Source organism: Rattus norvegicus, chromosome 11 (genome assembly GCF_036323735.1).
Source record: "Rattus norvegicus strain BN/NHsdMcwi chromosome 11, GRCr8, whole genome shotgun sequence".
NCBI lineage: Eukaryota > Metazoa > Chordata > Mammalia > Rodentia > Muridae > Rattus > Rattus norvegicus.
In genome coordinates this window covers 16718503-16862681 of record NC_086029.1, presented here as the reverse complement: position 1 = coordinate 16862681, position 144179 = coordinate 16718503, and the positions used below count along the sequence as shown (strand labels likewise).

The 144179-nt window shown below is 38.9% G+C and overlaps 2 protein-coding genes and 2 long non-coding RNA genes across 6 annotated transcripts; 3 read left to right on the top strand and 1 right to left on the bottom strand.

Moving 5' to 3' along the window:
- Nucleotides 1-29231: 29231 nt before the first annotated feature.
- LOC134480944 (uncharacterized) lies at nucleotides 29232-40701 on the top strand. Of its 2 annotated transcripts, XR_010055986.1 has the most exons (3): nucleotides 29232-31154; nucleotides 37940-38224; nucleotides 40224-40701. It is a non-coding gene; the product is annotated as an uncharacterized LOC134480944 (long non-coding RNA). The 2 variants fall into 2 exon arrangements; XR_010055985.1 differs by having other exon boundaries at nucleotides 37940-40701.
- Nucleotides 40702-52181: 11480 nt separating this feature from the next.
- Nucleotides 52182-78711, top strand: Chmp2b (charged multivesicular body protein 2B). The gene is made up of 6 exons (NM_001398813.1): nucleotides 52182-52425; nucleotides 66120-66211; nucleotides 70150-70344; nucleotides 71733-71835; nucleotides 76795-76901; nucleotides 77077-78711. The coding sequence occupies exons 1-6, from the start codon at nucleotides 52392-52394 to the stop codon at nucleotides 77185-77187; spliced, it is 642 nt and encodes a 213-aa protein (NP_001385742.1). The 5' UTR covers nucleotides 52182-52391; the 3' UTR covers nucleotides 77188-78711.
- Nucleotides 78712-81386: 2675 nt separating this feature from the next.
- Pou1f1 (POU class 1 homeobox 1) lies at nucleotides 81387-99370 on the bottom strand. 2 transcript variants are annotated; one of them, XM_006247974.2, is made up of 6 exons: nucleotides 98907-99370; nucleotides 96220-96369; nucleotides 86728-86952; nucleotides 84519-84683; nucleotides 83803-83863; nucleotides 81387-82963 (listed from the first exon to the last, which is right to left on the bottom strand). In XM_006247974.2, exons 1-6 carry the CDS (start codon nucleotides 99046-99048, stop codon nucleotides 82753-82755), a joined length of 954 nt encoding a protein of 317 aa, XP_006248036.1. In that variant the 5' UTR covers nucleotides 99049-99370; the 3' UTR covers nucleotides 81387-82752.
- LOC134480945 (uncharacterized) lies at nucleotides 98667-117297 on the top strand. The gene is made up of 2 exons (XR_010055987.1): nucleotides 98667-98898; nucleotides 116832-117297. It is a non-coding gene; the product is annotated as an uncharacterized LOC134480945 (long non-coding RNA).
- Nucleotides 117298-144179: the final 26882 nt, after the last annotated feature.

Below are 144179 nucleotides of genomic sequence, written 5' to 3'. Positions count from 1 at the left end.
GAGTCTCTTAGTTCTCTAAGATTTTTATGTTCAAACTATCCTGAAGGCTTACAGCAGTTCCTTCTGCCTTGGACCTATCAGGAAGGTCCTGAAGACAATAGAGACAGACATGGAGGAAGAGAAATATTAATGCTGTTATCAATCAAGGGCATGAATATATAGGTCACAATTTCCTTGTTTATATTAGAATAGTGATAGACAAGCTTTCCAAAACATTTTATAATAGATGGCATTGTTTCACTCTCCCTAGCATATGAGTCAGCTATTTGGGTAACTGTGATCAATTAATCAACAATTGAAAGACTCCTTGACCTCCATAAAGTATTTAAAATAAAGATGAAAGAAAAATATAATTATATATGAATATGCATATCATACAAAAATAGACATTTACACAAAAAACTTAACCAGAGAAATCATATGCATATATGTAAACATGTTAGCTTTACATATTTATTTACATTTAGGGATAGACACAGCTGTAATAATGGAGTCTGTGTGGTTTCTACAGAGATTTTCATGTGAAAAAATCATTCATTATAATTTCATTATGGAATTTTCATTATGGAAAATCATAATGACTTGTTCAAGTCATGGCCTTGTCAGTTCACTTTTTTTTATAGTAAGGAAAATGCACATCTATTTGCGCAGGATTCTCTTGACACATATAGATGGTATACCTAAAAGCTCTTTGTATATCTTATATCTCATACCATCCAAAAACTAATTTTAGGTGGTAAGAAGAAATATATTCCTTACAAGATAATCCAAAAGTAGACTTGTAGAAGTGTGCAGAGAACATAAATCAATGCAGCAGAAGTCATGACTGGGAGTGACACACAGAATAATCTATAAGCAGCACTGAGCAGAGTCTACTGTAAACAACACTCTACCCCAAAATTTACTATCAGCACAGATTCACTACTCGACACATCTCTAAGGTGCTTTCCCTAACCAGTATAAAGTCCTCATGCACAAAAAAAAATTTAAGAAATTATTATCCTTTCAAAACCCTATTAAGAATGATTTTTATAAAGTAAATAAATGAAAAGTATCTAAAGTTGGAGTTTATCAATAATAATTGCTAATATTAAAGTTCTAAATGGTCACTTTTTCTTTTTCCTTCTCTCTTTTATCTTTTTCAAAATACCTTTCTTCTTCCATACTTCCATGCACAGGAAGGAATTTCTATAACTTGTTAAATCTGTGTACATTTGAAAAGACACTGAACAGTTTCAAGTATGCACTGTTAAGGATAAAATATGTGAATGTCTGCAAAACAGAGATAAAAGCTAAGATTAGCATTTGAAATAACACAGAGGGAAGACTTCATGCTACAAGTGACTGACTGATGGTAACAATTTTGTGAGTGCACTGAATGAACATTTTTAGTCAGTAATGAAGTTGGCAAGTTGAAGATTTGAAAATGAGATACCTGCAAGTTACACACATAGAGGGATGGGAAATCTAAGTAGGTACAACATGGCCATTAAGCATGGACTGCTTTCATGAAGTTGGCTGATGGGCACAGAAGACTATTTGACCAACCCCACTTTGTGAGAACACAGAAGGCCTCCTGGGGAGAAGATAAGAGCTGAACAAGGTTGTCACTCCAGAGAAACTGAGGACATTATTGAAAGATGACAGTGTAGATAAAAATGCAAACAAAATCTGAAACTGGAACACATCACAATTCTGAACAAGATTTTGGCTACAGACATTGGGAAAGCAGAAACATCTCCAGGACAAGGAAACTCAAGAATGCAGGTTCTCAGACCATATTTCCCATAAGTTTGAGTAATGGTCTAGACTTGAGTCTGAGAAGATATTATTATTCTAATGTATTCAGTACAGATAGGAACAATACACTTAGTGGGATCTTTCTCTATATCTATATGTTTCTTAGTCATATTTTTTTCTAATGCTCCTATGCTCGCCTTTCGATAACCAGAAGTAAGTTCATTGTGCTGGAAAAGAAATTGAATATCAAATTAAACTGGTTTAACTTCTTACATCCTGTCTGGTCTAAGACGCAGGGTAGTATCGAGTACATCTGTACTGCTCTCGTGGATCTGACGGTTTCCTATGGGAAGATGGTTAGCAAGATTGCAGCTGACTTCCTGGAGACAACATCACTTGTAATTCTCTACAATAATCATGATGATACAAAAACTTTTTACATTCTGCCACTGAAAACCTATTACAACCTGGGAAGTATATAGGATTTGAAATACTCATAAACTGTATAGGTAAGGCCTACTCTAAATACTCCATATGATAATAATTAAATATGATTTTGTGGTGACTTGAATGAGGATGGCCCCCATAGACTCATATATTTGACTGCTTGGTCTGCATTTGGTGGAATTGCCTTAGGAAGGATTAGGAGTTGTAGCCTTGCTGGAGTGGGACTGGCCTTGTTAGAAAGCATAGTGTCAGAACATACAGAAATATGTAGCAGTGGGGGATGGGGAACTTGGGGTAGCCACTAGAAAATCCCAAATGCCAGGGAAGCAAGAGGTTCCCAGGATCCCATGGGGATGACATTAGCTGAAATACCCAACAAAGGGGAGAGAGAACCTATAAAGACCATCTCCAGTAGATAGGCACGACCCCCAGTGGCGGGATGGGGCTACCACCCATCTCAAAAATTTTAACCCAAAATTGTTCCTATCTAAAGGAAATGCAGGGACAAAAAATGAAACAGAGACTGAAGGAAAGACCATTCAGAAACCACCTAACCCAGGGATCCATCCCATCTGCAGACATCAAACCCCGACATTATTGCCGATGGCAAGAAGTGCTTGGTGACAGGAGCTGCTGTAGATATCCCCTAAGAGGCTCTGCCAGCACCTGACCAATACAGATGCAGATACTCATAGCCAACCACTGAACTGAGCCCACAGACCCCAGCGGAAGAGTTAAGAGAAGGACTGAAGGAGATGAAGGAAGAACAACAGTATCAACTAACATGATCACCCAGAGCTCCCAGGGACTGAACCACCAACCAAAGAGTATACATGGAGGGACCCATGGCTCCAGCTACACATGTAGCAGAGAATGGCATTATCTGGCATCATTGGGAGGGGAAGCCTGTGGTCCTATGTTGGTTTGATAACCCAGTGTCAGGGGATGTTAGAGCAGTGAGGCAGAAATGGGGTTGGGTAGGTGGGGGAGCACCCTTATAGAGGCAAAGGGGAAGAAGGGTGAGATGGTTTGTGAAGGGGAAACCATGAAGGGGGACATTTGAAATGTAAATAAATAAAATAATCAGTAAAGAAGAAGAAAGTTATCACATGGGGATGGAATTTGAGGTTTCAAAAAAGTCCACACCAGCCCCATTCGTGGTATCTGCTTTCAACTGGAGGTTCAGGATATAAGCTCTCATCTGCTGCCCAAGCAGCATGCTAGCCTGTCTACTGCCATGCACTATGCATAATGGTCATGTTTTCGCTTTCTGAGCTGTTAGCAAGCCCTCTAATCAAATGTTTTCCTTTATAAGTTGCCTCAATCATGGTGTATCGTCATAACAATAGAATAATAACTAGATAGAGTACATATAACCCCATGGATTTTTTTTTACAGGTCATGAAAATTCTATGCCCAAGGTTTAGTCTTAACTATGATACATGCAAATTTTGCTGAGAATATTTAAGAAAGTTCTTTCTTGAAGAGTTAAAATCATTCTTTTTGCTATGTGAACACCAAAGAAATATATCTCTTTTTGGCATAGTCACATGGACATTAGAGATGACAAAAATAAAAGATTTGATGGGGTGATTGAGCATCTGATACAGCTGTGCTAATCCCCCAACCTATATGATGGACTTAGATCACATGTAAACTGGTTTAAGTTGGTGTATTCTGCAAATTTTGGTTGAAGATTTCCAAACTGGTGGTCTAGGAACTGAAGCAAAATATCTGATTGTTAGAAAATAAGAATGGCCTCTGAGCTGATCCTTGTGTCAGTTCATACATTAAGAATAGACTTCCAAGATGATGAACAAAAGATATTTTGGGCACAATCACAGAAGTTGTTTATGTTGACTTGCTAGAAGGAGATACCAAATGTCATGACCTGTTCAAAATTCCTAGGATGCTCAGACAGTAATGAATGCACAGACTGAAATTAGAAACAAGCTTTATTGGATCCTTTAGGTCCTTCCTGGTGACCATGAGCTGAGGTATTGGCAGAAGATTTTGGTAGATAGACAGAGCAAGCTTACTCAACCTCAGGAATAGAAAAGAGGCACAGAGAAGTTAACTACCAAAGCTAAGACTGACTAAGACTCAACAAGTCAATCAGCACATTTGATTCATTGAGTATGATTAAGAAGGATAATAATTTTTAGACATCCCTTGCTGAAGTGTTCTTAAAATGCTGGGACTGCTTGATGGGTATTTTGCTAAGACCTGCATTAGAAAAGAGAAGAGGAGAGGAGAGGAGAGGAGAGGAGAGGAGAGGAGAGGAGAGGAGAGGAGAGAAGAGGAGAAAAATCCTTTGTTCTTTAATATGTCAATAGGACTTTTTTAATGACAAGTGCATTGTACGTCACTTTTTTTCAATGAACGATCACATGTTGAAATTATACAAGTCAGCTCAAATAGTTTCATAAACAGTTGCGTTTTGAACATTAAAAACAAAAAAAAGAATGACCTTTGAGCAGACAATGCCAAAATATTGTATGGATTGGAACGGGCAAAGTAATGGGAGATTGAATCTATTTTGTAAAAAGTAAAGATGAGAAGATGGAAAAAAACATGACTGATAAAGTAGGGATTGGCTATAATGCTAAGGTCCTATTCCCCAATTGGTTCTTTGATTCATCAATAAATACACCAGCGACCAATCACTGAGGATGGGCTAGGACACTTAAAGTTGCTCATGAGAATGCAGGTAGAACCAGGGATCAGGGAAAGAAGTCAACCAACCATGTGAGTTTTCAGTTTATGCCTGGGGTGGTACAAGAGGTTTAGCAGTGCCCAGTAGTTGAGTTAGCAAAGGCATTTTAAGATTAAGTGGTGCGTGTGTATGTCTGTATTTCCATCCATGGATCCAGTATTGTCTGAGCGGGGACTTGTAGCAAGGCCTGTTCCAAGAGCTTAGGCAGAGTAACAAAAGCTCCACACAACAGTATAACAGGAGCAGTTAGGCCCTTTGCTCTAAACCAAACAAAGCCATGATGTTGCTGAAAATTTGCAGTCTTCATTCTAGGGACACTGAGCAGGAAGATCACAAGTAGGAGTCCAGCCTAGACTACAAAGGAAACAACAGCGACAACAACAATGACAAGAACAACAACAACAAGTAAATATATAACTAAGCACAGGTGGAAGGAAGAAAATTTGTGAATATCAAGGTAAAAGATGAGCCAGCAATTTTCCTTTCCTTAGTGACTTCTCAGGATAAGTAAGTTCTAGAAATAGACATAGTACTCAATATTGAGTTTGTCAATATTTGTTAGTGTTAAAGATCTGGTTATTGAGTGTCCTAGCACTGGTTTCCCTGATCTTATAAGTACTCATCTGATATGTCTGTCCTTTAATCTGGTTTTAGACTTCAGAGAAATATACTTCATTGTCAGTTTTTAAAATTACTAAGTTAAATCTCTGAATAGGAGAGCAAGGGCTTTCTTTAAATAATTAAAAGATAATACTAATAATGTATTTTTAAATGACTAAGATTAAAAATGAAGACTATGACAATAATGGTAAACATCAACTGTCATCACAATTAAACATATATTTTGAAAACATTAAACAACACAGTTTTATGAAGAAATAATATAAAATTAAAATGACAGCTTATTGTTAAGTTTCCAGTCTAAGGATGCCAGCTATAATTGAGTAGCATTAACTCACACAAAATAGGCCCCGGAGGTGATATCCTGATTACCATTCTCAATTAACATGCCTACATTTTTTAATGTCTATGTTTAATGTCAAAGCATTAAGAGGCTTCCAAGGTAAGAAATCTATTAGTGTTTCAAAAAAATATGTCCCAAACCAGAGAGACAAGAAGCAGAATGAAACCATATGTCATTTGCAGTCAGGTGATAATTCCAGCAGTATGAATTAATCAGGTTTCTCAAGAGAGGGCTATAATTTCATAACTAGTGTAGGAACTCTGGGTTCCATAGGAGGCTGAATCAGCTTAAGACAAAACAACAAATCTGAAAAGAGTTGAAAAGGATTATACACGAGGTCGAGAGCATTTCCACAGTCCTCATTGCCAAGTGGGTACAGTTAAATCAAAGACTGACCTGTGTGTTTTTTTTTGCTTAGCACTCGTGACCTTCACAAGACCTGGTATGATACATATTAACCTGCAATTCATGAAAGAACAAGCAAGAGAAAATAGTTCAGTGTAAAACAATGCTCAAAATTCAGCCTGAGAGTAGAAAAAAGCTCAAGGAATGCAGCTTGAATCTGGCATCTAGTCCTGCCTTTGCTGTATGCTCTTTGTGTGATTCTGAGCAAATTATTTAATACTCAATTATTACTTCTATAACTTTCTATTTCTGGATTCATAAATCCCTCCTAACACTCCATTCTGTCACTAAAACCCTATCTTAGCTTTAAAGGAAAATGAGTGCATAAAATATCCCACAAGTTAAGACAAAGAAGGAGAAATATGGAAAATGGCCAAAAATTAGTAACGGTCGATGACTTGAAAGATTATGTTTGTTTTTAAGATTGTAACCATCTGAATAAAATTAGGTGGAAATAATCCCTTAGGGTCTGAATGTATTTAGAAACAACCCATCTAAAATACAAAAGAGACATCCTTGAAAAAATAAAACAAAATGTTCAAATGGAAGAGATTAATATTTAGGAGTAGTTTCTTCATGCACACATCAAGAAACACGTACTGCACATTGTCTCCAGGCCAACCACCTGGCTAAATGGGCTTAATGATAAGTAAGAGAAACTGTTCATGACAGGGGAACAGATTCATAATTTGGCCTAGAAATTTAATTCTGAATAGTTAATAAAAGGACAAAATGATATTTGGGTAATAAGTGAATAATGGTTAGAAATTTGCATGAATTTTAACCCCAATGAAATGAAGATAGAATTATATTTATACCAAATTTATTAGGAAAATTAACTAAAGGAGTTTAAGATTAATTTGAATTAATAAATTAAAGTAATAAAAATAAACACAGCAGACTTCCTTGTGTCATTTGACAAATGTAAAATTCACACAGTCTAAAATAAACATCTAAACATCTTTAGTTCAGATGTTCAGTAAATATCTAGAATGTTTTTCTTTTCATTCAAGGCACTTGTGACAGCAGAGTGTTGGGTAAAGTGATTAAAAGTTATTTTTGTGCTAATTTTAACTACAAAATTAAGTTAACTTTTCAAAGGAATCTAAAAATGCCAAAGCGTATTAATTAAAAGTTCCTCTATATTCTTATCAACCATTAGCATGTTGATACCTAGAGGCTTTCTCATCTCACTAAAACATCACCTTAAAATGTCTTTGCTCATCACTAGCAAGGACCAAATTATTTCCATATTTTTACTGTTCCTTTTCCTTTAAATGAAGCATTTATGATGGCATTTTAGGGGACTATTGGCTTCTGTTTTTTGAAATATTGCCCTATCTAGAATTGTGTAGCATTGCCTCTGAGTTGGCATTTTATAGGTAAATTTTAATATGTAAACAATAGTTAAAAAATAGTATTACTTTTTACTTCATGTCACTTTTATAAGATGTAATAATTAATTGTAGAGTAATAATGCTCTTAACTTTACATATACAAGCTTGAGGGGTCCAGTATAATAAACCAGTACAAGTTTATGCTGACTAATGATCAAGTTGGATAGTTAGCATTTTTATCTTCAATATATGGGGCACAGTGTAACATTTCAATACGTGTTTACACTGCATACTCAGCAAATCAATATAATTAACTGTTTAATCTTGTCTTTATTTTTTGGAATTTTGAGCTCCTATTTTCTATTCATAAATATACAATAAGTTCTTAGGAATTAGACCTGTGATGTATTATTCTTGACTTTCCTAATGATCTCGATCATTTAATCTAAGTCAGACTTCTTAACATATTCTCACATTGATGCTAAGATGTTATATTTTTCTTTCAATATCCTACTTAATTCATACTCAGTGATGTCCTCCAGTTACATTGATTTTTGTTGACAGGATATCATTCTTTTATGACTGAATAACAATATGACTGAATTTTCAGTGTGTACTCTTTGATCGACATCTACCCTGCTTCTGTATCTTCAGTGCATTGAGTTGTACTACAATAAATAAGAGCATGCACATAGCCTGTTGATAGGCTTACATCATTTCCTTTGGATATAGACATAGAAAAATGTTAACTGCATAATATAGCATAGCTTCAGTGAGACCCTATATAGTTTTCCTTATTTTCTGTACTAATTTGCACCACAGCAATGATGTATAATAGCTCCTTTCGTCTTTTTCATTCATTCATTCATTCATTCATTCATTCATTCACTTTACATCCTGATTACAGCTTCCCTTCCCTCCTCGCCTCCCAGTTCCCCCCTTTCCTCCTTACCCCATGTCCCCTTCTATTTCTCTTCCCAGAAGAGAAGGCCTCCCATTGATATCAACCAGCTGTGTCATATCAAGTTGCAGTAAGACTAGGTGCATCTTCTTTTACTGAGGCTTGACAAGGTGGCTCAGTAAAGGAAAGGGTGTCCAAAGGTAGGCAACAGAGTCAAGGACAACTCCTGCTCCTGCTGTTAGGGGTCCCGCATGAAGTCCAAACCTCACATCTGTTATATATGTATATAGAGCCTAAGTCTGTCCCATGCATGATATCTAGTTGATGGCTTAGTCACAGTAAGACCCCATGGACACAGGTTAGTTTATTCTGTAAGTTTTCTTGTGGTGTCCTTGACCTCTCTAGCTCCTTTAATTCTTCCTTCCCCATTTCCACAAGATTCCCCAAACCCTACCTAAAGTTAGGCTGTGGGTCTCTGCATCTGTTTCCATCAGCTGCTAGGTGAAGCCTCTCAGATTACAGTAAAACTAGGCTCATGTCTGTAACTATAGGAGAATATCATTAATAGTGTCAGGGGTGGAGTCTCTTATGGAAAGGATCTCAAACTGGGAGAGTACTCTGGCCTTCTTTATCCTTGTACATCTTGTAAGGAGGAAAAGTTGTGGGTCTAAGGTTTTGTGGCTGGGAATCTCCATACCTTGGAAGTCTTGCCTTATTAGAGGAGATGATTGGTCCAGGTTCCATATCCCCTATTTCTAAACGTCTTGGCTAGGCTCAGCCTCAGATCCACGGAAGTTTCCATTGCCCTAGGTTTCTAGCTCATCTCAGAGTTGCTCTCTCCATACTGATTCCAGTTCTCTCCCCCATCACCCTCCCTCTCCCTGCATCTACTTCCAATGTCTATTTTATCTCTCCTGCTCAGTAAGATACAAGTGTCCTTCACTGTGGGACACTTGCTATTTAGCTTCTTTGGGTCTGTGGACTGTGGAACATTTTGCATCACCTCCCACCATTTCCCTTTTTCTTAAAACTTAGCAAACTTAAAACTTAGGGCTCATTGTGCTTCCCTGTGAACATTAAGAGTTGTTTTTTTATTTGTTTGCTTTGTTTTAATTAGTGCCAAGAACTGCACCATTGGTATTTTGATGAGATTTTACTGTAAATCTGTAAATCTATATATCACTTGGGTCATACAAATTTTTTTTCTATTCCTTTTTTTTTTTCGGAGTTGGGGACCGAACCCAGGGCCTTGAGCTTGCTAGGCAAGCGCTCTACCACTGAGCCAAATCCCCAACCCCACAAATTTTTTAAGAATACTAACTTTTCCAATGCACAACTATAAGAATTATTTACAATTTTATCTATTTTAAGTTCTTTTTGTCAGAAGTTAATAATTTTATCATAGATATCCTTCACTTCTTTAGTAATATATATATATTTTAGAAAGTTTTAAAATATGATATAGAGTGAGATAAATTTCACGATTTCTTCTTCAGCAACCTCCTTATTGATATAAAAAGTCATTGATTCTTACATATTTATTTTCATTTTTTTCCTTTATTGGATATTTTCTTTATTTGCATTTCAAATTTTATCCCTTTCCCGGTTTCCTGTCCATTAACCGTCTATCCCATCCTCCCTCCCCCTGCTTCTATGAGGGTGCTCCCCCACTCCCCCACTCTCCCTCCTCCTTGCCCTAACATTCCCCTACACGGGGGCATCCAGCCTTCACAGAACCAAGGGCCTCTCCTCCCATTGATGCCCAACAAGGTCATCCTCTGCTACATGTGCATTTGGAGCCATGGGCTGCTCCATGTGTATACTCTTTGGTTGGTGGTTTAGTCCCTGGGAACTCTGGGGGGGGGGTCCGGTTGGTTATTGTCCTTCCTATGGAGTTTGCAAATCCATATAATTATTTTCTAATCTAACTTCATTTCATTCACTCTCATTTACAAGGAAAATGAGTGGATATCCTTCCCTAGTTTCAGTTCACACAAAGAAAGTTTTTAAAAGCTCATTATTTAATAAATAATATAATTCAATAGTAAATTTAGTCATGTTCTGGTACTGCAAGATAAACAATATGAATTATAATAGATTTGTGTTATTTAAAGAAATATTAAAACAAATGCCACCAGTGGGACTACCCAGAGTATTCACATTTACACATAGTGAAAGTGCACATTACTGTAATAAATAAGGCGTTTGAGTACTTCCTTAAACTAGTAAGTATATAAGTAAACAGTGTGTGTGTGTGTGTGTGTGTGTGTGTGTGTGTGCAAAACAAAACCTAAGTCCTTGCTGTCAAGAATAATTTGACAGGGAAAGTGGGATCCCTGCCACCCTGGAGCCAGGGCACTTGGTAATGAGTTTTTCCCATGGGCATCTAGGAAATGTGTAAAACATGACTTGTGCTTGCGGCATAAATTAACTTCTGTTATACTTTAGAACACTGGTTGTTGAAATATTCCTAAGTACTACGTTTGTATTATTTCCTATTTTTAGGAAGAGAATTCATGAAAATTATACCTAAGCCAATTCTAATTCAGTATGTGTTTCCAGAGGGACTTTTCAGCACGATTTACAGACATATGTATTGTTATTCTCCAAGAAGAGAATATACCATTTAGTGTTTCCAGTGTGAATTTGTCTCCACAAATATGTTTTCTGTAAGACTGAAAATTTGTGGAGTTTATGCAACTGCTTTACATGGAAATGCCAACAAGAAAATTAGATTGCTAAAGCAGTTACAGAAACACACATTCTCCCTCATTCTTTCAGCTCCTCCAACTGAGATGATCCCACTATGTCCCCCTCCAAACTCCTGCTTTTTTAAATGGAACTTTTTACATCAGCCATATACTATAGCCTCTTGGCATAGTCTGATAAGAGATACCTTCTCCCAAAAGAAAAAAAACCCAGAAGTGAAATCATACTATGAAAAGAGAAATAAGGGAAATGTTTATGAAAATAAGACCCACCCTCTTGTTTCTGTTGGTTTGGTTGGTTTCATTTATCTGCTTGCTTGCTTATATGTTGGTTTTGCAAGGTGTCACTTGTATTAGGCCTGGCCTACAACTTCTCAAGTATTCGAGGGTACCTTCCAATTTATAGCAATGCTCCTCCTGCTTCATTCTAAGGGTTGGGAACTAGCTTGAGGCACCTTTCACAGCTAGTGCTATTATATTCATTCATTTAAAATAAATCTTTTCATACAGTATATATATTTTTCTTTTATTGGATTTTTCTTATTTTCCTGGTTGCCCCTCCAGAAACCCACTATGCCATTCCCCCAGGCTTCTATGAGGGTGCTCCCTCACCCATGGATCCACTCCCTCCCCTACACTGGGGCATTGAGCTTTCACAGGACTAAGGGCCTCTTCTTCCATTGATGCCCAACAAGGCCATCCTCTTCTATATATGTAAAAGGAGCCATAGGTCCATCCCTGTGTTCTCTTGGGATTGTGGTTTAGTCCCTGAGAGGTCTGCAGGTTCTGGGTGGTTGATGTTGTTGTTCTTATGGGGTTGCAAACCCCTTCAGCTACTTCAGTCATTTTTCTAATTCCTCCATTGGGGACTCCGTACTCAGTTCAATGGTTGGCTGAGAGTCCTCCTCTGTCATACCACATGTTGTCCCCAAATTTCCTTCTGTAATTTTGTTCCCCCTTCTAAGAAGGATTTGAAGCATCCACACTAAGGTCTAATTCTTCTTGAACTTCATGTAGTTTGTGAATTGTATCATGGTTATTCTGAGCTTCATACAGTATATTCTAATTACAGTTTCCACATTCCCAACTCCTTCCAGATTCTTCCCACCTGCATTCCTACTAAAATCCACACACGTTCTTTCTCTCATAGAGAAAGACATATAGGAGTATCCTGTTTTGAATATCTTCAACATGCCAGAGACTTTGCAGGTTCTCTGGATGAAAAGGCTGAAGTGTACCATGTAATAGAATGTTGAGAAATCAATAATAGCACTTCAGGGAAGATCCTAAATTCCAAATGTGGGTTGTTCTCCACGTTTCAAGAAAGAACTCATACCTTACTCCTAGCAGGTATCCAGGAGGTATTAATGGTACAGGGATTTTAGCAGAACCTTGGAAATTCAAAATGCTGTTAATATGATTCAATAGGTATCCACGTACAGCCTAAGATGCATACCAAGTGGGATAAAAACAAGAGAGTGAGAAAGCACGTGACCTGTTTGGAAAAGCAAATTGCTGCACACGGTGTAAGCATGGTAGGACCTGATACAGTGGAGAAAGCAGTTGTAAGCATAAGCAGCCATTTTGTCAAGGCCGACTCCCAGACAGTTAGCAGATAGAGAGCACACTTGTAACCATTCTATCATTACTCTCTCATGGGCAGCTAGACCACAACCATTTCCCTGAAGGATCATTATTCTGAGATGACTTTTTTGTTGTAAACCATTTCTGAATGAATATTTAATTTCATGATATTGTATAGTTATGAAAATTTCATTTCTGTGGAGTTAGTAACATTCATTAAAACCATTTCTTTTTGGTGCTAACTGCGAGTCTGCACTTACGTATGTCATAAATAACAGTACTTTCTGCTGATTACTAAAGTTTTGACTCCTATAGATTTAGATACAGGTACTGTGTCAAGGATACAATTATTTTTAAAGGTTGGATTTAAATTAAAGAATTTAAAAGCTAAGGATTCGTTTTCCCCTTTTAGTTCCAGTAGACAAGCAACCTTCAGTTATTGGGGTTCAGAGACACTTTCCATTCTTGACATATGCTGAGAAATACTGAGAGTTTGGGTTTTTCCAAGTCACTACTACATGCAACTAAATATGTAAAAAGAGAGCGATGTGAGCTCATGAGCACACATTTTGTTAGTTCTCATACTGATAGTTCATCGTAGGTGATGAGAGCTGGCGAATGCCACAGTGCAGATGTGAAAGAAGGAAATGCAAACAGCGAATGATGTCATGATGTCACCGCGGGATATATCAGACCGTTCTTGGGGATGCCTGAGACCATGAGCAGTGTACTATTTTATTAATTTAGAAATAGTATATTTTCATGAATAAGAACTTCCACTCACTTTATAATCATTTGAGTTTCCTCCTGTGATTTGCTCCCTCTTTTAGATGTACTCTTCATCAATGCATAAACACACTAGGGATGGGCATATTGATGGGTACCATATAAGGTTTAGATACTTGTTGACATTGAATGCATTTAAATCAGGTAAAACTCTCCTTCTGTGATCATTATTTCTGTCAGTTTCCTTTCTGCTTTTCCATATAAAATCTTTGAGATTTTCCTTTGATGTGCAAAGAATAGTACAGCTTGCCTTTCTATTCAGTATGTTTCAGCAAATCTATATGACTTGTTCATTTGCTTTTTGTTGTTTGTTTTGGATTGGTTTTCTTTTCTGTAAAACCTTAACCTAAAAGACTTCTAAGAGTAAGTCCCCTGATTGCATACATGCAACAGCTTTTTCGTGTGCATCCTAGAGATGTTTCCAGAAAAAGACATCACTGCCTGAAACAATTATTTGTGATGCATTGTTTCATTAATGTAGGCAAACTTCTTTCAAAAAAGAAAAGAGTTTGCACACTCCCTTCCCAAAAGTCCTCATGAGGAGAAAGGTCACAGAAAAAGACATTTACTTGCCCAGGTTGGTTTTTCAGACACACTTTGCCAACATGTCTGCCATTCCATGTCACTACTTCTCCTCCTATTTAATTTAATCCTCTTGGCTTGCAAAATGATCAGCTCTAAATGATTCCTGCATTTACATTTCTAGCCATCTTTTGACTATAATTTCCACTTTAATGCATAAAATTTGGGTGTATTCTTAATAGACTACTGCTGGAATCATGTAACAACTGAGATTGTATATTGTTTTTGTCAATATATTAGCCATATTTACTGCAAATGTGTGTAACTCCCTGTGTTTAAAAGAACCAATTTGATTTTTCCACAATAAAATTGAGTTTAAAATCCCTTGAAGCGTTAGGTTTACAGAAATTATGTTCTGTCAAAATATTTTATAATGACAGTGTGAAATATCGCCCTGAGGAAAAGTATAGCTAAAAGTTGACTGAGAAATAATATCTGGGTGCTACACCACATTAGAATAATTTTTATTTCCTGTAGATAATATTTTATGGTAAGACTTTTGAAAAAGAACCTGTATTCTCACACAAAGTAGAATATTTAAATGAGAAAGTTAAGAGTTCATGATGCATTACTAAATTACAAATTTGACTGCCACCTCCATCCATCCTCACTCATAAACGCCCTCTTTCCACACTGAACTAAATGAAGTGGTTAATAGTTTGGGCAAGTTCCTAGCTTTTGAAAATAGCCTGCAGTCAAAGGATGACATTAGTGATAAATATAATATACAACTGACAATTTACATACAGTGCTGGTGCATACGGTGGTACAGGATAATTAGCAACAACCCCTGGCGACTCTCTGTGTCCTCCCCTCCATCTGTTGCTTCATTTTGAGTTTTAGAAAACTAGAATAGTGGGGTTTTGAAATTATTTTGGGGATGTGCAATTTAGTCTTAAGCATGTAGATTCATATATGTTGTATATTACAGAAATTTATAAATTAATAGTTCATTGCTGAAGAATTCTGTATTCAGCATGGTTATACAAAAAATATAGATATTTGAAGGAGATTTACAGGCTGCATCTAATATGTTTCTATCTTTAAATCATGTACAAACAAATCTGAAACTGTTAAGTTCAATATCACATAAAAGATGTCATAGAGTACGTCAAATTTACCTGTTCTAGGGAAAGCATTTAATGGGCTGTTTCTTTCTGGAATAGGAAACCAATTGATTAATAATCTCTGCGTTGTTATGAGCTTATGAAGAAATCATGTTTTAGAGATCATCTAGAAATGTAGTTCAGTCGATAGATGCTTGTCTTTTATGCACAAAGTAGCATTTCATGTACTGAGAATGGTAAAATATGCCTATAATTTTAGTATTTAGAAGGTGAAGACAGAACAATCAGAAGTTAAAGACAGTCCTTAGCTATACATAAAGGCTAACTTGACTAGACACTTCATCTCAAAAAATTAAACAAATGAATAAAGAACAATACGTAATGAATATACTTCATAATAATTATTAAATGCTAAATCATAAATAGACAATCTAGATTAAAGCCCATGCTCTGGTGTTTGTTATCCATGTGATCATATCCAGGATTCTTTGTCTTAATTTTTTTCTACTTATGTCAGTTTCTGCAATGGCACATGAACATCTCTAGGCCTGATGTCAGAATTAAACTCATATTCTAAACATGGTAACACTATCTAGCACAGAGAAAATTGTATTTGTTTGATAAGTAAATAAGAAGCAAACCACTGTGGAAATCAGTCTGGTGGTTCCTCAAGACTTGAGGACCCAGCTATTCCACTCCTGGACATATACCCAAAAGATGCTCCAACCTATAACAAGTACACATGCTCCACTATGTTCATAGCAGCCAGAAGCTGGAAAGAACCCAGATGCCCTTCAACAGAGGAATGGATACAGAAAATGTGGTACATCTACACAATGGAGCACTGCTTAGATATCAAAAACAATGACTTCATGAAATTCATAGGCAAATGGATGGAACTAGAAAATATCATCCTGAGTGAGATAACCCAATCACAGAAAAATACACATGGTATGCACTCACTGACAAGTGGATATTAGCCCAAAAGCTGGGATTACCCAATGATACAATCCACTGACCACATGAAGCTCAAGAAGGATGACCAATGTGCAGATGCTTCAGTCCTTCTTAGAAATGAGAACAAATATAGTAACAGAGCCTTTACAAATATAGAGGTAGATGCTAACAACCAAACATTGGACTGAGCACAGAGTTTCCAATGGAGGCATTAGAGAAAGAACTGAAGGAGCTGAAAGGGTTGGCAATCCATAGAAAGAACAACCAGAGCCCCCAGAGCTCTCAGGGACTAAACCACCAACGGAAGAATACAGGTGGACAGACACATGGCTTCATCTGCATATGTAGCAGAGGAGGCCTTGTTGGGCATCAATGGGATAAGAAGACCTTGGTCCTGTAAAGGCTGGATTCCCATGTAGTAGGGGAATGCCAGAGCGGGAGAAGGGAGGGAGTGGGTGAGTGGGTGGGGGCTCACCTTCAAAGAAGCAGGAGGATGGGGAATGGGACAGGGGGAGTTCCCGAGGGGAAGGCAATAACATTTGAAATGTAAATAAAGAAGATATCCAATAAAAACTTTTTTAAGAAAAGTAAATAAGTAATATATACATGCAGTTTATTTCATCTTAACTCAGTTCTGACTTTACAGTGAAAGATGGCTTAACTACATTTGTACTAATTAATAATAAAACCCTAATTGCTCCCATCTTATTTATTCAAACATGGTCTTATTAAATATTAATGTTAGGACATAATTCAATGAACATCTACCCATCATTGTTTTAAGAATAAATATGTTGTTTTCACTGAACGGAAATACATGCATTTTAACACTGACCACAGGTTTGGAGAGCATTACAAATGAGTAATGTCAATTAACAAAATAGTGAACTGTGCTTATTAGCCAATGCACCAAAATATTTTTTCAAAAGCCACAAATGATATGAATCTGTATGTGAATACTTTTAATTGAACAAAAGGCCAGGAGAGAAACCCTGGAGGTATAGATTAGGTAATTAGTCACAGTGCGCTCTTCGCTGGTCCCAAAAGAAATCAGCTAGATGTAAAACAATGGTGAACAGACAGAAGAGCAAATAGGACAGCAAACGGGACCTCCCACTTTTTCCTGTTTATTTACTATTGCTTTAAAAACAGATTTCAAGTCCATGAACATGTTATCTATCAATATTTACCCATCAGCAACCTGGGAAGAAAGAGAGAAAAAGAGAGAGGGGGAACGTATTCCTGATTCTTGATATGATTTTATTTAATTTATATCACATATCTATAATTAGTGACATGATATAATGAAACGAGCACAAAAGTCACTCAGTTCTTTATCTTAAAAATAAAATGTAAAATTTTCTTAAAAATGATGTAACTGAATGTTTTAAAGATATCAACACTGCTAATATTCTTTGGTAATAAGTTCAATATTCTAAAATGAGAAAATATCTCTAATTGAATTAGTGTTAAACAGCTATAATTTATAATAAATACAAAACAAATGAAAAGTTATAAAAATAGGTAAGACCTGGGTGCTATATTTACATGTTATATTTTGTAGTTATTTTGATAATTAACTATTATGACTTGACTGTGCTTCTGCAAAATAATGTGTTTAGACTTTAATCATCAAGGTAGTAATTTCGGAAGGTGAAACTTAGTATGAGACACTTAAGGTCATGGGAATACCGGGTCAAAAGTAATGCTGTTAATTTGTTTCTTTTTTTTTTCTTTTTTTTTCAGAGCTGGGGACCAAACCCAGTGTTAATTTGTTTCAAATAGAGCATCTACCCCATGCTCTTCTCTCTGTGTCTCTCTCACTCACTCACTTTCTTGCTGTCTCTCCCGGTGTCTCTATCTCTCTCTTTCTATCTGTCTGTGTCTCTGCATTGTCTATCTTTCTGTGTCCGTGTTCCTATCTGTGTCTCTCACACACACGTTCCTGAGCATTGTCTATCTCTCTGTGTCCGTATTCCTGTCTGTCTCTCTCACACACACGTTCCTGTGCATTGTCTATCTCTCTGTGTCCGTATTCCTATCTGTGTCTCTCACACACACGTTCCTGTGCATTGTCTATCTGTCTGTGTCCGTGTTCCTGTCTGTGTCTCTCACACACATGTTCCTGTGCACTCCTTTATACTTTCCGCCATAATGCAGTACAGACGAGAGTCTGCCAGCTGCTCCTTCATCTTCAAATCCTAAACTCTGATAAACATGAGAAATAAATTTTCACTGTGGATAATTAAACATCTATAAAATTCTTCTCAATCAGAAAGAAAAAAAACCAAACTGAAACATTGACTTGTACAAGTTTTGTTTAAATATCTACAGTCAGACCTGAGTAGATGGCACCAAAAGCTGATTTGAGCAAACACAGTTATTAACTGTTCATTGAAAGTGTCCCTCCCCACTGGCTTCTGCCAGATCACAGACCACTGCAGAAGGAGGTGGCCTAAAGCAGCAGCTTTTGTCTACCAGAATCCCTGCCGTGAGCCTATATCCTACACTGTGCTCCAGCCTCCTGGGCTGCTATCAGCCTCATCACATTACCATCTACAGTTGGGTGGTGGGTGGCTAGATCCTGGTTCTCTGGGACAGTCTATCACATATTCAGCCATTGCTCAGCTGACATCTGAGGGAAGAAAGTGAAAGTGGACCACTCTGTTATTATGAAGCAGTTTCACCTAAACTTGTTCACATGGCAGTCAACAGTAAAAGAGGAGAAAAAACACACAAGCCTTCTTGGTCCTTCATGAAACAGTACATCAATTTTTTTTTGCAAAATTCTATTGGCTAATAAATATTTCAAGTCCATTTCTGATTATTTTCATGTTTTCTCGTTTGTGACAGGGTCTCACTCTGTAGCCTTGGCTAGCCTGGAACTAGATACATAGACCAGTACTGCCTCAGATTCAAGAGATCTACCTGATTCTGCTCAAATGCTGGGATCCACAAGCCAGGACATTCCAATCTGGTAGAGGACAACACCTTGCATTTTGGTGGGAACTTCAGCAAGGAATTAAAAGTTACCATAGCTACTACTGGCCATTGTTCTGCCTTTTGCAACATGGATGTTAATTAAAGTTGCTGAAAAAGTTAGCAATGAATTTATATACTACCTGGTTGATGTGCATGTGGACACTAGGTATATATGTATGCAAGCACACAGCCACCACCAACAAATAGGATGGCTTACCACTATCTCTCATCCATTTTTTTCTCCTTTGTAGCCTGTATTTTCACTAACAGACTTTTCTTATTTAAGCCAGAAATATGGGAATTTTCCTGTCATCTCTTGATAGCTACTCCACATATGTGATAAACAACCAAATAATACAGACACTAACTCCTGATGTCTTTATAATCTGAGACATCTCATTTCTCCTCACACTCACTGGCAAATACATAGGTGACCTTGATTATGTTGTAGCACAACACTGAAATCTGACTCACCCTTTTTCTTCACAGGGAACATCCTAAAACAAAATATTATTTCATTTATCGTCCTAAAATTAGACAGTGATTCTTTGTGGTCTTCAATATCAAATTTAGAGCCATCTAAACATCCAAAGGAGTCACCGTTGCATGTAATTTTTAAAAGGACGCTTATTCCTTTGACTGGGGCCATTTCCAGCCATCTAATATCTTATATAGTTGTAGCGCCTACTGTTCCAAAGCCTGGCGGAAAGTCCCTCCCTTTCCCGTGTCCCTTCTCTTCCTCTTGGACCCGGAAGTCCCACCTTTCGGAAGTCCCACCTTTCGCTTCTTCCAGCAGTTAGCTTCTGCCTTCTTTATTAACCAAATCAAGAATCAATGGGGAACCAGGTTTTAGTATTAGCTCCTCCCACTCCAAGTAAGTCACTCTGTATTCAACTCTTTCGCTATTACTACAGTTCTAGAGCTCAATGCTAGATCAATCTGGGGCCATATTTTAAAAGCGGATAGAAAGTGGGAGTGAGGAGACAAGTTGGTTCTGGTGTCTGTAAAGAGATCCTAGTGTTAGCCACAGAAACATACTATCATCCTCCTCCCCCTCTTCCCCCTCCTCTCCCTCCTCCCCCCTCCTTCCCCTGCTTCTACTACTACACTGAAAATAGAAGGGTTTCTCTGTTCTCTTGATCTAAGCTGAGAATTAGGATCTTCAACAAAATTAGGTTTAGAATCTCATTCCAGCACTGTGCTCTTAAACATGGACTTAATCGACAGCTAAAAAAGCTAACTCTGAGAACAGTCCCACCAAAGTCAGAAGGAAGTATATTTTGCCTTTTGACCTGGGTAACAAGGGCACCATGTTCTGCATGAAGCCTTTTTTAAATGTTAAAAAAGAGAATACCTAATAGGTCGACTGAGCCGAAAAAAGAAGTAAAATTCTGGATTCCCAGGGCCTTAGAACAGAAATTCTAAGTGGATTGGACTATTTGAATACAGTGTTGCTCACCTCAGAGACTGCAACCAGAGAAGGCCAGTGAGACACATTCCCCTGGAACCTAGAAGAGCACTGAGCAGCAGGATTATTGGAAAATAATTACATTAGAACAGCACGCCCCCAGTTTACAGTGGTACCTGGCAAGCATCTTGGTCCTACTTCTTAGAACACTGTTGTTCCTGTTATCAACCCCAAAGGGGCCTGGAGTAGTGCAGGAAACACGTGATGGGAATGAATGAGAAACAGGAAGGTTACTTTTGTGCCAAACAAATTATCTTTACTCTTGGCAAAGAAACTGTACCTAGAATTATAGACAGTAAGAAGAAAGAGTGGGAGCCCTGGGGCTCTGGGAAAGGTACGACTCAAAGAGTTTTGAATTAAAACATGCCCCAAGAAATAAAACATTTCCTCCGGATGGGGAGGAATTTATATTCAGTATTCTGAGATTTGAAGAAAAAAAGAAACAGATAAACAAACAAAACTGACATGCATTTATAATGGTTTTTTTGGTTTTTTTGTTTGTTTGTTTTTGTTTTGGGGTTTTTTGGTTTTGGGGGGTTTTTTGTTTTTGTTTTTGTTTCTTTTTGCAAGTAGAAGTAGCACATAGCCATTGTGGGTAATTCTCTCAGAAAGGAAAGGAACCATTAAACCTGAAAAGTTCCATTAATGAAATCAGTACAGGTTTGTAAAATACAACGAACTTTATGGTTTAAAGAACTTGAGGTCCTGGGGAAATATTCTGTGCTAACCCCTGTGGCAGCATTTTAATTATAACGCATTCTCACCTCCCCAGGCAATGACTCTAGCCTATTATGATATGAACAACAATCTATTTACTACAATACATTAAGAAATCCAAATATCTGGAACAGGTCATATCTCATTTGCTATTGCTGATTAAAACGATGTAATAGTGGAAGATGAGTGTCCGTCTTTTGGGGTATTTTTAAATTCCATTATTCTTTAATTCAATGTTGTTTTGGTGGCAGAGCCAGGGTATTAATACTTCGATAGATACAGTTTTCTTAATTGCAGTAATTACGTGAAACTGAGGCTCAGTACTGCTCTTTTAAGTATTTTTGTAGCACTTAGCCAGATGCCAAAACATGACCTGTTAGGTAATAATCCATTTGCCTTCTTGGATCATTTTTAACAATTATATAAATGATTCCAACAACTTTTTGCTTTGTGGACTATCAAACTATGATTTAAAAGGATAGCAACTGATCGTGCAGCTGGAGAGATAATGGGTTCACACACTTCTGTGTGTGCGTCTGTCCACGGCCAGAGTAACAGGACAGACTCTGCTCTTCTTTCACCAAATGGTGTGGATGTCAGCTCTTTTGTGTGTGTGTCTTTAGAACCATTTTTCATACTCCTATTGGTACTCCATTAGTTCAGGAATAAAAATCCTGAAAAGACAAATTATGTATGCATAGATTTTCCCTGAAGGGCATTTTTCTTATTCTTTATCCAGTATATTTTTAAATGTCTCAAGAGATGAGGCTAGCTGTTCAACCAAGTTCAGGCATACACGCTCCTTCAACCCATTATCTATCATTGTGAGCAAAAACCTGCTGTGTTCCTCTGCTGATAATATATCATCTCACAAGAGTGAGGATGACTTCAAACCACAGGAGCAGAGACCAAAAAGATTTATTCATTGAGCTCCATACATAACAATGTATCCACTCCAGTATCTCCTTGCTCAGATTATATATAATACTCCCTACACACTTTTTAGACATAGAGAACAATAGAACAACAACCAGATGCTTAAAAAGAATAATGTATGCATGGGTATAAAATGTACATCCAATCTTTTGAAATTAATTTCTAAAACATAGATTATAATGGGAAAGAAATTATTTTCTGCACACTAATAGAAAGTAGACAGAGTGTCTGTCCTGCTGAAGGACTCTCTCCCCTAAATGTCCTTATTCTTCCTTCATTATGCTATCTGTTTTCCCAGGATAGCAACATTAATTTGACATGGCTGAATTATGCTACCGACTGTTTCCAGTACAGCACTCTCAGCGCCTCAGGCTGGGTTCCCTGCTTTGGGGATAGGGACTCAAAGGATATTTCTAACTCCACTGTCATAGGTAGGAGAAGCAATTAAGCTACAAGTTGCTTGACTGTGAGCAGTTAACCTCCCACACCTAATAAATTATTTGATTATATAGAATACTTACAACTTTGATGTATTTTAACAGATACATGAAATCTCACAATTGACTCATTTTCCTTTTTTGTTTGGGGTTTTTTGTTTGTTTGTTTGTTTGTTTTTCATTTGATTTATAAGGCTCTTCTCATTCCTTGCTTTGGGGCAGGGAGATAGTAAATTGGATAAATGCATGTAATCGCTAAGAGTCAAGTCATGATTCCATTGTCCCCCAAACCCCACTGTTATCACTGTGTCAGTTGGAGATTTTGCCACCTTATCTCTGCTTTTCTAAAATACAAGTAGCATTTTCTTATTGTTGTCCCCTCTATTCAATTAAAAACAAATCGGCATAAAATCCATCACAGACACTAATGAACCCCAAATAGTCTGTAATTAATTTCAAATTCATGACTAGTTTAAAAAATTAGCTAACACTGCAAATTGCAATGACCATGATCAGGTCCTTAATAACAAGGTCTATTGTGTGAAATGTGCATGTCAGCAGAAACGGAAATGAAAACCTTTGTGCTTTAAACTCTTCCACCAGCAGCAAAACCAACAAAGCAAAATCCCATCTGAATCTTTAAAACGCTCCAAGGAATGATGTTTCACATGGTCACAATTAAAAAGTCACTTCAAGACACATCTTCTTCCTCTTTTAAGAGGTTAAACCTATTGAAGGTACCAGAGAGCAAAAGTCTGTGTTTTTTCTTCTCCAAGCATCAAAAATAATGTATCAAACAATCTTAGTAGAACATCTAATGCATTATTAATGACAAGTATAAAATGGTTGTTATATTTATTCTAAAAATTAACTTGCAAATAAAGAAGGTAGGGAAGTCTATCTTTAATGTAACACAGAAAGAAGGAATGGTGCATCTTTATTTAGCAATAAAACAGTTCTCTAATTTAGACTTTGACTTGCTGGAGCAGTGAGACTGTCATACCTTTATTACAAGAGCAATGTCCTTGTGTATGGATCTTATGTAAATCAAGTCAGGTTCCCACACATTTCTCTAACACTATACAATGCATAAGGAAAGGTACAGCTCCAGACTGGAGAGATGACTCAGTATTTCAGTGTTCTAGCTGTTTTTTCCAGAGGTCAAGGTTTCATTCCCTGATGTGTACGGTAGCTCACAATCAATTTTATCTCCTGTTCCAGGGGATCCACGCTGCCTTCTGGCCTCTGCAGTTACATACATGCATGCAAGCAAAACACGCATATACATAAAATTAACAACATAGTAATAACATTTTAAATATGCAAATTTATCTGAGGATTCCTTGAGTCTCAGCTTTTAAAGAAGTGTTCTAACAGCTAAATAACTTTTTAAAAGGTCTCATTCTGAGGTATTATATTCACCTAATGCAACACAAACCCGTAGTGAGACATTTATCTGCTGTTTGTTCTTAAAACCCTTCTTTGAATTCCAATAGACAAAAGAGTACTAATGGCACAAATACCAAATGAATTTGAATCTATCCTAAGCATCATGGTGTCTGGTTTCAAGTCTGTTATTTGTCAACTAGTAGAAATCACTAAGTCTATTCAGAATTATTATCTTCCTAAACACACAGTTGGAATAGTTATTCTAGAAGGAAGGAACTAGAGGCATGTATAGGATAGAATAAATGACTATAGGAATAATACTGCACTACTTCCTAATGATTTTGTTAAGGGTTACTTTTCTCTGAATCTAGGCCCACTTCTCCTTAGATTCACAGACAGCTCAATGACTCAAGGCCAATCTTTGGTTTTTCATCATTTCTCATTAATATTTGCTGTTTCCAGTCTTCTCAGGAGAAAATAGCCCTTATTTCTTGAAACTCTCCATCCTGACTGTTTTCTCAATGAAAAATATATGCAACACTTGCCTCCTCTTTTGAAAAATATCATTCCAAATTCTTAATGACTTCCCAACAGAGGAAAAACAGATGTGCCTCCCAACTCCAGATGCTTTACAATGCTTGATACCATGCACAGATAATCTTATATAAGCTTAATAATTTCCTTTCCTTTACTTCCTTCTACAAGACATTGTTCTGCTTATGAATGTTACGCAGGCAGTCAATTAGCCACACTAATGGAGGAGAGCTATGGGAGGGATAATTAAGAACAGTAGATAATCTACCCTGCCATTAATGCAGGTGTCAGCACAGAATTTGTCCTGAGACGTCAGTATATGGGGTGTATGGGGTATAGGAGGGAGGCCTATGCTCCCCAAATAGTTAAGGAGTTTCCGGGAAATGATACTGAGGAGCCCTAGTGAAAACGACAATGTTAAGACAGGTGATCATTCATTACAATGAATGCTGGGATAATCTGGAATTTCCTTTGATGGGCAAATGCCTGCTTAGATGATGATAATAATCATCTTAAAGCCATATGCTTGGTTTACACTATGAGCTGTTTGTCCTATACCACTGTCCCTATTTTAAAGTGATAGACTCGGCCACAGTCCACTGACATCAGTCTCACAAATGTGGTCACTAAGGAAGTGGTATAACTCATGTTGGGCTGAGTCTGTTAGAACATTCAACATACTCAACCCAACATGTTTGATATGGGCGTAATTCCTCACATACTTGGCCTTGTTCATGGTTACTATTATTGAGTTGTACATTAAAGTATATCCTGAAAGTATAACCAACTAGCTTTTAAGCAATTTATTTTCCAGAATTGTTTCAGTCAAGTGTTCTGATTAAATATATGAATATCACTTTAATAGTTTAATGCCTGTAAGTAAAAAGGTATTACATAGTCCCATGCCCCAATAAAGTATACATACATGTGAGATTCTATGTGTATGTACAAGAAGGCACCAGACTCCATGTTGTAAATCATAGTAAGCATTTCAGTATTCTACACGTAAAATAGGGTAAAAATCACCAACCAAAGAAAATTATTAGGACCATATGAATGGGCGAACAGCAACAGCAGTCATTTTTATGGTGACTTAAGATGGTAATGATGAAAATTCCCTGGGTATCTAAAATAACCCATTATTTTTAAAAATCAGCATTAGCTTCAAAACAGAAAAAGAGAAACAGATGCTGACCTCTCAATTTGTAACCTTCTTCGCCATAGCTTTGTGCTACAACATGCTTTGGGCAGTAAGACTAGAGTCTCAGCCAGTGTGTTCTTTAATCACTGATACTCTGATAGATAGGAAGCTATAAAATAGCAGGTAAGAAATCATTTTTCATAATTCTATAGAGTCCAATCTAGCCTCAAACTTGCCTTGCTTGAAGCCTAGCCAGGCCACAAAGCTGACTTCGTGTGGATTCTATTGCCTTGGAGTGGAATCACTTCACATATTTTTGTGGTGTATTAGTCTCTGGAGTATTTCTGCTTTACTCATAAAGCCTAGTAGAACAGAGTAGAGCCCCTAAGTATACTCACTGAGGAGATATAAATATCAAACAACATAATACAAATTCAAGCTTGCTTTTTCAATATTTCAAACAATATTGGCTTCTTTTAAATAAACATCCTAGTTACTTTTCTTTCAGCTAGTTTAAAAAAATCTAAAATATTTGCTTAGGTAATCAGTATATAAAATATAACTTGGTTATATATTAAAACTTATGAATGGTACAACATGTCTTCACAAAAAGACTGGTAAATTTCAAAACAATCAAACAAACAAAGCAGACAAGTGTCGAAGAGTCACGAAATAGTGTTTTATTTCAGAGAAGATCAATATTATACCCAACTATCTGAAATTAATATAACTAGTAATGTTAATTTGCTTCATTTTTGAGGTCAATGGGCATTATGTTTCATTTTTATAAACGATTCCCATGTTAATGACTCTAAGATCTATGATTTCAGGGATTGTCCTCAGGCACAGGAAGCTAAGGTTGAAAGCAGTTAAGGGTGCTTAAATTCCTTTACAAGCCTATTATAAGCCAATATTCAATCAAAACGATTATTGCTAGCCATTAAAAACATCCACTAAGTATCACGGGTAACAACTCCTGCATGTTATTACTTGGAATTCTTGCAAAAGCAAAGGCTTTTGTGTAGCTGTTTGCAAGGACTGCTTAATTTATTTGACATCCTTGGGAAAGAAAAAAAAACCTGCTGTTCAACCAGAATAAAAAAAAAAGAGTAGTTTTTGTCCCCATTATCTCTGAACAAGAAGTGTCAAGGAGCTTCAGGCTAGAATTAGCATGAGCTAGGCTATTACAGTTGTAAGAGCATTTAGGCAGCCTTCCCTCCTGACTTCAGGGCGATAATATATACAGCCCTGATGTAATCTATCTCCTTAGCTGCTTGCTTTGCTGCTCCCCTCCCTTCCTCCCCTTCTTTAATAATAACCATGCCTTATTGTAAATCATTATATGTAAACAGCAGTATTTTTCTACTAAAGTGACATCATCGGTTAGAGTCTTACCTTAGGCAAAGTCATATAAAAGAAAAAAATCACTGTTTACATGGAATCGTTTTTAAGAAATCCAAACATGGCATTCAAGCATAAGAGTGCTCCATGATTTGTACCCTAAAAAGTAAGTTAGCTGACATCCTTTACACTAACAAAGGTGTTTTCACATCTTGTTCATCTGCTTAGATAACTAATAGATAGATGCAAATATAATTTAGATCTTGGTTCATCTGTGAGGTCATTGTTAAACAGTGTTACTCAGAGGTGAAAAGTCTATCTGATAATGCAGAAATTCAGTTAATATTACAAATAATAATATTTACCTACTATTAAGTGTAATCTAAGGAACACTGTTTTATTTCTAACAATATTTTATTCTTTGAAGTTTCCATACATTTTTGCAATGTATACTGATAATATCGATCTATGAATATCTTTCCTTAATTCCCCAGTTGCCCCTGTCCTGCTTTTTCCCATTGGTAGCTTCTCTTTTTTGTTTTGTTTTGGTTTTACATTTTGGTAATATTAAGCCCTAAATCTAGTTACTTCTGTCCAAATGCATATAGACGTATAGTCATCCACTAGGACAAGAACAATCTTTAAGTGGCCATACCCTCAAAGGAGAAAGACCTTTCCTGCCTTAATAACCACCAATTGCCATTAGCTCCTTGGATGGGGTTCCTCCCTGTTCTGTGCTGGAATTTTGACTGGTATGATCTGGTGCAAGTCTTAGGCAGTGAGCTGATGTATGTAGTTGACATGGCGTATCCAGAAATCACCATTTTCATAGCTCCCACTCTCATCATCCGTGCCACACACTGTTTCTTCACACTCTCTTCAAACTTCCCTGAACTTGGTTGAGAGAATGTTTATAGAGATGACCTATGAGCAGCTGAGCACAGTGTTTTTCAATGCTCAGCACTTGGCTGGTTCTGGGTCTCTGCGTTAACTACTACACACTGCAAAAACAAGTTTTCCTCGAGAGAGTTAAAAGCAACAAAACACTATAGATATACACATTTTTAATTCTGTTTGACAACAGGATCACTTAACAAAATAACAGTAATTGTTTCTCTCCCTTGCACCTATACTGTCCCCAATCATGGGCTTTTGCCCAGGTTTACAGTACGAGGTAGAAATTCTTTCTGGAAAGCAGACTTCATATCCTATCACAATGACCTGGGTTACCTTGATAACTGCCATGTAGCTATTGTATCAATGGGCACATCTTACAAGCAAGTTAGTAATTGGGTCCGGGGCTGGGTAAGGCCATTGATGCCTTTTGTCCTCTAGCAGCCTCCATATCTCCTTCAGGCAGTATGTAATGTACTCAGCAGGAAGAGAGTTCCCTGGTCAGATTGAGATTGATTTCTCTATGTCCTTCATCCAAAGTGGATTGTGTTTTCAGCAATAGGATCTTCCCTGACCAGCTATGATGACCAACCACATGCAGGACAAAAGCCTGTGTTGTTTGGGTGCGAAGGCACATTTAAAACTTAAAATCTTAAAGACAGTGTTTGGGGTTGGGGATTTAGCTCAGTGGTAGAGCGCTTGCCTAGCAAGTGCAAGGCCCTGGGTTTGGTCCCCAGATCCGAAAAAAGAAAAGAAAAGAAAAAAAAGACGGTGTTTGTGGAAAGCAATGTTTGATTTTGTTTTGTTCTTAAGCTTCCCTAGGCTTTCAATATTTTCTCCTCAAATTGGTATCCCTTGAGATTGAAAATGTAAAGCAATGCAAAGTACAATGCATTTGAGTAGCTCAGTACTCATTCAGCATTGTTTCCACATCGTGGCATCACAAAATCAAAACAGTCATCATAAAGTATGAAGTGGTGTGACTAAAGCTTTTTGATATCAACTCCTATATATTAGGATTTTCAACATCAGTTCTGTTAGATTTTTGACTGGTGGAGTTCGTTCTTGAAAGGGTATGGGCTCATGCATTGGAAGATGGTTATTAGCATTCTTGACTTCTACTCAATAGATTTCATTAATCTACCCACCCTATATTACACAAACAAACACAGAGAGGAGTGGGAGGGAGAAGGTTGAAAGAGGGGTGGCATAAGTATAGGCAAACATAGCCTTCTACTCATCTATAACAGCTAATGAAATTGTCACTGCATCTTTAACATTTGAAAAGAAAAATCTCACTGAAATTTCTCAGTAGAAAATTTTGGGTTCCATGTCAACAAAGTAGTACTGATACAAGTTGTGACGAGGCTCCCAGGCTTCTCCTAAATTTCCCTATACATTCTGGTAAACTAAAATGCTATGACGAATACATGACAACCTAGAGTCCAGTTATGTTGCAAATTTCTAAGTACTGATGTCATCGTTTGTTTTCTCGGCTGGATCAAAATACCAAGGTGGGTGGCTTCACAAGACAAACCTACTTTGCATAGATCTGGAGGCAGAAGTTCAAGATGGGGTGTCAGCCATGTCAGACAGGACAAAGGCTCTTTACAGCCTTACTTTCCCTCATGTGACCACTTCTCTGTTAGTAAACAGAGTGCGCTCTCTACTGTCTCCCCTAACAGTACTGATCCCATAATGAGGGTCATGCCCTGACCACCCTACCTATCTCCAAAAAGGTCCTGCACACTGCAGATGGAGCCACAACATAGAAAGTAGAAGACAAAGTAATAGCAAGGATGAACAAGAGAAGCCAGTGACAGAGACGGTGAGGCATTGTATAAGCTAAGGTAGATATGTTTTGGTGATTCATTAAGTAGTACACTAGAATTTGCACATTTAAAAGACATTATTATTTGTGTTGTTGTTTTATGTATATGAGTGTGTGGTGGTTTGAATATGCTTGGTTCAGGGAATGGCACTATTAGGAGGTGTGGCCTTGTTGGAAGAAGTGTGTCCCATAGTGACCATGTGGGAGCCAGTCTTCTAGCAGCCTTCAGATGAAGCTGTAGAACTCTCAGCTTCTCCCACACCATGCCTGCCTGCTGCCATGTTCCTGCCTTGATAATAATGGACTGAACCTCTGAACCTGTAAACCTGTCCCAATTAAATAGTGACCTTATGGGAGATGCCTTGTTCTTGTTGACTGTTCACATCAGTAAAACCTAATGAAGGCAGGGTGTTTTGCCTGCACGCATATCTGTGAATGTATGGTGCCTGCATATGTCAAAAGACTGTAGCAGATCCCCTGGAACATGATTTAAAGTTGATTGTTAGCAGCCATATGCATGCTAGAAATGGGATCTAGATCCTCTGGAAAAGCAGCCAATGCACTTAACTACTGAGCAATCTCTCCATTCTGGATGTATACCTTTTTATGTATCATACAGTGTTATGGAAATGCACAGAAAGTTGTTTTGAATTACATAAAAGTCATACACACATACACTGCTCTTGTAATAAAGGTGTATAAGGCAGCCTCACCCCTCAAACAAGTCAAAGTCTAAAGAAAAGTCTGAGCAGTAAACAGATTGTGCAATGCAATGTGATTAAGTGATAGTATACATGAGCAGAGTCCTCTATGAACATAGACAAGGAAGTAATTCACTGTGTCTGAAGAAATAAGGATTGACTTATGACAAGCAGATTATGAACTATGTTAAAAAGAATGAAAAGGTATGTCCTCCTTAAAGATGGACTAGGTCCAGAAGGCACATACAATTTACAAAATTATTTTTTAAAAATAGCTCTATGTTTCTTTGTTTTGACCAAAAAGAAAAAACAAAAATAGAAAAAGAAAAAGAAAAAAAGGAGATCTGGGATCCCACTAAGTAAGAAAGTTCTTGCCATATTACCCAGAACTTTTGCTTCTATGGTTACAGACTTTTGTTTCTATGGTTACAGACTTTTGTTCCTATGGTTAAGGAACACATAGATATATGTCCAGACTCCAATACTTGGTGCCTTTGTTACTGTTGTGTTTGTACTTTGTTTTTAACCCATATGACAGCTAAAGATAAAGAAAAAGAAGACGTGAAATAAACTGCCATGTGACTCCAAGGTAGAGTAGATCTTCCTAAACTTTGTCCACTCTCAGTCCCATCCAACTAGACCCAAGAATGTAGCTGTATAAAACAAGTATGAAAATGAAACTTTTACTGATGATAAATCATAAAATAATTTCATTAGAACAACTCTTTGGTACCTTCTATTTAAAAACTTGTGTACCAAATATGGATGACCTTATTGCTTTTAGCTTTAATCTTGTCTCTTCCTTTTCTTACTTCACTCATGACCCAACTTCTTGAAAGAATACTCACTTCTGTTAATATCCTGAGTTTTACTTACTCCTTTTTACTAGTATATTCAGTGTGAGAAACCTGGTATGCACACTTATGTACTATATAATATAGACGGCTATATCTTTGAACAGATATGTCACTTTTTGGTCTAAATTTCTTAGTCTTTAAAATGTGGGTATCATATAATAAATGCTGCAAAGCTACAAAATGCTTACTAATGCACTAGTGCTCCTAAATAATGCCTACCATGATTCTTATTCCAATGTATAATATTCTTAGTGTTTTTACCATTGTTTTTCAACCCACTATAATCCTTTTCTGCTCAGAACGTCCTTCCCATACTCCTTCTCATCACCCTTATTAAGATGGCCAGTACCCTAACTGTCAAATCTAGCAAGCTACATATAAAGATCAAACCTATCTTAATGGTAGTGTTTGATCATGCAAGATGCTTTTGCCACTGGTAAAACTTCTCTATTTTTCACCACGTATCTCTCATATCTCCTTTCTGTTTCCTCTTGAATCTTTGTTCCTCTGTATCCTTTGTTGACTTCTTCCTTGGTTTCATCAAGGCTCCCACTTGATTCCAGGTTTTAAGAAAAATCTAGCATGTTTCTTAAAAAACTTTACTTCAACAAAGCTAATGACCCATGCTCCATGCCTTCCCTGAGCCCCAGACTATATTTCTATTGCATACCTGGAGGGATTCACAGGTGTCTTATATGCATATCAAAGATAAAACGTCTACAGAATGACTCATTTGTATTCTTCCCAAATAATCTTTTTCCTACCAATTTTACCCTAATCATCTCTATCTATAATAGTCTGAAATTCTAATTTTAACCTACCCTTACTTAACTCAAATATCCAATTCATCTCTTATTTATTAGCAGTTCATTTTCCAAAATGACTTTTAAAACAGTGAAGTTACCACAATGTGAGTGTACTTTATGTTGTTCGAATTGTACATTTGCCAAAGACTTGTATGTTTGTTTTTCCATAATTAAAAAATGTGCTTCAAATGCTTGGAAAAACCCCGTAGTTATTGTTACTACAACAACTACCTTTTCGTTGCAAACAAGATTCTTGGGATCTGGCTGCACCTGATCACTCTGCTTTCCTCTGCTTCTTTCTCTTCTGGAACACTGGCTTTCACCGTTTGCTGCCCATGCCAGGTCATGTCATTGCCACATTGTATGCATTTTTCTCTATGACCAAACTCTGCTCTTTAACTGCTGAACTCATATCCATGGTTCAATCCCAAATCTCTCTCAGTTTCAAACATTATGAGATTTGTACAAAATATTATTTTTCACACTCCTTGTGTTTGGAATCTATTTCATTCACTCAATATAAGGCCTGATATTGATCATCAATTTGACTTTTTAGAATTTTTAAGGGCAAATCTGTTGGCATATCAGTAAGGTGGTTTTCAGTTATATTAATAGAGGTGGCAAGATAACCCTAAAAATGAGCAATGCCAGACAATGGGCTGGTGTTCGGAACTGAGTGAAAAGAAGAAACCCAGTTAAGGGCAAGCATTCATCCTTTTCAGATTCCTGAAAGGAGATGTGGTCAGCTGCCTCATAGTCATCTTGCCATGAATTCCCTGCATGATGGTGCATGGTGCCTTGAAGTGTGAATCAAAATAAACCCTTCCTTCTTTAAATGCTTGTGTGGGCTATTCTCTTACAGCCACAAGAAAAGCAACTAATGTGCCCCAAAACACTCTTTCCTTACCCATCAGTTTTCTTTGTGCTACTGTGTCTTGTGTTTGGTGTCAAATTGTTTCTTCTGCACTCATTATTTTCTCCACATTCCTTAAATAGTTGAAATTGAATTTTGGAACAATTTTAGGCTTATAAAAAGTTTCAATATTGTTATAAATAATTCCTTCCCACCCTCATTCAAATTTCTTCTAAACCCTGACTCCCATTCTGTAGGTTTTAATGTCTAACACTTCTTGTGTCTTATCAGATTGTTATTTGATCAAGTATTATATCAAGCGATGGTGTTCTTTTTAACAATGTCTCATCTCATGCTTGCCCTTCCTTGAGTGGTCTTAAAAAATGACTTGGTCAAAAGTTCTGCGGTTAATTGTGTCTGCTTACATTGGCAGCAACAACACCTGCACAGACTTTGAAAGCTATTTTTATAAATAGACAATGGATAGTCAATGCATGAAAGAAAAATTCCGAATATAGGGCATTTTACTAAGGAAAACAGCTTCAAGATCTAATTGAGGGAATATATAGTAACTACATTGTCAGCTCAGCCATTATCTGTGTGTGTGTATGTGTATACACATGTTCTCATATGTTTGTGTGTATGCACATGCACTCATACAAGTAAAGAGTAATATTTTAGAGAGTTCATGTAAAATTTTCAGCCTAACAGCTGTGTTTATCCACAGTAACCATGAACAAACTTACAATTGCCATTCTTCATCAATGCTCATGGTCATCATCTTTTTATTGTGTAATTTTTGACAGAATAATTGGTAAGTAGTCAAATGATTTCATGATTTATAAGCATAATCTATTTGTTGAGCTGATAGGTCTTGTTTTTCTCAGTTGAATTGTACGAAATGTAAAAATGATGTGGGGAAACATATAAACAAGGCTTCCAATTGTTTTAAAGATAATCTTGTATTATAATTCATCTAATTATTGCAATTTATCATTGCTCTTAAATCTCACTAGTCTCTACTGAGCTAGATCATAATACCCATTTTCTATCGCATCTCTTAGTTTATGATACCCATGTTTTAACCAGGAGCTCAGTAGTAAACACATGAATATCTTATATGTGCATTGTTATCATTGGAGTTTTGTTTGTTGTTTGCATAAATTATGGACTCATGCTTGATTCTTCCTCTGATGAGTATTTTGTTTATTAATATCAAATTCATCCCCCACTGTTGTTTCTATGACCTTTTGAGTACAAAATAACTTACTGTTTCAATGCTGAGCCACAAGTAATCTTTGTAATGACATTTTCAGCAGTGCACATAACTCGTGACAATATGAATGCAAAGGCGGGAATAGCAATTACATCAAGATTTAGGTAGTGGCGTTTGTGCACTGCCATCAACTAATGAAATGTTAGAAAGAACTGCAGCACATAGACAGCAAAATGTTATTACTTCCTCAGGAATGCAACATCATGACCATTCTACACTGATGTTTCACCTCTTTACTTCCTTTCCTGTGGGTGACTTTATTCACAGATTTCACAGAATTAAAGAGGTTCAACTAAGCAACACAACTGTTAGCCTATCTAGGATTTTTAAAATATAAAACTTCCAGTCATGAAAGCACGGTTTTCTTTGTTTGCCTCTCCAAAGATAGATAGTCCCTTTCCTTTCAAAGGATGTACTTAATTTTCTTGCTTTTTTTAAAAAAAATTGTATTGGTTATTTTGTTTATTTACATTTCAAATGTTATCCCCCTTCCCAGTTTCCCCTCCATAAACTGCCCATCCTACCTTTCTCCCCTTGCCTCCAGGAGTTGCTCCCCCACCAACACACCCACTCTCTCCCCACCACCCTAGTATTCTCCTACTCTGGGGCATCAAGAGACCAAGGGCCTCTCCTCTCATTGATGTCCAACAAGGCCATCCTCTGCTACATATGCAGCTGGAGCCATGGGTTCCTCCATATGTATTCTTTGGTTGGTGTTTCAGTCCCTGGGAGCTCTGGGGGGTTCTATTTTGTTGATATTGTTGTTCTTCCTATGGGTTGCAAACCCTTTCAGCTCCTTCAGTCCTTTCTCTAACTCCTCCTTTGGGGTCCCCATGCTCAGTCTGGTGCCTGACTGCCAGCATTCTCATCTGTATCTGTAAGACTCTGTCAGAATCTCTCAGGAGACATCCATATCAGGCTCCTGTCAGCAAGCACTTCTGGGCATCCACAATAGTGTTTGGGTTTGGTGGCTGTATATGGGATGGATCTCCAGGTACAGCAGTCTCTAGATGGCCTTTCCTTCAGTCTTTGTTCCACTCTTTGTCCCTCTATGTCCTTTAAACAGGAAAAATTCTGAGTTAAAATTTTTGAGAAGGGTGGGTGGCCCCATCCCTCAACTGGGGTCCGTGCCTAACCTCTGGATATGGTCTCTACAGGTTCTCTCTCCCCCTTTGTTGGGTATTTCAGCTAATGTCTTCACCGTTGGGTCCTGAGAGCTGCTTGCTTTCTGTTGGCTGTTGGCTACCCCCAGTTCCCCTTGACTGACGTGTGTGTGTGTGTGTGTGTGTGTGTGTGTGTGTGTGTGTGTGTGTGTGTGTGTGTAAAGCACCCAGGTAATGTAATTGTATAGGGAAGCTTCAAATTAGTTTGATAAATGGTGTTGCTACTATCTCTCAGTGCTACATCACTACAGAGAGGTTTCATGTAGCTATAAATGTGTCTATTGTAATACAGTTCCTGCTTCTTTTAATCAAGGGAGAAGGGTTAGAATAGAATGAAAAAGAAGAAGGGGAGAAGTAAGGAAAGGGAAGGGAATAAAGGAGAAGAGAAACAAGATATATGAATGAGAGAGAGAGAGAGAGAGAGCGAGAGAGAGAGAGAGAGAGAGAGAGAGAGAGAGAGAGAGAAGCACATTCAAAGCTAACAGGAATTGGACTAGATTGAACCCTAAAGAAAGCCTCCTTTCCACTGTAAACTCTGAATGTAGGCATCCTCTAATTAAAGGAGTATCTCTGGAGCTACGCACCCTAAAGCTGTGAGATGTGATTAGAAAGGTCGGATTTCAAATGTCTCCTATTCTAGCTCCTTTCTGTTCCTTGTCAGTTTAGAGGTGTATTCTGCCCCTTGCTGCCTGCGGATCCTTCCGAGCCTCACCCACTTGCTCTTGAACTCAACATCATCTGACCTTCTGCCCCCACACGAATGAAACTGTGTTTCTGAATGTCACAAATGATAATCACAGAATAAAATGGCTTTCCCCGCTTTGTACTTTTCACCCACTGTGCATGGTTTTAACAGTTTTGACTACCCATCCTTGAAATTCTCTTTCCTCCTGACTTTCTTACCATTAAATGAACGCCTTTAAACCAACAGCTTAGGTTATTGGTTTTATCTTTCCTATAAGGAGATCAAACTTTATGAAAGGAAGAAGCTAAAGGGTATCATTTTATTTTTGAGTGGTCATTTCAGGAGCAAGAGCATTGTGGAGGTATGAAGAATAACTTCGATCTCTGCATTTTCAAACTCCAATTTTCTTCATGAAATGAAAAGGGTTAAGACAAAAAGATGTGTATAAGGCAGTAGCTGGTAAGAAATATTTCTTCTAGCATAAAAAGAAAGTGAGTGTGTATCTTTCTTTGCTTTTTTAAGTCAGGTGGTTATTAGTCTCTAGTAAAAACTATGTTGGAGTCACCAACTTGGTTGATTTTTTTGGTTCACCATGATGTTTTTGTCATATCTATCAATAATCAAAAGTACCTATGGTCCATGTGTACTCTGAACTCTCTGCTCCAAATAAGCAATATCCATGAGTACACATTGACCTACATTGGACAAATGAATTGGGTTTCCTTGGAAATTGGATTTATAAGGGCACAAGGCTTCTTGTGCTAACTAACAAATGTAAATTCCAAGAGATAGAAGAGATCCCTTGAGCTCTTTATTCTCCACTCCCAGGTAAAGTGTGTGCTCCATTCAGTCCTTCAGTTAAAGGTGTCGGTCACCATTAAATAGCACGTAAACATGAAGCGAAGATCTGCCATAGCCGAGCCCTCCAGAAGTCTAACCAATCACAATGCAGAAGTCCTAACCAATCACGTTATAGCATCAGGGCTTTCTCCTTTGTTACCCCTCAGAGATCCAGGAATATAGATACATTAGTCACCCAAACATGTAGTAATGTAAATATTGTAAGAAAATATTTCCGTCTGCAGGTTTAAAGAATCCTCATCTTCTAAACACAGGTAGTATACAATTAAGACATTTTATCTGAAATTCATTGGAATCTCAAACCATATGTGATGTGTCTCTTAACCCTTTGTTTTTCCTGTCTTGTCTCTGAGAGTATTTATACATTCTGAGTTACTTTTTTATTACCTATTCTTTATAACCCACCTGTGAATTAGCAAAATATGATTATTCATAATGTACAGATGGTGAGACTAAGGTATAATGCCATCTAAAAGCTAATGGCAGAGCTGAAAACAGATTTACGATTCCCCAAACCTTACATGGAGCAGTGTTTTCTGATATCTCTGCCCTCTCCTTAATGTGTGTAAGCAAAACTGCTTGAATATAATTTCAATCTCAACTCAAAATGCCAGGTACTTTTTCGGGGTAGTTCTAAGTCTTTGACATTGATGGAAATACATGGTGAGTTTTATAACATTAAATAATTACTATCAGTAGTAGTTCCCACCTTGGTAGGATGTTTCAGGTTTTCAAGATTGGATGCAGACAAAATGTCAGTTAATTTTATACCATCTGTGTTTAGAAGTAATTGTTATTGCCTATGTCTGCATTCATTTTATTCTTTCTTTGTTTGATCTTTTTCATTTTGGTCGTGCTTATTAAAACAAACAGTTATCTGTGGAAGAATAAAGTACCATCGGAAATGGGTAGGCTGAAGCATCTCATTCTGTGTGCTGTGTTTGGAAACTTCCCAGCTTAGTCAACCAGAGTAAATGGCATTTTGTGCTAAGAAAGATGATAATTCAAATTAAACTTACAAATGGCATGGCAGATGCAAGAAATGTATTTGGATTGGTACACTCTCACTGCTGCTCACAGAACTGTGTACATCCCTGTTCATATGAAGGTGTTGTCTTTACAAACTGGCTACAGAAGGAACCACACTGACCTAATCAGGTATGCATTTTCCTCATTATTCCTCATTCAGGGCCAACCCTGGGGTAGTTAGATAGTCAAACACAAAGGACAAATCGCAGGCAACTTTCCACAATGCAGAAATCATTATAAGTTATTGCTGTATATAATCTATAGAATATGCAAAGTTTCGATTCCCCTAAAGAGTTTTCAAAGTTTAGTTTAATATCCATGTCACTCTGGCATTTTGTTTTCTTGTTGGTTAATGAAGCGCAGGGACTAACAGAATTCATATGACTCCCATCTGTCATCGCCACAGCAGTGATGAAGCCCAAAATGAAATTCTACCCTTCATTCAATTCCTGTAGTTTCATATTAGTTAGGTGATCAAGCAAAACCAGGGGGACTCTTCTGGTTTCAGATGGGGAAACTAGGGTCAAGTGACTTGCCCGGAATCATACAGCGAAACACTAGGAGAACAGGCAATAGAAACAGAGCCCCGGACTGCCCAGTTACTACGAGGACCTCTGCGGCATTCACCTTCCAGGCAATTGCCTTCTCTCCTATCTTACTGCTTGACCCCCACCCTCCCCTTTTAAATCACTCTTGCTTAGTTTTTTCTTTTCAGGCAGAATCCCCCTACACCTTTCTTCCTTCTTTTATTCCTATTAGACACTCATGCAGAGGTTCTATTCTCCACTCCACGGTCCTCATAATTATCTACAAGGAAGCCAGAATACAGATTTAAAGCACTCATTAGCATGCTGATTGGAAATTACTCTCAACGATTCAGAAGGCTGGCAGGGACCCCCCAGAGATCATCTGATGCTGCCCCTGACTTCAAGCATGTCTCACCTAGGCAGTTTCACACAGATGCAACACTGTGTTTATGGCCCCCGATGAAAGAGTTCCTGACACCCCTGGATAACACAACCCTGGGTTTAGTTACACAAGCTTTTCTACACAATGGATCAGGCACAAGACACAGAAAAAGAGCGCTGCCCCTTTTAAAGTCAGATAGAGCGACATGGCTAAAGTCAACCTCACTGTGTGTTTCAGTTGTACAGTTCGTTTGCTGCCAAGAGTTTAGAGCCTTAGAAAACACCTTTCGAGTTGTTAAGCATTCTTTTGAATAAAATAATACTTGCAATTTTTTTATTTTGAAACCATGTATTAGACTATACAAAACCTTCTCAAACTTTTCATTGATAAATTTTGTTTACTTTTTATTTATATATTTTCTCCTTCAATGAGGGATATGTCCAATAGAAATATAAGTACTTTCTGCCAATCTCTATCATATGATGTGAATAAGACTACCTCACACAGAGTTTTAGGAGGTATGATAATTAAGGCATGTGAGAATATGTGTTATATAGAAAATGAGAGTGACATCGCAGATAGAACTAAGTTTGTTGGTAGGTATGTGTTAAAATAAGGAGGTTAATCCTCAAGGATATGTCTCATGCCCAGCAATACATGGTGAGGACAAAATGAACTCAGTGGCATTTCGGAGGGTTCATTGTCTCATAGTACTTTGTCTGGACATTACTTTCCTTTCTTTCCCTTTTTCTTTTGTCGTGTGTGTGTGTGTGTGTGTGTGTGTGTGTGTGTGTGTGTGTGTATACATATATATAATGTCTTCTGATGTTTTGTTTTTATAGGATTTCTATGTGTGTGAATGTATGTATCTCTACACCTATGTGTCTTGTGTCTTGTGAGTTTGTTGTTGTTATTGTTGTTGTTATTTGTTTGGTTGGTTTTATTTACCCCCTTTTGGCTATTTTTTTCTGGTAGTTTGCTTTATCTTATTCTGGTACGTTTTTATTTTATATGATTAAGTTATTATTTTGGTTGCTTGTTTGGATTGTAATGAGGGGGGAAGTCGTGTGGATTTGGATGGGTAGGGAGGGGAAAGGATCTGGGAGGAGTTGGGGGTGAGCAGAGCATAATCAGAATACACTGTATGAAATAAAAAATCTACTTCCAATTAAAACAAAATATCCAAACCATCTGAGTCTTCCTGGTGCCGTCTACACAGTGCTTACATATAGAAGCAGAGACGTGTCCTAGTCTGAGAGACATCGGAAGGTGCTTCCCTGCTGAATTTAGAGATCTGAAGTTAGAGATCTGAAGAGCCAAAGGATGCAGGTAACTTTGTAACTGACAGAAGTGAAGATGTTTGAAAGAAGCACTTGTTTCTCTGAATCTATCAGATTTCTAGTAAAACCATAGACCACAGAGAAATGCGTCACGTGGAGACAATCGCATGGAGGGAAGAAAACACCTCAGCCAGAGGGAGACCTTTCTCTAGGGGGATATATTTCAGAATTTTAATAACTTGTCAGACTTCCTTAAGAAAGAGACTGAAGTCCAGTGACTGGAACCACACGTTGATGGACACTGTCTAGATCTGCATATCCTTGGTTCTCTATTTAAACTTTAGGGCCCCAAAGACCAACTTGGGTTCTCTATATCTTTTTCTCCCTCTCCCTCATAAATTTTGCTTTGCAGTTCTAGCTTGTCTCTCTCTGATTGAGGAAGGATGGCCAGACTTGATTGTAGTCCAGGTTATGAGCACCAAGTTTGATGACTGCTTCTCAATGTTGGACAATTTAAGTAATGATTTACACCAGAACTTGTACATGGAGCATCCCCTAATGGAACCTTGATTTTTAACTCAAGGTGCCCCATTTTATACATCTGACCTCTGCTCCTACAAAATAATTAGATCTGGATTCACACTTAAGTCACACGTTTTGTGGAAATTTTGGAGAGTGGTAATAGGAGATTATTGTGTTCATGACAGAAAATCTGTCTCAAGCAGCTTTAAGTGATAGGAGTTCCCAGTTTCAGAGGCCACATGATTCTGTGCCTATGATATAATAAAACCATCAGGGTAGACTAGCATGATGGGGAACAGCCTCTTTTCTCACAGGATCAGTCAGTGCTGAGACAACGAAGGACCCAGGACATGATGTAAACTCCTGTTGTTGCCCCGTGTCATGGAGAATACGCAGCTTTGGATCTGTAGTACTGGCCCCTTCATACACTCCAGCAGCTCATAGATGGGGTGGATGTTAGGATGGGCCAAGTCAAAGCCCTGAGTCTGGAGTTGATGGTACATGAGCTGGTCAGCCTGCTACCTCTCCTGCATCCATACCACCAGGGCAGGTTCTGGGTTGTTCACTTAATGCCACAGAGGGCAAGGAGCAGAAACAGCTTTCCAGTTCTCATGCCCTTAGAGCTGGCTTACGGGTGCCCATGCCAGCAGCAAAATCAGCTCTACTGTGCTGTCCAGGCCAAATGAAGGCCCCACTCTCCTGAGTGTTGTAGCTGGTGAGGGGCAGGGATGGTTCACTAGCTCTGTGGCCTCTGGGTCAGCTCTCCTGCTTGCCCTAAGTGGTAAGGGGCAGGGTGTGGGGAAGAAAGCTTGTCTACCATGAGGGGGCATAGAGGAATGAGTGAAGCCCTCTTCCCCGCACCGTGCCCCTCACCACTAGGGTCAGCTGTACTGTGTTGTCCAGACGAGGAGGTGCAGGGCCAGCTCTCCTAATGCTACAGAAGATGATGTACACAGATAACTCTCTCTCTCTCTCTCTCTCTCTCTCTCTCTCTCTCTCTCTCTCTCTCTCTCTCTCTCTCTCTCGCTGCAGGTGGCCAGGGTCAGGGAGTGGGGAGGGTTGTGTCTTTCCCTCACCCACGGCAACAGACAAAAGGCAGGACCAGCTCTCATACACTCACCCCCTTTGGGTTAGCTTCCTTGCAACTCCTGCTATGAGGGCTAACTATACTGTGCTTCCTTAGGGAAGGAGAGGGGTCCCCTCTCCCAAATGTTTCAGGTGGTGAGGGGCTGGGCCAGCACTGCTGCACAGATCTCAGACATCAACTTGACTCCAAACTGCAGCCCAGACCAGGGATGTCTCTCTCTGTACTTTGATGGTTGACAGACCCCGTTGCTGCAGGGCCAGGGACACAGAGGTGGCTCTATGTGGCAGCACAGGCCAGGACCTCACCATGACATTATGTGGCATCTCTAGCTACTCATATCAGGCTGTTTCCCACTACCCTCCCGTCTCCAGTTCCACCTCTCTTCATCGTGCATGAATTCTGCTTTTCTTTCTCTTCCATATCTCCACCACACACTTGCTCACCTTAGTCGAACCCTAGGCCCCTGAGTGTCTGAGGCTGCTCGAGAGAGCTATGACCCACTCCTGCCATAAGGCTCTAGCCAAGTGTCATGGGCTTCCTCCCTGTGGCTACCAAGGATGACCTCAGGGTGCTCTGCCCAACCAAGCCCTGTGTCGCTGGACTGGGGGTCATCTCAGGCTTGATCCCTGAAATGGGATCACAGGATCACATCGCATAGGACCTCTAGATGCCAGGCTGGGGAGCGGGGAGGAACCTTTTCAAAGGTCGACTCAAATTCCACAACATATTACCATAAAATTCCTAACAAATTGAATGATCAGGTCGTTATTAACAAGCAAAAAAACTTAACATTTGAATACAGAAATAATGCCCAGATGTTCGTTTTTGTAGTGTGAAAATGGCAAATCTGCTTTCCAAAGTTACTTGAAATATTTACATTGAGCACCTTTGAACTTTCATTTTCTTGTACATAAAAGAAGGAAACTTAAGGGAAAACATTTTAGATATTGAGATATATTTAAATGTACAATAAATTGATTATATTCTCAGTTTTGGAAAGATACCCAAATAAAACCTATATCGATAAATTCACTTATATGATTGCTTTGTAATTAAATTCTGGATGCACCTCCCAATGATTTAATTGGCCTTTAACCTCCTTTTGAACAGAATTCTTGTCTACTTTATTTTCAGGTCCCTCTGAATGCATAACTAGTATAACACAGTTCATAATATAGGTCTTCCATATAGACCTATATGTTAAGATTTGTTACAGGACTCAATAAAACAATGGAGAGAGAAATCATTTATGTGTAGTTTTGGTAAAAAATAAAAACATCATGTTATTTGTGTATGGAATGCAGTGCCTTTGGTTTAATAAACTATTCAGCAAGCTAAACACAGAGACTGTCTCTTAATTCCTACTCATTGAAAACAGAAAGTGAGATGGCAATTACACTTTTATTTTATTGGAGAACCAGCCCCATTACCCCCACGTTTATGTGCATTTCTATTTCATGCGGTTACAATTCTGCATTCTAGAGCCCTTCCTGAACTGAAGAGCAACTATACATATGCTGTTGTGCCAGGGGGCATGAATTCTGTTTTGATTTACTCATGTGCAACTCCTATTAACACCAGGAAATTCAGGGCAAAGTTTAGTGTATTTTTCAGGAAGGATCATGTTGTTACACAGACCAAGTAACACATGAATTCTTTTAGACTATAAAACCAATGATGTGCAGCCACACACATTTAGGGCGTTCATTTAGCTTCTCATTGACTAAGCGTCTCAGTAGCCTGACTCATTCTTTATGGTATATACTCTTTTCAGAGCAAGGGTGCAATGAAGAGAGAAGTGAGGTAGATTTCTGGAACTATTGAAAGCACGGATACAGAACGGATGAGATGCAATCATCTAAATTTAACAATGCTAAGCGGTAGAAAAAGACAACACATGTCATTTCACTTGAAACATGTGAGAACAATAGATGTGTTTAAGATTATCTTATTTATGCATTGTTCTAACTTCTTGCTCTGTATTTGGAGAAGCAGAGAAGAATCCATACTAAGAAGAGGTGGGTAAGTAAAATAAAGCACAGTGTAGTTTTGTTTTTTTTCTTTCTTCTTCCCTTTCTACTTTCCTCCCTCCCTCTGCCTGTCCCTCCCTCCCTCCATTCTTCTCTCTCTCTCTCTCTCTCTCTCTCTCTCTCTCTCTCTCTCTCTCTCTCTCTCTCCTTACTCAAAACAGGCTTTGTATTCCTCTGTAACAGGTTAACAAGTAACACAAGAAAGAGTCATTCTTTTCATCTTAAGAATTAAGAGGGCCTTGAGGATGTCTTATTAGGTAAAGATGCCTGTTCTTGTTGCTAAGTCTGAGGATGTGAGTTCAATATACGGGACCCATAGAAGGAGAGAAATGCATCCCCAAATTGTCCTTTGATTTCCACATGGTCTCTGTGGCAGGCATACACATAAACACACACACACACACACACACACACACACACACACACACACACACACAAATACATAAGTGGATCAGTAAATAAATAAGTACATAAACAAATAAATGTAAAAATTAAAATTCATGACTTTCTGACCTAAAATAATTTTAAATGTTCTCTAAGTGGCAATATAATTATTACTTTTCTTATGGATATTTTGTACTGTAACATCGCTAAATGCAAAACAAAGTATAATGTGAGGTAGTTAGTAGAGTTTAAAAAATAGATTTAATTATGTCTAAATTCAAATCTAAATGAAATTGAAAAAAAGATGGGATGTCCACACTAAATTGTTACATAAAATTAAGTAAAAATTATTTATTAACTGAACCAATATCTCTTGGCTTGAGCCACTTATACAACTAGATAATACCAATTGCATCTCAGTTATAAGGAGACAGAGTTAAATATGTAATGTAGAAATGTGTAACATGTCATTCTGGAATTAAAATATTAAAACACTAAAAAATGTATAAATGCCGTTGCATTGTGAAATGCTAACAGGTGTGTGTGTGTGTGTGTGTGTGTGTGTGTGTGTGTGTGTGTGTATGTCCCTTAGAAATTCCTGGGTCAGATAAGACTTTTCCTTTGAACCCAAGAAAATTGAAATCCAGGACTAAAAAGAAAAGACCTACAATCGTTACAAAAATAACAGAGTCAAGAACAATAGATTCTTTTATTATTTACAAAAAACTTTGGGGAGGAAGTAGCCGACAGCAGTCTGGTGGTTTGAATGAGAATTCTACCTTATTGGCTCACATATTTGATCTCTTGTTTCCTGTTTGGGGTGTGTAGCCTTGTTAGAGGATATATGTATGTCATGGAGAAAGACTTGGAGAGTTTAAAAACTCATCAATTCCAGTTTTGCTGTCTTTGCTTCATTCTTGTGGTTTGAAAAAACCCACCTTGTGCAGAAAAAACAGGGTTGCAAATGATTTTGACCCATAATTGTTCCTGTCTGAAAGAACTTCTGGTACAAAAATGGAGAAGAGCCTGAGGAAAAGGAGGTCCAGCAACAGTCCCAAATTGGGATCCAGCTCAAGGGGAGGTCCCAAGTCCTGACACTATTACAGAGGATATGGTGTGCTCACAAAAAGGGACCTATCATGTCTGCCCTTTCGAAAGACTCAACAAGCAGCTGAAAGAGTCAGATGCAGATACTTACACCCAACCAATGGACAGAAGCTGCTGACCCCTGTGGTTGAGTTAAGGAAAAGCTGGAAGAAGCTGAGGAGGAGAGAGACCCTGTAGGAGGACCAGCAGTCTCAACCTGAACTCCCAAGATCTCTCAGACACCGAGCTACCAACCGGGCAGCACACACCAGCTGATGTGAGGTCCCCAGCACAGATACAGCAGAGGACAGCTGGGTCCAAACTCAGTCAGAGGAGATGCACCCAACCCTCAAGAGCCTGGAGGACCCAGGGAGTAGGGAGGTCCGGTGGGGTGAGGTGGGGACATCCTCATGGAGATGGTGGGTGGAGGCAGGAGGAAGGAGGTATGGGATGTGGAACAATCAGAGGGTGGGCTGGGAGGGGGACAAAATCTGGAATGTAAAAAAAGATTAAATACATAAATAACAAAAAGAAAAAAGAAAATGTGACTTCTCAGCTTCCCGCTCTGCCATCACAGACTCTTATCCCTCTGGAATCAAAGTGAAATTAAACTATTTCTTCTATAAGTCGTCTTTGTCATGGTGTTTTATCAGAGCAATAGGAAACTACATCACAAGCCTTCAGTTACAGACCAGTGAATTTCAGAGAAAACAAATTACTCTTGAGGAGATGTGAAAAGTTAAGGACTAAACTCACTCTTTACGGCTGCTAGGCAGATGGAGCCTGAGTATCTCATAAGCATAGTGTACCTTGTAGCCGTAGAACTGTATGTCTCATTAAAGACTATAGCAGATAAGTATACTTAAAACCAAAAATTAGATTGAAATCACATTTAGCATGAGTGAACACATACATTTCTAAAATCATTTGCAAATGTTTATAAATTAATAAACAAAAAATGAATGGGTGTCCCTAAATGATGAACAAAACAAATACAAACAAAATGAAAATAATTCAGCAAAAGTTTTACCCAATAAAAATTTGATATGATTAAAAAGAAATCTATGAGATCACATTTACTGTAACCTCAGAGTGTGCAATAAGAAGTACAATGTAAAAAAAGAATTAAGGTAGAAGATATATGATGCATGGAACAAAAAAAAATGGCAGATTTCATCATACTGAAATCACACTCAAACAATTGTGTATCCACTCTGGTGATACATCATAAAGAAAAATAATCACAAGGGCAACTTGGCTTGTGAAACTTTAGACTTTTAGTGAATAATAACTGAATTTTAATCATTAGGAGTATAGTATATGTGTATGTTTTATATATCTTATATCTTATATATTATATAGCATAGCCATATCTGTACATCATAAATTATATAATATATAACATATTATGTTTTAGATAATGTTATAATGTATTTTATTATATTACATATAATAATATATTATATTGTATATTATAATTATGTTTTTGTTAGTCACAGTTCTCTAGAGGAACAGAAACCATAGAATTAGTATATATTACAAAACAGATTTACTATATGGGTATGCATTACATGTTATAGGTTGGTCCAACAATGGCTGTCTGCAGCTGGAAATACTGGAAACCTAGTAGCTATTCAGTGTGTGAGGGCAGATGCCTTAGGAATTCCAAGCTGGCATTGAAGTCCTTGAAGATTTAGGGGTAAGGGGGCTGAGGTTTTGCAGTCCAGGTTGGAGTGCCAGAAAATCTGGATTCTGACCTCAGTAAATGGTGGTGAAGTAACACTTGTAGCAGAGTAGATGCCAGCACTCGGAGGCAGCAAAGGCAGCCAGGCAAATGGAGGGCTGCTCTTCCTTTGAACATTTTCCTTTTTAACCTGGCTGCCAAAGGAGACTGCTGCCCCTAAGTATCTAGAGGCACATGTCTTAGTTGATCCTAATCTAATCAAGTTAATCACCAAGGTAAACTCATCTCTCCAGCTCTTTGTACTCTCTGCTTCCTCTTTTGCAGTGCCCATAAAAAAGCCTTGGAGGGAGGAGTGATACAGATGTGTTCTGAGTGGCTAGCATTCAGGAGGCTCTTATTTCAGAACTCTGAACAGTTCCGAGTCTCTGCAGTTAGTGCAAGATAAAGCATTTTCTCTAATCAACACTGGCAGCAGCACTGATCCACAGAAATAAATGTGAATATTTATTGAATAATATTTATTGAAGAATATACTGAATAAATATTCACATTTATTTCTGAATAGATTTCTGAATAAATGTAAATATTTGGCAGTTCATTAATTTAGAAAAGCAACAGAAGTAACTTCCCACTCTGGGATCTATGGCTTTGACCACAGGCTTTACACCATGTCCATAGGATAAGAACTGAAAGTGCTCATGGGTAATGGGCCCCAAATCCAACCTGAGAGCTGTTGGGAATCCCAGTAACAGTGATGCTACTATAACATCAGTAGGCACATCTTTCCTGGCAAACAGGTTGTGCAAGCCTATGTCAGTAGGAAATGCTGACGAGACGGAGAATTATGACTCTGATGTTAGCCATATTTTAAATTTGCTTACACCGGTTTCTATGCCAGACCACACGTTTAAATGCGTTCTGCGGTACATTTGATCTTTTCCACTACAGAACTAAGTGGACTAAGTAGTTGTGCTCCACAGCCCACAAGCTTTCCTGTTTTGAAATTTCTTCTTCCAAACAATTATCTTTAAATTTAATCTTAAGTTTGCAGAATACAGATTCTCTGCCAGAAAATTGCTGGAATGACCCAAGCAGATTCAGATATTCTTTGTTTCCCTCTGAAACCTCAAGACCTAGGGCCCCACTGTCTGTATCTGTCTCTGCAATATTGCTCTCCACGCTCCAATAAGAATGGCTCATTAACCTCTATTTATAGTATTCAAGAGCTTTTCTAGCCTTTGTTCCCATTCTTTCACATTCTTCCCTCAAACTGGTTACAAGGCTGAAACATCTTGTGATAACAGCCAGGGCCCCTTTTTTTGATAACAGTTTTCTGGGTTTTCCTACTCTCAGCATTGCTGTAGCAACAACAACAGAAACCAACTTAATAAAGATAGAATTTATTTTTGCTTAACAGTTCTAGGAGAATCCTATGGTGTTTGAGAAGGCATGGCAGAAGGAAAAGGAAGCTGCTGGTCACATTGCATTTGCAGTGAGGCAGGAGAGGGTAATGATTGTTGTAGTCAGTTTTTCTTTCATTTCCATTAGCTCTGGGATCCCAGTCTCTGCAATAGTCCACCCACAAATAAGGTTCGTTTTCCTATCAACAAGAATGTCTAGCACCTAATCTAATCAGATTAGCCTTCACAGGTGTCCCGGAAGCCTATTTACCAGGTCCTTAACAGGGGTGCCCAGAGGTTTGAGCCTAAGCAATGCTAAGTCTAGAGTGCTTGCATGTCTCCCCCCTCCATCTTTTCTGAAAGAACAGAATAGCATGATCTGATTCACATTGACAACAGCATCATTCTACTATTTGGAAACTAACAGAGGCAGTGAGGCTGGAAGAAAGCACGTCAGAGAGGTGGTTACAAACAGCGGTGGAGGCACAACAGAAGGCTGGAGATAGCTCCCTCGGTAAAGCGGTTTCATAGTATGAATGAAGTCCTGGGGGAAATCTCCACACCACATAAAACCTGTATGTGCCTAAAATGCAACCAATCAAAAAATGAAGCATGGGATAAGAGGTTGTAGACTACCTTGCCAAGGAAATTGAAGCAATCAGAACAAAAATGAAGGCTACCCAAACAAAAAACATTCAAAATGGTGGACAGCTACACCTTATTGGCCTCACTATATTCAAAGCAAAGCAAACATGATATGGTATTACGGTAAAATATGGAAAAAGATATTTACCTAAGCTAAATTTTACTACTCCACATTCTAAAGTTACTTTAGTAAATATTCTGATGAGGGATTTATTTAAAGGAAGTCAGTTTACACCTATGTTGCAGTAACCTCTCTAACACGAATAAGTCCGTGCTTGCAAAGAAAACACACCTCGATTAATATGAATACAAGCTCGTACCTAGATTGGGCAGATCTACCACTACATTACCCTCTTCCCCAGTGTGAAATCCTTTATCACTTGGGGTTTCTCCATGCCAAGTGCTTCAGCTCCCTCTTCTTCCTTCTCCTCCAACCCCCCTCTCTCTCCTCCTCCTCTGCTCCACCTTCCCTTCCCCTGCCCAATCACCGGCTCTCACCACCAGAGTCCAGAGTACAGGACTAGGCAGCTGTCCTTTGGGCAGTGGAATTAGCATCAAAATACAGACAACTCCAGGGCAAACCTCGGCACACCTACATATTTCTTGAACACAGCAGTGTAGTACACAGATTATTCAGCTTCACAACAGGTGTGGTTTTATGACCTCTATGATGAGTCAAAAACTGACTTCCTTCCCAAGTGAGTGAGAAGATGAAAACCAGCAAGGAAACAAGATACAGGGCACAGACCACGAATCTCTTCTTCCTGGGAAACCCCCAACACATAGCAAAATATGAACTATAGCGTTTTCACTGAGCAATGGGAAGGAACAGTGTTGGTCCATAAGGAAAATACAATAGGACATTAAGTTACTGTTTCCTAAAGCGATTTAAACAGCACTATTAAAATTCTGCTACATACCATGCTTAAATATTTGTCTGGTTGATTTAACAGATTGTATATGACAATGGTGACTTTAAATAAAATCTTGTTTCAGTTTAAAACTTGTTAGTGTCCCAAACCTCAGCTGTGTTTAAATAACCCTTGTTCTGTATATAAGGAGTCATAGGCACACTATGTATGGGTTGAGTTTGAGTTCGGCCATCAACTAAGTAGAATGGATGCCAGCCAGCCTGAGACCTATCAGCTGGATATCAGCCTGTTTCAAACGATGGGAGCAGCAAGCTATTAGAGTGCTGAGCTTTCCGTGGTACATATTTCTGTTTTATCTTTATTGTAATGAGCAAGCCCTGCCTTTAACTCCCGCTGTGCACTTTTGGAGGGCCTTCCATATGGTTGCTGCTAAGTACTTGGCATTTTCCCAACTGTTACAATTGGGTCAGTGGGGGGGATCACTTAGGAGTAATAAAACAAGGGTGACTGCAGCAGGGAGGTGGGAGAGGAGTCCTATCCACTAGAAGCTTATTGCCTCTCATGCATGCAAGCTCGACTCTCTGGCATTCATTACTTTGGGAAGCTAGGGCAAGGTTTTTGTTTGTTTGGTTTTTGCCATGATTTTTCCATGAGAAAAAGCCAAGCCCTGGGTACAGTATCTGTCTCCCCCATTATAATTTCAGTCTCGTTTACTTTGCCTTCTAAAAATGACTAAGTAACTTGAGGGAAATAACTGTACCTTGCTTACTCTCGCTGTTCCTCAGAAGTTTTAACAAATTCTTGGCTAAATTTTACTAATAGTAGCTGTAGCAGCAAGGTTATCAATGCTCACATGGGTTTTGATATCTTATGAGGTTTAAAAAAAAAAGCAGAAGGCAAAATCTGATGATCTTCAAAGTTTAAACATTCTTGAAATACATTTTTAGATCCTAAGATGAATCACAGTAACGTTTTACGGTGACCCTGTGCATCTGAAGTCAAAACTATGAAAAAGAATGTTATCACCGCTTCTACTATTAGGTGCTAATAATTGAACCAGGGCCAGACGTGCAGTGATAAATTCTACCACTGAATAACACCTCCAGGTCCAGCAACTTGGATTTCTTTGTGTAGTGGTTGTTTTGAGACAGGGTTTGTCTTGACTATTCAGCCTTGACTATTCTGAAACTATGTAGATCAGTCTGGTCTGGAACTCAGAGATCCACCTGCCTTTGCCTCCAAAGTGCTGGAATTAAATGCCTGACTAACACTAGTTTGCTTTTTAATCCCACAAAAAGGCAGTGCTGCTAAAATGGGGTTTTGGAGGGAAATGTGTTCAAAACAAAATTATAATTGTAAATAGAAACAATGCATTAATTAGGGTGATGTACACACACATAATCACACATGATTATGATTCCCATTGTGCTCTTCTTTTTTTACATGGTATGGAGACTTGGTATCAATTATCAATCAAGTGCTGTGTGGCAATTTAATAGATTCACTGTGTAGCCAATTTTTAGTGTGTGACTATGTGTCTTTTCCTGAGCATCTAGAAAGAGTTGGCCACGTTTAAGCAAGAACTCAAATACCAGTAGCCTTTCTTGTTTCCGGTCAGGAGCATTAAACAATAGTGTGGCGTTAGACATTTGCTTGCCACTCCTTTCCTGGTCAAACAATCTCCAGACCTCAGATCCCCAGGAACAGAAGCAGGTTGGTGGAGGCACCAGAAACCGGGTGGCAAGTGAAGCTGGGTCCTTCAGGATATGGGCTGGAGTCAGGTAGCATCTGGGCAATCTGGGAAGATCTCCTCACTAGCCTAGCAAAGCATCCCCCTAAGGCCCTGCATTGAGGGCAAGGGAAGTCCTATTGACTTCAGTCAATCAGTCACAGGTCAGCAGTCCCCTACAGGTCCCCAAGATCCCTAATTCCCACATCCAGGAACAGCAAGGAAAGCGTGGGTCAGGTTTCACTTGTGCCGGAGGTCAGCACAACCAAGCCAACCAAGCACCCTGCGGATTCACGAGCCGCCTACCCCGCCAACCTTGGTCCGGACGCGTGGCTACCAGAAGCCGGGAAGAGCGGGCAGCCTTTGAAGTGAGGGCAGCGCTGCGGCTTCAGACGCGCAATGCGCAGGCGTGCTCGCAGAGTGCGCAGGCGCCGCCTAGAAGTGACTTCTCCAAAAAGTGTCTTAGTTCCCGGTCACCTGAGCACCGAGGACGCGTTCACGGGAGCCTCGCAGAGCCACGCCCGCCACAGGTCGTGCTTGGAGACCCTGTCTTTCTCCTCCTGCCGCTGCGTGCCTCCCCCGGGATCTGTCCTTCTACCCGACCTAGCCCCAGAACCGGGCCGGACCGAACCGGGCCGAGCTGGGCCGCCCGGACGCGGCCGCTGACCATGGCGTCCCTCTTCAAGAAGAAGACCGTGGACGGTGAGTTCTGGGCCCGGCTCACCCGCCTGGGGTCTCTGGGGAGCTCTGGCCTTGGCTCCCGTGCTGTCCCCCGAGGTGGGCCCGGGTCGGCGGCCCCACAGGTGACCATGGCTGAGTCACTGCGGCTCTACATCCTCACCTGGCCGGTTCGCCCTCCTGATTGCTCTCACCCCACCCTCGTTTTCTTTTTCTCTTCCCCACCACCGTTCCCCGAGAGGGTTTCTCAGCTTTCTGGGGAGGCAGAGCAGTGCTGGCTCTTGGTTGTCGTTAGACTTGGCGAGTTGATGGATTTCATGTTGGTTTTTTCCTGCTCCTTGGTTCCTTCTTCCGTGAAGACGTCCCACTTCCTGACATCAGAAAGGGATGTGTGTTTACTAGGGGACAAGGCGGGAGGTCGCCGCAGGTCCACTTAGGAAATGAACTTGTGGCCAGGCTGGCAGTATCTTTACAAACACCTCAGCATTACACATAAGAAAGACTCCAGCAGACAAAAATAAGTCCAAGGCAAGGGTCTGGGTATCATTTTCATAGTTCAGATTTTTCCTCTGTGGTTATCTTTTGCCAACGAAAGTGAGTGTTGTGTAATTGTCATAGAAGTTCGCATTTTTAAAAACACATTGTTTCAGGTGGCTCAGTGCCATCTTATGAAGAGGGAAAAAGTGGATGTGTTGGAATGTACAAGTTTAGTGGCTTTCACAGGCTGTGGTGTAGTGTGTATGCTATACATTCCTGTCCCAGGTATTAAATTCATACCAAGTTATCTAAAAATTGCTTTCCATTGCATGTCGAGCCCAGGTTGCTGTTGCTTCAGCCAAATAATCCCTCCTTTGTAAGGGTCTAACCCAGCCACAAAAGGAGCAGTGGTAGCTAGACTGTGATTGGTACAAACCCAGAGCTCAGCCCTGAGTTGGGGTAACTCCTTCATTTCTTTGTGTTCACTGTTCCAGTGCCAGATTTGGGGGGAGGATAACAAAGACACCATCTCTACCCTGCTACATGGCCTTTCATCTTAACACAGGGTGCCATTTTTATCTCCAGCTTATAAAACAGTATAATGCAATTTTGGTTATTCTGAGTGACTGCTTTTTGTTTGATGTTTGTTTTTTCACTATGCTGACTTTTTACTAATTGAGAAGTGCCATTTTCCACCTCTGGAATAGCTATTAAGTTGCTATGTGGTATAACACAATTACATGAAGTGGGCGTTTTCTGTGATTTCCTGAGAATATTGTTTAATCATTAACATGACACTTTGTATTGTGTGTGTGTGTTTCTGTACTAGTATTGTGATGCTGTATTCTACTCCCTCTTGGGGTAGGAAACAATCATCTCCTTGTTGCTTAAGTTTTATATTGTAATAATCTTTAATAGATATTCACTATAATTTTTATAGTGATAATGAGATTGACTAAGGACAGCAAAAAGTGTGTTTCTTTCTCACCCTGTTGCCACAATTCAAAAGTATTTTTTAACAGTAAAATACAAATATTCTAGTTTTAATTGCTTAATGTCTGTTACATTTTCAAAGACAGACCTTGGCTCTGTGCTTTCTGGTATTTTTAGACACCCAGTGACATATCCTTGAAGTTTAGGGGACAGAGAAAAAGACAATGAGGATGTGCAGGGAAGTGTCTGACTTCATGTTCCTTTGCAGTTGGGTTAGTCCTAATGATAAGATTGTTTTCTTTTTGGTTTTTTTTTTTTTTCTGAACAGAATTGTTTATGGGGGGTGGGGGGGAGGCTTAAGGACTTTTGCTAGCTACTATACCCACTAAATTAAAAAATCTTGGTTCTGACATTTCTGAATGTAAATTTGGATCCCAGGTAAATTTACTTCATCTACCAATTTGCAGACTTGGCATTTTCTTAAATTATCATATTAATTCAGATCACTTCCTGATGCCTTAATTGTGGATTACGTTAGAGCTTTACTGATGTTTGTTCTCCTTGTTAAAGGAAAGGGCTCTTGTTTTATATAAAAGGTGACAGCACTCCTCTCAGTAATGAGCCAGTACATAATGAAATGTAATGTATTTTTATGCATTTCTCTCAGTTCCTAGAGCATGTTATTGATCACAAGATCTTTCACTGTCTGCTGACTTTGTAACCTGTTCTAGCAGTAATGAAATGCTGATGTATAAAGGAAGTAGATAGCTGCTTATGCACCTGGGGAGTCATTGAATCTTTTTGTCTCTGGATTGGCTGGAAGAATTATGTACTATATCATCAAAGACTACTGCACATGTAAATTAAAAAGGGAGGCACCATTACAACACATTACAATTCAGAATTATGTTTAATTCATTTTGACACAGAGATGAACAGGTCTCTTTCGTGTATACTTTGTTACAGAAATTAATGAGAGGTCTATCTCAAAGCCACTGATGAGAAGGGTGCCTTTCCAGTCGAGTACAATTGAGCACTGGATTTCCTCTTTCTGAGTTGTATTATATGCACATATACTTTTTATGATGTGTTTTTTCTTCTATGTGGGCACATAGTGACCTATTTATTGAAGAGAGTTATGAACCTGTTCAGCCAGCATTCCATTAGGACTTATCATAACTGGGTTTGAGCAAGTCAAGTGCTGGGACAGAGGTGGAACTAGGAATAGAGTTAATGGGTGAAGGAGGCAGTGGCTTTGACCCAGACCTGGAAAAAACAGTAGCATGTGGTGTGGTTTGGCTTGGTTTGGTTTGGTTGCTTGAGACAGGATCTAACAGTGTAGTCCAGCTTGTCCTAATGACCCCAGTACCTCAGCTTTCTCAGTAAGGGAGTGGCAGGCATTTGTTTCCATGCCTGGTAAATAGGTAACTGCCTAAGTTGCTTCAACACTGTAATTCCTACCAGTCTTCAATAAAGACAAATTTTAGGAATTTCTGTAAACTGGTACTGAGCTAGCAATTGTGTGTGCTCTGCTTAGTCAGTTCTCACGAAGCCTGTGATAGGACACTGTCACACCTTTGGATTGACTGGGAAACTGAGTGCAGACGGTCTCAGTACATTTTGAGATCAGAAATGTACTGAGTAGCAGAAAGAAGAGCTCATTCTTTTTCTTAGAAGTCAGTCACAGGGGATACACAGTTTACTTTGGTAATCTTGTTAATTTGGTGAAATTGTCCATTTGTTTTTCACCTTTGCCTATAAACCTGATTGTTCTCTTTGATTTAGTAGTAAAAGTTTAGTTTCCATATTGAAAAGAATGACAAATATTCTGTCTGTCTGTCTCTCTCTCTCTCCCTCTCTCTCTCTCTCTCTCTCTATATATATATATATATAATATATATTATATATACACATACATATATATGTATATGTATGTATAATTTGTGTGTGTATGTATGTTTGTGTGTGTGTGTGTTTGCACGCGCATGTGTGCATGCTACATGTTTGCAGGTACCTGCAGAGACCTCTGGAGCTGTATGTACAACATGGGTGCTGGGAACTCAACATGGGTTCTCTACTGTGGAGCCTTCCTTCCAGCTTCAGCACTCATAACTTTCCTCTGGGCTGGGGTTTTGTGTTTGGTGTTTTCTTTTTTAAAGCTATCCATCAATCGTTAGGGTATTCAGGTCTGTCTTGGGCCACCATGTACATCTCTCTGTATCACCTACTTTTCACTGTAGTTATCATTTATGTGCCATCATACCTAGAAGTTGTTTCTCTATTTTTTTGAAGACCAGTATATCTACTAACTTGCTGACTGTCTGCGTGTAGTTTTCTATAGCAGCAAAATCAGAGATCCCGAAGGGAACTTAATTCTCAAAGTCCACTCCTTCCCCAGCTGCCCCTTCCGCTGTGTTTGGTGCTTAGTTCACCTCCTCCCTTCACCTCACTGAGTCACTAATTGTCAGATCTTCCCCTGTTGCCCGGCCGTACGTGGTGCATTCCTGTGTGCCTGCAGCTCCCTGTTGTAATTCTGACCTTGTCCTGCACTTCAGCAACCAGCCTTCTGCCTTAGTTTCTTGCACCTTCTCAGCCCTTTACATCGTTCATCTGCAAAGCTCACTGTGTGATTGTTTTATGGCAGCTCAAATCTGACTCTGCTGCTCCTTCAGAGTATACTTTTCCACTGAATCTCTGGTACCCAACAGTAAGGTCTTTCAACAATGGCTGCCTTCCTTCTTCTCACATGCCACATTGTTGCCACATTTCGGACTCTTCTTTAGTTCATCAGCATACTGAAAAGTCATTTGTCTCCCCCTAACATAGTTTTACTTAGAACTCCCCTGAACCCAGAATTCTCTCTTCCTTCCCCTTCAAGTTGGTCCTTCTTCAGGAAGTTTTCCCAGTTGCCTCCCCAAGTCGCAGAAGTACCACATCACTTCTGTTCCTATAGCTTGACATCTGCATCCCTACCACCCTTCACTGGAACTAAAATTCTTTTATGCTACCAAAGGAGGCTTCTTCTAAGTCTTCCCTGATTTCCACTTCTGTTTCGAGTCTTCAACCATATAGACCACAACCTTAAAATGATAGCACTTACCAGTCAAAAGTCACATACCCTAGACCCTAGAGCCTGATGACGTGTACAGTTGCCTTGAGCCCTGCAGAGACTTTGAGAATGTTCTACAGGGCAGTAGTGCTGCTGCTGCTGCTGCTGATGCTGCTGCTGCTTCTTCTTCTTCTTCTTCTTCTTCTTCTTCTTCTTCTTCTTCTTCTTCTTCTTCTTCTTCTTCTTCTTCTTCTTCTTCTCCTCCTCCTCCTCCTCCTCCTCCTCCTCCTCCTCCTCCTCCTCCTCCTCCTCCTCCCCCCCATCCTCTTCTCCCTTCCCCCTTCCCCCTTCCCCCTTCTCCCTTCCCCCTTCCGCCTTCTTTTTTCTAGCCCGTTATGCACAGCTGGTGGATTTTTGGCTAAGTTGGAATAAATACATCAAGAAGGTTGTTGTGATCCCTCCCTCATTTATGAATCCATAAGAAAGAAAGTGCCATCTATAGCAACCGAATCCCTTTCAGAAAATGTAGGTTGATGCCTATATGCAGGTGAAGGCTGACACCAGTTTGGTCAAGGCCATGTAAAAAAAATAAAGGGGGGACAAAGCTTTTGTAAGGCGGGAGAAAAGGAGAAGGAAGGAGAATCAAGATGGAGATGGAGAAAGATGACTCAGATCTGGGTGGTCTTGAATTGCCAAGGTAGTTGGGGTGGATTTCTGTTGGCAAATTTATCTTATCTAGGTAGGCAGTTTATATCCTTATCAGTTGGCTGTAAGTTTATTACATGGATATATTGTGGATTGGGAATTTAACATATAAATCTGATTTATATCTGGGTTGTAGTTTGTTGAGTCCTGAGTTTAACAGGCGGTTGGGAGTTTATACCATAACTATTAGGGGGCGGATGCTGGGAATGTAAACAGAGCAGCAGCAGAGTTACAGGAGGGTAACCACCACTGGGACTCAGGGTAGATGCTGGGGATGTGAGCAGAGCCCACAGTAAGAGCTGCATAGGCGGTCTCTGTGTGAAACTGGCGTGGTGGCGACCCTCCTGAGTCAGAGAGTACTTGGGGGCAGCGTGGAGCCACTGAGATAAATTAGCGCTAGTCCCAAAGGCTAGTCCCAGTGACCCGCAAGGGTATGCGCAGAAACGGTCTCGCCTATTTTATTTTTACCTAAGCAATAAAAAGCATCTTCTTCCCCAACCCCCCAGGATAAAAGACAATAGTATTGTGGTATTTACAGTATTTAAATCTTGTATAGAATGTTGAGTGTCCTCTTGGGGATTATTATCCTGAATATTGTAGATCTCACATTTTATACTGTTTACCCTACATTCTTAATATACCAAAGAAAAACAACTAATTGAATGTGGCATTCAAGGGCACACTATGCTTGCCACACTGTTTTTCTTGAATAGTTTTAGACCAGCATCATCAAGTACCAACCTTTGATGTTTCCTATTCTCTTTAACAGAAGTTCTCTGCATTGTCAGAGCAGATAACTCTAGGGGATTGTCTAGCTTGTTATTGTCTCTTCCTACCCACCTCATGACAAGAGCAAATGAGACTGCGTTTGCTGGAATATGCCCATTCAAGAAGCTTTCCTTAGCTTTTCAAGGGGTTGAGATTTTAAGATTTTGCTTGAGTGAACTTCTCAGATTTTGATGACTTTGACACCTCTTGGAAATGGAATAACAATCTGCTTCCTCCTTCCACGGAGGTCTCTCTTTCATTTTGTCTTCAGTGTCAATGACAGAGGCAGAGTGTACCTGGAAGAGAATGGGGGACAAGGGATGCGAAGAAGGACGCCAAGACAAGAGTCTGATCAAGGCGACAATTTAATTTTTCCCAAGGCTGAATTTATACCATAACAGGGGTAACAGAGGGCAGGGGCAAGTAAGAAACATTTACGCAGGCCAAGGACACAATATTCATGTGATCAGGCAATTGACTGACATTAACAGGATGTTAGAAAGGTTACAGGATTGTCATATTATTAGTCAGCAGAATGTTGGTTTTTCAGAAAGGTTATACAGGTCATCACATTGGGTATCTTGACGTCAGATGTATTTCTCAGCAAGGTCACAACTTTATCATATGATTATTCATCTTGACCACCAGATTTGTATTAGTCTTCTGCAGCTGGCTGGGGATTTTCCCTGAACGCGGTCATACTTAGTTCTAACCATAATAATAACATCAACAATGGAGGGCTTCAAGGGCATTGCTCCCAACACTCCAGTATTCTGCTTCTCCCACCTGAGGTTTCACTTGAACCCAGCCCTTTTTTTGTAAATTAATTTATCTTATGAATAATAATAGGCTTTATTATGATATTTGTATGCATATCCATAATGTGTTTTTATCGTATTCATCCAATTTATCATCCCTGAAACTTTACCTGAGTTATTTATCTCTTGTGGCTAGAGTTAAGTTTTTGACATCATCTTCCATCCCGAATTTTATTGTCAGTTTTGATTTTGCTATACTGTGTATTAGAACGTTGTATTATTGTTTCTATAGCCCGAGAAATCAGTTTGATTTGATTGAATATGAAATTCTGGTTTTTCCTCACTTTTATTCCCTTCTGCCTGATTCAGTGTGGTTTCTAGAACCTTCTGTGGAGTGACCTTTAATGCTTCTTTTTCTTTGCTTTCAATTTTATACCACTTTCCCAGGGTTTCTTCCTCTCATTGACTGGAAGGCTGTATATCTATATAGCCAGGGCCCATTTTCACTATTTTGCTTGATTTTCCTTGAACTGCACATTCAGGGTTTTTCTTCTATTCACAGATATTCCTGGCGTTTGGATAGTTCTGGCACTACTGCTATGATGTCCACACTTATCACTGATGCTAGCTGCTGTACTTTACTGAGAAAGTCTAAAGTATCATCCAATAAAACACAATAGAGAGATAGCTCATGTTTTTTTTTAAAGATTTCTCTTATTACTTTATGTGTATGAGTGTTTTACCTCCCGTGTGTGTGTGTGTGTGTGTGTGTGTGTGTGTGTGTGTGTGTGTACCACGTATGTGCTTAGTGCCAATAGAGGTCAAAAGAGGGCGTTGGATTCCCTGGGACTAGAGTTACAGACAGTCGTAGTGCTAGGAATAGAATCAACGTCTTCTACAAGAGCAACAAGGGTTCTTAACCACTGAGACAACTTTCCAGCCTACATAGTTTAAGTTTGATCTCAGTTCATGTGATAGCTAATTAGGATAACTAGTAAGCATCGAGGTTGCTAAAATAAAGTGATTTCCCCTAAAGAAATGTATTTAAAAGTATAAGACTGTTTTCAGACTGAAATCCCCATGCCGTGTGAATCCGCACAGCATGCCGAGTGATAGAGCTGCTAGGGACCAGGTACACTCTGCTAGGTGTGATAGACTGCATCTCTTCTGATAGGAATCCTGAGCTGCCTGGAGGCCTGAAACAGACTTCAAACTCTCTTGAAAATGAATTAACATCATTCTATTTATAGTTTATTATCACTTTTTGGCTTTATCCTCAAATGTCCAAATCATATGCATATGCTCAGCATACTGCAAATGAGCTATAAGTCAAGATAGGATTTGGCTTCAAATCTCAGTGGAAAAGTATAGTGTGAGACTCTTAGTTTAAGTTTATACCTTTTAGACTTATTTTTCTAGACATATAAACTCAACTGGTTTGGGTCCTAAGAAGGCTCAAAGTCTCAAAGCTTAAGGCTATGATCTTGACACCCAGGTAGTAATACCAGGATTTCATGAAGAGAAGATCCTGACAAGCTTAAGATAGTCATTTAATACCCAACATGGAGCTGACCTGGGTAATTGTTAAGGTCGTGTCTGACATAGGCTGGAGAGAGGGTTAGTTGGCATGCTGAATCACGTACACAAATCTTGGAAATGTTCAGTTTGCAAATGCCACATTGTGAAGCCCATCACAACAGCCTTCCAAAGTGACTGAAGGGGTGGTTTTAAGTCCTCCAGGGCACACCCTATTGCCTAAGAAGCAAGAGGTATGTGGGAAGGAAACATCGTCTCTTCCATGTCAGCAGTGACCTGCACTGGTTTCTACCACTGTCTTGGCAAAGGTTCAAATTAGCATTCTACTGGACTATATCTGGATGCTTACATTCAAAAGACAGTACTCAGAAGGTGAGAGTTGGAAGAATCAGGTTATTTCAATTGACCCTGAGAAGATAGATGGAGGGGCTAATAGTTATCAACTTTTAATCTGGTGGAATGGGAGTGTGTTAAAGAGGGCTTACCAGTGAGTGATAGTCAGGAGGAAGGCAACGTGCTGAGTGGTTTCTTCTTCAACCCGAGGGATGGTCTACCTTCTTGCTCTCTGACTCTTAGAATAAACAGGAATAGTACAAGCAACTTTGATTTCTAGCATTTTGTTTAAATAGGCATACTGCTTTTCTTGTGTTTAAAACTTAGCTGATGCACATGATAGAGCATATGGAGCGGTTATAGTCCCATACTATCTGAGAGTTATTATATTCTGGGTTCTGCAGAACTCTGAAGAGCAGTAATTTTATATATCATGACCATGTAGGTGGTGTTCTTTAGAAATGAGAATGTCAGAAAAAGATTCAGGGTACTGTCTTTGCAAGAGGCGGAGAGAAGAGTAACTGAGCAAAGGGGGAGGGAGGGCAATGAGACTGCTCCAAGGAGCAGCCACTGTTACATGTCCCAAACTAAATGATGGCTTATTTCAAAGATCCATGTATGCACTGTGCAAAGATACCTGTCATAGCTTAGATTTTACTAATGTTAAGTTGTATCCTTCCTCATAACCAATAGGTTTTATTTAAGGTAATAAGTTAAATATGCTTCATAGTCTTATCCCTTCATATCTCATGATATTTGTATGCCATAAGATCACTCCTAGATATAATATATTGAGATGGTATTGTGGCAATGCATACAAATAAGCATACAACGATATTGCTTTAACTGCTTAAGTCTGAGAAATCTCTGAAATAAAAGGGATATTGAGCTTAATTTATAGGTACTGGCCTTTTGCAAAGGACTACATCCTGACACAGGATTCTGCAACTTCCTCTTGCAGAGCTGGATAGCGGTTGGAAAGTGTTCACAGGCTAAACTGAAAAATCTAAGGAAGGAAAGTGTGGCTTTTTACATGGGCCTTGCATTGGGCAGTGTTGAGTTAGGAAGTTTAGGGATAGTAAGTACATTTTGTGAGAATTGTTACCTTTGAAGAGGTTGGGGCCACAAGCAGGACACATGCTACCTAGAGGTTAATGATAGGGTTTCATGTTTTAACACACAGAACAGGGAAGTAAAGAGCATGTCTAAAACCATGGTGATCCTCTGGGGCCCACCTAAAAGTTGGACATGGTGGCAGCACTTGTAATGACAGTGCTGGAGAGGAGCATGTCAGGCAGGGAGACTCCTAGACATTTAGTTCTTTCAGGGAGAAGCCTGATCAAAAGGCAAGGTGTATGTTTCCCACGAGCACACACACACACACACACACACACACACACACACACATACACACACACACACACACACACAGAGCACACACATACACAGAGAGCACACACACACACAGAGCACACACACACACACAGCACACAACACCACACACAGCACACACACACACAGAGCACACACACACAGCACACACATACACACACAGAGCACACACACACAACACACACACACACACACAACACACACACCCCACACCACACACACACACAACCCTACCCCATCTTTCCCTCCCTTATCTTCTACCCCTGAAATTAAGCTTGACAGTTCTCAGGGTGTTTATCTCATCGTATGTACTCTCTGCTCTTAAAAAGCTCTGATCTTAGAATGGAATCAGGTCTACTAAGAAGTAAATCAGGTGAAAAATCAAATTGACCTTTAAAACATTAAAAGTATCTCAGCCTTTCATGTTATTTGTTCTGAATTATCCAAAAGACCAAGCCATTAAATGAGTTTCCTATAGGATTGCTTAAGGACAATGGCGGGGTAATTTGTTTTATAGACTGCTCCTGTTGCCTCATATGAAATGACATTTTACTGTCTTTTCCTACTTACCATAATATGTTTTAAAGTGTTATGGTTATGTTTTAGTATGTAACATTAGATGCTCGGAGTTTATAGCTTAGAACTGTTTAAATATTAATAGATCTATTAACAACTGTGGGGCTGTGGAATATGCAGTAGTTAATTTTCTTTATTTTTTCCTTTTATGATATACAGTGTCAGCTAATGTTTGCATAGTTACATAAAATTAAAGTAAAATTGAATTATCTTTTATTAAACTGTTTGGTCTCATTATAATATGTTTTTTCTTACCTAAGATAACCTCATCTAGCCTGGGCTCTCATCGTAGACAGAAACTGAGTGTCTAACTCAGTATTTTACTAATACTGGCTGGGTACTAATTATCCAGCCTCAAAAACGCGGTTGACAAGGCTCTCCCAGAGACTGTCCCACTAGAGCTGCATTCATGTCCCAGGCCACCTTTCTGACCAGTACTCTACAGCTGGTCCTTCAGCACTGAGCGTTTACTGCCACAGCTCTCAGAGCGCAGGAAAGGGCCTTCCTTGTTCACCGGCTGCTCTGCCATCCTGACCCCACAGCACAGCACAGCACAGCACAGCAGTGTTCCCGGCCGATAGGTTCTACCACCATCTCTTCTAGGGATGGGGTAGGAAACAAAGCTTCTGGGAAGGGACTGGGCTCCACACCCCATCTAGCTGTCAGCAGATGAACTTCTTGATTTAAATTCTTTTTGATTCTTAACTGATACTAAACAAAAAGTATACATCTGGAATGGGTTGTCATTTTAATACGCACTTATATTATATCAAGTTTAAATATGGTTAAATATATCTGTCTGCTCAGATAAGAAAATCCCTCATACTTCTCTTAGCTTTGTGAAACTAAGTAACTACTGAGCTTTTTTATGCCCTCATCAATTCCCAAATAATGACACAGAAGCTTATTTATTAATAAATGAATGCATAGGCCTTACGGTAGGCTCATTCCCGGCTAGCTGGTAATTTGTTATACCATTTATACTAATCTAAGGTCTCCAACATGGCTACCTCTCCTGAGTTTCATATGCCAGACTTGCTCTGAGACTGGGTGGTGAATCTGCCTGCACCTGACTCTTCCTCAGAGTTCCTGTTTCTCCCGGATGTCCCACCTTCTAGTCTGCCCTTTGCTAATAGGTCTTGGGCTTTGTATTTTACCCAATCAGTGGTGTATAAGGCAGGCAAGGAAGGACACATCTTCACATAGTGCATACAGACTCTGTGCCCTGCAGTCATTGTTATCGGCAGTACAGTGGCCCACTGGAACGTAGACCTGTATCATTAAAGTACCAAATATCCGGGCTGAAGTGATGGCTCAGCAGTTAAGAGCACTGACTGCTCTTCCAGAGGTCCTGAGTTCAATTCCCAGCAACAGCATGGTGGCTCACAACCATCTGTAATGGGATCTGATGCCCTCTTCTTCTGGTGTCTGAAGATATAGCTACAGTGTATTCATATACATAATAAAGAAATTAAAAAAAAAAAACAAAAAAGTGCCAAATACCCAAAAGAGCAGATTAGAAAAGATTTTCTTTGCACATTTGAAGCAGGAAAGGGATGGTGGAAGGAATCTTGGTGCTGCAGTAGCAGGGGTGTGAAGTGGCTGGTCACATCCCTTTGACAGGAAGCGAGCTCACACCAGAACTGGCCTAAACTATAACCTAGAAGACCCCACACATTCTTCTAGCCAGTGACTCTCAGCTTCTCTAATGCTAAGATCCTTTAATACAGTTGCTTAGGTCATAATACAACCATAATATTATTTTGTTGCTGCTTCATAACTGTAATTCTGCTCCTGCAATGACTCATAATGTAAATATCTGATATGCAGGATATCAGATATGCATCCCCCAAAAGTTGAAAACCACTGTTCTAGCCAGACTTCACCTCATAGAGATTACACAGCCTCCTGAAATAGTGCCAATAGCTGGATATAACTCTTCAAACACATGAGCCTTTGGGGGAATTTTCCACTCCAACCACAGAGGAAAACATTCTTCACTTCTTCCAACTGTTCTAGACCCCACAGCCTTTGGAAAGCACCATAGTAGACTGCGCCTCTGTGGACACTTCTCTTAGCTTCTACTTGCCAGTGCCGTCCTGCAGTACTTTTCTCTCTGTATCCATCCTATTTCACCTAAGGGTCTTCAGTCCACAGGACTCCAGCTCCATCCAGGTTGTCACAGATGACAGAACTTTATTTACGTGAATAATATTCTATTAGAATTACAAACCCATCTTCTTTCTATATCATTTCTATTCTTTTAGTAATGCATACTAAAGTTACTTCCATTTCTTGGCTTTATGAATAGCATTGCATTAAAATTGTGAGCGTGAATGTCTCTATAATGCTGATTTCACTTTGGATACATAACTAGAAATTAACTGTTAAGTCATTTGATAGCTAAAGTTCTAAGGTTTTTGGAACTTCAACTCTGTTTTTGGTAATGTCTGCTCAGGTTTGCATTTCCTGGGCCACGTGTGAGGGCGCCTATCCTTACATCCTTGCTGACTGCTAGCCTCCTCCTCTGGAATAGTCCTCCTCACCTGACAGTCTGCTTCTGCCCTATATTATGTCTCTCTCAGGATGAGTGTGTTAAGAATTATCTTCAATTACTAATTGATCACTTGAGTATATTGTTTCAAGAAATATCTAGTTTAGTCTCTTGTTCAGTTTTATTGTTTATTTGCTACTGAGTTTTTAGAGTTCCTTATGTGTTCTGGATATCAGTCCTCTGTCATGTATATAGCTTGAGAGTATTCTTTCTAAGAATTTTTAAGTTTCCCATTTTGTAAGTTGTAGTTAAAATCTGCATCTGCATCATTGGAAAATCTGTTGTTTCAGACTGATGGTGCTGGCACGAAGAGGTGAAGGGGTGCCTGTGTGTGCCGGGGTTGGGGATGTGGTTACCTTACCACATGCAGCTGTATAAAATGCTGTAACATAAATTTATATGGGTCAATTTCAAAAGCTCTGCATATTTCTACAAATCTTTCTATTCTTTATATATTCTATCATTATAATAGATGCTTTAATATTTGATTAGTTCATAGGATATTAAATTGAAAGAAAAATTAACATCTAGTAAATCATAGTTTCCCTTTCGTGTTACATTCTTAGTCCAGTATTTGAAGTGGTATTAAGGAAAGTCTTACAACCATGATTTCAGGTTCCTTTTGTGATTCTCCTAGATGTCATAAAGGAGCAGAATCGAGAGCTGCGGGGCACACAGAGGGCCATAATCAGGGACCGAGCAGCCTTAGAGAAACAGGAGAAACAGCTGGTGAGTAGAACTGAGCTTCAGCAAAAACTTCAGGATCCGTTAGTAATTAGTGCTGAATGATTAGCTAACTTAAGAAGCAGTTTACCAGAGGTAAGTGATTTCCTTTAGGAAGAAACAGCATTCAATGCCTTGCTGAATTTTCTCTTGTGTTATTGTGTTCTTTGTTGTTTTTTATCAGAATTCTGTTTCTGTTGGTACAGAAACAAATTATTCTGTTTTGTAAGTCTTATGAATGGTCTAGGAATAAATATTTCTTAAAACAGAGCCACCTTTTGACATTAAAATTAAAAATAGTCATATAAAACAAAAGAGTAATGAGTCGTATCATAGCTCCTGGGTGGTCTTTAAAGATGGTTGTTCCATGACAGTTTACTTTTAATTAGATGAATATGGCTCATCTTAAAGTTTTCTCTATGCTGCACTTTTGAATGCATGTTATTCCTAATCTCAGATCAGCTTTACTGAGCAGTAAGAGAGAAGCAGTATATTCCACATATTTAGAGTATACTGTTCATACTCCGATGTAAGGTTAGTCCCTGAAACTGTTACTCTAGGTAAGTAAGAAACACAGCTGTCATTCCACGGTGAAATACCTTCTGTCCATCCACCGTCTCTTTTTTCAGTGAGAATAATACTGACGTCCCCTAGGTTAGTGTATGTTTCTAAATTGTATGCAGGTGAAATCACAGACTCCTTTCTGATTCCTTTCAGTTATTTTGAGGTTAATCATTCCTGCTGCATATATGATGGGTACACGTTTCCTAATTTATCTGTTTACCACCCAAGTACACAAAATGTTTCCAGAGTTTCCAGTAAGTAAAGTTACTATGTATATTCAAATCAAGTTTTGAACATTTTCATTTCTTCTGGTTAATTACGAGAAGTGAGATACATATTTAACCTTATATAAGAAAGTGTGAAACAGTGCAAAGTGTCTGTAATCTTTTTTTTTTTATTAATTTGAGTATTTCTTATATACATTTCAAGTGTTATTCCCTTTCCCGGTTTCCGGGCAAACATCCCCCTCTCCCCCTCCCCTTCCTTATGGGTGTTCCCCTCCCAACCCTCCCCCCATTGCCGCCCTCCCCCCATAGTCTAGTTCACTGGGGGTTCAGTCTTAGCAGGACCCAGGGCTTCCCCTTCCACTGGTGCTCTTACTAGGATATTCATTGCTACCTATGAGGTCAGAGTCCAGGGTCAGTCCATGTATACTCTTTAGGTAGTGGCTTAGTCCCTGGAAGCTCTGGTTGCTTGGCATTGTTGGACATATGGGGTCTCCAGCCCCTTCAAGCTCTTCCAGTTCTTTCTCTGATTCCTTCAACGGGGGTTCTATTCTCAGTTCAGTGGTTTGCTGCTGGCATTCGCCTCTGTATTTGCTGTATTCTGGCTGTGTCTCTCAGGAGAGATCTACATCCGGCTCCTGTCGTCCTGCACTTCTTTGCTTCATCCATCTTGTCTAATTGGATGGCTGTATATGTGTGGGCCACATGTGGGGCAGGCTCTGAATGGGTGCTCCTTTGTAATCTTTTCTTTGCACTGGCAGTGGATGAGAATTGCAGCTGTTGCCCATAAGGGTGGGATTACTTTATGGGTAGAGTTACAAACAGTTGTGCTTCTCCTTGCACTTGTGGGTTCTGGGAGCATAGAGGGTGCTGGGAACCAAGTGCAAGCAACCGCTCATAGCCACTGAACCATCTCCTTCCTCACCAGTGTTTTGATTATTTTATCTTAATAGCTATGTGTGCTTGGGTACGAATTCCTCATGAAGCGCATGCTTTGCAGATGTGCTGTGTAGGTTCTTGACCTTGTCTTCCATTTTTTAAATGTCTTTTGATACAGAAAAGTGATTTAGTATGATGAAAATAATTACAATTTTCTTCTGTGGCTAACACTCTTTATACATTAAGAAATCTTTTACTAGAAAAATTCAATATCATTTTTTCTTATGTTTCTTTTAGAACACTTAAAAAAGTAACAACTGTATTTTTTTTTCTTATTTCGGTGCTGGGAGAGCCTGGTTTCTCTGTGGTGCTAGATAGAAGGGTGCACTTCATGGGAGTGGAGATCTGTAACCTGTATAGCACCTTTTCTTGCCTTATCTGTACCAAGTCATATTTGAAGAGAGGGCTCTTCCTGAACTCTGTGCAGCACTGATAGGACTGTCCTCAAGCCCAGTGCAGAACTGCTGGAGTTCCTGTGGTTACATAGCTGGACTTAAAGTCAGAGAAACTTCCTCATTCGCCTTGGCACATTCTTTTGCTCAGAATCCTACAGGGCAGTGGTTCTCAACCTTCCTGATGCTGCAGCCCTTTAACCAAGTCCCTCATTTGTAGTGACCCCCAACCATAACATTATTTTGTTGCTACCTCATAACTGTTATTTAAATATTGTTAGGAATGGCAATGTAAATATTTTTGGAGCTAGATGTTTGCCAAAGGAATCTCAGGTTGAGAGGTTCTCAACTCAGGTTGAGAACCCCTGCTTTAGCATATTTCAGGTGCCTCACATTTCCATCACAAACATTAACAATCCTGTCACTTCTACAGAAATGGCTAGATTTTGATTGGAGTATCATTAACTGTGTGAATTATTTGGAAGAATTAACATTAACCATAAGTTTTACTGTCCATGAATGTTTTTATACATCTCTACTTTTTTAAATCTCTGAAATTTTTTATTATTTTATTTCATTTTTGGGGGGAATACTATCATATTAAGAAAAAAATAAATGTATGATTATTTTTGACGGGTATATATATATAGATGTGCCAAGCTTTTTTATATGTATCTTGAATCCTTAGCTCATTTATTCTTGTAAATTTTGTACGTGCCATGAGACTTTTACATCAGTGAATCATAGCATCATCAATAAGGAAGGCTGTTGTCTTCGTTTCCTGTCTTAGAACCTTTGTATGGTATACTTTTATGAATTGTTTAAGATTTCACACTGTGGTTTGATTGTGTTCATCCCACACTCCTCCCACTAACTCAGTTTAGATTGACATGAGTCTTCCCCCAGTAACCTACACGTTACACCCTGTTCAGTTATTAATGAAAGTCATATTCCCAACCTCTATCCCACCCGTGAGTGACTCTGCTCTTTCTTTGTCCAGCGTCTGCACTATAGACACTGTCCACCCATTGGTATCTTAGATCAGTTGCTGCAGCACTTGCACAGTTAAACCATGCTTTACTTTAACAATGGGACTTTCCCAAGATGCTGCTGACAATGTTGACGTAGCCGAGGAAGCTGTACATTCCTTAAAGGGAGGCAGAAGTTTGTCTTAGTTATGTCTATATAGAAAAGAATCAAACCCAGAACAGTGAAGGTGTAGCTTTGCGGTTTCAGGCATCATGGGATCTTGACACATTGGTATGAATAAGAGAAAACAACTGTGCCTGAAACAATTCTAGCAACCTGTTTAAGAGAAGGGTTGATGTCTCTCAGGGCACATTGTGTTATTTGACTGTCTTTCCTTTCTTTCTTGTCAGCTGTGATTAACATATTTTGAAACACACATATGCACAAACTTAGGAATTACCTGATAGCTTAGTTTTAGTCCCAGAATTATGAGATAATCCTCTTTACTTCAGGCAATAACTCTTGTTCTTGAATTTATTTGCTCTGGTATTAGTGTAGTCTTTCCAGTAGCTATCTGTATTGTTAACTTTACTACCTCAGTCTTTCTATTCTTTGTCATACTGACTGCTTTTCTTACCCATTTTTTAATTTTCATTTCCTATTTTCTTTTGGGCTATATGCACGTGCTGTTTATTTTCAAGGCTGAGGGTAGCACGCAGTCCTATGTGAACATGTGACTGAACCTCTGGAGATAACCTTCTTCTCAGGGTCGCTATGCCTGCTACATACATTTTTCTGCATACTCTCTGATGACCGCCCCTTGATTTTATTTCCTTATCCTTTTTCCTCTTCTTAGGAGTTAGAAATTAAGAAGATGGCCAAGATTGGGAATAAAGAAGCTTGCAGGGTTTTAGCTAAGCAGCTTGTCCATCTACGGAAACAGAAGACAAGAACATTTGCTGTAAGCTCAAAAGTCACATCTATGTCCACACAAACGAAAGTGATGAATTCCCAGATGAAGATGGCCGGTGCCATGTCTACCACTGCAAAGGTGACTGGGAGATTGGTGTCTGTGTTTCAAGGGCATGTAAATATTAATATTTTAATCAGATTGTAAGATACTTTCTGGTGCATTTGTGGTGTAAAAATCTTAGCTGTTAATATAATACTACACAACCCAAGTAATTGTATCTAGCCTAGTGATTGGGGTATTAAAGTAAGGACATTCCCAATTTTCCAAGATCACATGTAGCTTCAAAGTTTATATGGAATTGACATAGAATAGTGTTTTCAGTTTTTGATTTTTTTTTTCAATAAATTGTCAGAAAAGTTGGTGGCTTCCTTTTTGCTATTATTTCTGACTACTTTTGAATAATAATTTACTCTTGATTCACTTGTAAATAATGTTCAGAACCACATATAAATACTTTAAATTGTAACTTTTGCATTTCAGAAACTGAAGAGCTTATATTTAATTATGTTATATGTGTCACACACACACACGCACACACCGTGGGTGTGTGCTCATGTTCATGTACACAGTCAGTGCTTTAACTGTTAGTGTTTCAGGGACTCTGAGTATTTCAGTTATTGATGAAAGTCCACAAAAGCAAGTATTTTGGTCTCCTCTGTAGTCTTACAAACGAACAGAACTAAATGTCTAACTAATTTGGGAACAAGGTCATATGAAGATCACATATCTAGATTATTAACTTTACCCAAGTGTTGAGGCAAACAATTACCTCTCTGCTTTCTGTAAATGTTAGACTCAGAAATGAAATCTAATGTGCTCGCTGTGTATGTGTATATGAATTGGAATTTTTAATTACGTGTCTTAGGAATGTACTATTAGTCAGCAAGTTTTTCGTCGTGAACTCAAGTGGTTCAGCTGAAAGGGCTATGCCAGGACTTTCCTGCAGGAAGCTCTAAGAGTCTCCTTGAGAGGCAGCTCACGGGAGTAGTAGTGTGTATAGGACTCTAAAACTTGACTTACACCCAAATAAAACTCACGGAATAGTGTAGCCTTGTGCAAGTTATCGAGCTGTCTGTGACTCTTTTTCTTGTGTAGCAGGAGGGAAAACGAAGGAACCAGCACATGAAATTCTTGTACTTTAAATGTCATTTAACTTTATTTTCAGTATACGCAAATTGCTTAGACTAGAGAGGAACACACATAAGGGACTAGTATATGTATCAGTTCTGTCCCAGGGTCAGTACACACATTTACAGATATAAAAGGTCAGTGTGCCAACAGAACTGTAGTGGGGAATGAGTCTGTCTTGTCAAACAGATTTCGATAGGCCGTTAGGTCCCAGAGACAAGTTTTGAATTAGACCTGACACTAGGTCAGTGGAGGCTGTATTTGATGTGCTGCCTTAGACTTACTCTGTATAGCTTTCATAACTAGGTTGCTAACGTAGCTCCTCTCATTCCTTAAAGACGATGCAAGCAGTGAACAAGAAAATGGATCCACAGAAGACACTACAAACAATGCAGAATTTCCAGAAGGAAAACATGAAAATGGAAATGACTGAAGAAATGAGTAAGTTTTAAGAAATGTGTAGGGTTCTAAGTTCCAAGTTCATGTCCCAGTAGTCTCATGTTCTGGTCACAGATGGACAGACCATGAAGACAGAAATGACACTATGATGAAATACATTCATATCATGACTCAAATTCTGTCAGGATGTTAACTGAAGGGAACATATAAAATATGTCCTGCCAATAATGCACAGAGCCGATGGCAGCGTGCATAGGGCTCACACAGGTCCCAGTACTGAGAAGGGAAAGTGAACATGCTCCCTGTGGCATCCAAGAAGATATCTCCACTGACATCCACCCACAGAGGAGAAGGTAGTTCTCTCCAATGGCGTCTCTGCCTGTACAGCTACACTTGAGGACAGGCCACAAACCTGACTCGGAAGGAGTTCAAACAAACTCAGAGGGCTTTGTCTCATAATGCTTTGTCTGGCTTTGTTTATTTTGTTTGTTTTGCTTTGTTTTTTTTTACTATTTTTGCTTATTTATAATTTATAATTATATATTATGTAATATATAATATTTATAATAATTTATGATAGCTTCCAATTTTCATTTTGTGTGGTGTGTGTGTGTGTGTGTGTGTGTGTGTGTGTGTGTGTGTGTGTGATTCTCTGGTTCTCTGATTCTCAAGTGTTTTTCTTATTCTCCCCACCTTCCTCTGTGTATTAGTTTGTTGTGTTCTATTTTCTTTTTTTTATTGGCCTGTCTGCTTTTGTTTTTGTTTCTTTTTTCTTTTTTTCCAAAGACAGAGCAAGATGAAGTGGACTGGGACGGACCAGGGGAGATCTGAGGGATGAAGGAGGGAACCATGTACCATAACTTTGCTACCTAATGGCCACAACAGCTTTAATTTGACTGCATAGTATAAACAATGGTTTTCAAGTCTCTGTGTGGTGTCCCACTGAACCCTGTTCCTGTCAGGGGAGAGGCAGTGGGGCTCCTGCTTATGCTTTTATGTCACAAAATACCACTGGGCTTCAGTTTCTAAACATACTATGGAAGGAAATGTGACTGAAGGGCAGTGGCCTCCACCGCCATTGTTACTGATGCTCTTGTACATGAGTGCCCCGCCTCTTCCTGGCTGTGTGAAAGTGAGAGCACAGGCAGTCAGGAAGTCCTTCTTCACTTTCAACATAGCATCACATAGACATGCACTTTCCCTTAAAAATAGCTTTAGTGTCATGCGAGGATGTGTCTCAATTGCAGTGTTTGCCTAGCAACTTAAGGCCCTGGTTTGCTTCCCAGCAACAAAAGAAAACAAATAGTTTTAGGTATTGCCTATTATTAATATACCTTTATGAAACATTTATTTTCATCAAGAGGGTTGGTTTCAGATTTTCAATTTATTTGACAGTCTTTCTTTAAAATTGAATGTGTTTGCTGGGCAGTCGTGGGGTATACCTGTAATTCCAGTACTTAGGAGGCATAGGCAGGTGGATCTCTGAGTTTAAGGACAACTTGGTCTACAGAGCAAGTTCCAGGACAGCCAGGGCTACACCGAGAACCCCTGTTTTGGAAAAATAAAAACCGAGTCTGTTTTACTTTGTTGATTCTTAAATAAACTGAGAGTATAGCTTAGATTTATCTATGAGGCCCCAAACATCTTCCCAGCAAAATGACCTCAATATTTATTTTACCAGTAACGAATGAGTGGCCCTTCAGAACATGCTGGTCAATACTGAAACATTTGTGTGTCAGCATTCTGCTCCGTGGTATTATTTTCTGGCTGTTTGCCAGTTGTGCAGTTCAGCCAGTTTAGCTCAGCTCACCCGTTCCCATTTCAGTTTAGCATCTAGTCTAGCAAATAGCACCTTTTAAACTCACTAGATTACCACATGCACTCACAGTCATTTATTCCATATGAGGGAGGGTGTTGTCTTCTCTTCTTGGTAGTATACCATGAGTGTTCTCACAGATAGTTAGAACAGTTGTTTACTTCTATTTCTTACCATAGAAAAACATGAAAGGTTCTTTTGAAACATTCTCAGGAAAATTTGCCAGTGACAGGAGAATTGTTATTTGTATAATGGTCCTTATCTAACATGCTGAGATAATTTTCAGTTATAGTACAGTTAATAGCAGGCTAGAAAAATTTAACTTAAATGTCTGTTAATCTGTAAAGCGTAAGTCCTCACTTAGTCGGGCAGCTATCATGTCTGCTATAGTTGCTGCCATTTGTCCTTGGCTACTTTTTCAATCTAAAATGACACTCATTAAAATAACCTTACAGAGTGTACATTAACAATATTGCCAGTACATATAAAGTCAGTGTCAATAAACATACTTTTTCTTTGACTGAAAGTAAATTTAGTTTTGTTTCCTATAATATATCTTGCTTGGTTTCTTCTCTGTCTACTCCTTACAGTTTCTCCCCACTTCCTCTCCCATGGAGATCCATCCCTTCCTGTCTCTCAATAGAAAACAACAGGACGTCTAACAGATAATATAATATAATATAATATAATATAATATAATATAATAAACAAAAGCTAACACATTGGAGTAGGACAAAAGAAACAGAAAGAAAAGAACTGAATAGAAAACAAACAAAACAGACTCACTTGTTTGCACACTCGGGAATCACAAAAACCCACAAAACTGGAAGACATTTATATTATTTATACAAAGGACCTGTAGGGTAAAACAAAAAAGATAATATTCTGTGTATGTATGTGTATGTGTGTGTGTATGTGTGTGTGTGTGTGTGTGTGTGTGTGTGTAAAAGGTGACTTAAAAAAATAACACAAGTCGTGACATGACCTTATAAGACAGGAGCCTCCAAAGATGCCACTGTGTTCATTTCCTGTGACCACACTGCTGGGCACGCAGTGTACTTATGAGTAGTTTGTGTCCCCAGTGAGACTCCATTGGAGAAAACTTAACTTTTCATTTGCAAGTGGTTTTCAATTGGAGTTTGCTTCTGGGTTAGGTACAGATGCCTATGTCGCCTTCTCCTCTTACCTCTGGGGCCTTGTCTGCTACCAACCTATGCAGTCCCTGTGTGTGCTGCTCTTGTCTCTTTGATCTCACACATGTGCTGGTCCTGCTGATTTGGAGGGCCTTGGTTTCCCTGTCGTCTGTCCCCTCTCGCTTATACGCTCTTCCCACCTCCTTTTCTGCAAGGTTTCCTGAGCCCGGAGGGCGGGGATTTGATAGAGAGATCTCAGGCCACAGTGCTCCAAGTTCCCTCATTCTCCACTTCTTATCTGCCTGTGGGTCTCTGTTTGTCCCTGTCTGTCTCTGATGATGCCTGAGCCAAGCTCTCAGGAGTATAGCAGATGTTACTCCATTTGTTTACTAAAACAGTAGTCTTTGGTTTTATTCTTGGTTCTTGGTTTCTCAGGTTCTTGTTTACCCAAGCAGTGTTGAATACAGATTCTCTCGGTTAGTATTCCCAAAAATTTCATGTGCTATGTTACTCAGACTTGTCCACAGTCAAAGCTTTGGGACACAGCCTGTCAGAAGTGCTTATGTCCTAGTCGTGTTTCCTGATTGGGCTTCTGGGGTGCTCATCTTCTCTCCCCCCTGCACCTCCTCTGCAGTACTTCTTCCTTTAGACCCTCTCAGATCTGCCTGGCTGCAGTACCACTCCGGTTACTCACCGCTGAATGAATGCTCTAGAAGCTTACTTCTAGAGCACTGCATCACATTCTTGCTCTAGAAGCTTCTAGAGCACTGCATCACATTCTTGCTCTAGAAGCTTACTTCTAGAGCACTGCATCACATTCTTGCTCTGGAAGCTTCTAGAGCACTGCATCACATTCTTGCAGTGGGTTCTTGCTGACTACAGAGTAACAACAACAAAGTAACCCAAACCAATAAAAAGGTAAAAGAAGTTTTTAGTAAAGATTTGCCAGGCCAGGAAAAATCCAAAGCCACATACAGACAAAATGGTTTGCTCTCAAAGCTGCTCAATACTAGATGCAAGTATTGAGATCTTAACTTAGATCTTAGTTATGCCTTAGTGCCTATTTTTATGTTCTTTGATATTTTACATTATCACAACCTTTTAACCTTTTATAAACTTACTTCTTAATATGTAACTAGGCAATTTTTCAATCTTCTACCAATCTCCAGCTGCGTTATCAGTGGCAGCACTACAGAAGCAGTGTGTGTGAGCAAAACCTGGTGGGCACTGAGGTCACAGAAGATCCTGACCTTCCTTCCTATTGGATATAAGATCTGCAATTTCAGATATTAGATCAGAGATCTCATCTCATGACATTGCTTACGATTTTATATTGAAATGATTATTAAAGTTCTAAAAGTTTTTGTACTGTGGCCATTCTCCAGAAAGGAAAGAAAGAGGATGATACCACTAGTAAACTTGCAGGGCTAAATTTGATATATTCTTAGAGTCAATCTATGAAATATTCAGTCATATATTTTATTAAAATATGCTACCTATATCTTGAATGCTACATAAGAAATAATGCAAAGACGATAACTGGGTAGAAGGGTAGTTATCACCTAGATATTAACAGTTTGAGCACATTTTTTTCTTGACTACATTTAATAGGTCAGTTGATACTATTTATAGAATCATATTTAAAAACTATAGGCCTCTAACTGTAACTGTCACATGCATTTTGTTTATTCAAGATCTAGTTTTACAGATCATTGTGTTTTCCTTCCTTCCTTCCTTCCTTCCCTCCTTCCTTCCTTCCTTTTATTTTGGTGCTGAAGCTTGAACTCAGGGCACAGTGCACAGTAATCAGTTTCACCGAGGTTTGTTGTATTATAGGATTGTGTGTTTAAAATGGCATTGTTCCAAATGTATGGTTATCAGTATAAATCATTGACAGATGAAAGTTGAATTTTGTAGTTTGTTGTTTCCCCTAAATTTGCTTCTTAAACATTAAAGATATGTAGGTATAGTTTGCTTTTGTTCCAGAAATATAAACCTAACTTGTCCCTCGTTTGAAAATAATTGCTTTGCTCACTTTCTTTTCCCTCCAAGTCAACGACACCCTGGATGACATCTTTGATGGCTCTGATGATGAAGAGGAAAGCCAGGACATCGTGAATCAAGTTCTTGATGAAATCGGAATTGAAATCTCTGGAAAGGTAACAGTGGCTTCTTCTCGTGAAAATAGCATGGGCCACTGTTGTTGGTTGTTTTGCTGCTTCCTTCTGCTATCTCTCTGCATGGTTTTCTGTATGTGTTGGAACACAGTGCGTCCACGGTCCTCATCCAAATGCTTACTACTGTGTTTTTCTCCCATTTCTGTCTTTAATGTAGATGGCCAAAGCCCCATCGGCTGCCAGAAGTTTGCCATCTGCTTCTACTTCAAAGGCTACAATTTCTGATGAAGAGATTGAACGGCAGCTCAAAGCTTTGGGGGTAGATTAGAACAAAAAGCCATACGTACTGTTCTCACTTTGGCCTAAAGTGAGTCCGGTGTAGATTCTTTTTACAAAATACATTCATTTTACAAAAATGAAGACCATGAGTGAACAGCTATTTTCTGACCCATGGCTATTCTGAATCCTTTGCCAAAGAATGCCAGTGATGCAAAACACAGGGACACTTTGGGCTTTAACCAGAGTCACTGCAGCCTGAGACCTGTGCAAGCTGAGTTCTTTTCTGCATGGCATAGGGAGATGGTGTCACTACTTAGTGTTGGGTTGTGTTCTAAATTGTTTTACACTGAAATCAGAATTCATGTTAAATGCCATTAGGCATCAACTTAAAGAGACTTGTAAAAATATTAAAGGTATACCGTTAATTCTGTATCTGTCGCTTGTCCTTTGTAGACACTTATGTTAGGGCCACAGGCAGTGCAGCTGCCAAATTATTTTTAAACCATCTAAAAGAAGAGTGCTATTTAAACATCTGTCTTAAAGACTGTCATGAGCTTTTACTTTTCTTCCATTTTTCCGCCTTTGGGAGAACATTCTAGTTGGTAAGTTTATTACCTTTCAAAATGTGCTTGGCACCTGCCTTAAACATATTGTGCACATCTTTAAATTAATTTACCTGGCAAAAACAATTACATTTTAAAATAAAATTGAGAGTTACCCAAACAGTTACCCAATCTGTCTTACAAAGCTTATAAAAGTGAATTGGATATAATTAGCCAAATGAAGAAAGAAGACACTGAATTAATAACACTTTACAGTGATGAAAATATACTTGGTCTTTCTTCCAAGAACTGAGATTTTCTCTGTATGAATTATAAGTCTGTGCTGGAATTTTGGATTGCATTAATATACACATTAAACTCTGTAAATGAAGCCATTCTTGTAAAGGAAACACTGCTACCATGACAGTACTGGATCTAGATTTCTAAAGAAAATGTTTCTGTTTTGTCGTGGTTTGGGTAATAAACTGCAACTTTGTCAGAAGTTACCGCCTCACGTTCAGCACTGTGTGAGCAGCATTTGAAGGTGAGAGAGCTGTGCCCTGGAGAGAGGAGGAAAGGAGGAGGCCATAGAGTTAGAAGTGGAAAGTGAGGTAGGTTCATTCTGAAGGACCGTGTCCCAGCAGAAGCTATAGAAATCCTGATCAGTGGAAACTGGCTAACCTGGAGTTGGACCTCTGGACTCCGTTAGCAAACGCAGATGTGCACTACGACGTTAAAGGAGACACCAATAGGTGCGAAGAGCAGAGGCTCGGCCGTAGACTCCATAACGGTTCTGTGTTCAGTGCTGACATCTACAGTGTCCAGTTCTCATTGCTCCTGAGTGGGAATGGGTCCAAACACTGTACTGTATCATGGGGTATTACACCCAAACATGGTTTGGGCGTACATTATAACGTTGTCTAACCTAAGTCACTGTTTTGTTTACTTGTGACAGTTGAGTTTTAATATTATTTTGTCTTTTTTTAAAAAAACTCAATAAAGATTATTGCTCTTATCCTTTTTTCCTTAAATCCTTTATGTTGCTTTGTCTGTTGTTAAGATTAGAAATTTTGCATATATCTAATAGTTTAAGCAGTCATTTTTGTTATTTTTCTGTATGGAAATTTAGATAGCTGTGCTACTTAAAAATTTAAAAACAACAGAAAATGTCTCCTTTAAGAACTGAAAGTTGGAGGACGAGGGCAGTCCCATAAGAAGACCAACAGTCAACTAATGTGGACCCCAGAGGTCTCTCAGACACTGGGCCACCAACCAGGCAGCATACAGCAGCTGAGATGACAGTGGACGACTGCCTGGTCTGGCCTCAGTGAGAGAAGTTGCACCTAACCCTTGAGAGACTTGAGGTCCCAGGGAGTGGGGAGGTCTGGTGGGGTGGTGGTGGTGGGGACACCCTCTTGGAGACAAAGGAGGAGGAATGAGCTAAGGAGCTGTTGGAAGGTGGACCGGAAGGGACTAGACTGGGAAAAAAAAATTAAAGAATAAATAAATAAGTGAGCATTGCTACAGGATCAGTGTTTGCCAGTGGTGCAAACCCAACAGGCAATAGTTGTCAGTGAAATGGACCTCATCGTTCTTTCCCTGCAGTTTCCAAGAACTCAACATTTCAGGGTGATGGTTTCAGGGACACAAATATTAAGTAATTGCTTATATTTTAGTCAAATGTAGCTATACAGGACTTCAGACACACATCAATAGTAAAATTTTTCTGACTGCATTTATAAATGTTTTGGGAGCCACATTACACTCAATAGTAAATCTGTTAGTACCTTCATTCTCTTTTACTAAGAGTTCACTTTAGACCCTTAAAGTATAGGAAATTAGTAATTTTTGTTGGTTGAGCATAACAGAAGTGATCATTTTAGAAAGTAAACCTTTATTTGGTAATTGGATTTCTGTAGTGTTTATAACCAAACAGCTTGCCATTGGACAGGAAGCAAACTAACACAGCAGCGTCCCTGCGAAAAGAGACCCATTCTGGGTTAGGGATGGAGCTCTCATTCACAGTTCCAGAGTAATGTCTCCTAGTGTGGGCATACTAGTACACATGACAATGACACTTGGTATTAGACAGCATAAAATGACTACATGGGGGGTTGTTACAGAGTGTACTTGATGCTTGAAAGGAATACCAGGTAGGTAGGGGCTGGGCTAATGCAGCCTAAGACTGAATTATAGGAGAAAAGGGAAGAGACTATGACAGCCTGTGGCTGTCTGTTATTTGACTTTTGCAGTAATTTGTAATATTTTATGATTCCCCTTAAAATGTCCTTAGAAACAGCCTTCCTTCAGTCACATGCATGTCTCCCTCAAGCACAATGTCTGCCTTAAGATACCCCTTTGTTTAACAAGGCTTGTCCGGGTCTGGAAAGAGACCTATGATTTTCTTCTTATTACAAAAGGGTTTTTCAACAGCAATGGTTTAATTTCCCAATTTTTTCTTAGTAGGAGCTGATTCCAAAAGGTGCCTTAGAACGGTTCTTGCAACCCTAATTCCTTTAAAAGAAGGAAAGGAGGCCTAAAGATTATGAAGCACTGACACATTCCCTCTCTGAAAATATATCACCAATAAGCCCTTTCCGCCATTACTGATAAAAGGTACATTGTATGATTATGTTTTTCAGCCACTTCTTCCAGGTGATGTTGAGTGTCAGTATAAGCACCAAACATCTTTCCACTTTAATGCTTCCCCACTGAACTCCTGGAGGCATACACTGTATAGCCCGCAAGGACATGAAATAGAAAGTCTGTGTAGCTTATGTCAGCTTTGGTTTTTTTTTTTCCCCAGAGTGTGAGCAATAACGGTAAATTACATTAATCATTTCCTTCACTGCAGTTTAGGACACTTTATATGACATAAAGCCTCTCTGTTTTAAAGGTTAAAATCTAATAAAATATTAAATATAGCTAGAAAATAGTCTCAATATGCATTGATGCAAATGAGTCTACTAATGGTGCCTACACTTGAAAAGATTGTAGACACATAGTTATGTTTGTCTGCATTTATATTGCATTGAATTTATTTTGCTACCATTTACAGGTTTCAAAATGCAACATGAATTTTTCTGTATAAGTGCATATATATATATATATATATATATATATATATATATATATATATATATATATGATACAGTTAGTTTGCAAACTAATGTGTGTTTTAAGCAGTTTAAACATAGTTATCCAGAGATGTTTGCATAGGAAAGACAGCCATGTGAAATTCTTGAATTGTATCCAACACGTTAGATACTGCACCTGTGCCTCCATTTGCATTGTCTGGAAAGTATCTCTGTTACTAAACTGAGTGGGCCCCGGGGCCTAGTTTTATTTTGAGATAGAGTCTCACTGAGTTGAGTTCACTTTGTAACTAAGCAAACTTTGAGTTTGTGATCCAGGATGATCCTGAGAGCCAGGGGGATTACAAGTTTGCTGTTACCAGGCCCAGCTTCAGTGCTGTTTAACAGTGTAAAAAATAAGACACTGAATAGAATAATTTATTTAGTAAGCATTCCCAGCTGATAAGTTCTCATCTAAGCTCAATTCGTGTTATACAGAATGTGTTAGATGAATATTGCAGGTGAATTGACATTGAAAAATGCCAAAGTTGCTATTTCGTTTGCATCATTTTGTATGTTGTTCCTCTTTACAAGTTTCAAAGGAGTTCATTTTTAGAGATTCAATAAACATCTTCCATATTTCCAATTTTTATTAATAAATCAAAATGTGACCAGTGAGACCAAAATTGACACTTTGTTAAGGAACCTCAGGTGAGTTTCTACAATGAGACTTCAAAAACAAGTTAGATTTTTCAGGTTGCCTGGTACCCTTCATATTTGTAGCGGTTGTTCACCATTGGGCCCATTCCTTTAGCATGGTCTATACATACCTACTAGGAGCGAGTGCTTTTTCAGTCACTGGAAACATAACAGCAAGTAAGCCACGTAGCCTCGCCCTAGTGCAGCTTCCACACAGATTTATGATATAGGTTAGGGATCCCTAAACCATATTTTTCATTTTTAAATTTCACTTGTGCTCAGGATTGAACTCACTACCAAACAAAACAAAACAAAGCCAAAACTGAAGGATTATTGTGTCAGCAAGTTTAGCTTGCAGCTCACATGTTTTCTGTAGCAGAGCCTCAGAAAGCTAATGTGTATAAAAGAATACGCCCAGATGTCATGCCTAAATGCTCCTACAAATTGTTCAAAAAACGCGTCCTAAGTGTTAATGTCAAAGATATCAATAGATTCTGACTGAAGATTATTTCTGAAGGCAATTAATAAAATTCTTAGTTGTCTCTAGTCACCTCTGGATTGTCAAACCTTACTCCAAAACAAAACAAAACAAAACAAAACATAGTGCTAGGGGCATACTGAGTATAAACCAATATATTTTCTTTTTGTTTATAGATTTATTATTTTTACTGTATATGTATGAGTATTTTGTCTACATGTATGTCTGTGCTCCATTTTCAGGCCAAGTGTCAATGGAACCCAGGAGACTCCTTGGATTTCCTCTGGAAATAGTGTGACAGACAGTTGTGAGCTGTATAGGTGATGGAACCCACATCCTCTGGAAGAGCAACAGATGCTCTTAACCACTGAGACATCTCTCTGGCCAAGTCAATAGATTATCAACTTGAGCCATCCCTGGTTAATAGTCGGTAAATATTTGTCCTTACTGATTAAAATTTAAAGAACAATAAATTGACTTACAAAAGGTAATTTTAAACTCAAAATATTCGCATATATGATGGCCTCTCTCCCAGTTATCCCCACCTCTCTGTGTATTAGGTATAAAGGCAGAATTGGAAGAGGTATTGTGAGCATTCTTGGTGATGATTTAGGAGTAAAGGCAATGCTATGAATTCTGAGAACAACTAAATAAAACGTCTTGTTTTAAATCATTGGATCTAAAAAGGAAAGAAAGAAAGTGAAACAAAAACTGCAGGGGTTGCTGATTTAATCTAGTTTATGAAGCTAAGTAACTTCTGATTTTTCTTGAAATCAGAAAGGAATGGAAAGGCTACCACACATGGCTACCACAGGCAAGTCTTATCTGCACTCAAGATGCTCCTTTGAAATAGAGAACAGACTTTGATTGAGACTCGTTTTCACCCGTTTTTCTCTCTGCCTTCGGTTGCAAAACCACACTCTTACTACTTCTTTCTCGAGATTCAATTCTTCAGCCATCCGCATGATCTCCTGCGAAGAAGGTTTGCTGTGCTCTCCAAAGTGTCTCTCCAAAGCATCCTTAGCGGCGATACTGGGGGAGGGATAAGGAGGGGGAGGGGAGGAGTTGGGATAAAATTATGTATGTTTCTTTCAAGGAAGCTCTTGGAAGAATAAGATGACGTTTAACTCTCTAAATATTACCACGAAGAAGTAACTTAAAGATTCTAAAAGCACACGTGAAAGCCAAATATATGCCTATGAATAAGACAGAGGCACCCTTACTCTAGATAGCCTTACCAAAATCACAGGCACAAACTTGGGAACCCAATTTCCCGCTGTTTCACCTTATGCCACAAGGGGGCACCAAGTTCTTGACAAAGAAAAGACATTGTGAGCCTTTCAAAACGCAACTCCTGCCTGCTCCTCTCCTGCCTCAGTCATCCCCATTATTTATAATACAGGAAATGGATAATAGCCAACTACCCTAGACGATCCTTTTACTGTTTCCTACTAGGACCTTCCAGAACCAAAACATCACGAAAAATTATGCTTCATGTTAAGATGAAAGAAGTCACGTGACACCTTGAGCTCAAGACACTCTGATGTCTCCTTTTGGTTTTTTTTGTTTTTTATTTTTTAGTTCAGATACTGCACTGGCAGAGCAAGGACTTGTATCTCCAAGGACAGCAGTGAATTCCTTGGTTTCCAGTTTTAACCAAAATGTCTCTCTAAACAATGAATCACACAATACATATTCGCCCTTCAAATGTTTAAAAAATACCATCTTCGTTTCTCATAAATTTAATCTTTAAAAACATTTTTCGATCATATATATTCACCCCATAATCACTGCTCTTATACTTAAACACTGGCTCTGTGTGAACACATTTTTTATTGTTCTCTATTAGATGTAGGATATCAGAGAAATACCTGATAGTTGTCCTCCGTTTCCTCTTCCTTTCGTTTGCTCCCACTTTTTCATTGTACAAAGCTGAAATGTGGAAAGGAGAGAATAATACAGTAAGTGTAAACTATCATTCTTTGGTTTCAATTTTTTCCAAATAATACCATGCAAACTATAGTTACTCTGCCTTTCTGTCTTAAATATTTGCAATGTAGGTCATTTTCTATTACATTGCACAGGGGAAGAAGGATTAAAGCAAAATAAATGTAGATGTCACAAAGATAATTCTTCTATAAACCCTCCCTTCACTGCCTGTTAGAATACTCATTGTAAGTTTGTAAATGCATCCCAGTCTGTGTGTGTGTGTGTGTGTGTGTGTGTGTGTGTGTGTGTGTAGCTTTTTTGATGATCTTTATTCAGCAGACTGGTGTGATCACTAATAACAGGTTGGAAAAGCAGTCCCTATAAGTTACTCCAAGATAACAAACATGTACACGTTAAATAATATTTAGCACTTTGTGCTGGGGCCTCATTAATTAGGAAGCTTCCCCATGCAGGATCCATGCATTTATTTCTATACTTACTTATACTACATTGTTTTCTCCCTATTCACCAAGACATTTAGTTTTCATTTGAAAGGGTTAAGAAGCCTCTGAACCCCCTGCCTGAGCACACATTCTGTCACCCTGGTGGGTTGTTAGTGGCCACACCACAGCACAGGCTGAGGAAGGTGCTTCAGTACCTCCGACCTGCTCAGCTTCCTCCAGCCACTTGGATAAAATTGCTTTCAGTTTGCAAGCATTTTTGAAACTGAGCTGCAAGTTTTCAAATCGGCAGATGGTTGTTTGACTGAATTCGGAGCCGTGGACAGCGGCCAGAGCTTCGCCCACGTTTGTCTGGGTGTATCCTGTGAGAGGGGAAGAGACATTAGCTCCAACTTCAACAGGAAGATCAGCGGGGGTCCATTATCACACACGTTGGATCTTTGTGAATTGCTCTCTAAAAATTCTTTTGTTTGACAATTTAGACTCATCTAGATTTAGAATGGATTTGCAAAGTCCATAAAACTGTGCCTTCCGGTTAGTGCATCACTGTTCAGGTGAAAGGGACTCATGTGTGCACATGACAGTAACACTGAACAGTCATGAGTATGACCTAACACTTTATAATGATCCTAGAAATTCCTGATGTTTTTATGATTATCAAATATGATACCTGCTCAAAATATTTGACCTATCGATTTGGCAAAATGCACAGTGATAGACCAAATATGGTTTTATATGAGAATAAAAATCTCAACAATATGTTGTTACACCAAATAAAACTAAGACTGAGGCTTACTTCACCTTCAAACATGTCATTCATGAAGGCTGTCTATGGTCTCACATTTTATGCATAAGTCCATGACTCCAAATGCATTTACTATACTTGGTAATACATCTGTCCCCCAACAAAAGGTCCTTATCGATTGCCACAAAGAGTTCTAGACTATAAAGTTTAATAAGCCATCAACACACAATTTTAAGCATCCATAAGGATATAAGCAGGACTGGAAATAAGTGTGATAATGGCACCTCCTGCTGTTTTTCCCCATGTCGTCATTACATCTTATGTCGGGCCTACGGCTATATACCTCTATGTATAATATGATGGCTTACAATATGCATCAGTGGATGTCACTATAAATTACCACAAGTTCAGAGGATTGCCTATCATTCCAACCTATTAAAAAATACATTTTTCATGAATTTGAACCACGAGTAATTGTCGTGATTATTGTATTTTAAAAATACTTTTCAGTAGAAATGAAAAGCGACTTTGAATAGGCAGTTCAGAGAAAAGGAACTACAAATGGTTACCGAACGGGAACAAATAACAATTTAATTTAAAGTGAAATTTAACATTTTGAGTGAAACCACACTACAGTGTCACTGCCTTTTAGGATTCAAAAGATCCCACTGATCCGTCAGTGTTTTTTACTTAGTTCTGTCTTGTCATTTGCCCTGGGCTGAAAACAGAGGTGTTTGTAGTGGTGAAATCCAGTAAAGAGGACTGTGACAGTGTCTATTAAACATGTCACTGTTTAATCACTGATCTGGCACTAACATGTTCTGTTCTCACAGTTCATATAGTGCACAAATGCATTTCTAGAGTCACCAAGTGTGAGATTGTTTTTATTACTAAGAGATTAAAAGGATGTAAAAGGCCAAGTTAAATAAACTAGTGTATTTATATTTATAAGCTGGCAGTTAATAGATACACCCCAAGTGAGCCCTTAAAATGTGCTCCAAAATATGCATGCACAAAAGAATATAGGCAGTTGCTTATAGAGGTTTAAGATATCTCTAGAAAGATACCTGAGAACCTAGCCCAAGTGAAGAGGAAAAAGGAGGAGAAGGAGGGGGAGGAGGGGGAGGGGGAGGAGGAGGGGGAGGAGGAGGAGGAGGGGGAGGAGGAGGGGGAGGAGGAGGAGGGGGGAGGGGGAGGAGGGGGGAGGGGGGAGGAGGGGGAGGAGGAGGAGGGGGAGGAGGAGGGGGAGGAGGAGGGGGGAGGGGGAGGAGGAGGAGGGGGGAGGAGGAGGAGGAGGAGGAGGAGAAGAAGAAGACGACGACGATGACAGTGTAACGTCATTTAGAGTATTTCATCATTTCAGATCCTATGAACGAAGTATCTCCTTGTTCAAGGAGATATTAAATAAAAGGAGCACTTTAAAGCTAATCATGAGGTATGCTAAATTTTAGGAAGTAACATTAACTTAAAAATCAGTGCTTTTATCCTGTTAAGAATTTGTTTGTTTTAGTTGTCCTACTTGGACTAGATTAAGTGCACAGGAGAGATACGGAATGAGAAATGGCTCGAGCTTTGAAGCAAAGTAGAACATAATTCACAGTAACTAGAGTAAGGATTTGCAGATGAAATTGTTTGATCTGTCACAGTCAACAAAGGCGTACCTAACTTAATTCTTCTCACTTTAAATTCGTTGGCAAACTGCTCCAGTTCTCGGATTTCCGGGGAGTCCATGTCTATTGGCTCTTCCACCAATTTACTTTTCCGCCTGAGTTCCTGCTTAAATTCAGAGGCTGTTGGGTCCTCCGCCAGCAGAGGTTGGTGCAGGGGAGGAAACCCATGACTCAGGGTGTGGTCTGGAAACTTGTAAAGACAAGGGGTTAAAGTGCCTGTGGATAAAGAGAGAGGAAAGGATGGTTGGAAATTATGTCTGTTTATACAAACAACACTGTGTTCGATCCCAGTGCTCTTGACAACAATTCCGAGTTTGCGTCTGAAGGCAGGACTTGGTCATACTGCCCAGGCTGCCCATGAGCTTGCTAACTCTGATCCCTCATTCTCCCAGATACTCCGATCACTTGTGTTGCAACACTGATTCGGTCTTAGCTTTTACAAGTTACCTTAAGCTCAGTCTCCTAAAGTAGAAGCCAGAGTAGGTGGAATGAAATTACCTTCCGCCTTTCCCTGAAGAACAAAGCCAAAGTTAATGTCAAAGGAGGAGAAAGATCTTAAATAGCTGAGTGTATAAGATTCCATTTTCTTGTAAAACAATATGCAGTCCTGAGATTCTGACACGTGGCTAACCAGATATCGTGCACTGATCTCTGTCCTCTTAAGTTAGTAAGTGGCTACAGTCAAGAAAAGACATAGTTGGACTGCATGCTACACAGATAAATTCTTATAACTGGGAAATTAACCTTAAAGTACTACAAATATCACTGGTTTGATCGTAAATGCTTAACTTCAGAGTGAAAATGAGCATGATTTTTAAACACAACAAAGACAAACTTTTTTTTTAAGCTGATTTCATGAGTCAGAGAAACAAAAGGTAAGCTTAGAAGCTCTATAAAATTTTGTGAAAAGCTTTTTTAAAAAGTAGACACTACGATGGAATCAGTTTCTTTTTTCGTAATTGTGTAAAGAAAAGCAAACATAAAATCCAAAGGAGGGGATAATTCTAGACCCCAATTCTAGAGGGGATATCTGTAGTGTGCAGTGTTGGCTTGACTTCGCTGCAGTATGTCCTAGTAAATAGGACTACTGTGGACGTTTTACAAGTTTCAGTGTTCATTTGAAAACTAGATTAGACCTCAGTTCAGGATCTTAATGTCAGGATGGCACACAAAAAACCTTCATCATATTTTGTTTCACCTTTTCTTCATTGACCAATTACTATTTTTATTATTGAGGATTTCACTTCTGTTCATTTTAAATGTCATGTATCACAAAAATCTGAGTAATTGATTAGTCTCCTGAGTATAAATACTTAAAAGCAACTTTCATTGATTACACACAATATTTATTCTCAGAAACATATTAAAAAATTAATAACCCTCAACTTCACCCATAAATTAAAGCAATTAGTAATAATATAATGCAAAAAGCTTCCAACAATATATAAATATTTAATAATAAATAGTAGTGTAAGTCAGCAAGTTATTAGCTTATTTATATAAGAAATGGTAAAATTCATCTCTATCCAATAAAATACATTATTTTTTCTAATGAAAATTAAACATGTCAATTTTAAGAGTTTAAATGAAATAGCATGAAGTAAACTCATACTCCACAGGTGTGATAAAAGGTTAAGAGAAACTATCCTTTTCTCTTTAGATTTGTGTGTGTGTGTGTGTGTGCCTGTGTGTGTGTGTGTGTGTGTGTGCTTATTCACATGTACTACATGTCTCCACACCTGTGGATGCCAGCAGAGAGCGTTGGCTCCTCTGGAACTGGGGTCAGAGATGGTTGTGAACCACCATGTGAGTTCTGGAAACCATTCTTTGGTCCTTTACAAGAACAGCAAATGCTATAAACCACTGAGCCATCTCTCCACCCCAAGAGAGAAACTATTTTTCTTGCTAAAAATGTACTCTGCCTCTGCTTTTATAAATGCAAATTATCCAGTAAAGTAGATTTCTGGTTATCTTTCAATAAGAATGATGCTCCATGATCTGATTGTGAAGAATCCTGGCCATTATTTTCAATTCTTTGAGCCCACACAGTCCTGAGGTACCATAGGTCCATTTAAAAGTGTCAATTTCATGCTAGTCAGCCTCCTTTTCTATATAAAACTAAATGAGTTAGGAAGGACGGGATATATATCTTCCCCACTGATTCCAATTTAGGAGGTCTCTTATAAAGTAATCATTAACTTCCCTTCAGATTAGGAGCTGTCTTAAGTACACAGTAGTCACACGAACTGAATTCCACTAACTTAGAACAGAGGCTACGTTATTCTCCAACCTTCTGTACTCAGGTAAATCATGCAAATTTCTTTCAAAGATTTCCGGAATGTTTGGCTGCCTCTATACAAACTCTTTGGATCTATAATGATTCAGAAAGCACCTGAGAGCATGGCACTCCCGGATAATTCAAGAGCAGTTTACTTATTACAGATATTCTCAGAAATCCAACATGAAACCACATTAGAGTGGAGTCAGTGAAAAATGAGCAGAAAATACCAAGTTCCTAGGTGTAGTAAGCATAATAAGAGGAAAGACAATATGTGAAACATAGTTTTTTTTCATTACATAAAGTATCCCTCAATATACCCTTAGGGCCACCGCTTTCATAGAGCCAGCCTTTCTTAGCGATTCATCATGGCAATTATCAATACAGTACAGACAGAGTTTGATTCCTACTGTCTGTGAACATGCGGAGTGATGGGACCATATAAATAACACAGTCTTTTTCAAATCCCTTCAAGCCCAGATTACTGAAGAAGGCAGTAAGCCCACACAGCAGAAATCTCAAAAATGTTTCTCAAAACATTGCTAAAGCAGCACTGTAATTAGCCTGGACAAGGACCCATGTGCAAGCTTGGAAATGCCAGAGCCCTCGCCATACTCCCTTAGGTTTTCATGACGTATACGGATCCACCTTGGCCTCTCTGAGCTGTTCTGTATGTCTTTATGTGTGGTGCACATGGCAGAAGACAGATGAATCTTTCAAAGCAGGCATAGGGGACACAGGTAGAGGTTGCCCTGTAACATACTGACTCAGCCCTTCACACCATTGAGCAAGTTGCTCACCTGCATGTGGCTAATTGACAGCACTTCAGGTTAAGGATCTGCAGCCTTAAAAGAACAAACAAGAGAAGGAGAGAGATGCTCAGGACTCAAAGAAATGGACCTTAGATGAAACATCCTATAGTGGGGAGAGGGAACTTGTAGAGTCCACCTCAAGTAGAAAGTGAAGGCATGGGTTTGCCATCCCATAGTCTGACCCAGAATTGTTCCTGTCTAAAAGAAATGCAGCCAGCTATACCTCTCTTGGGCATATACCCAAAAGATGCCCCAACATATAACAAAGACACGTGCTCCACTATGTTCATAGCAGCCTTATTGATAATAGCCAGAAGCAGGAAAGGACCCAGATGCCCTTCAACAGAGGAATGGATACAGAAAATGTGGTATAGGTACACAATGGAATACTACTCAGCTATCAAAAACAATGACTTTATGAAATTCGTGGGCAAATGGTTGGAACTGGAAAATATCATCCTGAGTGAGGTAACCCAATCACAGAAGAACACACATGGTATGCACTCATTGATAAGTGGCTATTAGCCCAAATGCTAGAATTACCCTAGATGCCTAGAACACATGAAACTCAACACAGATGATAAAAATGTGAATGCTTCACTCCTTCTTTAAAAGGGGAACAAGAATACCCTTGGCAGGGAATAGAGAGGCAAAGATTAAAACAGAGACAGAAGGAACACCCATTCAGAGCCTGCCCCACATGTGGCCCATACATATACAGCGACCCAATTAGACAAGATGGATGAAGCAAAGAAGTGCAGGCAGACAGGAGCCGGATGTAGATCTCTCCTGAGAGACACAGCCAGAATACAGCAAATACAGAGGTGAATGCCAGGAGTTAACCACTGAACTGAGAACAGGACCCCCTTTGAAGGAATCAGAGAAAGAACTGGAAGAGCTTGAAGGGGCTCGAGGCTCCATATGAACAACAATGCCAACCAACCAGAGCTTCCAGGGACTAAGCCACTACCCAAAGACTATACATGGACTGACCCTGGGCTCCACCCTCATAGGTAGCAATGAATATCCTAGTAAGAGCACCAGTGGAAGGGGAAGCCCTTAGTCCTGCCAAGACTGAACCCCCAGTGAACATGATTGTTGTGGGGAGGGCGGTAATGGGGGGAGGATAGGGAGGGGAACACCCATATAGAAGGGGAGGGGAAGGGGTTAGGGGGATGTTGGCCTGGAAACTGGGAAAGGTAATAACAATTGAAATGTAAATAAGAAATACCCAATTTAATAAAGATGGAGAAAAAAAAAAAAGAAATGCAGGGACAAAAATGGAGAAGAAACTGAGAGAAAAGAGGTCCAGGGACCAGCCCAAATTGGGATCCAGCTGAAGGGGAGGCTAAAAGACCTGACACTATTACTGATGCTATGGTGTGCTTTCAGACAGGAGCTTAGCATGGTGGTGGTAAGAGGCCCAACAAGCAGCTAAAAGAGTCAGATGCAGATACTTACTTCCAACCAATGGACAGATGCTGGTGACCTCTGTGGTTAAATTAGAAAGAAGCTGGAAGAAGCTGAGGAGGAGGGTGACCCTGTAGGAGGACCAGCAGTCTCAATTAATCTGGACCCCAGAGATCTCTCAGACACTGGATCACAAACGAGGTAGCATACACCAGCAAATATGAGTCCCCCACCCCCATATACAGCAGAGGACTCCCTGGTTTGGCCTCAGTGAGAGAAGATGCACCTAACCCTCAAGAGACTTGAGGCCCCAGGGAGTGGGGAGGTCTAGTGGGGTGGTGGTGGGGGGTAGGACGGGACATCCTCTTGGAGACAGGGAAGGAGGTATGGGATGAGGAACTGTTGGTGGGTGGACCTGGAGGAGGCTAACGACTGGACTGTAAAAAAAGATTGAAGATAATTAAAAAAAAAAGGATGCAACAATACATGCCTGCACTGTAACTGTGTACCGGAACAAATATTTAAACATTTCCTCTCATTCTGCCCTTTTTACACACATGTTACAAGCAGATCATATGTTCGAATTTGATCTTCCTTTCTTTGAAGACTGCACATACTGTATGTAAGAGACTACTCACCCATTGTTTCACAAAATAAGTTTAACTGGCACACCACCATGCCCACGTGCCCAGAACCACTGTCTCGCCACAGTACAGTGGGGTAGCTGGAGCAGAGAGACTTAGGGTGTTTATAATCTTGCTCAGTGTAGAAGGGGCTGTGAATCATCTAGAAGGCAAAGGCACCACAGTGCCACTAGAAAGCCTTTCCAGAGGAATGGCCAGCAATCTTCAGAATGACTCTTCCCTGGGCAACCCTATCATCTTGGGATAACAGAAAAGAAAAACAGGAAGAATAACAGAGAAGAGAGAAGGAGAGGGAGAAAGGGGAGATTTTAAAAAAAAGAAATTAAAGAGAAAAATACGAAGAATGAATGAGAAGATTTCTATGATTTCGTTTCACTCTTTTTCTTTCCTCTCAAAACGTACTTTTAAAACAAGGGCTTGCCTTCCATTTCTAAGGAGGCTTAGCTTCTGTGCCACATGACCACATTGGTTTCTTGCTCTTGTTCTTTGCCATGAAGCTGGCATGCTTAGTTTCTGTGAGATGGTGGAAGCTCTTATGCATGTTCCCTAAACTACAGTCTGCTTTAGACACCAAGAACAAATGGAAGCAAACGCAGAGACCCAGGAATCCGAATGTTAAGGTGTGTTTGTTTGTTTTTGTTGTTGTTTTGTTTGGTACTTTTGTTTGTTTGTTTTGTTTGTTTGGTTTTTTTTGTTTGTTTTGTTTTGTATTTTTGCTGGTGGTTTGCTTCATTTTTGTATTTTTAAGCAGAGATTTCGAGGAACATTTGTAATTCCCTCACGTGATTTGTACTGAAGACTAATGACATTATATCTAAATACTCAGGAGTAGAGAGGAAGAAGTAAATGGCCACAAACCTATCTGAGGAGAGCAAAAGAATAATGCTGAGTTGATGCAAATCTACTGCACCTGGTAGGATGGGCAGCCTCATTAGTTAGCAGTGCAGCCTTTTGCTGTTTTCTTTTCCAGTCAATAATTCCCTAGTTCACCGGTGCCTAGATTAGGGGCTACAGGGAATTCATCTCAGGATTTAAATCTTCCACATCAACCTGGAAAAAAAGTCTCTGTAGCTTGTCCCTTCCAGTGAGTTAACTTAACAAAACCCTAAAATGAATGCATCAGAGTAATATAATAGCCATATTAAAACAACTCTACGCCCTTTGAAACAGTAATTTGGGTAGCTTCCCCTCAGACTGTAAGATACCTAGCCTGCCCATAAGATGCTTCTGTAGATTTTGAGGGAGTGGCTGACATTTCAGAAAATCCAAACGACACAGCGACATTTCTATTGTCCTTTTATATACATTTTGTGCCTCATTTTTTGAATGGCTGTATTTTATGACTCAATTTGTGCAGCTTCCCTGGGAATGAAAGCAGAAGAAATTCAGATTGGCTAAGATTTAATCTGCCACGAAGTGCATGTTAATGTGGAATATATGTCAAGACCCAGACATGCTGACAAATTATAAAGCGTATAATATTTTAATGACATCTCTCCTAGAAATATTCAAATATAGTCTCTCTGCACCATGGTGAGGTTTCATTTTAGTGACAAAATATAATTTAATTTGAAGGCTACAATGATGCCTCTAAATCTTGGTATTACAATTGTGTTTATGATGTCACTAAACCAGACTTTGGTAGAGTCCTTCTCAGGTCCTTTCTATTTGACTATATTAAGATCAGGATGTCGGGAAATGGAAAAGGTATGTGGAGTGCTGTCAGCTGTGTCTTAATGGGACCCTGGCCCCATTACTAATTTGGAATACATTATAGGACTCTGAAGGTAACTATAAACTCTCTAGACAACCGTGGACCACATTGATTCAGTACAAGGGCGGTGTTACCCAAAGGAATTAGGGCAAGACATCATTAGCCACTACTCTTTGGCTGGTGTGTATGTGTATATCCGTGAGTCTGTGTGCGCATGTGTGTGTATTGGTGTGTATAAGTGTGGGGGTTGGGCAGTTGATTTTCATGCTAACTCAAGTCAAAGGGCAAATGCCACCTCTCTTGAGGAAATAAAGAAACTAAAGGTATGCAGGGATTCCTGGTAATCACTGTGACAGAACTTCCCTCTAGCAGAGCTCGGCCTCTGACCATGTGCCTGTTACCTCTTATTTAGATCCTCAAGATTCTGTGAAGGCTAAAGATTGCATTCAACTCCCATCTCCGACAGCTATTTGAACATATTTTACTAATTCACAGCAAATATTGATAATCAATGTGGAAGTTGTTCTTTTTTGTTTAGGAATACTGATTAATTAAATTGCATGTAAGTGATGAATTTTAAAAGGAAAAACTCTTGGCTTTAGATATTCCCTAAACGTTAAAAAGAAAAACCAGGTTGGAGAGACAGCTCAGGGGTTCAGAGCACTGGCTGCTTCTTGAGAGCTAGAGAACGTCTTCCTTATTCCCAGCCCCTCACCCATACTTAGAACCGTCTAACTCCAGATCCAGGGGAGACGATAGCCTTCCCAGGCCTCTGTGAGCAATGTGTGCAAATGATGCACCGACATACATGCAAACAAAGCACTGTGCAGATAAAATAAAAAGGAATGAATTTTTTGAGAGAAAAAAGTATTGATAGGCAATAACTAAGAACACAGTCTTTAACTGAACCCCCAGTGAACTAGATTGTTGGGGGGAGGGCAACAAGGTGGGGGAGGATGGGGAGGGGAACACCCATAAAAAAGGGGAGGGGGGAGGGGGATGTTTACCCGGAAACCGGGAAAGGGAATAACACTCGAAATGTATATAAGAAATACTCAAGTTAATTAAAAAAAAAAAAAAACAGTCTTTAATGTTGATGGGTAGGACAGAGAGTTGAAAAAGAGGAAAAGAATAGGGGCAGAATTTATTATGTAAAACATTTTTCATTAATTAATCAATTTACTTTACATAGCAGTATCAACTCCCCTCCCTTCTCAGAACCCCCCTCACCTCTCCTCTCCACATCCTCCCATCCCCTTCTCCTCTGAAAAGGGTTAATAGAAAAAGATTTTAAATAAAACATTTTTTTTAAAGAACGAATACCAGCCTCCATTTTACAATAACAGTTTAAATGCCGATGTACTTAGAATGGTGTTTAACAAAATGTAAAGAATGTTTTATTTTAAAAATCTTAATGTTTTATGGAGGAAATCTAGATTAATGAATTAAATTATTTGTTCCGTTTTTATTTCAAAATTCTAAGCACACCTCTATGTTTCTCTGTGTGTAATTGTTTACTTGGAGGACAAACATAAGTCAGCTCCAAAGATTGCCTGCATATTTGACCCTTTTCTCCAAAATCTCCACTGTCTGTCTGTCTGTCTCCGTTTCACTTTCCACACTATCTTCTGTCTTGGTCTTGATTTCTCTCTGATGAGAGTTATTTTGCTGCCGTAACAACAAATACAGACCACTAAAATATCTCCTTGAGCACAAGCTAACGAGTAAAACTCTGTGAACAGCAATCCATGTTCATTTAACCCAGTAAAATGCTGTATTTGGCCATGCCCTGAGATTAAGTACTGATTTGTGCATGAGTGGAACTCGAAGGGCAGGTGGTCCCAATTGTAGACAGCCGTTCTGCGAATGTGTGTACACAGACAATACCGGTGTGCCAGAATTATGCTTGAAAGAGGTATGGTTCACTTCTCCTGAAATGTGTGTCACATCGCCTACCTCAGTAAAGCCTCAGAAGCAGTCCAGGACCGCCAAATCTTGAAATACCCATTGCTAATGTCTCTGAATGTCAGGCTAAGCCTTCAATTTCTATTTTATATTTATCTTTATCAAATATACAAAAAAGCAGTACAGTGACAAAGCCAATGTTCTGTAAACGGGTGACTGATGGAATAGCCACTAGACTCACAAGACTATTGGTGACTGGCATCAAAACCAATTTAGCCGAGAAGCTGAAGTTTAAATTCTAATGTTAATTAACTTTCATTTAAATGTAAGTGATCACAGGAGTCTACTAGCCAGTATAGAATTGCTGCAGGGAATCCCATAAGGGCAGTAACAAGTGGTAACTAGCAGTTTAACATAATTAAAATTTAAAAAAAGAAAGAGGAAGAACAAAAAATAACAGCAAAACCATATAAAGCTCGTGCAAAGTTCAGGAGCAGGAGTGGAGAACTGTGTAGAACAGGGTCATCTGGGTCATGATATTTCTTAGAGCCTCATGCTTTATTGAACATCAGACACTCCAGAAAGTGACAAATCTACCACCAACTTTCAAGCTGTAAGATCAGAATTTCGCGTCACAGTCTTCCCTCCACTCTCTCTGGCCCGGGAAACTCAACACTGTTTTCCCCCAATGATACTACACGTAAAGGTAATGTTTCTTACCTGCCATCACTCCGTAGGTGGATGGCTGGTTTCCATAATGACAGGAAGGCACAGAATAATGAAGTCCTGTCGCTGTATTTCCCATCGTTGTCATCGAGAAATATGTGTGCAAACATTTAGGAGTTTGGATCAAAGACAAAATAGACGGGACTGGTAAGAAAATGTATGAGGGTTCAAGACACATTCTACTCATTTCAAGATTACACATTTACATGATTTTAAAATTGTATTTTCTTCACTGAGAGTTTCTGAATAAGCAAATAAAATCAACCAAGGGTTGTCTTAAGTGATGAGATCCTAAGTCATCAAACTAGATTGCAGTGTGACCTATGTTGTGGATATAAGTATCTCATGAGGAGAAATGAGAGGATGGTGGACTGTAATATTCCTGTGGATTCCATATAGGGTAGATATTATACCACAGTCATTGGAAAGTCCTCTGGACATCATATGTATCACAGTATAATCAGGAGCTTGTCTCTGAAAAAGTGAATATGTAATTCGCTCTTGAATTGTCATAGCAGATAAATCTGCTCATTTTCTTTACAACTTCGTCTACTAAAGAGATAATAAGTAAATATCTTCTCGTTTAAATACAATCCTAAAAGGACTGCGGTTTTCAGGGTTTCACGAAGACCCTGTGAAAGTGTCTACTGCACTAATGTTGACATTGAAACCATGGCTTGTAGATGTTCTGTATGCTCACAATTGATAGCCAGTCCAAAACTTTTCTTTATTGCTGAACCTCATAATCTCGTTAATAATTCCTAAAATTAGTGTGCATTTAATAAGATATGAATTATAAAATGTGTAGGAAGCTTTAAACACATTTCAACAAGGTTTTTCACCAAAACATCCACCAGAAAAAGTTTCACTGTGGACTTGCTTACTCACTTTTCTCTCTAACCCTAAATATAATAATATAATGTAGTATAGTACATTAATATTATAGGTAGGTTATTATAATAAGCATAACAAATGTTTTTGAATAAATAGCATAAGAGTACATGACTAGGAGTATTTGAGAATATTAACAAATGGTGTAGAGGTTAATGGCATGCCTTTTCATGGAACAAATATATTTTGTCTAAATATACATAATATTATTTGTAAATATCTGCATAAATTTCCAGTTTGTAACCCATATCGAACAACATGAAATAATTTTACCATGTAATGGTAACACAGAACAATTTCACCATTCATTTCCAAAATTCAATGAATCTTAAACACATTTAATACCCAAGGGCTTTCATTAAAATAACTATAATTCCTTACTTAATTAGATATGTTAATAGCTATGATTTTATAGGAAATTATAAATTATTTAAAAATCATTTAAAGGAAGTTTTGTAGACTGTTTTGTATTTATTGAATTCATGAAAGTTACTTGATATTTGTTTTATTTTATTTTAGAAAGTTCAATAAAATGTAGGCTCATTTATTAAGTGCATTGTTGAACATTTTTAAATAAATAAAAAAAAACCTTCAAGTTAGATCATTTTGTTATATCATTATTTCAATCTTAAATTTTACATTGCTGCCAATCAATTATTTTCCTATATTTAAAGAAACAAAATATCATTGTCCTAATTCTCAGTTTATAAAATATATTATTAAATATAATCATTTAAATTATTATCTTTTCCATCTTACATGATTCAGTATACTCCCCCAATCACCTTTTAAACTAAACTGTGGTAATCTTTAGTAGATAAGTGATGTTGCCTGAGTCCAAATATTTAACCTCTTCACTATTTCAAATCCAGTCAATGATGGGTGATTAATGTTCTAGTTATCTTAAAAGGTTGTTTAATTGTTTTACACAATAATATTAGCACAAACGTACAAATATATTTTCTACAAATAAAAAACTTCATTACTTCATGTGATGTAAAACACATTAACAAATGAAAGTTGAATTCAGATTGTTTCCTGGAAGAAGTTTAGTCCAAGGCTCTGGCCATCTGTAAAGCAACTTGAGACCAATTGTCATTGCATAAAATACAAATGTATTCGCAACACACATATACTTGCTTATGCCTGAATAATGTGTTTTGATCCCCAGTTTAATTTTTATTTTGGATTGTTAAGTAAATTTTGGATAAATTTAAAAAGTTATCCCTAGAACTCAATCTTGAGAAAGTTTAACTCTCTCAGCTCTAAATATTCTCTTGCTTTGTTTGCTATGATTACTACTAAGAATTTATTAAAATGTAATTTTAATAAAGCATTTAATTATTTTATTCATTAAAGTTCACTTCAATTGGAGTTGGAAAATTTTTAGTTATTTTTATAAGGTTTATGATTGTTTAAAGAAAGGAACAAATATAATTTTAAAAAGAAATACATTTTTATATAAAGTAGTTGTACCGAGTTAACATTAAACTATTTAGAATATTTGATTTTGCTCTCCATCCATAAACATTTCTATTAATATCATTTTCGGAGTGGAAAATACACTCACTATTTGCTTATGCAGGAAATAGTACTTCTGGGTTTTAAAGTAAAATCAGTAAGTGATTTCCATAATTAATATTTTCAATTCTTAGGTAACTGGACTTTTACAACATCCTTAATATTTAACCAAAGCAAACTAAAAGGGAGAAATGGAAGAGAGATTATTCACTAACAAGATTCATCGCATCCATTCTGAAAGCTGTAGGCCCAGCCATGGAGGTCAGTACCTGTGGACATCACGTTGGTGGCGTGGTTGGAGGCTGGGAGACCCTCAGCGGCACTGTGGTGCATTCTCAGAGGCAGGGCAGCAGAAGCGTCAGAATTCAGAGGTATAAAGGTATCAGCCGAGGTGAAAGGTTGGCAACTCATTCCCACAAGAGAGTAGAGAACTAAGACGCACCGCTTGCCAGTCCGCTTTTATTATATTACTGTATCAAAGGGCCGATTCACGGCTCCCTATTGCATATATACATCAGGGCGGCTCTGAGGCACCAGGAGGGTGCAGGCTAGTATTTATACTCTGAGGAAATCCATTTATACATGTTAATAGTTTTTTTCCCAGGAGTGTTGCTTTGTTAACCCGAACTGTCTTTCTTACCCAAATACTATCTGTGCCCACGGAGAAACCTGGTTGTGACGTACGAAGTGAGGAGAAGGCAAAAAACAGAAACTTTATTTGACGTCAATAAGTGGGAACTTTAAGAGAGAGTCAAGAACTTTGAAAAAGTGTTTCTCAAACTACTGGTGTGGCAATGAAAAATAGGCGTCTTTTGGTTTCTAATACAAGAAAACTTTTAGATATGAGATGTTTACCATTTTGCTAACTCTTAAATGATATTGAAAGTAGGATAAAATGAGGGAAATGCATACTAGATAATTTAAAAGAAATGGCGCACTTAAAAGCCTGTGAGGTGGCCCAGTGGTCAAGGAGCTGTTCACACAGCTGGACAGATGTGAGTTCTGTACCTGGAGCCCATGTAAAGGTCGAAGGAGAGAACTAACTCCATATAGTTGTCCTCTGCCCTCAACATGCATGAAATGGCATGTGAGCTCATGCCTACACATCACGTGCGCGAGCGTGCACACACACACACACACACACACACACACACACACTAATGGAATCACTTTTTAAAGCAATACAACGTTTAGATTGACGCTTAGGAAAGTGTGGGAGGTGAAATACAACAACACATGTGCTGTTGGTTATGAGTTTAAATTCCACGATGTGTGTTTTTTTAAATAAACAGTATGAGAACTAATTTACATTTTCTTGACATATACAATGGGAAGGCTTTTAATAATGCCAAGTAATATGCAGAGAAGACAAGCAGAAGCGACATCATCTATCCCTTTATTTCCATTTACTCATCAAGAACTAACAGTTATTCCCAACTGCTGACAGAAGTCAGTGATGTTTTCTATAGGTATATGTAGACCTCCCATTTTTATAAGGGACATAATAGGCACCCTCAATAAGCTGGTCTGAGGCACAGGCTCTGCTTTGGGAAATTCTACTAAAGATGTTGAACTAGTATGGGATATAAACGTCATACATAGGAACATCAACATTTTAAGACTGAAAGCATAAACATATACAGTTAATTCCCAAATAATCATCAGCCAAAAGATATTTTAGTTCAGGGTTGGGGATTTAGCTCAGTGGTAGAACGCTTGCCTAGCAAGCGCAAGGCCCTGGGTTCGGTCCCCAGCTCTGGAAAAAAAAAAAGAAAAAAAAAGATATTTTAGTTCAGATGATTTTATATATGAATGGTATGTTGGATTTTAGTCACCGTGACATACACACAAAGGATACAATTTTTATAAAGAATGTCTACTCTGAGGTTTCAGTTCATGGTCATGGTCCTATGGCTCTGTTGCTTGGACTAAGGTTGGTTCTGTTGCTTGGAGTTTAAATTTAGACAGAATGTCACTGGGGCCAGAGCATGTGACAGAGCAGGGTACACTCTCACCAAAACAGGAAGCAGAGGGACAGATATGAAATGCCAGGCTACAAGAAGTCATTCAAAAGCATACCTCAAGAGGCCCTACTTCCTAGAGTGTCCATCAATTCCAAAAACAATACCCTAGCTAAAGATCCAGTCTATGCAGATATTTCATCCCCAAGCCACCGCAGTGAGTGCTTTTTGGTATATAAAGAGTGTATAATATGCTAATATAGAAAATAAAGTAATAGCAAGTACTGATAGCACTGAAATGAGAGCTATACTACATTAGTATCTGATCATTTTGAGGTAACTCAAACTGATAAATTCACAGTTAATTTATATTTATTATTGACAAGATACATCTTCAAGTATCTCGAACACATTGATTAGTAACAAATAGATATCTTGAAGGAAATTTTATTGAAGTGCCTAAATATGAAATTTTGTCTGAAAAATACTGCCTTTAAAGATGATAGATTTTTCATTTTGGATTTGAAGCACAATTAGTCTTCGCTAATAGGAGAAAGCTTTTGGTAATCAAAATAATTTATTTCATCCTTTCAGAATTTAGGTAATAATTTTTTTCAGATGTGAAAAGGGCAAGTACAGTTGGATGTGCTTATAGAGAGACTACAGTAAAGAAATTAGAAATAATTTTTGAGGGTAAATGATGCATTTAAAAGATTATACTAAATGATATTACAGCGAGCAGGATTTAAAAATCAACCTTAGTCATTTTAATGTCATTTTATACAGTCATGAAAATGTATCTGTTGAAGCCAGCCAACTTAATAAAGAAGAACTATAAACTCTGCCTATCAAGCAATACAAACTTTCTTAATAATTATGAGATATAAAATTACAAAATTGCAATATTAGTCATAATTCATTGGTAAAGTAGTTTTAAACATAACATATCTTTTCAAAAACATAATTTAGAATGATACTATTAAATTTTAGCAAAGCTAGGAAACATGTGTCCCCATTACAGCTTCTCGTTTACCTCAGTAAGCTCTTCTAGACTCCGCTCCCACCCCCAGGATTCCTTTGTTGTCTTTGGTTCTCAGTGTAAGGTGACACTTTTTCAGCTTCCCCCTTCCAGTTTAACATGTACATTGATGACGTCATTGTTAAGGTGAGGCTTAGGGAGCCATGCTGGAGAGATTTCATGGATGTAACTACTCTAACAGTTCTAGGACCCAAAACCTCACAGCAAACTGACTGTTTCTGTGATTGACAATTTTAATGTCTCCACCATATTGACGTGTGTGTTTGTCTGTTTGTTTTTGAACACGGATATGGGGGGCAGGGCACAAGTCCATCTTTGTAGTGGGTAGAGGTCAATATTAGGGATCTTCCTCAGTTTCTCTTCACATTACATTTCAAGGCCGGTCTTTCGGTGAACCCAGAGCTCACAGATTGGCCAGGATGCCTTGTCAGCAAGCTGCTGAGGTCTTCCGGTGTCTGCCCCGCTCCTTACTTCTGGAGACACAAGGGCACTGTGCCATCCCTGACTGTTACCACTGAGTCATCTCAGACTCACACTGACTTTTATCGAGCTGTTAAAGTGTCACCATTGTTTCCCTTAGGTTTTTCTCTCTGCATTGCTCTCTGCCTTTCATTTTAGTAAACAATCAACATGTTTGCGGGAAATGTTTTCCCCGGTGCACTTTTGTTATACCTAGACAAGATTATTGAGCATGTTCACAGATGTGGCAAACTCCCGAGAAGTGGGGTGATTGAATTTAAGTTTTGTGACAGTTATTAAAAAAAAAAACTCAGCTAAAATTTCTAATAATAACATAATTCTGATTTCAGACCTCACGAAGAGGTTAGTTTAAAAAGGGAATCAGGGCATGTGGAAAGCTTTAACAAGAGAGAGCAAGCCATAAGCACCTCCCAGAATCCCATATTTACCCCTTTCTGGCATTCACTGCTGTCATAGTCAACAGAACATCCTAGGTTGATTAGCCATCCTTGTGCTTTTTTTTTTTTTTTTTTTTTGGTTCTTTTTTTCGGAGCTGGAGACTGAACCCAGGGCCTTGCGCTTCCTAGGCAAGCGCTCTACCACTGAGCTAAATCCCCAACCCCCATCCTTGTGCTTTTAACTAGGCAAAGAGAACCACCTACAAGCTGATGGGTTCTCATGTGTGAGAGTGTTCTTACAGGCTCGCACTGCTGGTTAGACAAGGGGCACATTCATGGCTCACAGAGCCCTATGTTTGCTCCCGGATGAGTGTACTCAGGAAATCCTCAGGCATTTAAGCATAAAGGACGCCTTAGCATCCAGAAAAATAGCTGTAAATTATAGCCAGTCCAGAAACAGCGCCTGACCCAACACTGTTCCTGTACAACAGATTGGAGCCTTAGATTCTCAAAGGTATTACCAAGTGGTACTTAAGCTTGATAGATCTGATAAGATCATAGAATTGGAAATCTTCAATTCATAGTTTGAGTGACTAACATGCTATATTTGCAGATTTATATTAGCTATTTATATCTATAATTTTGTTAACTGATCCCAGATGTTACCCTTTGTAATTTAACAACATTTGGCTTTTTTTCCCCCACTGACATTTGCTTTTTTATTGAGTATCAAACCCAGAGCCTCACACATACTAGGTAAGTGATCTACCACAGAGAAACCATAATCATATACGTTTTCAAATTAAAAAAAAAACTGTAAGTCTCCTTTGGTTTTTACATTTTTTTCCAATCAAAGCATCTTCTATTTCTTGTCTTTTGAACGCATGCTACAATTCCTGATAATACTTTTAATCTAAATCTGTTTTTATGCAATTTAACTTCATCTGTTATTTAACATTTTGTTGCGTTTGTTTTTGTCATTGTTTTTTGTTATTTCAGAGTGTCAAATAAGTTCTACTTGGGAAGTTTAGTTGCTTTAGTGATTGCGACCAGACAGTGCCCTTGCAGAGGACTTGCTTCAGTTCCTAGCATCTACGTGGCAGCTCACAACCATGTGTAACTCCAGTTAGAAGGGCTACAGCGCCCTTTTTTGGCCATATCGGGTAACAGGCAAGGGCATGGTGCACATACATTGATATAGGCAAAGACTCACACAAATAAAAAAGAAAAAGTAAATCTACACACCAGTATTATAAGTTTTTCTCAAAGCCTTACACGGTGGTCCTACATGTAATCATAACATTTTGGAGCAAAATGCAAGGAGGAGCAGGAGTCTGAGATCAACCTGGGGTATTTACTGAGAACTTGTTTAAAAAATAAAGAAAAAAATCTTCTTGACATTTTACACCAACACATTGTATTTAAGACCTCATTTATAAGTTAATTTTGGTTTGAGAGATCGCTTATAATTATTTAGACAGTAACAACAATTGTAGTTCAACTTATATAGGGTTTTTTCATATTTGCATGATCTATTTTTTATTTTTTCTCGTCGTTCAAACTGGATTTGAACTCACAATCTTCTCACAGTTGCTGGGATCACAGATTAACCTACTTTAATCTTCCCACCTGTTCTCATGATTTCATAGTTATCAAGAATATTCATCACATCACTAGATTCTGGAGCCAGTGGTCACCAGAGCTCCTGGATTGTATTTTATGTAATAATGTACAAAGATTATCACCTTTCAGTGTTTCATGACTTCTCAACTATTAATGATATCATAATTAATACCAAGTTTAAAATACCGTCTGGCACACAATAAACGCTCAGTAGTTGTTAACAGCTACTATTCAGTAAAGCTTTATAGTAACCATGTATACTCATTCAGTCTGATGTGGTTCATTTCTTTTATCTTTACCTTAACTTGGTAAGGTAGAAAGTCATTGTACTGTCTGAGTAACTGAGGAATAGGAAGTAAGTTCATATCAAAAGTCATCCAGTACGTGGCAATGCTCAGATAGGAATGCCAGACCTTTAAATTCTGAGGAAATGTCTTACTGACTTCTATTATATATGATGAAGATGGATTGATCTTCGCCTAAATGTGACTCTTTGTCTCTGTGTCTCTCCATCTCCCTGTCTTTCCCTCTTTGTGTTTTCCTCTCCCCCCCCTTGCCCTCTTCCCCACCCTCCCTCTCTCTCTCTCCACACACACACACACACACACACACACACACACTTGACTTTTAGCTTATCTCACAGGTTCAGAAAGAAAACACAGAAACAAAGTTAATTCTGTAAATTGTCTCATATTCTTTTACTTCTTTCTCAGCACCTGCCTCTCTACACAATCTTATGAGTACAGAGTTATACTACATGACTTACACGGAGACCATTTCTTGTGAGCCATAGACAGGCTATGAGGAATAGTTCAATTCTATTCTAGGAGATGCTCTATTGACGCTAGCAAGTATTTGTGGATTGTTTAAATATTAAAAAAATGGTGAAGAGAAAGTAATGAAAATGTAGGAGTCCCATTAGGTAAGAAAGTGAATCTTAATCTAAATTAATGTATTCAGTTAGCCTAAGTGGCATTAAATTTCAGTATTCACACAACTCATAACTTTTGAGAAGATGATGGATTTTACTCAATGCACTTTTTAAAGGAAAAGGCTACACTGCCATATGGCTTGAAAGGGGACTGAGTCGCACCAGAATCCCTTGTTACTTAAACACTTAGTTTTGAATGTCACTCTTGGCTGTTTACTGATTGTGAAAACAGCAATGAATACACATGTTATATGGTTTACTTTTGCATAAGTTCCTTCGTATCCAGAAATCAAGCTTCTTCTATTGCCCAGGGAAGAGATAATGTCAAAGTTTGGCAATGCTTCTGAAGATGAATGTTCCCATAATGCTGTCGAAAGGGTAAGCTTGTAACTTACAGAAAATAAATGTCAAGGTGAGATGCAGACTTAGGAATAATGCTTACCCACAAGGGCCGTATCCCTGCTGTACTATAGCTGGCGGCTAGATTTATCATTTGTCTCCCTCACTAAAACTGATCCAGGCATTTCCAAACAATACCCTGCTGGGCCTGAGTTAATTTAATTGGAGCACCTCTTTGTTCTGTTCCATTACCTAGCATTAATGTACGAGACGTAAAGGTACACTTTGGAGTATATAAATCTTTCGCAAGTGATATATTTACTATTTAGCTTCAATGAGGAGTAAGGCTTTCATTTTTTAAACTCATAATGTTAAGGAAAATAAAAGGAACAGGCGATTATCTTCCTTAGCAGCCTTACTAGGTAACACAAGGATATCATATGGTGTAGCAAGGGGTGCATGCAGAACACAGCAAATGAGTTGATGTTGTACCGAGTGGTTCTTCCCCCTTTGCGCATCTGACTCCTTTTTATTTAGGCATCTTTAAAGATGAAAGAAGCAGAATGTTCTCCTAGGTACTGCAACAAGATTATTTAATTAGAATCATCTGGCGCCGGCTTAGTTCAGGACACAAGCTAATCTAGCATGGGGCTGTAGAGGGAGCTGAGGTAAACTGGTGCAGAGAGAGGGAAAAGGTGTTTCATTTCCTCTGAAGGAGATCAAAGGATACATCTGATTTTGTGGGATAACCCCAGAGTCTTGTCTTGTTTTTAAGAGTGCCTGGGATATGTTAAGTAAGAAAGTTCAGGCAACTATTATTATTGTTGAAGTGGAAGAAACACTCTAAAATTTCTGTGTAATACACAATGATTGCTGTAATATAGCCATAAAAGTAAAGGCAAGAAGACATTACCATAATGTGGGATTCGGATGAAACATCAGAAAATACGCTCACACCACACTTGGCTCTGGGGCTACTCCGGCACTCTCTGTATCCATTCTGGTTACTTTCACGGCTTTTGCTGTTGTGTTTTGTTTGTTTTGATTTATCCTCATTACCACTTTAAAGTGTTATTTATTCTGTTTGCCTTATTTTCTGTCTCTATTGAGAACCACCATGGGAAGTGCCAGTGCTTATAAACAAGATTTTGTCTTAGTGTTTGGAGTATAGAGTCAGTGATTTAAACTTCTGTAAATGCATATGATTTCAAATAATTATGAAAAGGCACATGGCTAAATCTGAAGCCAGTGCATGATTCAAATCAGAAAACTGTGTAGTTTGATCAGTATTGTAAGGAAAAATGGAAGCAATTTAGTAAAATATGCAAGAAGCATAGTGTGATATAAATTATTGCTAGTGTTGTTATGGAGATACAAGCATATAATACTTTTCTTTGGCCTGTTACTAGAAGAAGATTTTTTTGCAATAGTGACATTGTTTTCTGGATTCAGTATCAGAGGCTTTAGTAGTTACAGAACATCTATTCTGTAAGTCATGCTGCCAAGTGCTTTACAATGTCTTACTATATTCCAGGCTCGCTAAATGAATGTAATTTTAGTGGACCACAAGAGATATGCTAATCCCTGTTCACTGTGAGACACAGTTACATATATATTGTTGATTAAAAGGTAAATAATCCCAGTTTTTAGGTTAGAAACAAGATGTTAATTTTATGTCTCATACATGGATAAATATCCAAAAAGACCCAACCAAACATTCTGATATGTATGTATTTTGAAACTCTTATTCTCTCCAAATATTTCACTTATCTACTGTAATAAGTGTGCAAGTAGTGAGGGTGAGTTAGCTTTAGCTCAGGGTCATTTCATTTGTTTCCTTTTGGAGAATGCCATGTATGAGTACTTAGTTTACATTATCCTACCCCTCCTTTCTTCTCCCCCATTCCTTCCATGGCCACCCCTTCACAAAGGCATGGCTGCTTACTCCTTAATTATAATTATTACACACACACACACACACACACACACACACACACACACACACACACACACACAGCTACCTCTAAGGATGGCTAACCTATCAGGTAGTTTGTCCCTGAGGATGACTGGTTTACCACCTCCCAGCACCTATCAATTACCTGTAGTTTTTCTAGGAGATAAGTTGGTATGTTCGACGGCGTTGCCATTTTTTAGGTCCTGTTTAGGAGGCCATATTGTTGAGCTTGGGTGTCATGCACAACAGGTAGGGCAAGTTTGCCTCTGCAAAGGGAATTGGAGAGATCAGAATAAGACAAAATGTAAGAAAATAATTCCTGCTACCTTCAACTCTAGCAATATTTTGTATGTATACTGGTGTTTATTGGTATTTGTATGCATGTGTGTTTGTGTGTGAAAGTGTGTACTTGTATGAGATTAGCTGCTGTCTAGAACCTCAAGTCTGTAGTAAAATCAATACAATTTCATTACTCTCAATGGGAGCCTGAACATTCGATTCTGAAATTTAAAAGATTCAATGAAAGGTTTTAATAAAATTAGAATTTGCCTTGTACTAAACTGATCTTGTAAATAAATGTCACTGTTGTTACATGGCACAAAGTCCCTAACATTTGAGCTAACACTACTCTTCTCATGGTTCCCATAAAGCATGCAGATTACAAACAAAGTGCTTGACTAAGAGTTTAAAAACTAGGTTAGATAAACTCTGAATTTTAAATGACAGTTAACCCGTGCTAGATATCTTTCTGACCTAGAAAAAAGGTGTAAATAAAAAATAATGGTGCCACAGATATGCTTAGGACCCTACAGATAACTGTTCATTAAAAAGTGAAATTTTTTGTTTAATGCTTTTGTTGGGTGCTTGGAACTCAACCCTAAGTAAGACCTTGTTTTTTTCTAAGCAATCACTCTACTCCCTAAAAGTGAGTTTTTATGAAGTCTGGTAATGAAATGGAAATTAAATCTTGCCCAAATTATTTAATTATGGTGCTCTGAGAACTGAAATTATTTTGAGATACATCATATGCTATACTGATTATGACAGTTCCTTTCCTAACGAAACCTCTATCAGTGATTCAGAAGTTGACAATGATGAACGATTGAAATAACACTATAGAACACAGATTACAGCTGTCACGATTTTGTAAAATACATTTTCCCTTGGTAAGTACATGTAGTAAGGGATAGCATCTTCTTTATCTTACTTATCTGTTTTTGTTTCCAACAGTTTCAACAGATTAGAAGTTGAGATGAAAGAGAAGGAAGAATACAAAAGATTAAGGGAAAAGGAGTTGAATATTAGAAAGGAAAGATTGGTCACATCAAGGGTCTCAAAGGTCAGTGGAGAATCTCGTGAGTAAGGACAGCTCCACTAGTCATAAAAGGAGTGAATGTTCCCAGTTCACACAGTGCCTTTAGGGAAATACATTGAAGCACAAAACGATGAAGGATCCTGCCCATGTCTTTTTAAATTATTTTCCTAATATCTATTTGATTTATACTTGTTTTCTTTAACATAGAAAGGAAAACTGATCTAAGAGTCATGAAAACAGAAACAGAATGAGCCCGCAGAATTAGGCAAGGATGCAAGTTTGTAAAAACTGGCTGCAGAATTCTAATTTGAAAATAACTAATAACAAGAACAGAAGTTCATGAGAGTTCGCAGCAATTTTGTAATATTTTAATTGCTCCTTTCATATTAAAGAACACCACATAAAAGTGTTGAGAAACAGTGACCAAGTATAGATTAATATGTAAGTACTGAGAAAACCCATTTCATTTATATTCATATCTGAACTTTGAGCACATATTTCTATTTAATGAATATGGGCGAATGAGGCAGAAAACATCATCTGTTCAAACACAGTTGGTAGTTTAAGGTTTCATTTTCCTATGAAACATTTTGCAAATGAACTGATTTCATCAACATATTCAAAGCCCTGTCCAGCAGCAGTAAAGGTTACCTGTACTACTCTGAAGGATATGTCACATCAGGCAAGATTTTAATATAAAAGCATGATGTGAACTTCTGTAACAAGTATTTTTTGAAATAAAGTAGTTTTTAATGTTTTGTATTTACAAAATTTTCCTTCATTTACTGTAACTCAAAATTATGCAAGTCTTACTGTAAGCATTTAGTGTAGGAACAAAAGGTCTTTAAAATCTATGCAAATACTCTTAGTAAACATGCTTGCACAGACACACACACACACACACACACACACACACACACACCATCGAAAGGTGTTTGTCATTTGAGATTAGACTGTTTGGTTTCGTCACTGTGACAAACACATCAAATAATGAAGGGAGAAATGGCTTATTTAGCTCATCACTTCAGAGGCTTCATCCTCCTGCTAGCTGACTCTGGTACTTTGGACCTGAAGAATGATGACAGAGGTTGTTCAATTAGTGGCAGATGACAGGAAGCAGCAAGAGCTACAAGGAAGAGGATGGGACAAGACACAGATCCCAAGAATGTCTCTAGTGATCTACTCCCTAAGTCCTCAACAACTAAAGTTTCCAGACCCTCTTAAACAAATGTCACCAGCTAAGAGCCAATTCTTTAATATGTGAACCCATAAAGGATATTTCATATTCAAATAAAAAATGAATGTAACTTCTAAACATATAGCAAACAACAAACATGGTTTAAAATGTATGTTACCACTTAGTGAACATGGAGAAATTGAGCTGGTGTCTACATAGAAACTTCACCCTATGTTCTAGTGTCTTTTAGTTCAGGGAGGTACTCTGCAGGCTACCAAAAGAGACCTGTAGATGCCAGCCCAGCCCCAACCCTTTGATCTCTAATCTGCCCTGCCTCAGCATGTACTAGGGCAATAGTGACACAAAGCTTGTTGCAATAACCTTTCAATGTCTGATTTGACTTAAGGCCCACTCCACAAGATGGAACCCATACCCAGCACTGCTTGGGTGACCAAGAACTATATCCCAGACTCTATATCCCAGAAACCAGGGATGAACCAAATACTACTGGTCTAAAAATAAGTAATAATAAAATGACTTCTAATGATATTCCGCTATACTCATAGATCAGTACCTTATCCAGTCAACATCTCCTCCTATAGCAGAGAAAGAAACAGTGAAAGGGAAGGGGAGAGGGAGAAGGAAGGGATGGAGGGAGGGAGGGGAATGAGGAAAAGCCCTTAAAACATGCAATTCAAAATGAGACGTCTCTATCAAATCCCTCCCCTCACATCTCAGAGAAACCCTCAGAAGATAAGGCAGAGAAAGTACGGAACCAGAGAGGATAGATGACAGCAGGGGACTAAGGCCTTCTAAATCAAGTTCTCTTCTCACAGAGACTGAAGCAGCAGTCACAGGCCTACACAGGTCTCATTCGGTCCCTTACGTATAGTAGGTCCCTTAGGTATAGATCGCAGCTTTTGTATTTAGTGAGCTTAGGGACTTCTGAGGCTGTGAGGAGGCGGGTCTCTGATGCTTGAGGCTTTTCTTTTCTTTCTGGTGGTTTATCTTCTCCAACTTTCATGTGATGATTTTTGTTTTATTTTGCTATATTTCATTTTGTTACGCTTTGTCATAATCTCTTAGAAGCCCATGCTTTTCTAATGAGAGGCAAAAAGTGAGTGAGTCTTGACGGGAAGGGAAGAAGGGAGGCACTAGAAGTAGAGGAAGGAGGAAATGAAATCTGGATATATTGTATGAGAAAATAATATTTTTAATAAAAGGGGAAAATAAAAACATAAAGCATACGTAAAAAATATAGAATGTGTGCTGACAAGCAAAGTGTCACACAAATATATTTACAGGTGACAAGTTAATCTAGTGTTAGCAACTAATTTTAAACCTAGTTCCTGAAGACAAAACCCACGAATCTGGTTTACACACACACACACACACACACACACACACACACACACACACACACACACACAGAAGATTTATATGCCCAAATTCTTACAAATACATTAATTTTAACACTGCTAAATCTGGAAACACTAACAATCATGTGACCTATGAAATGTGTATGTGGAGCGGAAGTAACTTTCTATTGTACAACTTGTCTCAGAAAGAAATGAGAAAGAAGACAGAGAGATAGGAAGAGGAAACAAGTGTCTCACATTGACAAATCTGTGTCAGACTTATACTACTGGTAAGATAGAGCAAATTTGGAGTCTTGGGCTCTAGTGAGCACACATTTTACACAGAAAAAGTCATGCAATCATGTGAAATAGGAAGCTGGGTCTAAGCAGTTTTATTATCATTATTTAATGTTTTTATACACAAAGGAATAGCCTCAAAAGTTATTCTGTGAGACTCTACAAATAGACCCATTCACAATGTGATATTCTTTTTTTTTTTTTTTTTTGGTTCTTTTTTTCGGAGCTGGGGACCGAACCCAGGGCCTTGAGCTTCCTAGGCAAGCGCTCTACCACTGAGCTAAATCCCCAACCCCACAATGTGATATTCTTAAAACCATTATAAATGGTAAAATCAAAGCTGTTTTTCATAGCTGAAATTGACATACCGCATGAGGAAGAACCCACCATGAGCAAAAGATTACAGAACAGCAAATCAAACTGGTTTCGTATATCACCCAGGACCATGTGCCAAGGGTAGTGCTGTCCATATAAACCATTGATCAAGAAATGTTCCACAGACTTGCACACTAGCCAATCTGATGGAGGAGGCATCGTATCTGTTGAGGTTTCCTCTTACCAAATGACCTTACTGTGTGTTACACTTGATCTTAGCCAAAAGGCCGAGAAGCGATGACCTTACTGTGTGTTAACATGACAAAATTAGCCAACATGGTATTTGAAAAGAACTTTGGCATGAATCCTTATCAGACACTGAAGAATGGTTAGATGTTAACTACTGTTTAATCTTAGAAATATGCTGAAAATTAAAGACACATTTTAAAGGGAAAGGTGTATCATGACCCTTTTTATGTGAAACTGTGGAGAGCCAGCTGGAGTCAGCTAAACTGGCTAAGGCTAAGGCACACAGAACAGGATGGATAAGTGGCATAGAACTGCTTGGGTTCAGGATCCCTTGAATCCTGACATGTGTCATAAGGAAGCTCTTGAAATAATCTAATACGAGAAAAGGATGTCTGCATGGTCTCATAACTTACGTTACAGAGATGTGATGGTGCACATTAGGGGCATAGATAAGGGGTGGTAAAAACCAAACGAGAAAAGGATGTCTCCTGAGCCTTGCACAAGGTCTGCATGGTCTTATAACTTACGTTACAGAGATGTGATGTTGCACAAGGTCTCCATGGTTACATAACTCACGTCACAGAGATGTGATGGTGCACGTTAGGGTATAGATGAGGGGTGGTGAAAACCAAACTTGTTTCAGTGCTTGCTGGAGTCATGCTAGGGCATCGTCTCCCTGTCTTTCTTTGTCAATCCTTACTCCCTCCCTTCACAACCTGTTGACCGATGGAGCTGGCTTGGTCGTAAAATTTTAAAGAATTAAGGAAAGTCTGTATGGTTTCAATATCCTCAGATAAGTAGACAAGTAAAATAAAAATAAAGACAAAACTCTAACTTCATACAGTGGTATCTCTGAGGATAAGGGGAGCGTAGTGTATAGAAATCATTACCTGAGGCATAACCCTAATGTCATTTTTACTTTTTTATGGGAAAGAAGTTAAAAAAAAACATAAAGATCTGGCAAAAGAACAGTAACTGTTAGATCTGGGGCTGAGAATGTAGACATCTTAACTACACATTTGAAACATAGTTACAAATACAGTATACTGCACATGGGGCTTTGGTTGTTTTTGTGTGGAGAAGCAATGAATGAAGCATTCAGGAAGAATATAAACACTCATTAAACATCCAGAGCAATTTTCTGTTTTACAAATACATAAAGGGACAGAATAAAAATAACAGTCTGGTTGATCATCCATTACACTGAAACATTATGCTGCTCGCTATATAGAATATACACCTGTTTAACATTTATTCCTATAGGTCAACTTAGATCATAATCAGCCAATGCAAAAGCTCTTCCACAATGTAGTCTTCTTTTCCCAGAAGCTTTTAGAAGAAAATATTTAGAGATGTCCCCAAATAACCACATATAAGAATTTATATCAAATATTTTATTAGTAAGAAATGGGAGCAAAATTGATGTGTGGTGAAAGACTATTGAGGAAGTGATGGATGTTACAGGTTGAGTACTTATCAAGGAATACCATTTTAGACAAAAATGACACTAGGCTGTTTCCAAAGTTATTTAGTGGCTTATACTAGAAATTCCACCACATAGGAGGATGAAACAGGAAAAAACGTGACTTCAAGGCTAGCCTGGGCTACACAGTAGGTTCCTGGGCAGCCTACCTGCCTACCACAGTGAAATACCATCTCATAAAAAGAAGGAAATGCACAAAGAAGCTAAGCTAACAGGTTGTACACTTGACGCCGTAACACACTGGATGCTTCTGTAGCCAAGACACAGAAATACCCTGCAAAGGGAGCTCTGCTTTGTCATTTTGAGGCACTGTATGAGTCTAAGGAAGCCTAGGAGTTTCACCCCACTTTCCATATGGACAGCCAAGTTCCAGTCTTATTTCATAAGCCGACTGATAGTCATATAACCCGAGAAGATGAGAAGACACTTCTGAGAGTGCATGGTCCACCTTAGCCCAAAATTGACAGATGCAGTGCAGACACAGGCTGCATGAAGCAGAGTACTGCTTCCCCTTTGTTCACAGCCAGGGCAACAGTGTCTGAATGTTAGAGCCATCCATTTAAATAATCTAGGACATACAAGGAAAGGAAAGTTAGTTCAAAAACTTTCAACACTTCTCCCCAAACAAAGAGAAATAAGTGTCCCTATGTCTTACCACAGGGAAACCTCTACACAGTAATTATTCCAGCTGCCATTTTTTCTGAGGTAATAATTTTTCCTGTTATTTACTCTCTGTCTTTTCATTTCATAGAAAGATGATAGATCCTGACCATAAACAAAAGTAAAAAAGAAAAGAATAAAAAATCACAAGAGAGAAATGTGCATTGCCTCTGACTGATAACGTTTAACTGTCAGTTTTGTATGTTATATCTCCCTGTTTGCTGCAACCACAGCCCGTCTACAACCTTCATTAGTAATACTTAGTGTGAAAGGCTAAGAGATTATCTTTAGAAATGAAATGAATAATTTCATGGGAATTTGATCCTTATGGCTAGAAATAAATCAAGCCTATTTAAGAAGACACAGAATGAGCGTTAAAACAGACATAAACACAAATAAGGCATAAATAAAAGCTCAGAGGAAAGCAAGATGAATGCATCTTAAAGTCACGTTTTTCGCAAGCTGCGTGCTCTCTTTCAATGAGTTAAATATAGGGTTTAGTTTACATCGCAGAAACCGCTTTTGGCAAGGAGAAGAAAGAGCTGGAGTTTTCAGATTAGTAGCTCAGCATTCAAGCAGAGTGAGTGAAGGCCACAGTGCATAAAGCAATTGCATTTCTGACACTAAAGTTGACACTGGGAACTTTCCAGTGTGAAAGTCAGTGTGGAGCCCTGCGCTCACCACCCATGCTGGTCCTTGCTTCCATAGACGCATCCTGATTTTTCCCATCACAACTTTTCTTTTCATCAAAATAATCCTCTTTGATTAAGATGATCCAATCACACATCCACGTAACATGGACAATCTTTAGAAGAAAATGTGTACTATAGCAATATGTACTCAGTGAAAGGTATGAACCGGGACAAACTCGGCTCCCAGCAAACTCAGTGGTTCACCATAAATGACACTTCTAAGGTTCACATAATATGATACAGAATCCCAGCTAGATTAAGGAAGCAAGCAAGCACACACGATTTAGCTGGCTGTCCAGAATTTGACGGCCGGAATATTTAATTTTCAAACTTGGTGAGGCTGCCTGGGATGGAGGGGCTGGGGCACATGCAGATTGAGAAGGGCACTGAAATTCACCCCGAGGGCAAGAGAGGACTACATAAAAATCATCTATCAGTTTTGAAGACATGCCCATGGCTGCACGCGGGACTGTCTTTTTTTTTTTTTGTTCCAATATTATTTTTCTTTAATGATACTTTTTTTTAGAAAAGTATGTATGTTTCTTCAGTTTAATTACCTAGATTTAGGATCTGAGTTTTAGTTTAGTGCCTGCAGACAATGATGAATCACATTACTCTCTACTTTACTTGCCCAGTACTTTTAAAGAACGGTGACCATGATTTCCTATCTCCTGTTCTGGTCTACATTCCACTCCGGCATGAGGTTCATAAAGATTCTCTTTTGATCAATGCTAATCCAGCACTTTGAGCTTCTTTTCAAATAAGCCCCACTGGACCTTGGCTTACAAAAGTTTGAACAAGTCACTACATTATTTTCTAACATGCCCAAACCACACTCTACCTCACTTCCATTTGACTGCTTCAAACCCCACAAGACTTTAGTCTGCATTGGCCCTACCACTAGCAGACAGGACCTGCTCCAACCTCTGCTAGAAAAGCCCACTGAGCACTTAGTGCCCCCTTCTAAGTGGGATTTAAGCATCCTCACTTGAGCCTTCCTTGTTTAACTTCTTAGGGTCTGTGGGGTATATGACTGGTATTTTGTAATTTTTGGTTAATATCCACCTATCTGTGAGGACATACCAGGCATATCCTTTGGGGTCTGTATTACCTCATTCAGGATATTTTCTAGTTCCATCCATTTGCATGCAAAATTCATGATGTCCTTGTTTTTAATGGCTGGATAGTATTCCATTGTGTAAATGAACCACATTTTCTGTATGCATTCTTCAGTTAAGGAACAGCTGAGTTGCTTCCAGTTTCTTACTATCATGAATAAAGCTGCTATGAACATAGTAGAGCATGAATCATTGTCCTGTGGTGGAACATCTTTGGGTATATGACCAGTATAGTATATTTTGTGAGGAACTGCCAGATTGATTTGAGAGTGGTTGTACAAATTTGCCATCTTGCTAGCAATGGAAGAGTGCTCCTCTTTCTCCACATCCTTCCAAGAATGTACTATCACAATGACGCAGAGAGATAGAATGACCTAGGTGGGTGAGGGATGAGGGGTGGGGGAGGGGGAAAGAGGAGCAGGATCAGGTATGGGAGGCAGGAAAGAGGCCCAGAAGTCCAGGAGAATGAATGCAAATATGCAACTGCTAGGGGTGGGAATGGACCTCTAGAAAGTCACAGAGACCTGGATGCAGGAGACCAAGGATTCGATGGGAGTGAAGTAAGGCAAAATGCCCAACAGTGGGGATATGCAACCTAAAGAGACCACCTCAGGTAGCCAGATAAGTCCCCCAGTGGAGGGATGCAGACATCAACTTGTCTCCAAAATGTTCAGCCCAAAATTCTTCCTGTCTAAATGAAGTTCAGGGACAAAAATGGAGCAGAGACTGAGAGTATGACTGACCAGTGACTGTCTCAACTTGGGATCTATCCCATAGGCAGACTCCAGCTCCTGACACTATTACTGATGCTATGTTTTTCTTGCAGACAGGAGCCTAACATAGCTGTCTTTAGAGTGGCTCTACCAGCAGCTGACTGGGACAGAAGCACATACTCACAGCCAAGCATTGGACAGAGGTGGAAGAGTTGGGGGAAGGATTGAAGGAACTGAAGGGGATGGCAATCCCATAGGAAGACCAACAGGGTCCACTAACCTGGACCCCTGGGAAGTCCCAAAGACTGAGCTACTACAAACCAATGAGCATACATAGTTTGGTCTGAGCCCTGGCAACTCCCTACCCACCCCAGCACATATGTAAGAGAGGGCTGCCTTGTCTGCTCTCACTGGAAGAGAATGAATCTAATCTTGTAGACACTTGATGCCCCAGGGTGACGGGATACCTGGGGGTGGGAGGGGCAACCTTTCAGAGGCAAAGGGAAGAAAGGATGGGGGAAGAACCAGGGAGGAGGCAACATTTCTGATGTAAACAAATAAAATAATTAATAAAATAAATTTGTTATGTATTCATTATCTTAAATACCCTATGAGCTGAGAGAATCATCCAAAGCTCTCTGCTCTTTGATTTTCATTTCTTAATTCTATTTAGTCCCCATTCACCAGTTTCTCTTTTGACTCCATTAAAACGCCTACTGACATCTTTAATTCTTTAGTTCTTGCTGTACTCTTCTGTCTTGTAACTTTCCAAGTATCTGTCTTTTTCTTTATATTTAATATATATGATATGTAATATATTGGTCATGTAATGGAACTCATGTTAAATGTTATTGCTAGCAAGTAAACCTTGAAAATAAGCAGAAGATAATGGATAAAGGAACAAAAGTATTTATTATAACTATAGATATATTTGGATAATTGGACTCTAATGCTATCATTTAGCACCATGATTTATTTGTAAGGTTTTTTTTTTTAGATTAGGAAGTTAGGGAACTGGTAAAGCTTAAAGATAATCATAACTGTAAATTAGCTACAACATCCATTGACCTCTTTGACATTTTTTCTTTTCTCTGCCCCGTGGTACCTTCTGCTATTTCAAACTCTCATTTCTAAAGGGTCATTTGCAGTGTAAGAAAGCAAAGCCCACAACTGGAAAAAACACTGAAAATTGTTTTTGAAAAGTGTATGGTTAATTAGTGAAATGCATGTAATTTGTTTGTGAAAGGTGCCAATGTGTATTTACTATCATTATTATTTAATACTGTGAAGAATATATTTTAAGGTCATGAATAGTTTAAAATATCTACATAATACTTCATCATGAGTACATTGTTTTCATTAACAATTACTTCTTGAATATTTGATATAATTTAAATCTGATTGTACACAGTGCTAGAATATAAATGTATACATATGTTTGCTAATAGCTATGACTACTTTTTAAAGAATACTCTTCTAATGTTGAACTCTTGTAAAAAATTAAAATGAATTATTCTAAAACTAGGATAAGCTAAAAATGAAGACAGTTATACCACAGTACCAAGTTATGCCAAGTTATAAGTGCTTTCAAAATTTATTCTTTCAAAAGTTATTTATATGTATGAATACCTTGTTATATACTTGTGAGATCAAATAACACACTAACAGAAGGGAAATGTTACTTGATTATTTCTTTTTAATTTATTATTTCTATTAATGGTAAAGATGTAAGAATATTTAAGATATTCGCTTATATATTTGTTATATACTTATTTATTATCCATTCTTTCATATTTTTTAAATTTACTTATTTATTTTATGCATATGACTACACTGTACCTGTCTTCAGACACACCAGAGGAGGGCGTCGGATCAGAAGAGGAACAGTTGTGACCCACCATGTGGTTGCTGGGACTTGTACTCAGGACCTCTGGAAGAGCAGTCAGAGCTCTTAGCCACTGAGTCATCTCTCCAGCCCCTCATATTTATTTTTAAGTAAATTAATTCTTCCATTTGGCTTGTCTAAATTTTTGATTAGTAAGCTAGAAAAATATCAAATTCATTGACTGCTATTTTCTGTAAAATTTCATTAGTCTTTCAATTTGATTGTCAGGTACAGATAATAAATGACTATTTTTAAAGAATGTTACTGACAATAGAAATAAGAAAGAATTCCTTCTATGAAGCCACAATTACTCTTATACCTAAACCACACAAAGACCCAACAAAGAAAGAGAACTTCAGACCAATTTCCCTTATGAATATCGATACAAAAATACTCAATAAAATTCTGGCAAACCGAATTCAAGAGCACATCAAAACAATCATCCACCATGATCAAGTAGGCTTCATCCCAGGCATGCAGGGATGGTTTAATATATGGAAAACCATCAACGTGCTCCATTATATAAACAAACTGAAAGAACAAAACCACATGATCATTTCATTAGATGCTGAGAAAGCATTTGACAAAATTCAACACCCCTTCATGATAAAGTCCTGGAAAGAATAGGAATTCAAGGCCCATACCTAAACATAGTAAAAGCCATATACAGCAAACCAGTTGCTAACATTAAACTAAATAGAGAGAAACTTGAAGCAACCCCACTAAACTCAGGGACTAGACCAGGCTGCCCACTCTCTCCCTACTTATTCAATATAGTTCTTGAAGTTCTAGCCAGAGCAATCAGATACAACAAAAGTAGATCAAGGGGATACAGATCAGAAAAGAAGAAGTCAAAATATCACTATTTGCAGATGATATGATAGTATATTTAAGTGATCCCAAAAGTTCCACCAGAGAACTACTAAAGCTGATAAACAACTTCAGCAAAGTGGCTGGGTATAAAATTAACTCAAATAAATCAGTAGCCTTCCTCTACACAAAAGAGAAACAAGCCGAGAAAGAAATTAGGGAAACAACATCCTTCATAATAGACCCAAAAAATATAAAGTACCTCGGTGTGACTTTAACCAAGCAAGTAAAAGATCTGTACAATAAGAACTTCAAGACACTGAGGAAAGAAATTGAAGAAGACCTCAGAAGATGGAAAGATCTCCCATGCTCATGGATTGGCAGGATTAATATAGTAAAAATGGCCATTTTACCAAAAGCGATCTACAGATTCAATGCAATCCCCATCAAAATACCAATCCATTTCTTCAAAGAGTTAGACAGAACAATTTGCAAATTCATCTGGAATAACAAAAAACCCAGGATAGCTAAAACTATCCTCAACAATAAAAGGACTTCAGGGGGAATCACTATCCCTGAACTCAAGCAGTATTACAGAGCAATAGTGATAAAAACTGCATGGTATTGGTAAAGAGACAGACAGATAGACCAATGGAACAGAATTGAAGACCCAGAACTGAACCCACACACCTATGGGCACTTGATTTTTGACAAAGGAGCCAAAACCATTCAATGGAAAAAAGATAGCATTTTCGGCAAATGGTGCTGGTTCAACTGAAGGTCAACATGTAGAAGAATGCAGATAGATCCATGCTTATCACCCTGTACAAAGCTTGAGTCCAGGTGGATCAAGGACCTCCACATCAAACCAGATACACTCAGACTAATAGAAGAAAAACTAGGGCAGCATCTCGAACACATGGGCACTGGAAAAAATTTCCTGAACAAAACACCAATGGCTGATGCTCTAAGATCAAGAATTGACAAATGGGATCTCATAAAACTGCAAAGCTTCTGTAAGGCAAAGGACACTGTGCTTAGGACAAAACGGCAACCAACAGATTGGAAAAAGATCTTCACCAATCCTACAACAGATAGAGGTCTTATATCCAAAATATACAAAGAACTCAAGAAGTTAGACCGCAGGGAGACAAATAACCCTATTAAAAATGGGGTTCAGAGCTAAACAAAGAATTCACAGCTGAGGAATGCCAAATGGCTGAGAATCACCTAAAGAAATGTTCAACATCTTTAGTCATAAGGGAAATGCAAATCAAAACAACCCTGAGATTTCACCTCACACCAGTGAGAATGGCTAAGATCAAAAACTCAGGTGACAGCAAATGCTGGTGAGGATGTGGAGAAAGAGGAACACTCCTCCATTGTTGGTGGGATTGCAGACTGGTAGAACCATTCTGGAAATCAGTCTGGAGGTTCCTCAGAAAGTTGGACATTGAACTGCCTGAGGATCCAGCTATACCTCTCTTGGGCATATACCCAAAAGATGCCCCAACATATAAAAAAGACATGTGCTCCACTATGTTCATAGCAGCCTTATTTATAATAGCCAGAAGCTGGAAAGAACCCAGATGCCCTTCAACAGAGGAATGGATACAGAAAATGTGGTACATCTACACAATGGAATATTACTCAGCTATCAAAAACAATGACTTTATGAAATTCATGGGCAAATGGTTGGAACTGGAAAATATCATCCTGAGTGAGGTAACCCAATCACAGAAGAACACACATGGTATGCACTCATTGTTAAGTGGCTATTAGCCCAAATGCTAGAATTACCCTAGATGCCTAGAACACATGAAACTCAACACAGATGATAAAAATGTGAATGCTTCACTCCTTCTTTAAAAGGGGAACAAGAATACCCTTGGCAGGGAATAGAGAGGCAAAGATTAAAACAGAGACTGAAGGAACACCCATTCAGAGCCTGCCCCACATGTGGCCCATACATATACAGCGACCCAATTAGACAATATGGATGAAGCAAAGAAGTGCAGGCAGACAGGAGCCGGATGTAGATCTCTCCTGAGAGACACAGCCAGAATACAGCAAATACAGAGGCGAATGCCAGGAGTTAGCCACTGAACTGAGAACAGGACCCCCGTTGAAGGAATCAGAGAAAGAACTGGAAAGCTTGAGGGGGCTCGAGATCCCATATGAACAACAATGCCAACCAACCAGAGCTTCCAGGGACTAGGCCACTACCTAAAGACTATACATGGACTGACCCTGAACTCTGACCTCATAGGTAGCATTGAATATCCTAGTAAGATCACCAGTGTAAGGGGAAGCCCTGGGTCCTGCTAAGACTGAACCCCCAGTGAACGGGATTGTTGGGGGGAGGGTGGCAATGGGGGGAGGATTGGGAGGGGAGCACCCATAAAGAAGGGGAGGAGGAGGTGTTAGTGGGATGTTGGCACGTAATCCGGGAAAGGGAATAACACTCGAAATGTAAATAAGACATACTCAAGTTAATAAAAAAAATAAAAGAAAGATGACTGACAGATATAAACAGACCAATCTTACTTAAGAATGTTAAAGACAAAACCTTATGCTAGCACAGTAATCAAGTATTAGCCTAGCATGATAAGGACAAGATAGACTGTTTAACTAGTACAAAAAGTAAAATAAATAAACAGAATATGCACCAGTATTCTGTAATGTAGTAAATCAAATCAATCTTTCAATAACCCAGTTCTCTCTCTCTCTCTCTCTCTCTCTCTCTCTCTCTCTCTCTCTCTCTCTCTCTCTCTCTCTCTCTCAGCATACCTATCTTTTCCCGGTTTTGTATCAGCAGTCCACCTGGTCATCTGAGGTTCCTGATACTACTACCAAACCCTCATCTCATATAGGTGTGCGCACTCATGTATCCTAAGAGGCACACAGATATCCAGAGTGTTATCTAAGTTAAAACTATCACCAATGTTTTGTATTTTTGAATTTTGATAGATTTAACGAGGATTTCAAGTAAGATTTAAGTAACAACATATATAAACATAAAACTGGGTACATGTTAGCTGAATATATTCAATAAATCACAGTATTTATTGCATTCCCAAGAAAGAATTCCCTATGACTTCTTCATAAGTGGTTTCAACATTCACTCATTAGCATGGTTTGGGTAATATTCCAAGTAATCCGATAACTGATTACTTGTGATACTGTTAGTTCTGCAATGACTGGGAGTTACTCGGCCTAAAGAACATCATAATGTATAGTGAACGGAACAATAAATAAAGTTATGGTAGTATGAGCCTAATCTAAAACATCATTGTTAAAAGGTGACTTCAAAGAAACTTTCAGGCCACCAACATCAGCATGACGTCCTGTAACCTTGTCTAGCAAACATAGTGTCTAGAACAAAGCATTCTCTGACACCGTGCTTCCCTCAGAACACTTTATCCCCACATAAGCCACAAATCGGGCAGCCTACTTATTTTCTCGAAGCAATGTTTTTTTTTTCAATTTCCTTTCAGAATGGAAATATTGCCAAAGCATTGTCACATGTCAAACATAATCCAAGAGACATCTAATTTGTAACAACAGAAGATGTCAGAGAATGAATAGATTCATGGCATTTATATCTGTGATGCCAGAGAGTGATCTGTTAGCATTGCTGTTTTGCACTCTGGTGAATTAATGTCAGGAACCTTTTTCTGTTGAATCATTGTTAATAAGAAAATCATTTAACCCTAATACAAGTAAGGTTTTTTGTTTTTGTTTTTGTTTTTTGTTTTGTTTGTTTTTGCCACTCTTTTGGTGCATATCCACCAAGGTTATCTGCTGGTTTTAAGCAGAAAAGGCTTTAACCATAAAAACATATCATTTCAAGATTAAGTGTATTTACATATAATTCATAACTGGCATAAAGTTCAGTGTGTCTAAATATAACTATAATTACAGTCGTATCAAATGAAGCTTCCAGTGGTCTTAATATTGCCATGATTTGTAGCTGTTCAGGCTGAAGAACTGCATATTTTATAGTGAACAAAACAATAAATTAACTCATGATAGCATGCACCATGAAGGTGGCTGTTAAATTTTTATGTATTATCTGGCATGGTGGCAAATGCTTGTAATTGTGGGGTTGGAGGTTCAGGAGTTTACAGAAAGACCAACAGGAGAGTATCAAGTTAACTTGGGGGTACATGAGATCATCTTTCTTAATTCTCACACAAACATAATGTCTTTTTCTGCCCCCCCCCTTTTGTGTGTGTGTGTGAGAGAGAGAGAGACAGAGAGACAGAGACAGAGACACAGTGACGGGTAAATATAGATTCACTCAATTTTATAGTGTATCAATCCCCTCCCCCCTGAAGAACATCAGGTAGACTTAGTTACCCTTCTTGTTACCCATCCAAGCAGATGGTCAGCATTGACCAACCTTTGATGATAAAGCATAGTATGAACATGAATTCTCTCTTTAAAAGAAATTGTATAAACGAGAGGGCACACGTTTGAGATTAAAAACAAACAAGGGTATATGGAAGGGCAACAAAAGGCTGCGATGATGCAATTTTATTAAAGTATTTTTGAAGTATTTTAGGAAGGAAACTATTAGTTTGAAGTACTGAGGTCTATTCTCCATACAGAGCAAATACAGCATCCCTAGAGTACTCTCCATAAAGAAAGCTGGTAATTACTGTCCTAACTGTGGCTGCAGAGATCTTTTTCCAGTGGTGAGTAACACTTGTTACTCTTGCAGAGGACCTGGGTTCAGTTTCCAGAACCCATATGGCGGCTGACAACCATCTGTGACTCCAGTTTCAGAGGGTCCGATGTGCTCTGATAGATTCTGTGGGAACCAGGCATGTCCTTCATATTCACACCTACAGGCGAAGCATCCATACACATAACATAAAGATAACTATTTTTAAAAATACCACTGTACTTTACAGAATATACAAATATTGCAAAATATCCATTTTTTTGTTCTAGAAATTGCAATAAGTTCTTTTACATTAATGCTACCTGTAAAAATGTTAGAAAGCGTTCTTGCCTCTGGTCTGTTACCTAAACAGAAACTGAAGTACAAGTTGTCTAGGCAACCACCCAGAGGTCAGCTCTGTCTGGGCTAGATGAGGCAACAAACAAATTGTGTATCTCCGGGACACAAAGGACTTTGCTTGTCCTCAGAATTTAACACTTATCTATGAGATAGACTCCTACCTACCCTTCATATACTCTACCTAATTCAAGACAAGTTGCAAAAAGGACCAACCATGCAATGCTTTAGCTAAGAGTTCCTTGCCACTGGTCACTGTAATCATTATTCTAAAAAGTTCTCAGCACTGGCATTTTCCATATTAAATATGTTGATTTCTTATAAGCAGAATATTTTAATGAAATATAAGGCCGCTTTTAAAAAAGGGCTTAAAATCTGATGATTAAAATTGGCACATGGACTTGGGGAGATGACTCAGTCAACAAAATTCTTGTTGCATAAGCAGGAGAATTCCCAGAATCCATGTTAAAAATAAAAATACAGTATAGTAGTGTGTGGGTATAATCCCCAGACTTTGGAGATAGGGACTCTTGGGGCCTTCTGGCCAGTCAGATTAGCCTAATCAGTGGCTTGCAGGACTTTCTTTTTGAAGATTTGGATAGACAGACAGACAGACGGACGGACGGACGGACGGATGGACGGATGGATGGATGGATGGATGAATAGGTGGACAGATGAATGAATAGGTGGATAGATGGATGGATGGATAGATAGATAGATAGATAGATAGATAGATAGATAGATAGATAGATAGATAGACAGGAGATAGGCAAGACAGTTCCATGAGTAAAAATGCCACAGAAAGCTGACAACTTAAGTTGGATCTCCAGAACCCATGTAAAGAGAAGAGTGACTCTTTAGCTTATCCTCTGACCTACTTCCACATGTACCCCACTCTCTACACACACAACACTCACATGATAATAAGTTTTCAATAGCAGCTGATGGCCCGTGTACATGCGCGCGTGCGCGCGCGCGCGCGCGCGCGCACACACACACACACACACACACACACACACACGTCTGAATAAAAAAAAAAAGAAAGAAAGGCTTTAACTGCTCATAGGTATGGTGACGGAGAAAGTTTATTGAGGATAAAAGGAAGAGCACAGCCAGAGGCAGGGAAATCTGGGAAAGTCCAGAATGGACATGACCCTGAGCCATGTAAGTGGAAAGGGAGAGGGAAGGGAGGGAACCAGGCACACAAGCAGAAGGCTCAGAAGAATAGAAAAAAAGGCAATGAAAAGGTCTAGGTTACAAATGGTAGAGAACCTGGGAGGAGAGACAACCCAGACCCTGGCCTTGAGACGTTTAGGGTAGCGAGTGAGGTATGCTAGCCACACCCAGTAACAGATAGGAACTGAGGAATGCAGAGAGACTCTGGAAACCAGGTTTGCATTGATAAATTAAATAGGCTTTTAAGACATTCGTCCTAGGTTTGAAACCTAACAATGCCCACATGCAAAAACACAATGCAGTAGAACATGCACTGGGCAGATGGGAAGTAAAGGCTGCCTTGGTCTTTCAAGGCAGAGAAGGAACTCCCACCAGCACATATTATGAAATAGAGTAAACATTTCAAGCAATCAAGTTATGACAGTGGTCCTTGTACAAGTGGGTGAAGGATGCAAAGAAGCACATTCAGACTGGGACAGGGCTCTATGAGTACTCAGAAAGTTGAATTCATTTAAAGTTGGCTTAGTGGGCAACTTCAGCTTGGAGGTGTGTCTTTGTTTTTGTGTTTTAGGAAGAAGCTTCAGCCAATTACGTATAAACACTTGTGGGACTGGGCTAAAAGAGTGTTGGAGTCAGTTACTTAGAATTGATGCTTGGCCCCCAAAGTTTCAGTTCCACATTCACTAAAATCCAGCCAGACAACTAAATAGAAAATATCAATTTTCTAAGGCAGATTTTTTTGCCTTTCTCCAAATATTGCAACATTAAATCGCAGTCTTTCTAAACCACACAGACACTTCCAGTAGGGCTATTTTTATTTTATTTTATTTTTATTTTAAAAGCAATTAAAGTTTCTTCAGTTGTTTATAGTTTGTCAGGGACGACAATAATTTAGAGAAAATCACCATCGATTATGGTACATAGTCATTGTCTACCAATAATCACAGAATAAGAGCATTAAATGAATTTGGCTTTTGTTACTTTAAGAAAACTGAATTACAGAAAAAATTTATGCAAAAGAAATGTGCAGCAAGAATAGCCAGGCTCAAAGTCTGTTCAAAAGGCATTCCAAGTCAAGTGCAGTAGCCTCTTGCAATCTGAATAACTATGTGTCTTTTCTAGTGCCTTCTGTCCCGCTTCTCTAGAGAAGTGGATATGCACTTTGCATATATCCTGGATCAACAATGCTTTAAATATACCAGCAGGTGGCGCTACCACACACCTAAACCAGAGAAGCCATCCTGTTAATGTGGCACTAAACTTTGCTCAAAGACAAAGCTAGTTTCAGTTTCTTCACTAAAATCTATAAATAAAAGAAATCAAACCTTGATTTGTGGCTCCAGTTACTAATTATATGACATATAGTGAAATGCAGGCAATTATTTCTTCAGAAAAACTGAAATCACATATAAAAAAGCAACAGAATGTATGTGTGGGCATTTTGTTTCTAGGACCAATGAATGAAATCCAAGAGCTGTGGAAAGTTTTTCTTTGTGCTTGTAAAAACCCTTAAAGTTGCATTTATTTAGAAGATTCCCAGATATATTTTCTGATCACTAAACAACCATTCTCAGAATTAGGGAAACATAAGAAATAATTTAGTGAGCTAGGCTCCACTTGGTTTGGGAAACGGATGCTCCCTCTTCTAATAATGAAGGTTACAGTCTAGTTTCTTCAGCTACAAGCACTATATACCTCCTTCTCCAGTCATTGCATGGCTGCCTCACTGCAAACACTCTGAACAATGGGATATGTTGTTTCTATCCCAACAACAATTATACTCAGGCAGTTTCTGTTGGAATATGTTCAGCATATCCTGTAGGAAGAATAGAAGACCAATCCTAACTACAGCTTTTGGTTGCATGCCCAGTAAGGCACTGTATCCTCCAAGTGAACTTATAGAAAGAATCCCCCATGTACCATCTGATGTCCATGAAACTATGTACAATTAAAACGAGATGCATTGTGGGTAGATGCATGCTCTGAAGGAAAAAAATTATCACATGAGTTCGTCTATCAATTATAATGGAGAACTATGCAGACTTCTGCATTAGTTACTTTTCTCTTCCTGTGATAAAACATAATAGCCACGAGCAATTCATAAAGGTTTATTTTCTTAAGGACACAGAAGGGAAGTGCACAGTGACATGGGTTGGGGTGGGGTGTGGCACAGCAACTTACATCTGGGGCAGGAAGCTTAGAGATCACATCTCCTACGTTAAACATAAAGCAGAGAGGGAACTGAACGTTAGAGAGGCTATAATCTCTCAGAGCCTGCTCCCAGTGACACACTTCTAATAAGGCTGCTCCTCCTCACTGTGCCACCAGCTGGGGACCGAATATTCAACTACTTGAGCCGATGAGAGAAACTGGTCGTTCAAACCACCAGACCTTCCTTTCTACAGCTCCCATACAAAGAGACCCCTTATAATTATCTAGTATTTCACTAGTGTGGCCTGCTCTGATGCATCGTATTTGTATCTTGTATATCACTTTAAAGAATCCCGCTATGCTGCAATCCTGTGTGGATGTTTATTTAAATTTCTTGACTATGAGCTCAGGACTTTGACACAGCTGACCACCTTCCCTGATCATTGGTAAGAAGTCCATGATGAAACTTGTCAGAATGATGAAACTTTAAGTGTTGGTGAATAATAACTATTCATTTTATTCTCAAGAATAATATTTTAATCATCTATTTGGCGACTGTGTCTAAATATCGCTTTCGCATACTTTGGTTGAATGTCAGACCTTCTAATCTAAGGAGATAGCAGGAAAGGTGGTTTCAGCTGTAATTATCATGGACATGACTTTTTCCACATGTTTAAACATTTAACCCACTGTTCACTGTATCCATAAATATTGTCTCATACCAATTGAATTTTGTTGTCATTATTAACTTTTAATACTAAGATTTAGAGACACAGATCTGCTCGAGGTTGCCTTTCTGATGCTTCTGTCTTAACTATGTCTACACTACGCTGTTGGCATGAGATCAGAATAAATGTCGAGGGGCAACACTTTCAGTTTCACTGAAGCATTTACCTTAATTGATTACACTTGGCATTTGCGGATAATGAGGACTCCCTAGTTGTCAATTGCTCAAATGACTATTCTCGATGGATGATGGTATAATTAAACATCAATTTCTGGTGCAGATGAGAACTCTCTGCAAACAATGGCCTACTTCCACCTGATGGTTGTAAAAACAAATTTAGAAAAATTACAGAATATCAGTACCCAAAAGCAGTAGGTATGAAAAAGAGACTATTAATTATTTTATTGCCATATTTTCTGTTTCTGTTATTAAACAACAAATTATTTTTAAAATAACATCAATAATGAAGGTAAACTATTGTCTTCACTGTTCTATGTGTGTTCATTTTGTTACTTTTAAACAGGGTGCCTTTAAATAAAGTTTTGCCTTTCTATTTCCTTTCCAGGGATCTCTTTTTGCTTAAAACCTTTAAAGTAGGACAAAAGGTTTGTCCTTGTGAATCATGCTGTTTCGATAATGAATCTGTTCTTACACAGCCCATCTTCTAGGCTATTTTTCCAATGTGAATTAGAAAAAAAAATCTGTTGACTATTCTTTCTTGTAAATGTAAAAAGATTTGGGGAAGTGTATTCTAACCTTTCCTTGCTTAGGGAGAGCAAATTGAATTAAATAGATGCTCGCTGACATGTTTGAGGCAACCAGGGCCTATACTCTGTCAAAAGCCTAAGAATGGATATGTGGACTTGCTATTGTGTAATCAACCCCTGACTTCAGTATAAAATGGCTGAAACATAGGTTTTCCTGAAGATCAGAAATGAAAGATACATTGTTGGACACTAGGTTTAATTCCTATGTCAATGGTATTTGTCAAAGAAATATATAAGGCGAAAATTCTAGAATCATCTTTACCGTTCTACTTGCATGGGTTAGTAAGTTTGCAATGAGCCATTAAGGCACTCTACTCGTTCTGTTCAATATTCTGCTGCATAAGTTTACTGCTCTTCTGGCAACTTCCTGCCTGATGCTATCCCAAGGGCATTCTTTCTCTGTGGTGGGAAGACTCACTTGAATGTCCAGAGGACAAGGAAGGAGCAGTGGAGACGCTTTTCGCTTTTTTTTCATTTTAGCTTTAAGGCATTTTCGGTCTGATTCTTTTCAAATTTCCAAACCTTTGTGTGGTCTCCTCTGCCTACCACAATGAGCAGAACCTCAGAGTTCCCACTACTCTTCCCCGCAGTAGCTCCCAGCTGACCTTACTTTGTAGAACATTATTCTAGTCATAATTCTTGTCTACTTCTGTAGCCATTTAGCTGCTCACTCTACCTTCTGAACTCTAGTGAACACTAGTGGATCTATACACATTAAACCATCACTGATAAACTAACAATGGGGTTCTGCCTTTTGTGCTGCCAGAGGCGTCTAGTCACCTATCACATGCTTTGATTATTCAACGTCAACATTACTTTGGCCTCGTGGGGACTTTCGACCGCTCCTAGTTTTATTGTATTTTCATTCTCCTCCTTACCTCAATCCTTTCTGTCAGTGTCTTGGTGACTTGTTCTTCAACTACCTGTCCCTCACTCGAAGTATGTTGAAATCATAAAAAGTCATTGGATGTGTAAAAAAAAAAAAATCAGAGGACCAGGAGACGTGGTTTCATTTGAAAGCCATGACCAGCAGTTTCCAGGGGCTTTTGATGCTAGTTAGAAATAAAACTATCTGATCCATTCTGCCTCAGTTATTTATGCCCCCTTTTTACTCTGAGTCCACCTTACTCTGTAGTCTCTCTTTTATTCATCAATTGTTTACTCTTTCATTTATATAAAGTGTTTTGATCGCACCAACTAATTTTCTTCCACCATTCTGCTCACCACTATTCCTTCACAAATTCATTTATTATTATTTTTTTTTTTGCTTAACCCTACTGGAGCCACTTCACGTTACCAATGTGTGTATGTATGCACAGGTGTGTGGCCATCATTGGAGATTGTTCAGTCTCTGTGGGGCCACGTATGGAGGGTCTACTCACTACCTAGTGTAATTTCCTCAGGAATCTACTGAACTAGGTTTCCATACAATGCCTCAAATGCCCCTCCACTTTGGCTCTTCCTCTCCATAGTTTCTCTCACCTTCCTCCCCCTTCCGGTTTGATCCTCTTGTTCCTGTGCCCCACCCTCTTCCATCCATAACTATATATTCCATTTCTTCTTCCTATCAAGATTCATTCCCCTCCAATTAGTTTCCTAACTTTATGTCTAACTTCTCTGGCTTTATGGATTATAACCAGCTTACTGAAGACTTAAGAGCTAATACTCATGCGTAAGCAAATACAGAGCATATTTGTCTTTCTAGTTCTAGGTTTCCTCACCCAATGTAAATTTTTCTAGCTTCATCCATTTACCCAAGAATTTCATGATTTCATTTTTAACTGCTATGTAATATTCCATTGTGTAAACAAACCACATTTTCTTTATCCACTTCTCTGTTGACAGACATCTAGGGAGTTTCTAATTTCTGGCTATTATGAATAGAGCAGCAATGAACATGATTGAGCAAGTGTCTCTGTGGTCTGATGAAGCATCCTTTAGGTGTATGCCTAAGAGTGGTGTAGTTCTAAGAGTGGTATAATTGGATCTGAAGTAGGTCTATTTCCAACTTTTTGAGGAACCACTGCACTGATTTCTATCTGGCTGAATAGGTTTGTAGTTCCACCAACAACAAAAGATTGTTCCTCTTACTCTATATCCTCATCATCATGGGCTGTTACTTGTTAGATTGATCTTAGCCATTCTGGCAGTTGAAAAATAAAACCTTAAAGTAGTTCTGATTTGCATTTTTCAGATGACTGAGGATGTTGAACACTTCCTTAAATGCTACTCAGCCATTTGAGTTTTCTCATTGGAAAGTTCTTGGTTGAGATCTGTACATCATTTTTAATTGGATCCTTGTTAAGCTGCTTCTGGCTTTCCAGGAATCTATTGCTGAAGACAACACCTATGTAGCTCGTTAACCATGAGAAGTTGAGCCGCTGCCTAGTATGGTAAGGCTCATCTTCACCCTAGGGACTAATGTTCATGGTACCTGAACATACTTTGCATGCTGCCAAAGGAGAATGGTAAACATCAACCCAGCTACAAACTGATTTACAATTATGACCTCTATGCAAAAAGCTCTAGTGAAAGGATTCTTCTGTTGCCTTCAATACGGTTCCTCGTTCTGTGGTGACTGCCAATGAAAAAATGATTTCTCGCTACATCATAACTGCAATGTTCCTGCTATTTGGAATCATGATGCATAATGTATAATGAATCTGATATACAGGGTATCTGAGATGTGACTACCAAAGGAGTCATGATCTACTGTCTGAGAACCATTGGTCTAGTGCAATAGTGGTACAAGGCTGGTGGGTGTAACCAACCAATCCATTCCCTATAGTGCCCAGGATGCCAAGAACCTGAGATAAGATAGGCTAGGGACCAAATACTACTGTTCTGCTAAAGGAATGTAGACATAAAATGACCCCAATGACATTCTGCTATTCTCAGATCAGTGCCTTGCTTGACCATCATCAGAAATGTTTTCACCTCCAGTATGAGGGAAGAAACACAGAGACCCACAGCTAGACATATGCAGAGAGTAACAGATCTTGGAACACTGAGTCAGAAGTGAGATATTTCCATCGAATCCTACCCTTAGGATCCAGGGAATCTTACAGAAGAAGTAGAAATGGTGTGAGAGACAGTGAGGATAGAGGAAATCAAGGAATAATGACCCTCATCACATAGCAGGACCAAAAATTGTGAACTTGGAGAGACTGTGGCAGCATGTACAGTGCCTAAACAGATTTTTTCCAGATTAGGTCCCAACATTGAGAGAAGTGGACTCAAGCCCCCATTTTTAAGCAAGAAGCTTTCTCCAATTGAAAACCACTTACAAATGAAAAACTAGTTCTCTCCAACAGTCTCACTGAGCATATAAACTAACATACACCAGCTGAGATGAGGCCTCCAACACATATACAGTAGAGAAGTCCTGGGTCTGGGTTCAGTAAGAGAAGATGCACCTAATTCTCAGGACACTGGAGGCCCCAGGAATTTTAGAGTTCTAGTGGGGTGGGTGGGGTGGAGACATCCTTGCGGAGACTGGAGTGAGGGGAGGGTACGGGGTGGATGGGGAGGAGTATGGGTTGTGGAATCCTCAGAGGGTGGATTGGGGAGAATAAAATCCGGAATGCAAAAATGAATGAATAAATACATAAATGAATAAATAAATAAATAAATAGGACCAGCTGAGTCTTAAGACCACCTAGCTGTTGATGACCAACACAAAACCAACTCAAATTGCATTTTTTGGGTTTCTTTGTCTCATAATGTTTTGAAATGTTTTTTTTCTAACTTATAATTCCCTTTCATAGATGGCATATGAATTTGTGTTTTTATGGGATTTTCGTGTGTACAAATATATATTTCTTTTTTTCAAGAGTCTTGGGCTCTTCTTTTTCTGGTTTGTTTTATTGTATTCCAATTTGTTGGTTTTTATTTTACTTTATTATTGTTGTTTATATGTCTGTTTATTTTCTGAGACAGAAAGGGTATGGATTCAAATGGAGGGGACATATGGGGACTCTCAGAAGAGCTGAAGAAGCAGAAATTATAATCGGAATATATTGTACGAGAAAAACCTACTTCAACAAAAAAAAAAAAGAAAGAAAGAAAAAGGAACTATCTCAGAATAGCAGCTTAATGTTGCACCTGAAATCATTTAAAACGCAATTGAAGGATATCTTAAGCTCCTAGAGTGATAATGGATGCTGTTTTATTTCTTTAATGCCATGGTTTGTCTCATTATGCCTCTCATTATGTACATATAATATTTTTTCAATTAAATATAATGTAAAGTTGATGTGTTGGCCAATCAGGAAGCTGATCATAACATTATAGGATATATAGGTATTTATGTATGTACACACATTTCTTTTTCTAAAAAGAAAGTAACCCTTAAAATAATTTATCGTGTTTTATAATTCTATCATAATCCTGCGATCCTACGATTAAGACACTACACAGCTGATGCTCATTTCAGGTGAGTGGGAGTCTCAAAATAGTCCACCATTGCTTTGTGGAGTGGGTCTTACCTTATGACAGTCTACTCAAGACTGTCATTTCCTTCTCCTTAGCTCCTCAGAGAGGGGACTTGGCTGGCAGCCACCGTGCTTCCAGTGCTATGGAAACTTTATTACTCTCATCTACTCAGTCTAGAGCATCTTTATAGGAAATGTATAGTAATGGCAACTAAGTGGCTGGTACCATCTGCTTTCTTCACTGGTTTCTGCAGCCTTCAACTGACTACTCATAAAATTTGCATTTAAATTGCAATGATTTTTTTATATATCCCAGTACTTCTTTTTTTGTTTTTTAGCTGTCTTGCCATCCATTTCTACTCCTAATATTTCTCCAGATGAAACAGAAAGTCAGGTCTTCAATTACAATAAAAAGTGTGTTAAAACAACAACAACAAAAGAACTGGACAACTAAATTGAGAAAAAACCCTATAGGCAGAGAACACAAGTCAATATGCTCTTTCCTTAGTTAATAGACAATGTGAAAAGTACTTATTGACTTTGATATTAAGTGTGATTCTATTATGGTTGGAAAGCAGCTTCTATTTAATGAATTAATGATTTTTAACAAACAAGAGTAAACACAATTTAAACCCCATGTAGTATGGCTTCAGCCTGTCTTTCACATGTTTCTCTGCTGTATATCAGAGGGCACTTAGTAACTTTGTTTGGTATGCTTGTCAATATTTACTAGTCAGTTTTATGGGAAAAATAGATCTTGATCTTCAGTATATTCTAGTTTCCATTGGGCAAATACTGGAGGCATAGCCTCTTTCAACCTTGTTTTACAAAGGAAAGATGTACTTTTACTCTCTGTGTTCCAGCCAAGCCAGTGCCAGAATGCTCACAGATGCCCCTTTATTCTTACCTATAATATAAACCATGTAGTGTGTGCACCTAGCAAAAGGCAGCCCTTGCCTGAAGAGTGTGTACCATTTCTGTTGTTACATTTCTACATTCTTGTCTTTGTCCATATGAGCTAGCTTGGTAAGATATCCTCAATGGCTTTAACAACAGACTTGAGTTCCCTTAGTTCTGGAAACTAGTAGTCCACAGTCAAACTGAGACCTCTTGTCTAGTTTTCAGGCAGCCATGTTCTCACTGTGATGGCCCGGTCCTTTATTCTGTATAGTCACAAAGGCCTGTCTCTCCTCTGTGTGCAAAGCCACTAGCCCATTAAGATGACATTCATACTATTAATGCCCTTATTTAACTAAAGTGTTCATTTAAGACACCAAATATAGTTATATTGTATATTAGGACTTCGACATCTGAATCATGAAAAAAAATTCCTTTCATATTATTCCTGGCCATCCTCTGGTTGTGTCTGATATACACACTATTTCTGAGGATTGCCGATCCTAGATGCACACTGCTTTGACTGCTTGTTCATTCTTTCTATTTTTTTCCCTGTATGTGACATTGATGGACATGTTCAGATTTCATCATCTCACTTTATCAAAGCTCCTCTAGTTACTAGAAGTCTCTTCACCCCGCAAATGTTCCTGATCGTCCCAGCAAAACCAAGCTTTTACTGTGTCAATCAAAAAAGCTTTAGTTTTGTCTTTCTTTTGATGTTTTTTTCTCTGACAAATAAAAGATCATATTTCATCAGTTCTAACACTAAGATCTTCCTAAACTTTAACAATCTTTAAATGTTTACTTGTGATGTTAAGACAGAATAAATATGACAATTGCCACTCACACAAATTAAAATGCTCGAATGACATAGCACTGACCCACGTTTGTGATGTGATACAGTACTCCCACACTGGCCACAACTTTCTATTACAGCATTGATACCAATATTTGAGGTTAACAAGTTTAGAATGAAAACATAAGAGGTGTAATTCATATTCTCAATTAGGCTTTTATTCCCTTAGTCTCTGTGTTATTTAGGGGATTGGAGGGATAATTTTTCCCAGAGTTTACAGCATTTCCAGAACCAGGTTTGGTTCCTAGCACACACTCTGGGACACATTTGGATTTTAACTTCAAGTTCAGAAAATCTGATATTTTTTCCTGGCTTCCCTGAGAACTGCACTTATCTTCACACACACACACATGCATGCATGCACATGCACACACACATGCATGCACACACACACGCAGGCACACACTAATAATTAAAATAAATATTAAAAAAAGAATTTTTTACTGTATTCTTTAGGCTGTTCAGCATTTTATAATTTTTATAAAGTCACTTCTGTCCTAATGAGGATTGCAATGCTGTGACCTGACACTACAACTTAAAGCAAATTGGGGGAGGAAAGGGTTTATTTGAATGACGTATCCAGAAGCTATGTCAGGAATTCGAACAGGGCAGGAACTTGGAAGCAGGAGCTGATGTAAAGGACAAGGAGGAGGATGCTTACTGGCTTGCTCCTCAATGTATATTCAGTCTGCATTCATACAGAACCAAGGACCACCAAGCACAGAAATACCACTACCAATAACACTACCCACAGTTCCCATTACAATTGTTAAAGAAAGAAGGAGGTTTCCACTATACTAAGGCTCCATGCCACTTGCAAAGTTCTCCCAATTATACCTATCTCTCCCTGCAAAATAATTTTTTTCTGTTTTCTTTTTTGTTTCTTTCCTTTTAGGGGGAAGGGCTGGCTTCTTGGAGAACTGGAAATGTAGAGTGATGTATCAAAGGGGAGAGAGCAGGCGGGGAGATGATGCTGTTACTTCCCACAGTGCTCCATCCATATCTGCATGCCTAGAAGATGGGTCTGAGCAAAGAATGACTGGTAGAAGATATGAGAAACTCAGAAAAGTATTATTTATGCAGAAGTGGCAGCTTATTCAGTGACCTCCTCCTTCAGTTACACCTGAAGACAGAGACACAGAGACACAGAGTGAAGGGTTAGGAGAGGAGTGAGAGAAGAGCTCAGGGATGACTTGTCTGAGGATGAGGAGGAACTGTTTATGTCTCATCCCACCTTCGTTCTGGCCACTGCTGTTTCAGCTCCAAGGGCAGAAATGCGAAGTCTCCTTTAATATCTGGGGCTGACATTGACTGCTTCTGAATAAACCTGGAAAAATGAAGTGATATTCCCTGCTGTCACTGGTGGGCCGTGAGGAGTGCCTGCTGGCAAACAGCCTCTTTAGCATGGTATTAGTATCAATTAAAATAGAAGATTAAGTCTGAAGAATTCCCTAGGAAGGACTCTTAATAGATAAGCTTAATTTGCTTGATTTAAAAAATACAGGCTAAGTATAATGAAGCATTTTTTGTAAGTCTCATGTAATAACAGAAAAACAGACAATAGAATCAGAGACTGACTCCTCAAAGGAGACATCATCCCCTTGTGCCTTGCTTTATTGACCTTGTTTTCCTATTGTTCTCCATCCCCTCTGACTCTTACAAACATTCCCCCTCCTCTTCCACAGGATTCCTTGAGCTCTAGTGGAAAGGATTTGATGGAAACCTGCAATTTAGACTCTCTCTACATAAAGTCTAACTGTGGGTCTCTGCATCTGTTCTCACATGATTCCAGAGGAAGCCTCTCTGATGATCATCAGATAAGGCACTAATCTATGAGTATAGCAGGATCTCAGAAGGTTTCATCTTATGGATTCTTTAGGCCAGTAGTGTTTGGTTTTACCCTAGATCTCTGAGCTATCTAGCCTCTGGTTCTTGGTTACCCAAGTAGTGGCCAGTGTGGGGTCCTTTTGAGACTTATATTGAACATTGGTTGGTTATTCCCACATGTTCTGCACCACCATTGCCCTGGGATACTTTGTGGGCAGGATGGACAACAGGTCAAAGGTTGTGTAGCTGGGTTGGTTTCCACATTTCTTCATCAGTAGCCTTCAGAGTACCTTCTAGCACCAAAATGTCAGGATGGAGGTGGGGGTGAAGGCTCCACGTAGGACCCAGCTCGACTTCCTCATGCTCAATGAATTGTGTGGGCTTTGATCTTGGCAATGAAGCCTCATTGTCAATTTGTGGAAGGCACCTTTTTGTATTAGCAACAGCCTCGGTGGTTTGGGGATTTCCATGGGACCCCCTTGGCCAACAACTTAATTGAATGTATCCTTGTTCTATGATTAGAAGCCTTGCTTGGCTACAAGAGATGGCCAATTGAGACTCTGTCTCTCATTACCTGGAGTCCTTTCTCAGATCTCCTTCACAGATTCCAGAAGGTTTCCACTATACCACTTGCATAGGTCTCCCTGTAATATAAATTTTACAATATAAAATATGGTTTACAATATAAAAATCACATATTCATAATAATCTTTTGAATTCCTTACTGCTAGATAATGGTTTTTCTTAAGTTTATAATAATATAGCATTGGGTTAAACTTTTTACTCATATTCTGATTACATCCAATTTTAATAGTTTCTGTGAGTGCACAGATGTGTCATTCACCACTTGGAGATGGTTTTGAGTTTAAAAAGTATATGGTATTTTATTTTATTTTGAAAGCATTGGGGATAGAATTTTTTGAAATTCCATCACTTACTTTTTTTTCCTGTCAACTTTGTCAGTTATAAGGATTGATTTTTTAAAAACATTCTATTATAGACACCCTAGTGGTTTGTCACCAAACCTTTCCCTTCCTCCTTGACCTTTGTTTTCCCCCTCTTTCTCTCTTCTCAACTTCTCTTCCCTTCTTCCTTTCCTTCTTTTCTTCCTCCTTCCTTCCTTTTGTGGAGTCCAGTGGGGTTTATTATGTAGTGTAATCTATTCTGATATTCCTAAGCAGTTTCTTTATGGGTACATGCCATTGTTCCCAGTGTCTAATTTTTCCTTCCTTTTGAGTTATTTCTATAATTTGCAGGCTTTGGCTTTTGTGTCGCCATGAAATGTTTCCTCCCATAGCATAAGAGGAGACAGCAATGTCTCTTATTATTCTCATGGTTTTAGCCCTAAATCATTGGTGCTACGTCTCAATTGCTTATATTCTAGTTGAAACACATACATGCCTAAACTGTTGAATAAATAAATTAGACCATTAGTTTATAATTTATTTGCCTTCAAGATATGTGATAGGTATGTGGTTTTATTCATTAAATATTACAAGTAGTCACTGCCACTGAGAAGTATTGAAAAATTATAAATCTTACCCATTAATCATTAGTGGTTGGTATTTCATTAACTCTGAAATAGTGTTATGCTTGTTTCTTTTTAAGATGCACTTTTATTATTTTAATTAATTAATCAATTAATTTGTGTGTGAGTGTGTGTGTATTCAAATGTGTGCAGGTGCTCGAGGAGGTCAGAAGAAGCTGTCAGATTTCCTGGAACTGAAGTTACACGTGCTTGCCAGTTGCTAGCATGAGTCCTGTGGAAGAGAGCACCGAATGTCTCAATCCTGGAGCCATCTTCTCAAGCTCCGCTTTGCCATTTTCTCTTCTCTGAACACTGTTTTCTAGGCTATTTTAAATGTCAAGTTTATTTCATAAAAAATGTATAGAATTAGTATAGTATGCATAGTTTAATGACTTGGAATGCAAAAAATATCTAGATGAGAATTTGTCTTACTATGTAAACGCTGTCCAAGAGAAAATAGCTCATAAATAGAAATTATTCTGTTAATATTTATGTAATTTAATTATTTATAAAAGTGTAATTATAAACCATTAGAATCTAATGGACTAAATAGTGAATGATTTTGATAGTTGATTAGACATTTTATATACAAACTATATGTAGACTGCTTGAGAGACAGACTTATATACTTCATAACTTAACCCACTGCCAATTGCCATCAACACAGGGAAGGACTTGCAAACTCCAAAGTGGATTCTTCTTTAGGCTTCTAGATTAAAAACGAGTCCATTAGCACAGAATTTTAGGGCCATGGCCAGCAAAACAATAGAATCCTCATGGGCTCTGGGCTATGTAACTACAGTCTAACAACTTGGTGTTGTGGTAAGTCCCTTTATTTGTAGCACACAACTGTGCAACAGTTGAAACTGTGTCCTGGGCTCCGGATGACCTTAAAGCAATTACCTTTCCAACCTAGTCTCTAGTCCTTATGCATGCATATGGAAAGAAATTTGAAAGGAAGGTGGCCCAGAATTCTCCATAAAAGACATGAGCAGATGATTAGGAGTCCTGAGCTTCAGGCATGGAGAGAGGGGGACCACAAGAGGGGATCTTATTTAGGACTGTGGACTAATTGGGTACAGTGTTCTCAGGTCATCTCCCAGGCAAGATGAAAATACTGGTGAGATTATAGTTCTTTCTGTTTTGCTTTGATGCAAAATGAAAATTAGTATGCCCTTAAATGACAATGGCATTTTGAAGTAGTCATATAAGTTTTTCAATAATCTGAGTTATGTCATTGAAAACGTCTAAAAAGTTTCATTAGCATGATTTGCAAAGAAGTGTAAAACAATATTTCACAGATGGGTTATACTAATATCTCAGATTTATATAAACATACATCTAAATTACCTTAACCTAAAACTCTTAACTATAATGCAAACAAGACTTGGAATACCCAGTCATTTTGTATCTAGTTTACTGGGCTAAGCACAATTCCGGCATTTAATAGCATGAAGAACATACACAGTTTGGAGACCTATTAAAAATAATAAACAAATAGGTGGTGAGAAATGGTGGCATGTCCTGCATGGTGACTTTTCACTCAAGCTAAGTGTTGTAGTGAGATCATGCTGACACTGTAGTGAACAAGTCTCTATAAACCCACATCATTAATAGGGAGATAATCACTAAAAGAAGTGGTTTTTAATAAAAATATATTATTAAAGCTTTTCTTGTCACCATGAGCCAAGTACTTGATATAAACAATTTAAAGGGTGAGGGAGGGTGATTTGTTTTGCTTAAAATTCCTGAGGTGCCAGTCAACCATGGCTTGCAACTGAAAACCTAAGCCAGGAGCAGCAGAGAATGGCGACAAGAAGTCCCCCAAGGTCCTATCCTCAGTGACCATCTTCCTCCACCTAGATAGCACATTCCATGCTCCTCTAACCTTAGTGCCTGTATTCAAGTTCCGATCCATCAATAGATTAGGCTTTCACCAGGACAGGGCCCTCAAATGCTAACTGTGTCTGGAAACAATGTTACAGACACAGATAGAGGTAACCTGAGCCAATCATGTCATCTCTTACCACAAATTATCCACACTGACCATCACAGAGGTGATGATCTTTTTTGGTTTGTTTGGGGATTTTTTTTGTCTTTTTTTAACATTCTGAAAGAAATTTATTTAGAACAGGTGACCAATGCAACATTATTTTATTTCTAAGAAGTAGGAATTATTGACAGTTCTATGGAGGGAGAAGCAGATGTAAGCAAATTGTTTAAAATACTTAGCTGCCAACATGTAGAAGAATGCAGATCGATCCATCCTTATCACCCTGTACAAAGCTTAAGTCCAAGTGGATCAAGGACCTCCACATCAAACCAGACACACTCAAACTAATAGAAGAAAAACTAGGGAAGCATCTGGAACACATGGGCACTGGAAAAAATTTCCTGAACAAAACACCAATGGCTTATGCTCTAAGATCAAGAATCGACAAATGGGATCTCATAAAACTGCAAAGCTTCTGTAAGGCAAAGGACACTGTGGTTAGGACAAAACGGCAACCAACAGATTGGGAAAAGATCTTTACCAATCCTACAACAGATAGAGGCCTTATATCCAAAATATACAAAGAACTCAAGAAGTTAGACCGCAGGGAAACAAATAACCCTATTAAAAAATGGGGTTCAGAGCTAAACAAAGAATTCACAGCTGAGGAATGCCGAATGGCTGAGAAACACCTAAAGAAATGTTCAACATCTTTAGTCATAAGAGAAATGCAAATCAAAACAACCCTGAGATTTCACCTCACACCAGTGAGAATGGCTAAGATCAAAAACTCAGGTGACAGCAGATGCTGGCGAGGATGTGGAGAAAGAGGAACACTCCTCCATTGTTGGTGGGATTGCAGACTGGTAAAACCATTCTGGAAATCAGTCTGGAGGTTCCTCAGATAATTGGACTTTGAACTGCCTGAGGATTCAGCTATACCTCTCTTGGGCATATACCCAAAAGATGCCTCAACATATAAAAGAGACACGTGCTCCACTATGTTCATCGCAGCCTTATTTATAATAGCCAGAAAATGGAAAGAACCCAGATGCCTTCAACAGAGGAATGGATACAGAAAATGTGGTACATCTACACAATGGAATATTACTCAGCTATCAAAAACAACGAGTTTATGAAATTCGTAGGCAAATGGTTGGAACTGGAAAATATCATCCTGAGTGAGCTAACCCAATCACAGAAAGACATACATGGTATGCACTCATTGATAAGTGGCTATTAGCCCAAATGCTTGAATTACCCTAGATCCCTAGAACAAACGAAACTCAAGACGGATGATCAAAATGAGAATGCTTCACTCCTTCTTTAAATGAGGAAAAAGAATACCCTTGGCAGGGAAGGGAGAGGCAAAGATTAAAACAGAGACTGAAGGAACACCCATTCAGAGCCTGCCCCACATGTGGCCCATACATATACAGCCACCCAATTAGACAAGATGGATGAAGCAAAGAAGTGCAGACCGACAGGGGCCGGATGTAGATCGCTCCTGAGAGACACAGCCAGAATACAGCAAATACAGAGGCGAATGCCAGCAGCAAACCACTGAACTGAGAATAGGTCCCCCGTTGAAGGAATCAGAGAAAGAACTGGAAGAGCTTGAAGGGGCTCGAGACCCCAAAAGTACAACAATGTCAAGCAACCAAAGCTTCCAGGGACTAAGCCACTACCTAAAGACTATACATGGACTGACCCTGGACTCTGACCCCATAGGTAGCAATGAATATCCTAGTAAGAGCACCAGTGGAAGGGGAAGCCCTGGGTCCTGCTAAGACTGAACCCCCAGTGAACTAGACTATGGGGGGAGGGCGGCAATGGGGGGAGGGTTGGGAGGGGAACACCGATAAGGAAGGGGAGGGGGGAGGGGGATGTTTGCCCGGAAACCGGGAAAGGGAATAACACTTGAAATGTATATAAGAAATACTCGAGTTAATAAAAAAAAAAATAAAATAAAATACTTAGCTGCTAAAACAAAGCAAAACAAAACAAAAAGAACCTTTACATGTTATTTTGACCACCCTGATGTGTTTTATCTAGTTTTTTATTCTTTAATCACCTTCTCAGTCCACCCTCCAAATGTTCCACAGCCCACACCTCCTCCATCCCCTATCTGCAAGAGGATGCCCCCCCATCAGACCTCCCCACTCACTGGGGCCCTAAGTCTCTAGAGGATTAGGTGCATCTTCTCTGACTGAATCTAGAACTGGCAGTCCTCTGTATTGGGGGCCTCATATCAGCTTGGTTGGTGACTCAGTGTCTGAGAGATCTCCACTGTCCAGATTAATGGAGACTGCTGGTTTTTCTATGGGGTTCCCTTCCTCCTCAGCTTCTTCCAGCTTTTCCCTAATTCAACGACAGGGGTCAGTAGCTTCTGTCCATTGGTTGGGTGCACATATCTGCATCTGACTCTTTCAGCTGCTTGTTGGGCCTTTCAGAGTGCAGGCATGATAGGCTCCTGATCATAAGCACAGCATAGAATCAGTAATGGTGTCAGGCCTTGGGGCCTCCCCTTGACTGGATCCCACTTTGCGCCTGTCACTGGACCTTTTTTCCCTCAGGCTCTTCTCCATTTTTTGTCCCTGCAGTTTTTTTTAAACAGGAACAATTCTGGGTCAGAGTTTTTGACTCTGGGATGAAAACCCCATCCCTCCTCTTGAGGCCCTGTCTTTTTGCTGGAGGTGGGCTCTACAAATTCCCTCTCCTCACTGTAGGATATTTCATCTCAGGTATCTTCCTTTGAGTCCTGAGTGTCTCTCACCTCCCAGGTCTCTGGTACATTCTAGAGGGTCCCTCCCTCTTACCTCCTGAGGTTGCCTGCTTCCATTCTTTCTGCTGGCTCTCAGAACTTCAGTCCGGTTCTCCCCACCAATCCCTAATCATGTTCCCCTCTTCCCCTCCCTGTCTCCTTTCTTATCCAGGTCCCTGCCCCACCCCACCCCTCCAGTGATTGTGCTCTTCTCCCTCCCAATGGGGATTGAGGCAGCCTCACCTGGGCCCTTCGGCTTCTTAGCATTCTTGAGTCTGTGGATTGTATCCTGGGAATTCTGTACGTTTTGGCTAATGCCCACTTATTAGTGAGTACATACCATGCATATCTTTTTGGGCCTGAAATTTATTTTATTTTATGTGTAAATATTTTGCCTGCACGTGTTCAAGTATGCAGTACCCACATGGACCAGAAGAGGGCACTGCATCCCCTGGAATAGAGTTAGGTGGCTGTGAGCAGTGTTGTGAATACCGGGACTCAAATCTAGATCTTTTTGCAAATTGGATGCACAGAATTAGCCATCTGTCCGACCCACACAGCATTACTTTTTAATATAGACAGACAACCAATTGTTAAATAAGTGATTGTATCTAAAGCTTT

Coding starts and splice junctions, on each gene's coding strand:
- Chmp2b (NM_001398813.1), top strand. CDS start 52,392: ATGGCGTCCCTCTTCAAGAAGAAGACCGTGGACG. Junction 52,426..66,119: donor CAAGAAGAAGACCGTGGACG/GTGAGTTCTGGG, acceptor TGATTCTCCTAG/ATGTCATAAAGGAGCAGAAT. Junction 71,836..76,794: donor GGAAATGACTGAAGAAATGA/GTAAGTTTTAAG, acceptor TTTCCCTCCAAG/TCAACGACACCCTGGATGAC.
- Pou1f1 (XM_006247974.2), bottom strand. CDS start 99,048: ATGAGTTGCCAACCTTTCACCTCGGCTGATACCTTTATACCTCTGAAT. Junction 96,370..98,906: donor CACCAACGTGATGTCCACAG/GTACTGACCTCC, acceptor TTTTCTTACCAG/TCCCGTCTATTTTGTCTTTG. Junction 84,684..86,727: donor AGTGAGAAGAATTAAGTTAG/GTACGCCTTTGT, acceptor CCCCTCTCACAG/GATACACCCAGACAAACGTG.